Below are 144,179 nucleotides of genomic sequence, written 5' to 3'. Positions count from 1 at the left end.
GCTTGTGCATAGTAGTTGTCTTGGGAAGCCCTATTACCTCTAACATTCGAATTGGACGCATTTTGATTAGAAGAACCTCTATTATTATTGTTGTTCCAATTGTTTCGATTATTAGAGTTTCCCCCTTGGTGAAATTGCCCTTGATTCCCATAGTTTCCTTGATTATTATGATTATGGTTACCATAACCACCTTGTTGGTTGTAGTTACCTTGGGGATTTTGGTCCCTTTGGTTCCTATTTCCCCATTGATTTTGATTATGGTAATCGTAATCATTTCCTCTTTGGTTATAGGAATTCCCCCCTTGTTCTCTTCTATTTGGTGGTAAGTATCTTTGATTGTCATTCCTATGTCTATTATCATAAGACAAGGCATTGACTTGTTCATTTTCATTTTCATTACCATCTTCGTATTGGGGTTGGGGTTGGAAATCATAATTACAAGAAGAGGTATCATGGTCATATGACCCACAATTTTCACAAAACAAACATCCATGAGGCATGTTATTAGAAGTAGAGGGAGAAGAGTTAGAATTCATACCTCTCCCCTTAGATTGGGAGGGATGCTCTTGTGTTGAAATAGAGGTCTCTAGTTTTGCCTTAATGGACGTCATCTCCTTTCCAAGGTTGGCGATTTGGGAGGTCAAATTGTTGATGGCATTAAGGTGATCAACGGAGTAAATCGCATTTCCTCCCTTGTTTAGAGAATCTCTCTCTCCTTCTTGCCAATCCATGTGGTGCCTCACCACATCCTCAATTATCTCTATGACTTGCTCCTCCGTCTTGTTCATAATCGGGCCACCCGCTCCTGCATCCAAGCTAGTCTTTCCTTGTGGGCTCAAGCCCCCATAGAAAATTTGAAGCACTTGATATGACGGAATTCCATGATGAGGGCACTCCCTTTGATATTCCTTGTATCGTTCCCATGCTTCATAAATGGTTTCACTAGCTTTTTGACGGAAACCTTGGATCAAAGCTCTTGCCTCGGCCATCTTCTTTTGGGAATAGAATCTTCCTAAGAAAGCCGTGGTGACCTCGTCCCAAGTTCTCAAGGAGTTAGACCTCACCTCCTTCTCAAGCCATTCAAGAGCCCTTCCTATCAAAGAAAAAGGAAATAGCTTTAGTCTCACAAACTCTTGAGTTACCCCATTTACCTTGATCGTGTTGCAATATTTTTCGAACTCGTTCAAGTGTGCAAGAGGGCTCTCATGTTTTGCTCCACTATATTGCCTCCTTTCAATCAAATTAATCATTGCGGGCCGAATCTCGAAGTCATTGGCTTGAGTAACGGGTGGAGCAATGCCGCTTGAAGCTCTATAAGCTCCCGGAGTTCCCAACTCCTTTAAAGGTATTTGAGGTGGTGGTTCCGCGTCACCCATTTGATCTCGATCCTCCTCGAAATTGGTCTCTCTAGCTGGGGGAGTAGTAAACGGCCTAGAACCGGCTCTTTTTCTCCTTCTATAAGTTTGCTCAATCTCGGGATCGTAAGGTACCAAGATCCTGTTATGAGTTCTGCGCATACACTCTCAACAAACGCAATTAGTACCAAGGCTACAAGTGTAGCCAAAAAGAAACAATCTTTTTGAAAATTTTTATGGTGAACTAGACTCAAGTAATCAATTAGCAATCAACAACACCGTTCCCCGGCAACGGCGCCATTTTGATGGGCGTTAGAACGGTCGTAAATTCCACACTCAATCAAACACATTTATTAACAAACACCTTACAAACCAAGCATAATGACAAGTAAGAGTTCGGTCCACAAGGAACGGGATATGGTTGCCAAAGATCTTTACACTTAAGCTAATTCGAAGTCAGTTGGTGAATTGGGGTTAGTCAAGAAGACAAACAAACTATGGTTCTAAATCAATGAATTAAAGATACTAGGGAATGGGATCCACTCAACCAAGGCAATTAGGCAAACGCGGAGTAAAGTAGACAAGATATAGCAAGGACTATATGTAAAATCAACCTCATGCAATTAGAAAACAACTCACACTACTAAACTTAGATTCCTCATTAGTTTAGCAATAGATGATACATAATCAAATTACAATAAGTAATGACATACTCAATTTACACTTCCATGTCAAATTAGGCATATCATACTATCAAGCTCCTAAGTCAAGGGTAGCTAAACCTATCATGGGGAACTAACAAGCAATCTCATATAATCAATTTAATTGCAATACAAACATCAATGCTTCTCCCACATTTGCATAGTTACCCCAAAAGGTCGAGCTTCACCCAACTCCTAGCAAGAAGACTACTCACAACTCATGTTTATCAACATGCAATCAAGAATTAGGGTTCTAAATACTTCAATAATTGGGGAAAAGTGGTTAACAATTGAAATAACTATCATCCAATAACAAATTACCAAGAACTAAGAAGATTTAAATAACATGCAAATACCAAATAAAATCTGAAATTAAGTGAAAAAGGGTTGGAGAAATTACTAATTGAAGCTTCAAATGTTGAATACAAATTGCCAAACTTTGAGAGTAATTCTTGAATTTCACTAATACAATGATTTGATTTGATGAAAACTAAGCTAAATTAATCCTAAGGAATGTTTCAAACTAAGAGAGGTTTCTGAAAACTAGGCTACTGTACTCTCCCCCTAAATGAGCTAAAAGGGGAAGTATTTATACTCCCCGAAACACATAGGGAAAACCGTCAAAAGAAAACGGATTCCCAGCGAGGAGCGCCCGCTCCACAATGAGGAGCGCCCGCTCCTAAGCTAGGAGCGCCCGCTCCTTTTGGCTGCACGCCCTCTCCAGAATGCTTCAATGAAGGATCAGATTTGAAAGAGCCAGGGAGGAGCGCCCGCTCCTCACATGATGCACGCCCGCTCCCCTGTTCCAGCAGCATGGGCAGATTCAACTTCAAAGGGAGTAGCGCCCGCTCCTGGTGAGGAGCACGCCCGCTCCTAACAGCACCTGAACTTGGGCAGAATGTAGCTAGAGTCGAGGAGCGCCCGCTCCATGAGAGGTGCACGCCCGCTCCCCTAGAGCGCCCTCTCCAATCTTCAATCCTCTTGTCTTAAACACGATTCATGCACCGAAAGCCTGCCCAATTGAGTCCATAGACCTGCAAAACATGGACAAACACAAACCAAGAGGGGGAAAGCCGAGACAAAACATTTTCATTCAAAATTGGGTTAGAAAGAGGGGAAATGATCGCAAAATCGGGTTTAAATTTACACAATAAGTGGTCAAATAAACCACTTATCACAAGGGCATACAATCGCCGAGTGTCAAAGCGGCCGATAAAATTGGGAGATCTGGTCCTAAGGAAGATGGAGGCTGTGGGACGAGCAAATGAGGATGGCAAGCTGACCCCAAATTGGGAAGGGTCGTATCGAGTCAGGGAAGAGGTCCGAGATGGGACTTATCGTCTTGAAGCCATGAACGGCCGACCCATCCCGCGTACATGGAACACTGACAATCTGAAGAAATATTATGTTTAATTAATTAGCCAAAAGCTGTGTATACAGCTAGGTCTGTTGACCGAGAAATGTAAGCCGTACGGCCACGACGATGTAATTTTGACAAATTAATGAAAAAGTCAAACATTGTTATAATTATTTTTCCATTTAATTTATGCTTATTCGCACAGTCATAACTTATACGGATAGGCCACGTGAAATTTGCAAGTAGGTTGCTTGCAACATAGCAACTCGGTCGCAGAAGCAAAGTAAATTAAATAAAATAAGAATGGACAACTTGATCCCAAGTCACATGAATGCGTCCGCCCTTAATTAAGGCGGACGGAAAAGGTAAGGTACCACCTAGTCCGAACATGAAAATTTTAAGTTGAGATCATACTTGGAATTTTCTGAGTGCGTCCGAGCGATAGTTTCAACGGACAAATTCGCATAAAGCCAATTGAACAGCCAATTAATGTGTTGATTCGGCGTACCACCTAGTCCAAGGGCAATCATTATTATGATTTGATTAACTTGGTAGAAGTCATACCACCTAAGGTATAAATTCTACCAAGTCAATCAAACCACCAAAAGTATGGACTAGGCGAACGCCGAATAAAAGGGCATACCCCCTCGAAAGTACGAAGATACAAAAACACGCGTACATAAAATCGCTCAAGCATGAAAAAATATGCGTACGAAAATGCAAAAACTTAAGTGTAAAATTTGCAAAGTATGAAGCAAAACCTGAAAGCTGAATTAATAAAAGGACCGCTCAAAAGGCGGTAAAATATCTTACATAAAACCGCTCGAAAAGGCGGTTGAAAAAGTCAAGAAAATTATACATAAATAATTGACAAAGGCAGAAAAAGGCTGAAATTACGGGGCGGCTGAAGTAGAAGCTGGAATCTGGCCCAGGCCGAGCTCTTGAACGGCGGCAGGAGACACGTCATCAGCAGGCGTCCCCTTGCTCTCGGCCTCACCATCTTTGCTGGCCGCCACTTCTTCGATTTCCTCCTCTTCTGAGGTAGTTGGCGTGACGTCCAGCTCAGGTGAAGGTTGCCCGGCCTTCTTAGCCTCTTCTCTAAGGCAGACAAAGTTAAGACGCTTGGTGAAGCGTTCCTGATAAAAGGCCGCCTCTCCCTCGTCCACCATGAACTCAAAAGCCTCAAAGAAGTGGCTCTTCAGCCTGTCCTCAGCATTCTGCTCAATGCGGACCATCTCCTCCGCACTGGGAGCCTGAGGTGTTTGCAATTGGAGAGTTAAGTCCTCAACGGACTTCTTTAAACTTTCCACCTCGGCTCTCAGGGTGTCCGCCTCGTCCAAGGCCTCCTTCAGGTGCTTGCGGGCCAAGTCCACATCACTTTGAAGCTTCTCGGAGGCCTCGAACCCTTCCCTCCAGCGCTGGCCGTCCAGCAGGGCCTGATCCCTCTCCTGTCTCATGGCATCTCTGGCCACGGACTCTTGCTGAAGGGCCTCGCCCAGCTTCACCAAATCTTCCGCCTGCCGCGTTGCCTTGTCGAACAGCGCGTTGATTTGGGTTTCGAAATACCGGCGCTGGACGGCCGCCTCCCCAGTAATGGCATCCTGGGTCTTCTGAATCTGGGCCCAGGCATGCTTCAGCTGCTCATTCTCCTTGTCCTTCCATTCCAGGAAGGCATTCAGCCGCAGGAAGAGCTGCGTACAGGGTAAATGTGTTAGCAAAGTAAGAGTGAAAAATTGACTAAGAGCATTTGAGGGGAAAGTTACCTCAGCGCTGCAGTTAATCATGGGGCCGAGGAAGCCCTCATGTATCCCCCTCAGCTTATCTCGCTGCTCAGCAGGGACGACCCGGGCCATGGCTTCCCGCATAGCCTTTCTGTCCGCCCCAGTAAGGGACTGGCCGGGCGTCTTCATGTGTAGCTCCTCTGCAATATTTGTATGCGGACGCAAAGAGTTTAATGTAAGATCAGTAAAAAAGAGAAGACACAAAATAAAAATCCAAAGTTACTTGGACTGACCGTCAGAGAAGCTTGGAGGGGTAGGAAGGTTGAAAGTGAATGGCGGGGGCGGCGCAGGCTCGGTATCCTCTTCCCCCGTCCGGCCAGGCTGATCGCCGGCCGAGTGAATGGCATCAAGCCAATCAGATTCATTGACTCTTTGGACGGGCGGAGTCACTTCTGGCTCGGTCGGTTTTGCCAGGGTCGACTTACCCCCATCATCCAATTTCTCGGACCTAACATGACTCGGCATGGCTGCCGGATCTATGGACTTGGAGGCCCCGCTATCACTCAGCCGGGGTTGTTCTCCTTTGGACTGCTTAGAGGAAGTCCGCGACGTCGTCTTGGCCGCAGAAGTGGAAGTGGTCTTGGACGCGACTGTCTTCCTTTGTTTGGACGCCTTGCCATCCTGGTCCGTCTTGGACGCAGAGGACGACTGCTTCCGTTTGGACCGAGGGGTGGGAGTGGCCAGCTGTAGAGGCAAGAGTTAGTAAAAATAAAGCAAGATAATATAATTGATGGGTCGTGCCAAGTTAGGAAGAAGATCTCTTCCGTAATACCTACGCGGACGAATTGATGGGTCGTGCCAAGTTAGGAAGAAGATCTTTTCCGTAATACATACGCGGACGAAAAGAAGAAATCAAGACGGGTTTACTTACTCCTTTAGTTTGCTCGTACAGCTTTTGGCGAGCCTTGTACCGAGCCAAGTCAATCTCGGTCATGTTGACCTCCCCTTTCTGCTCTTGGTCAAGCATCTTGTACGCCTCAGCTGAAAAAGAAAAGGAAAAAGTGTTAGAAAATTCTTCAAGATCAAATAATCTGTGTATGTGTAAGAATATGTGTCCATGCGTCCACCTTGGGGCAGGTTCTTGTACAGGCCATAGGCGGACATAAAGGTGGGATCCCGCAGCCAGTTGGATAAAGGGACCCAGTTACTTGGAACGCGCTCAGTTATGTCGTTCCTTTTCATCCGCTTGACTTTGAAATATTCAAGCTGGTACTCCTGGCTGGGGTGGACGGGTGGCTTATCGAGCTTGAGGTCCCCACGTCCAAGTTGAATTGGCTCAGCATTGAACCGATTCATCCGCAAGTTGAATTCAACTTCCTTGGTTTTGATGCGGTAGAATCGGTGCTTCCAGTCACGCCACTTAGAGACGCGGTCCACCACCATTATATAGTCTCTAGTGGTGCTCAAGATGAACCAGCCGTCCGTATCCGCGTCCAGCTTAGTCAGTGAGTGCATCTCACAGAAAACTGCAAAGTCTGGCTTGAAGCCTTTGCAGATGCACGTCACCAAGTACCCAAAAATGTTCAACCAGCTATTTGGCATCAGCTGGAAGAGGGCTATGTCATACTCGTCCAAGATTGTGCGGACGAAAGGATGGAGGGGGAAGCGCAGTCCGACGTCTAAGGCCGCCCTGTAGATGCTAAAGGATCTTTGGCGCGGCCTCGCTTCTCCCAAGCGGCCACGGCGCGAGACTTCCGTGGGGGCTGAATCTCGAATCCCTCCCCAAGGTGGAGGAATGCCTTGTAATCCTCAAATTTGTAGTTCAGGTAGCCCAAGGCTGTGCTATCCACCGTGCAGGCGTATGGATCCTTGAAGTTGTCAATGTTGGCAACATCCTCCTCAGCTGCCTTTTCGCCCTCTGCGGCCGCCGCTCCACCCTCGGCCGCATTCTCAGCTTCATCCTCCTCTCGCTGAGGAGCGCTCCCAAACTCGGAAGACAGCACTCTGTCCAGATCGACTGCCTCCGCAGAGCTGCGACTCCTAGAACTATGGCCGCCTCGGGGAGAGACATTATCTTCAAGCGGCCTTTTGCCTTTATCTTTGGCACCGGCCGCCTGACTTCCCGTAGGAGGTGCTCTGCGAGGGGGCAGGTCGGACGGTTCGTTAATTGAAACCCCTGTTCTTGGTCAGTCCGACCTGCCATATCGGAGATAAAGTTCTGAGGGAGTTGGGACGGACGTATCAGCGTCCGCCCGAGAAGAAGGAGGAGGCCCTTCACAGAGTAGCAACTCGGCCCTATCCATGACCGAGCTGGCATATTGGGGGAACCTAAACCCCGGAGTTCGCCCGGACGTTCCCCCCTCAGTAGAAGCGCCTTGAGTTCTTTGGCGCTCCTCGAACGAGGAAGTTACTTCCACGGCCGAGCAGTAAGTGCCCGTGGAAGCGGTCGTAGGAGTGGTAGAAGGGGTCTCTAAGTCAACATTATTGGGATCATAGGGAGGCCTAGGATTTACCAGACTTCCGTCTGGATTTCTGGCCGCATGACGATCGTGCGTCTGCATCGTCCGTGCCATGTTCGACTGCAGGGACAGAGAAGAATGGGTGGAAGTGAGTTGGTACACACTAGAAATGGACCCACTCCATGAAGGAGACAACTCGTCTCCGTCCACTCTAGACTCCTCAGTTCCAGGCGAACGGCCGGCCTCATGAGGAGAAACGGACGAAGCCGAGTGTTGAGCCAGCTTTTAAATAAACAAAGAAATGAAAATGCAAGGAAAAGAAAACAGGCGTCCTACCTTTGTACGTGTTGAAAACTTGGAAGCCTTGAAGACTGATCGGAAAACTCAACAAATGTTCCCGGAAAACTCAAACGCATGGCGGAGCTCTTGAAGATTCAAAGGAAAACACACTTTCTCTCTCTAGAAGCTCTGACTTCTCTCTATAAAATGTAAAGTTCCAAAGTGCCAAAATGAAGTCAAAACCCTTGTATATATAGGGAAAATTATGAGGGTAAGAGAGTAAATTCATCTTTCCCGCCTAACACAGCTGAACGGTTACAATTTGAAAATGTGACCTAGAATTTAGAGGGACAAGGAGCAAATCCGTTAAATTAGGCTAAAAAGAGGATGACCTAATAAACGGCGCGTCCAAAGGGAAGTTCGCAGAACTAAAGCCCTCTCCGCGATGGCAAGACGGACGCATCTCCCAAAAGCAAAGCGGCCTATCTTCGTCCGGGGAAGTTGGCAGAGCTAAAGCCCTCTCTAAGATGGCAAGACGGCCGCATTTCCCAAAAGAAAGACGGTCTATCTCCGTCCGCGCCATTTGTATGGACAGGCGTTCGCTCTAAAATTTTCAGGCGGACGGAAAACTGACAAAACCATAATACACTTGTACGCACCAAGGCTATTTGAGGTCAGAGGGGTCGGCCTTTAAGCGTACGAGCCACCCCCTCTGAGGGGAAAATGTTGTGGGTAAAAATACCCCGTACACGTGGACAAATCCCATAGTGACACGTGTCACCATGGGAAGATGCCGCGTAACTCAGAGCCCTTAAGGACGCAGGCCAGTCTCATCGCGACACGTGGCCCAGTCAAAGGGTGACACGTGTCGTCATGAGAAGATGCCATGTGTTAAGGGCATTTGTTCCCTTAATAATCAACTTGCCAGAAAACCCTAACAACGTCAGGGCCCAAATCCCGAGAGATATCAATGAAAGCCGCAAAGCGGCGCCCCTAGAGTAGCACGTGGCATTCATTGATTGCGCAGCCAATCACGTCACGCAAATCTAGGGTATAAACCCTAGAGAGGGGCACGAGTCCCACCCCTATAAATACCCCAATCATTTATGATGGGAGGGGGATGAAGACATTTAAAAACAATAGAGCATTAAATAGCTCCACCTTCTCTCTACTTTCTCTCTCTAGCCTTTTCCGTTCTGATCACTGACTTGATCGTCGGAGGCGAATATTCCGTTGATCGGAATATTCGCTGTTTTGCAGGTTGGACCGTCTCGTTGCCTGAAGAGCGTGACCAGTATCCCAGGAAATCCAAAAAACACCCGAAACACAACTTGTTACATACAATCGTTGTATGTGATCCATCCCTACATACAACCTTAATTTGTCATGTTTTTATTGGCTAGAATTATGGGTCCAAGTTCCATTTGAATTCAATTTATATTTGACTCCTAGTTTTCTCCCTTTTTTTAGTGATGTGTCAAATTTCTAATGGTGTTGTATGTAGGAACCACATACAATGATTGTATAGAGGTTTTTCAGTGCGGCAAGCCACATGGTGCGGCACGGGTTACTTGTATTTTAGGGTTACTTGTATTCTGAGGTTACTTGTATGGGTTACTCACTACTAGAAAACAGGCTAATTCCGACGGAAATTTTTCGTCAGAAACACCCTGTTTTCCGTCGGAAAACCCAATTCCGACGGAATTCCGTCGTAACCGGTTGTCGGAAAAGTTATTGTCGGAAAAACACCCTTTTCCGACGGAATTTCCGTCAGAAACGGGTTTTCCGACAGAATTCAGTCCGTTGAAAGTGATATTCAAGCCCGTCAAAGTCCGTTGGAAAATTCCGACGGACTTGAATTTCGTCATAAATTTCCGACGGAATTTCCGTCGGAAAATGCTTTAAAAAAAAAAAGGCACACCGCCACCCCATACCACCGCAAGCCGTCACCCCACACAACCTACACCCACCTCAACCAACCAGCCAAACCCTCACCAAGTCACAAGACCCACACCCAACCCCACCAACCGTATCACCAGCCACACTAGCCCGTTGCACCACCCACACCAGAACCCCTACCCACCTTCCACCTAACCAGATCTGCATACCACCCTACTACCCACCTACAACCACCACCGCCACATCCACCTAACTAGATCTACCAACCCACCACCCACCTAAAATCACCAACCCCACCCCCAAAAATCATCACAACCCAAAAATATAACAAAAAAAAAATAAATTAAAATCCAAACGCAACCATACCTTAATTAACCACACATAACCTCGAAATTGGGTTTAAGAGGTTAAATTCGACCATGAAAACTCTAGATCTAGAGTTTTCATGGTCAAATTTGACCTAAAAACCTTTAATTTCAGCATGAGAAGAGAGCAAAAGGGCGAAATAAGACAACCTTAACCTTTGTTGTTGTTGATTTCGGTGATTACTTGTTGATGCCATTGTTAATGTTGCCATGGTGGTGGTAAAAGAGGGGAAAGTGGAGGGGAAAAAGAGAGGAGCGAGAATGAAACAGAGAGAAGGAGCGAATGAAAGAGGAGATAGATCGAAAGAAGAAGAGGAGATACAGAGAGAAGGAGGAGAGAGGAGAGAGAAGGGAGAAGACGAAAGACAGAGAGAGGGAGAGGGAGAGGAGAGAGGGAGAGACAAAAGACGAAAGATACAAAGAGGCTGATTGCCTTTAGGGTTTAGAAGAGGTAATGTGTTTTATTTATATATAAAAAAAATCCGACGGAATATTCCGTCGGAAAAAGTTAATTTCCGGCGGAAAAAGCTAAATTTCCGACGGATTTTTATTCCGTCGAAAATTTCCGACGGAATTGATGAATTCGTCGGAAATTTAGCTTTTTCCGACGGAATATTGGGTCCGTCGGAAGCAGTCCGTCGCAATTAGCCTGTTTTCTAGTAGTGACTTGTAGGGTGTTACTTGTATTATGATATTACTTGTATGGGTTACTTGTATCGTGGGGTTACTTGTATGTGTTACTTGTATTCTGAGTAACTCCTACAAGTAACTCCAGACCAAAATCCCATACCAAACCAGTAACACCTGATCAAAACCAGTAACACCCATACAAGTAACCCTATAATACAAGTAATACCTACAAGTAACCCTTGACAAAACCAATAACACCATACAAGTAACAACCCCGATCAAAACCAGTAACACCCACACAAGTAACCACAGACAAAACCAGTAACACTCTACAAGTAACCCTGACCAAAACCAATAACACCCATACAAGTAACCCAGAATACAAGTAACACCTACAAGTAACCCCTGACAAAACCAGTAACACCCTACAAGTAACCCAGACTAAAACCAGTAACACCCATACAAGTAACCCCAGAATACAAGTAACACCTATAAGTAACCCCTGACAAAACCAGTAACACCCTACAAGTAACCCTTGCCGCACCATGTGACCAGCCACATACAAAAATTTGTAATGATTGTATGTGTATCAGCTTCATCATTTGTTGCCCTCTTACCTACAATGATTTACGCGACAAATTTAGATTCATTGAATTGAAAATGTAAAAGTTTTAAACAGTGCAAAAAATGTCTACATAACAATCATGTACTTTTGTTTTATACGATCTTAACATTTTAAAAATGACCTCTTATCACACATGTGCCCTAAAATATTTAGAGAAGCCAACACTACAAAAAAATTTCCATGTAGAAACGGAATTCTAGCGGCGGAATTTAATCCGTTTCTAAATTAGAGAAGGAATCAAAAAATCCGTTTCTAAATTAGAGACGGAATTAAAAATTAGAAACGGATTTTTTTTCCATTGCTAAATAAGCAACGGATTTTTTTTTCTGTTGCTGAATCTAGCAACGGATTTATTTCCCGTTGCTAAATTTAGAGACGGATTTTTTTTTTCCGTTGCTAATATAAGTTCAACGGATTTTTTTTTTTCCATTGCTAACTTAGAGACAGAATTATTTTTTTCCGTTGCTAATACGAGCGACGGATTTTTGATTTCGTCTCTAGATAATTTTTTAAACTAATTATTTAAAATATTACATTAGATACGAATTATGTAAGTTAAATTCATCACTAAACTAGAAACGGATTTTCAATCCGTCTCTAAACTAGAAACAGATTTTTAAATCCGTCTCTAAATTAGAGACGGATTTAAAAATCCGTCTCTAAATTAGAGACGGATTTAAAAATCCGTTTCTACATTAGAGACGGATTTTAAATTTTGTTTCTAAACTAGAGACAGATTTTAAATTTCGTCTCTAATATTTCTTTCATTTAATATCAACTATGTGCGTAAAAGTAAACAAATAATATTTGGTATAGTTGGTAAGAGTTTCACTATTTGACATTGAGGTCACGGGTTCGACTCCTACTAATAGCAATATTGCGATTGGAGATTTAAGGAGTGTAACATGGAAAGCCGAGTCAGGTTGACCCGAGTGAGGTCGACCCAAATAGCAGCTCTTTTTTAGATTTAAAATATTTTTTTCCGTTGCTGAATCTAGCAACGGATTTTTTAAAATCCGTTGCTAAATCCAGCGACAGATTTATTTTTTCCGTTGCTAAATCCAGCGACGGTTTTTTTTTTTCCCCGTTGCTAAGCTCAACGACAGATTTTTTTTTTTCCCGTCTCTAAATTAATTTAGCGACAAGGTTTTTACCAAAGGAGTGATTTCGTCGATATATCCGTAGCTAGCTATGTCCAGCGACAGAATTTTAGCAATTAGCAACGGATTTCACCTGTTGCTAATAAAAGGCCAAATTTTTGTAGTGCAAAAGGAGGAGACGGCCGAAAGAAATGTCTATATAAGAATGAGACTACAAAGTCTAATGATTAATTGTATTACTTGTATTTGAAGTAAATCAAATTTTGCTTAATTATTTGCAAACAAATTCAATTCTTAAAAAAAAGACCTCTAATAAAATGTGTTCAATTATTCAGGTCGGGGATGTGAAAAGAAGGGGGATCGACGAAAGAAATACCTACATAATAAGCGCAATCTGCATTTGAAAAAATTAATTTATTTGGTGCACACTTGAAACCGAAATTAAAGTAAATATTCATTTTTTACCTGCCAAAATGCATAATATCCACTAATATCCACGCCTTTCATGGGCATAAAAGAAAAACTCGGTTCCTTTGCCGGTAAGCCAGAATTTCTTAGGGAACTTGAGGAAGATCTTGGTGTATATACCCAAGCTAAATTCAGAAAAACTCGGTTCCTATGCCGGGTTTTCACCGTTGACTGATTTTTCCGGCGATGACCACCTAGCTAGTCAGCTACTTGCACTAGTAGAAAAAATAAAAAAGGCACCCCCTAAGTGGCACCGGTTCAGTCCAAACCCGTGCCAAAAATGGCCTTAAAATTTGGTGGGAAGTTGAACCAGGATATATGGCACCGATTCACTTCAAACCGGTGGAAAAAACATAAAAGGGCACCGGTTTGAAGTGAACCGGTGCCATTAAATATTAAAAAAAAAAAAAAAAATAAAAATAAAATAAAAAAACGGCCCATATAAAAGCCCCCCAACCCTAACACATTAACTCAATCAGTCGTTACTCTTTCTCTCTCCTCCTCTCTTCCTCTCTTCCTCTTTCTCTCTCCTCTCCTCCTCTTTCTCGATCTCCTTCTCCGTCCTCCTTCTATTTCTCTTCCCTCATCTCCTTCTCCCTCATCTCCTTCCAACATGCAACACCGTCCTCACTTCTTTCAATCGATTTCTTGGTATTTTTTTTAATTTTATTTTGATTATTATTTTTGATTTCTGATCATTTTTATTCGATTTTAATAGGTTTTTTTTTCGATTTTGATTTATTTTTCTTCGAATTATGGGTATTTGTTTTCGATTTCATTTTTGGGTATTTGTTTTTCGATTTCATTTCTGGGTAATTGTTTTTCGATTTCATTTTTGGGTTTTGTTTTTCGATTCCATTTCTGGGTATTATTAATGTTTTTCGATTTTGATTCATTTTTCGATTATTATTTGTTTTTCGATTTTAACTAATTTTCATTTTTTTTTTAAATTTTCTGGGTTTTAATTTTTTTCGATTTTCTGGGTTTTTATTTAATTTTTTCTTCATTTTCTGGATTTTCTCGATTTTCTGGGTTTTAACTAATATTCGATTTTAATTTTTTCGATTTTCTGGGTTTTAATTTTTTTTTTCGATTTTAATTTTTTCGATTTTTTTTTAATTTTCTAGGTTTTAATTTTTTTTCGATTTTCTGGGTTTTAATTTAATTTTTTCTTCATTTTCTGTATTTTCTAGGTTTTAACTAATTTTCGATTTTAATTTTTTCGATTTCTGGGTTTTAATTTTTTTTTCGATTTTAATTTTTTCGATTTTTTTAATTTCTGGCTTTTTAACTAATTTCGCAGCTAATACATTTTAATTGATTTTGTTGGATGAACTAATTGGCGCAGGTATACTATTTGCTTTGCAGGCCCAAAATATTGCACATAATTGAAGAATCAAGAATCAAGAATATTGATTTAGATGTTTGGGTTTTTTTTTTATTGTGATGTTGTAATATTTTTTTTTGATTTATATTGTAGTTCTTTTTTTTATTTATTTATATGTTGTAATTGTTTAATTTTATAATTTGTATATTGTAATTTTTTCTTGATTATATACTGTAAATTTCAGTTATATTCAATGATATTCGATTAATATGTTGTTGTTCTTATTTATTTTAGTCAATTTGATTTTTAAGTGAAAAATGACAACAACAAACAAACAAAAAAAAAAAATTCATTTTTGGGGGTTTTTTGGCACTGGTTAACCGGTGCCAAAAACTTTGAAATAATTTTCTGTGGGCCTTTTTGGCACCGGTTAACCGGTGCCAATTTTGATTTTTGGCACCGGTTTGAACCGGTGCCTTTTTAAACCCCTTTTTGGCACCCCCCCACATAGGCACCGGTTCAAACCGGTGCCTTAGGCCGGGTTTGAACCGGTGCCAAATTCATTTTTTCACGTAGTGTTGCCAATCACATGAACTTTTAAAACCTTTATCATGCCCTACTAACAATGCCACCTATCATGTGACCGGACGAGCATAGTCAACGGCTCAACGCTAGAGAAATTAGTCAAAGAAACGAACATTTGATGAATAATAGTTTTTTTTACATTATTATTTGCTTTAATATGTAGTTTTTTACAACATTTTTATTTTAATAGGTAATTTCTTACAATTTTTTTTTTATTTGATAGTTTCCCACAAAAAATTGCTTTTAAGAGGTAGTTTCTGACAAAAAATTCATTATAAAAGAAATATATAAAAGAGGTAGTTTCTGACAAAAAATTACCAAGTGACATGAGAGAGCTCTCTCTGACTTTCTCTATTTTCTCTTACTCTCTTATGCTCTTATCATCATTTCGGTTCCACCCCGGAACAATTGGCGCTAGAAGGAGGGGTACAATGACATACTATTGTACCTGAATCTCTTGAAGAAATGGCCATGAAATATCTGTCATTGGATAGACGTTTTTACGGGACCTTGGTCAATTCTTTTGTGGTTAATGGCTACATGCATCTGTACCTGATGACCATAGATTGGAATTCATTAATCACCATGAACGCCGGCGAATTTCGGTCAGTAATTGCTTCTTTCGTTTGTTGGCTGTAGAAATTCGGTCAGTGTATTTACCCTTTTTAATTGATTGATGTTGATGTAGTAAACCCTTTTAATTCTTAATTTTATACTTGCATGCAAGACCAATAATATTCTTATTTTGATTGATGTTGTAAATGTATTTGGTTAGGATGTGAGTCATGTGACAATCCTTAATTTATTCTTTACAATTTATTTGGTTAAGAAAAGGGAAAGGGGGATTGATTGAGGATTTAATTTAATCCCAAGGAAAAGTGAGAAAGAAGGCAAAAATGGGGGCAGCATAACTGGCTTTTTGGCTAGCAATAGCAAGAAAGAAACATTTGAGCCATTGATTCTAATCGCCGTCGGTGGTGGATCCAACGGTGTAGATCCATTCTGGGTTTGGGGAATTATATTGAATTTTAAAAAAAAATTATTAATTAAAAAATTTATTAAAAATAAAAATGGGAAAGCTTTGCAGTGATTGTTTGTTGCAGAAAAATGAAGAATATAAACAGGGATTTGTTCATCCAAGAACGGTGATGAGATCAGAATATGATAGGTCACCGAAAGAGGGGAATTTCGGGTTTGCTTTTAATGATAGCAGTTTTTCGGAACGTGTTCTCCGGATCGAGGTTATGGCTGGGCCTTCCGATTCTAAATCTGACGCTGATGGTTGTTGTAGTCTCTTTGATTGGGCTCGTCATCGCAAGCGTAGGCGTGAGGATTTAAAGAAGGATGTTCTCATTGATAACCATAACATTGATGGTATGATTTTTTTTGCAGTTTGTTAAGTTTGTTGTTTTGGAATTGAACTGGGTTTTGATGAAATTGGTTGTTCGTTTGTTTTTTGTGTACGTTAGGTGTAATGACTTTCTGGGTTGTCTTTGATTTGGTGGAAATGAAATTGGGTGAATTAGAGTGTTTATTGATTTACAAACCAATTGCATTGTTAGGGAATAATGAATGAAATTAACAGAAATGAGGGAATAATTTGAGTGATTTGGGAAGGATGAAGCTTGAATTTGATTTATGGAGAAGCATTGTTAGGATTATGAAGTGGGAAGTTTACATAAGCTGCTACTTAATCCACGGTTTGATCATATGTTGGATTTCTCTTTAATTGGTGTGGGTAACTGTTTGATTGTAAAAATGTACAAGGCATCCTCCGTTTGAATATTCCATCATCAAACGGGATGGACAGCTCAAAACCACGATCACTGAATTAGACGGTGGTAGTCTGATCAACTAACACTCTCAATTCGAGTGAGACTGTTGGTTCAAAGTGTGTTTCCGGTGGAATCGCGTCATGCTCTGATCTAGACAGAGCATTGACGGCCTGATAGCCGAGAGAAAAGGTTTCTGAGTGAATTCATACAATACAAATTCATCAGAAAGCCTGGATAACAAATTGAAGGTACAATTGATACGACAAAATACTAGCTACACATCTTGTGTTCAATAAAAAGAAGAAAACTAATGGAAATGAAAAATGATAGTATGTGCATCGGTTACACAGATCTGCACCCTTAGTGAGGAGGAGGGTACACTGTATACAGGTTGCCTTCATTTAGAAGGTAGGATTTGTACTATAAACTACTAGCTTTTTTGTCTGAATGACTTATTGATTTTTTTTTTTTTTTTGAAACAAGAATGACTTATTGATTATATTACTCGTAGAGCTCAAATGTAACATTATCCAACTAAAGTTATTTTATAAATCTAGAAAGTTGAGACTTAGAATAGTTAGGGTGACCATAATTAATTTTAGATTTTATAATAATGATAGATCATGAGTTTTAATTAAGGATACAGTTATATAATTCTAGTCTATATTATATTCTTCATGATTATACGTAGTACAATATATCTGATATGCTCATGACTTCATTAATATCAATAGGCAAATATCTTAATGAATCAACTTGTCAAGGTTTACTACTACACGCCTCCTATGCATTTTATATTCTTATTAATTGGAAAATATATTGTCTAAAAGGGGATCGATGGAAATAAATCGGTTTATTGTCTATAAAGTGAAGGCATCTATCTCCTAGCTTTGCCTCCTTTGATAAACAAGTTGGCACCTCCCACTATAGCATTATCTATATGTCAGGAAACTTGCCCAACTTGCATTGGCATAATGCTAACCACACGTAATCCTGAGTACTTCGTATTATGTTGCTTCTATCACAACTTTATGATTATAAAAATAATTCTATGATAAATATAAAACATTATACAGAGTATTTAGTAATTTATAGATGAGCGTAATTGTTCTTTTTATTTGAATTTGTGAACCATACTATTTTGGGGTGCTTTACATGTATGATAATTAATTAAAGCATTATCTTAACATTATTGCATATACTATTATATGTAATACATGTATATGTCGATAAGTTATTTAATTAGTTTATTCATTTTGTGTGAGCTATACACTGTTGTTAACACTTGGTTGTGTAGATGCTTATCATACTACTCTTAAGCTGACCATAAGATTCATACATTTATATAGTTAAACTTTATAAAAATATGTTTGAATCTGACTAAATAAATGGAGGCAATAAATGGAAGCAAATTAAGTACAAAAGACGGAAAGAGCGTGACATTATCCTAATATAAACTCTTACTAGAACCAATGCCTTTTAATCTTTCATTACTATATATGTTAAAATGTTCTGCACTCATGTATTTTACAAGCTTAAATAGTTAAATGTCGGCCAAGATTGCTTATTAGTCAAAATCTACATGTCTTAAAAGGAAATTACGTACGGTCAATAATGTGGTGAGCTTTAAATATATTAAGAATCCATGTCACACAATCATTTTGCTTCATGTATGTAAAAGATCATAAGTATATTTACTTCTTGTTCATACAAAACTACTATCGGCCACCTTATACATATATATAAATAAATAAAACAATAAGTAAAAAAAAAAAAAAGGAAGTTTGATACCTGCTTATCACGATATCACATTACCCTAAAAAAAGGGGTAAAACATACTTGCTAATCGCGGCATTGTTTTCGACTTCAAAAAAATCTCCTATCTAAACTGAGCATATCAGCTTCATTGATATACTCACTTGGGGGACTAGTCGAAGACTTCAAGCTGGTCAACTTCAAAAATTCTCCTACTTAACTGAGCATATATCAGCTTCGTTGATATACTCACTTGGGGGACTAGTCGAAGACTTCAAGCCAACCAATTTAATGACAAATCCAAAATTTTCATGATTATACATTGAGATTTATTAAAAGTGGATACGTACACTAAGTGTACGCACCCACTTTTGGGGGCTAGTTGTACGGGATATATAATGACCCAACTCATTACTTATATAAAAAGCCTTTATTAACCAATGAACCGTGCAAGTTATTAAAAGCACACTAGCCCAAGCCTATAATCTAAAAAAGGACTGAACATTAAAGAGGATTATAAATGCCAAATTACCAAGTGACATGAGAGAGTTCTCTCTGACTTTCTCTATTTTCTCTTACTCTCTTATGCTCTTATCATCATTTCGGTATTAAAAGCACACTAGCCCAAGCCTATAATCTAAAAAAGGATTGAACATTAAAGAGGATTATAAATGCCAAATTACCAAGTGACATGAGAGAGCTCTCTCTGACTTTCTCTATTTTCTCTTACTCTCTTATGCTCTTATCATCATTTCGGTTCCACCCCGGAACAGAACATAATTTAAGCTTGGATTTTCATAAGCAATTACAACACAATTTTATTCCCGAAGCATAAAACTCGACTGGTACAATTAATCACATCCACCAATATAAAGATCTTAAATTTGGTAACATCTTTTTCTTGAGCAACTTGTTGACTTCATTTGCTGCCCTCTTACCTACAAATGATTTACGCAACAAAGTTAGATTCATTGAAGATGTAAAAGTTTAAAAAAGTGAAGAAATGTCTACATAATAATCATGTATTTCCATATTATGCGATCTTAACTTTTTAAAAATGACTTCTTTTTAAATGTGCCCTAGTTAATTCCTTTGTTTTTTTTATTATAGATGTATCACTATGCAAGTTTTAATTTAAATGCATCACTATCCCTTCTAATCAATAAATTTTATCTATCTGTCTCATATCACATTATATGGGTCATCTTTTTTTTTTTTTTTTTTTTTTTTTTTTTTTTTTTTTTTTTTATCTTTCCCCATTTAATAAATCATGTAAGAGTCCACAATTTCATTCAAATGTAATGCTTGTAAGAGTAATAAAAAACAGAGAAAGTAATTATGGATACAAAAAGAAGGGCAAAAAATACCTGCATAATAAGCGCCATCTGCATATCCAAATAGTTGTGCATGTGTATGCTCTCCAGTGAAAAAGACATTTTCAACCCGAGCCTAATACATTTGTACAAGATCATATACATTCATTATATACATAGTCTCCCAAAAGAAAAAAAAAATTTGAATGACACTGATTACTTTTAGGACTACGTATAGCAAAACCCTTAAAAAAAAAACTAATAGCGAGGTACAAATAAAACCTACCTTAAGGTTGTTATGCTTTTTAATTGTGTATCCAACAGGCCAATTAGAGAAAGTGCCCTTGTAAAACCGATCAGAATACCATCTTGGGATCAAAATATCAGTAGCATCAGGAATGTCCTCCCCAAATATTTTGCGCAGAACTTCCATTGCTTCTGTTTTTGTTTTCTCATCTGGCTGTGCCTCTACTCTCTTCGACTCGTCGTCTGTTACTGTTACCATCAAAATGTTGGATCCTGGGTACTCCATTTCCAATTGCTGCAATTATACAAAATTATACATGATTTTTTTTTTTGGACAATTGGGTAAAAAAAAAAAAAAAGTACATATTTATTTCACAAATGTACCTGCCAAAATGCATAATATCCACGCCTTTCATGAGCATAGAAGAAAAACTCGGTTCCTTTGCCGGTTGGCCAGAACTTCTTAGGGAACTTAAGGAAGATCTTGGTGTAAATACCCAAGCTAAATTCAGCAATGGCGCGCCTTTTCCAAAACTGCGTTACATTCATGTTTATTAAACACGTACATTTAATAATCTAATTTAAGAGAGTGAGGGGTAGCTCAAGTGGTTACAGCCTCCTTCCCGATTCCAGGAGATGTTGGGATCGATTCTCACCCCCGGCCTTGAGGCTCTCTAAACATCAAAAAAAAAAAAAAAAAAAAAAAGCAAATTGAGAAAATAGCCAAGGATGGAAATACATACGGGCAATTCTGGCTTAAAAGAGATGAGACCACTTTGTAGAACACCAACACTTGGTGATAGAATTACAGCTTGGGCTGTGTATTCATTGCCATCTTCTGTTGTTACTGTTACTGTTCCACTCTTTGAGTAATCAACCTCTTTCACAACCTGTTAAAATTGACGACAGATAAATTAAATGAAACTTTTATTTGGAGACGAAGGGAGTAATTTAGATACGACTCTTTTAAAAAATAATGTACAATGTCTTATTGTAATTTAATACTACCTCCGTTAAATGTTATGTGCAACTTTGGGGTATTATTTGTGAGATGTAAAATATTCCAAAGTCGCACATAACATTTAACGGAAGTAGTACATGTATCTAGATATACCTGTTTATAGAGGACTCTAGGGTCATTGAGGGTGTCATTGGTGTAGGTGAGGTAAGATTTGGCAATATGGTGAACAATGCTCTCGAACCCTCTAGAGTCAGCTACGAAGTAGTCATTCTCACCAAAAAGTTCGTACTCTGGCCTTGGAATAATATGCTTAAGACTTGTTACCCTTGGTGCCTCAGCTTGCTCACCATCGAAAGAGTAGAAATCAATCATCTTTTCAAGGGGTGTTTTTGGCTCCCTGTTCACCAAAATTTCAACGTAAATAATATCATCAGTTAATGTCACATGTACAGATCTGCAAGGCGTTTATTGAATGGTGGTCGTTTGGTTGATATATAAATACATTGATCGTTAAACTTTCTAATATAAATCTAGTTACGGTTAAACTCAACATTGTGCACATGTGTCTTACTTATACCCTATTAAATAGAACTTAGTTTTGTTGACTTGCTTGTTTTGTTATTTTGTTTAGTTTACTAATACGGGTAATGGTTAAAGTGTTTATTATAAGTTTTTAATTAGGTCAAATAAGTTTCAATCAGCTAGGTCCAATAAGTCCAAATCAGGTAGCTCTAATAAGTCTTAAAAAAAAAAAGTTCCAACTCAGGTCCAATAATTAGATCTAATAATCAGTTCAATAAGTTTTAAAAAGTTCAAATCATGTCTAATAAATAATAAGGTAGTGAAAAAAAAAAAAAAAAAAAAAAAAAAAGAGTGAACTAAATAGAGCCTTAGAACAAACTAAGAAAGGGGCATTAATAACCAAGTTAAAAGTTTATTGTCAATTAATTAATGAGATGGAACCTACTTAGGAACATATCATCATCGTGTATATTTGTAGCACATACACATTGTATGATAACTAACGATGTTAACTACCTGTGGTTAAGACGTTCAGCTGCCAAAAGGGACATATCATCATCTTTCCCTTTCATGGCACTAAACCTTTCTGATATCTCTTCCGCATAGTCTTCATTACTCTCGGCCATGTCTAAGGCCGCATCCACCTCTTCTTTCGAATACCGTGCACCCCTTTAACACAACGACAACATATAACAATGTTAACAATCGCAATTATTTAATTTAGGCTTTGTTCTCTTCACCTGATATGTACTGAGATACCTATATATTTTAACAATTACGTATAAAAATTAATTTACGACTTCTCTACTCACTCTTGGTTGTAGGAGTTATATGAGATATTGTTCCAGTCCGAGAAAAAGGACCTAAGCTTGATTTCCTTAGCGATCTCATACATGGGATTCTTCCTAGGACCTCCTACACCGTGAAGCCAATTTGCTCCTAACTCAACCGTATGCCCTGCGAAATCGGTCTTGTGAATCCTACCACCAATTCTATCTGTTGCTTCTAAAAAGATGAAATCCTTGATGCCCTGATCATGCAAATTCTTTGCTGCGGAAATTCCTGATATTTATAGAAGAAAAATAAAGCAAATTGTTAATATTATAATAAACCAACTCTTCATTCAACTTACTATGTTCTTGATGCAATAAGATGAAGAGATTAATATATGTAGACAAGTTTGAAACTTTACAACCAGATTGATTGGCTTGATCTTAAAAAAAAAAGGGGGGGGGGGGTGCTATAAAAAGGGTTGCATATATGAGAATCTAAAAAAAAAAAAAAAGACAATGTAATAAGTTAAATCACCGATTTGTAATGTGTGATTTTATCATGCATGTCCAAAATTATACTACTTTACCTTATCTAAAAAAAAATATAGATTCAGATAAAAACCATAATATAAGTTCATATTAGACCTTATCATTTTACTTAGCTTGCAACTTTTGGTGCAAAATAATTTAATCCCTAAAGAAGAAAATATGAAAATTACATGTATATGGTATGAAAACGCACATTAATACAAATTTATATGACATCATTTGATACATTTCCTCTTATACATTAAATTAGAGTATATATGAGGTCAATGTATGATAAGCCACATCAACCCATCTGTTAATTTCATATCAGAAAAAATAAGTTCAAATTAGATTAAATAATCAAAATTTAGTAAAGTAAACATAACTTAATTTAGTAAATGTATTGACTGCTTATATAAAAGCCTAAAAAAAGTTGCAAAAATAAGTAAAGTTAAATAAGCTAGCCTCCTTAGCTTCTAACATTTTTTATAGTGACTTGGCATTTATGCCAATCGCTAAAATAGTGAAACTCCGCGCCTTTGACCTTCTTAAACAAAAATACGGAGTACAGAAATTATTCCATGAGAATGAGGGATTGCTCAAGTGATTAGAGTTTCCCTCCCGATTTTAGGAGATTCTGAAATTGATTTTCACCCCACATACACCTTGTAGTCTACTTATTTGAAAATAATATAATGCAAATGATAAACACGTTAACTTATAAACATTGAAAGTAATAAGTTAAGTTAGACAAAAATAAGTAAAATTTACCAAAAAATTATTTAAATTTGTCAAAAATAAAATTAGATGAACCAAACTTACAATAATAGGACAAAAGAAAAGGTATAGCATCAGCAAAAGCTTATAAATGTAAATGAGGAAGTACACACAACTACACAAGTACACAACCCTAATCAAAAACGTTAATTTAAAGAAAGCAATATATATACTTCAAGTGCAAAATGTACTACGTTGTACAAATTATACTCGCTCAGATTAAATCCGTTTGTTTAAAGCTATTTGCACTTGAAGTCCGATCCTTAAGAATGTCAATGCAAATGCAATCTATTACTTTATCGATAAAGACATACTAGTATATGAGTCAAAAACATATTTATGTGTACGTGATCTTGATTGACTTGTCTCAGCTTTATAGTTTTCAAGTGTCAATCTTTTATAACTTTTTATAATACATATTTAAAGATATTGTTAAATCAAAAATGCATTGACAAATGTGCAAAAAGTGAAGTGTAAACAAATTTTAAAAAACATGTCGGAGTAACTTAATTAGTTCACTCTCTTAAAAAGTGTTAAAGACACGTGTGTCTCACCTGACATTCCAGCTCCAACAATGATGACTGAAGGGGATGAAGCAGCAGAAGCTAGGGTAACTAAGAATACCATGAAGATCAAAAGATGAAACTTCATTGCTTCACCCTTCATTTTTTTCCCCTAATTATATTTTTCTGAATGTAGAATAATACAATATTATAACATAAAAAGTATAGAAAAAGATAAGTAGTGTGGCAAAGTATTGTAGAAAAGGTGCATAACGTATCTCTATTTATAAGCCAATTGAATTATTGAAAAAAAAAATCAAAATATGAGGTGAAATTTAGTGTTAGGTGCCACGTAGTAGCCTATTACTCGTAGAAGTATTTCAATAATTTAGTAGTCAATTAAACGTGATGAAAATATTACAATTACTATTATTATATCCATATTTCCAGCTATGCAAATTGTCTATAGCCTTACACATCAAATCAACAACTTAGATAAGATTATAAGATGTGCACCACGTTGAGATATTATAATAATTAAAATAATGCAAGCAAGTATTATATCGATCACAAATTTTGTGTTTCTCATCATCATAGGTTTATCAATATCGTGTTTCCCTTTATCATATTTAATTTTATTTACGGAGAATACTAGAATAAATAAGTATTAAAGTTTTAAAATAAGCAATAAGTCATGTAATAAGGTGAACTTAATAAGATCTTACTTAATAAGACCTTACTAATACCTCACTTTAACTTCTTTTTTTTTTTTTTTTTCCCCTTCTTCTTAGCTTAGGTTTCAAATTATATGAAATACGTGGAAATGAATATGGGTAAATAACTACGGAGTATATATTAAGAAATAATGGTACGTACTATTCTAGTCCGTAGTATATATATAGATCTAGAGCACGAGATGAATTCGATCTTGATAGAGTACAAAACATATTTCTGGGCCTCAACCACCAGCTTAATCTTTTGGTTGAGTTGGTCCACCAACTTGGTTCAGAGCCAATGTGACATAGAGGTCACGGGTTCGAATCTCATCCACCCCTCCTTGGCCTCAACAATCAGCTATAGAGTATAAAACAAACTAGGTTATGTAGTGTACTACTCGTAGATAATGCTTCAAAATTAAGTCTGTTTAGACTTTAGAGTTTGACAAGTGTAATTTTCTTTTTCTAATTTTTATTTGCTTATAATTCTTGGACATTAAATTTCCTATTTGTCATCATAATATTACTTAGAAAATATTTTACTTAAGCATCTAAATCCATGAAGAGTAGTCTTAAGGCGTACTAGCTTTAATTTTTTGCGGAAAGGTGTGAACAATCCATGCATTATAGACATTATAGTAAACATTGAAAAAGACCAAAAATGTACTATGTTCTTAAATTATTGTACACATAAAATTAATTAAGAATATATCTCTAACCTCTTATTTTCCACATTGAAGAGAACAACCAACAACCATGAACCTAACCCTCTTAAATATTAAGAAAATTTGCGAGCCGAGTAAGGTCCTTTTAAGTGATCGACCTTGTGAAGAAGGTGACACAAAAGGTCCTTTTATTGACATTGGGTTGTGAGGAGGGTCGTCCTTTGACCAAACTCCAGCGTTGACTAAATTTTTCCGGCAAAAAAAAGTCACGTGTGTAGCATGTGACCACTTAATTGACCTTTTTTTTTTTTTTTTTTCTCCCTTTCCCTCTTTTTCGTCGATTTTCATTGGGTAGCTACTAGTCACGTCAAAAGAGTTGAAGGGAAATAAGGGAGGGAAAAATGAAAATCGAGGGAAAGGAAAAAAAAAAAAAAAAAAAAAAAAAAAAAAAAAAAAAGGTCATTTAAGATTTTTTTTTGGCCGGAAAAATTTGGTTTAAACGCCGGAGTTTGGTCAAAGGTTCCTGCCCACAACCCAGTGCCGATAAAATGACCTTTTGTGCCACCTTTTTCATAAAAGGACCTTTCTCACAAGGTGGAGCACTTAGAAAAACCTTTCTCAGCTCGCAAATTTTCTTTAATATTAAGACGTGCTGCTGTACTGTAATGTGCCCTCACTCTTGAAGAAAAAATCTGATATTCTTCATCCTTCAATTCTAGACGTACGTACTCAAAGAACCCTTCTCCAATCTCTTTGCCATATATTGAAGTAACTCACAACTAAACCAATAATAATCCATATATACTTAAATTGAGCACGATGAACTACAAACAAATTTAAAAAAAAAACACCCGAAAATTTATTAAACTAATGCTAAACCGAATAGGAATCGAACTTCAAATTAAACAAATTAAAAGAGCAAAGAGGATTGGAATCAAAGACACTTACAGTCAACTAGGAATCGAACTTCAATCAACCTTAACATGTAGCAATTGAAATTCTTGAATTCGGCTACTCTAAATCTAAAAACAGAAACCCTAACCTAATCTTTACCTTGATATCATGAGTCAGTCGAATTCTAAACATTAATAAATCTACTACACTTAAGGAAGAAGTTGCTCATATTATTTTTAGCTATTCGGGTTATGGCTTTATCCCTAATTTATTAGCAAGAAATTAAGTTTCCAAATTAATTTGTGTTTGTGATTGATTGTCTTTTCATTTTCATACTTCTATAATGTATTAATATCTTGATTATAGTTAATTAGTTGTTTTGCTTCTTCTAAGACCATAACAATTGTTTTTGAGTAGTTGGGGGAGGGGGTCGGTTTAGAGTTTTATGAGCCCAAGATTAATTGTAATTATAGAAAAAAAAATTTAATTTAAAATAAATTAAAACGTGTTATTGTGTTAAGTATAATGGTTATATTGATTTTCAATTATGGAAAAGAGACATAAGTTCATAGATATTGTTGATTAATGCTTTGCTTAGTCATCTTACAAAAACAATACTTTGTTATAAAAATTAATTGTAAATTTGTAATCGATATTTTTCCTTTAAAAAAAAACAAAAATAAAACAAAACAATTCATTTATAAAAAGTCATCCAACATCTACAAATGAAATCATCAAAATTAACAAATACAAAAAATTGAATCAAATTAGGGTTTTCTTCATCAAAGCTACGATTTTTGAAAAGATCTTGCACTGTGGGTCTGTGGTACATCTCTCGTACACATCGCTGGAATTATACAACCTTTTCGGAGAGACGGCCTAACGAATTGTTTTAGCCGTAAGGATGATTTTCATCTGATTCACTTGAACGGATTTATTTGGTTAAAACCAATCTTAATCATTAAAAATATAGCATTGTATACATTTGTTAGTAAATTAATTAAAATATATAATTTTAATTACAAATAATCATCAATAATAATTTCAGCTAAAAAATTTAGATGAGAAAGATCGGACCTTGATGTTGGAATTTTAATATTTGTGTCGTGTGCTATTTTATTGAGATGATCATGAACATGGGGCAAACCGTAAACAATTGTACATGATAAAAAATAGTAACCTCGTAGAATTGAATAGATACCTTAATAGTAAATAAGTAGAAATTATTTTTTTATTAGTAATAATTAATTTCTATCAACAATTATAATTTATTTCACTGTTGCAAAATAATACTCCGTAAGTAAATAGAAAAGGGCCTTAATATTGGTATTTTAATGGTTCTCACCTTGCCATTTAATACAAAGTAGAATTACTTCATACTTCAATTTTTTTTTTTTTTTTTATTATTATTATTATTATTATTATTATTATTATTATTATTATTATTATTTTTTATAAAAAATATACAGAGTACTAAAATCTTGAGATTAAGGGTCTGTTCACATTTAATGAACTAAGCTGAATTAAACAGAATTGATTGGAGCTGAATTGAATTGAATTGATTGGAGTTGAACTGAACTGATCTGAACTGAATAGAGCTAAAATGAATAGTTTATGAGAGAGGGAAATTAAGAGCTGAAATGAAGTGAACTGAACTGATTAGATCTTAACTGAATTAAATTGAACTGAAATTAAGCTGAAATGAACATGCCCTTACTTCATTTACACGGTCACCCTTAAATAATATTTGGGCCACATTTTGTCGGTGATTTTTTTGTAAAACGTGAAAAAATTATCATCAACATAAATAAACTGTAGCATTAAATTGTATAACTGGTTATAATTACACTTTTGTGATAAGTAGAGCTTTCTTCTCACCTGCCACTAATATAAGAACTAATTAGTGCCATTTAATCATTTATACTACAATGCCGACAACTTTATCCTACATACCTACTTTCACTGTTGTAAAAACTAGTGACATTTTTGTGATTAGCTAGCTACAACTTTATCCTACATACATACCTACCACACAAGCCCAAAAAAGTAGTTCAAACTGACGGGCCGGGTTTGGGATAAGCCCATTCTTCATGTCGGGTCGGGCCAAGCTTTTGACCAAAAGTGCCCAAACCCGTCCAAACTATGCGTGCTTTTCGGGCCATTTTCGAACAAGGCCAAAAATAACTAAAATGCATAAAATCTCATTCTCAAGCCCGTGCAAAATTGGGCCGGGCCAGCGGATCAGCCTCACTTTGATCAGGTCTAGTTCAAACCCACTTCATTCTATCTTCTCACCATATAATTCATCATACTCTATTTCAAGTCCTTGCCAAAATGGAGTATCAACCCTAATCGGCTGATATCCCTGGCATTTTGTCTTTCCTCTAATTGCAAAATTAGCTTCAAGATTGTTAAGTTTAGAGAATAAGCTATTAATTAGGGTTCAAGTAATGTAAATTTTGGCAAAAAAAAAATAAGAAATGAATTTGATTGAAAAAATTTAATGAAGAAATGGATTTGTTTGAGCAACTTGACTATACCTAGACTCTACTACTTTTGCTCTGTAATTCTAAACACTACAACTACTTTTATTAAGCTACTCCAATTTACACTACTTAATTATTATGGGGTGTGTGTCTCAATTAATTCCATTGAAGTATGCCGGATAGACAGACGACATATGGCATGAATTCAGTCCCAAAATAATTAATGTTGTAGAAATTTAGTTGGACATAGACTATGACACTCTCATTGCAAAAAAATAAAAATAAAAAAAATAAAAAATAAATTATAAAAAATACTATATAATCTGTACTGTAACATTTTACATAACACGACACGGAGTAATAATAAATTAATAATAACTAAAGACATATTGACATTTTACATAACACAACACGGAGTATATAAGTACATTTTTACTTCACACTACCTTTTCATGGGCCAATTTCTGTGACAACCCTTACAAATTAAATTAATTCTCGAACACATAAACACGAATATAGGAAAATCAGTAGTACTCCAATGACAAATTGACAATTAAGAAAGTTTCATAAAAAAATCACATCGATAATTGAGATGAGACATCTTGCCTTGTTTTTACTATAAAGACACTTAGATTGGCACATCAAAACTCTTTTCCAGAGATATAATTTAGATTAATTTGTATAGTACGTACGGAATATTAATGAACTTATAATCAAACAATATTAATTATTAATTAAGGACAGAAACCCTTATTTATTCTTGTTTGGAGCTATCCACTGCAACTCTTATTCCTCAAGCATTTTATTACATCCTTAGCAGTATCAGCACCTGCAAAATCACATTCCACGTGATGTGCAAATTAACAAGCTGATTACTTTTACATTCTCGTTTTTAAAATGTTGTTCTTATTTTGACATGGGTTCGTAAATTTTTTTTTTTAAAAAAATACATTAAAATAAGAACAACATTTAGATACGGAGAAAAATATAATATAGAGTGCAATAATTGATTGATATGGTCCCGTTAATTTGCGAGAATGTACCTGAATAATATGCACCGTCTGCATATCCAAATAATCTTGGGTGTGTATGCTCTCCTGTGAAGTATATTTTACCAAATGGAGCCTATACCAACCACAAATAAATAAACAAATCAGACGTGTAAATTTCATATAAATTAATTTTAGGGTATAATAATAATGATGTACGTACACCTAACAGTAATTTAACTATTAAATACAATTTTTTATTTTATTATACTAGAGTTTATAGTACGCTCGGGCAATCTTACCCGAGCGTAGTCAAATCCTTGCTCGCTCCTGGAGTCCCGGGCAAATCCATTCGTATATTTTAAGTTTAAATAAAATAGTACGGGGTAATTAAGAAACGAACTTACCCTCAATTGTTGATGGCGCTCTTGAGGGTAGCCAACCGGCCAATTAGTGAAACAACCACGGTAAAATCTATCAGATTTCCAACGAGGAATCATAATATTTGTTGCTTCAGGGATGTTTTTACCAAACATTTTTCTCAATACTTCCATTGCTTCCGCTTTTGTTTCTTCATCAGATTGTTGCTCTACTCTTATAGCCTCGTCGTCTGCTAACGTTACAAACATAACGTTCGATCCTGGATATTCATTATCCAAATGCTGCAATTTGTTTTATTAGCACGTAATTAAATTAATTAATCACGCACAACTTTAATCATCTAGCTAATTAAACATTTTTTGATTGATAATGTACCTGCCAAATAGCGTAATATCCTCTTCGTTCATGAACATACAAGAAAAATTCAGTGCCGTTGCCAACAGGCCAAAATGTACGAGGAAACTTGAGGAATATCTTGGTATAAACTCCTATGCTAAACTCTGAGATTGCGCGCCTCTTCCATAGCTGTTTAAGTCAAGTACGTACGTGTACAACATTAACATATGTAAAATAATCATGTACTCCGTATAATTTCTTAATTCTTATAACAATAATAACTACTCGATATGATATATATAATATATAACACGTCAGTTAATGAAAAAATATGAAGTAAAGTATTTGTGGATGGTCATTATTATAAACAACTTCGTATATGATTACTGGTCTTAAATATATACAACGATTATACGAGATTTTTTTTATTTCTTTTTTTAAAGTCATTGGTAAAAATAAGTTTAGTGGTATAATTAGTACGAGTAACTTACAGGAAGTTGTGGTTTGTAGGTGATAAGTTCACTTTGTAACACACCAAGGCTAGGAGAGAGTATAACAAGTTTGGCATGGTATTGCTTCCCATCTTCCGTTTTTACCGTTACTCCACCTTTTGACTGGTCAATCTCTGTGACAACCTGTATCAATTAAATATATTAGATTTATGTACTTCTTAATTACGGTCTTACGGAGTATATATATAATTAGCATAGTGGATGGAATGATGGATATAACACTAAAGATATATTTTTTTAATTTCTCGAAATTCTTGACTAGAGAATACATTTTAAGTTGCTTATCCTAAAATAAAAAAATAAAAAATAAACAACACAAAACACAAATAAACGAATAAATAAACTACGGAGTAATACATTAATTCAAGTTGCTTATCATAAAAAAAAAATAAAAAAAAAATAAAAAATACAAAACACAAATAAACGAATAAATAAACTACAGACGAATAAATTAATTCAAGTTGCTTATCATACAAAAAAAAAAAAAAAAAAAAAAATACAAAACACAAATAAACGAATAAATATTCTACCGAGTAATAAATAAATTCAAGTCGCATGCACTTATTTAGTAAGATAAGATTTTTTTTTAGAAGTAGTAAGATAAGATATTGTTAATACGCTAACATGACTAAACTCAGATTATTTGGACTTTAACATTCGACATTAGTAAATGCTACGAGTAATAATTGGTTTAGGAAAGAAAGATCTAGCCAAGTTCCTTAATTAATATACTGTATTAAATATGGACTACAAGTTAAGCTTTAATAACAATAATTTTTTAAAAAATAATAATACAAAAAAAAAAAAAAAGCAAAAGCTAATAACAAGCGTCCTGGGAGCATTAAATAAGAAAACTAAATGTGTAGATAATAAAGTGTAAAATTAACATTAATAACATCGACACGTGCTTTTGTCATGCATTACGAACTTAATCCTTCGTAGCAATATATTACTCGTAAATTTCGTAATAAGTTATCTAACGTCCAGGGTGCTTGTTAGCAAGATCCTTATGTCAAAATTAATTAGCCATAAACCCATGGATATCTATTAAAATGTTATATTCCGGCCATAGGTATAGTAAAAAATAAATTCACGTCGATAATTATATAAAAGACTGTATCATATTATTATTGGTAAATAATTTAAGAGTAGTAGTATATTAGTACGAACCTGATTAAATTTGACTCTTGGATCATTGATAGCACCATTTTTAAAGGAGATGAATTGTTTGGCAATAAGATGAACCAAGCTCTCAAAACCCCTAGAGTCAGCTACAAAGTATGAATTTTCACCAAAATCATGGGACTCCGCCATTGGTAGTACATGCCTCAAGCTTGTTACCCTTGGTGCCTCCGCTTGTTCTCCATCAAATGTGAAGAAATCCACCATTTTTTCTAGGGTACTTCTTGGATCACTGTCATTAAGTATAGTTTTATCAACTTTTCACCAATTCATCATGGTATACGTCATAGATTAATAATATACAAGTATTATTTGTCCGTGTTTAGTCCAATTAATCTATCAATTGTTATAAGGATTTAGGTAGCGTTTATAAGATCTATAACTTTCCTACAAATCTACAATGTGAGATGACTCCATCTCACTTGTGAGTGTCCTTAGAAATTATAATCGAGTTAATGAAAAAGGTAATAAAGATATTCTAACATCTAAGATCTAATTAAAAAATAATAATAATAAAAAAAGTATGAATATTAACAACAATCGATTTTTAACATAGTAAGAACTTGAACAATAAACAAAAAGATCATTAATTAAGGGACTATAGTGGAGGGAGTTGTACAAATTTTAATTTGTTGTTGAATTAGGAGTAGATCTATATATATTATACTCTATATATTGTTTAAAAGTTTAAATTTTAAAAAATGTTTGATTTGCATCCTCTATAAAAAAAGAATCACTCGTATATTCTTCTTTTTGTTCACCTACTACGTAAACAATTTTAAAGTATATCAACAAACAAGTGGACTATTCCCATTTTTAAAAATTTTATCATAAATTTATTTTATTACAAAATATAAAAACAAAATGTAATTATGTAAAGTACTATTGCAACGGATTTGTATCGTGTTTAAAATATTAACTAATTGTCATCATCTAATCCGCTCATCTGTTAAAGACAATGTTTAAGTACTCATATTGTCGTATACTTGTATATAGATGTACTATATAATTCACATAATTTATAATCAAACAAGTTTTCTGTAAAGGATTTTGTAATATAAAAAATTAATTTGGTATATATATATATACACCAAATAAAGAATGTAACTACTTAGTAATTAGATATTGTTTAATTTCGATCCCCCACAACAACAATTGGGAGAGGATTGAAACCTAACCACCCAAAATTGACCCCAAAATCCGGATTAACCCAAAGGGTGAACCGGGTAAAACACCAAAAAAAAAAAATGTTTAATTTATATACTTACGTTTTCTGTAGGCGTTCAAAACTCAAAATGGACATATCATCCCCATTATTCTCCGAATTCAAAACCTTTGAGAACTTTTCACCATCGTCTAATGTTTTATCAGCTTTGCTAAACGCAGCATCTACCTCATTTTCCTTGTACCTTCCACCCCTATAAAGTTAAAAATAAAAATTAGAAATTAGAAATTAAAAAGAGAAAAAGAAAAACAAAGGTTAGGTTACATATGTAATAATGCAATGTATTATAATTTATATATAATGCAAATATAATGATTATAGAGTCTGTTTGTTTTTTTCATCTTATTTTATAACATCTAATTAATCTTATTTTTGTTAAAATAAGTTAAGAAAAACTAATTACATATACAATATATTTAATTAAAATAAATTTAGAAAAAAAGAACTTCATCAAACTTCAAATGATATAAGTTCAAATAAAATAATAAAAAATATTTTTAATGTACTGTTAGATTAATTATTACGTACTCTTGCTTATAGGTGTTGAGTGAGACATTGTTGAAGTCGGAGTAAAATTTTTTAAGGTGGATTTTTTCAGACATTTCATAAAGAGGGTTTCTCTTTGGACCTCCTACTCCATGAAGCCAATTTGCTCCCATCTCAACTGTGTGTCCCGCGAATTGAGTCTTCTTGATTCGGCCACCGATTCGATCCGTTGCCTCTAGTATTAGGAAATCTTTGATCCCTGCATCTTCAAGTCTTTTTGCCGCCGAAATCCCTATAAATTAAATAAATGCTTCAAATATTTGTATGTTTATTTATGCCATTATTTTTCTAATGAAATATTGTATGTGCTTAAAGGTAAAACACTTCTCCAATGTTAATTTTTGGGCACATACATGTTTTACACTAGGTCACTGGTAATGTGAAAACTAAATCAAAATATAATTAAGGTAGTACTAGTAATAATACTAATTTCGCAAGTACAAAGTTATATTAGGATTTAGTAAATGTACAAATGTATGGTACGTAGGATGTAACGTAGTACGTACCTGACATTCCGGCGCCGACGATAATGACGGAGGGGGTTGAAGATAAAGCATAAGCCGAGGCTAACAAAAAGGAGAAGAGGAAGAAATGTTTGAGCATTATTAAGTTTAACACCCTCATTTTGTGTTTTGTGAGATGGAGTGTTTGTTGCTTAATTGCGATTTGCGGTAATTAGCTAGGAATATTACTCTACTTATAGGGCTTAAGTAAGGTCTTAAAGTCGTGCTTAGTATTATAATATATATTAGCTCGAGATTCACGAAATTATTCTACGAGTAGTCAATATTAATACATGTAATCAACAAGGGGGTTGTTCTACAAAAAAATACTCCGTAATTAAATACTACTCCGTCCATTGATGTAAGCATTACATTGTCTGATTGTGTCCACTCCTACATAATTAACGCATATGTTCTATTATTATTATTATTATTATTATTATTATTATTGGCCTCAATAACACTAACTATAGATTGGATGAAGAGAATATCACAACCTTAATCGGATGCACTCAACATCACAAACTTTTAAGTTTGGTGCAGAAAATGTCTTAAAAGATCACATCAAAAAGAGTATTTTTTTATTTTAATATATACAAAGTATATATAATTCTCACCCTTTTTAAATTTTCCCTAAACTATTTAGTTACTTTATGATAACTAGACCATACTCCCTAATTACTTTTCTTTAACATATTTTGTAATTCATAATGAATTGGAATGAATGGATTATGTTTGGCAAAATAAAGTTTTCTAGTGACATAAATCAATATCTCACAACACAAATTATGCAAAGTCATTCAAACAATACATCAATTTCAACCAATCATCATAATACCAAAGAATATCCTATTTTCATAAAATTATGGGAAAAAAAAAAAAAAAAAGAATAATCAAATGCATGTATTCAGCACAGATCTAGAAATTAAGTTTCATAATTTACCAAAGTACAATTTAAAGAATGTCTTGTGCCAATTGATTGCCTAGGATTTTAGGACTGATCTTAGTCTTCTTCCTCGTTTACATTGGTGTTATTCAAGGAGTAGTATTAATTTTTACTAATTAGGGGTAATAAGTGAATTATAATAAAGGGGGCATGTTCTTAGGTATAGTAAATTAATTAAATAGGTAAGAGAAAATTTTTTAAAAGGGTGAAATTTTATAAAAAATATTAAATTAATAAAATTATACTTTTTCGGTAGAATTTCCGATATCATTTATGACATTTTCTGCACCAAACTAAATTACGGGGTAATAGTTTGTGATGTATAGTGCACCCGATTAAGGTTGTATTATTCTCTACACCAAACCTATAATTGGTGTTATTGAGTCCAATTTTTTTTGTAGTTTTACAATGAATGCGGAATAATGTTATTTGGAGTTAAATAGTTCATATTTGACAATGTTAGTTTCAGAACACCATAACTGATAAATTAAGATCTTGATCTTGTTCTTTTCATATAATTTTAGCTAAAGTTTTTTTTTTTTTTTTTTTTTTTTTTTTTTTTTTAAGAAAAAAAAATAAAAAATTAGTGATTCCCTATTACTTATTTAAACTTGATTAATATTTGTTGAATTGAACTTATAAAATTAAGTAATTAACTTTTGCTACTGAACAGCTGAACTTGTCCTTTATTTATAAAATTTCCCTCCGATTTCTATTATGCACTCACCTACAAAGTAATCAAAGATAAAATAAACAAAGGGTCAAATGGTACCAAATGTGTAAAGGCATAAAAATATATATATAAAAAAAAAAAGACACGCCATATACAATATTGGCAAACTTTTTAAAATCTTTCATGAGTAGATTTGAATGAGTGTGTTTTCATTATATTAGTTTAATCATTTGCTATTATTAATTCTACCAAGGTTTAATTTCTTTATTTAGCACTAACTCAAAATTGTGACTCAGTAACCTTTTAAGAGTCCTAAGCTTGCTCCTAACCTATATTAAGACTTTGTCATATATGAAGTATATAGTTTTTGAAGTGAATAATATGTTTAAATGTGTATATTTAGCAATATGTCTCCATAGTGCTATATGACTAATCCAGGTTCGTATACGCAGTTGAATCAAAATTCCCTAAAAAATCCTAGAATCGAACCCTTTGACCAAAATAGAAAAAAATCATGGCAAAAATATAATGAAAAAATTTAAACAAGGAATGAATTATTTCCAATGTCTTTATTTGATTAATAATGTGGCCCAAAACCATATACAAAGTTCCTTAAAAAAAAACCATATACAAAATGAACTCCTTGATTAGAGTGATTTCCATTGATCAATATTTATAGGGTTACAATGAGAAACCTAATCATATTAGGTAACTATAAGATATGTACAGATATCAAAGATAATCTTATACAAAATATATCCTAAACCTAGGATGAGAATATTCTATGGATATTCTCTATCACACCCCCGCAGTCGGAGCGGGAGAAAATCGGATGCTCAGACTGGATCTGAATCACGCATCGAACGGTAAGGATAGTATAGTAACCCATGATCAAAAGAGAAGTAGTAGACGTATGCTGGTGATGACGATGAGAAGCAACAACCACGACCTACGTATAGTAGAGATATGCGCTTTTAGGCCGAAGGAGAAGAGTCACGCATATACTTGGGCTAAGTTGCAGATCCAGAGAAGAAGAAGCTAAGGGATCAGACCATCATCGGGGAGAAGACACTACTCTACTACGTGAAATCACAATTGAAGAAAAACAAATAAAATTGCGCAAGAAAAGATTAAATCCCACCGCTTGAAATTAATCAATTCTCAAAAGAGAAACCAGGTAGCAAGAAGTAATACTCCACAAAGATTCCAAGTGCTGCAACAATAAAAGGAGCTAACTTGATAGCAAAAGAGATGTGCAAAAGTTGACCTTATTGTGATATACCACCACCAAAACAAAATCTATGTGATTATGTGTTAAAAAAAAACCAATGAGGCAATGTAAGAATCATTGTTGGTCATGGGGAGGTGGAAATAGAGTACGGCACATGGAGTAGGTTGGCAGATGTGGTTACTGCCAGTTGTGGGAGGCGGTAGTGTATGCGATTGCCAACAATGATGGAGGAGGCTTTCGCGATTGCTACTGTTGGTGGGAGGCGCAAGGTTACATAAAGATTCTAAAAAAAAAAAAAAAACTTTGAGGAAAAAAAAAAAATTATATGTGTGTTTGTGGAAGCATAAAAAACTTTGTATATCCCGCCGGTGGGTTTAATTTTCTAACCCACCGACGGGGTGAGAATTTTTGTATATAATCCCAAGATCTAACCTAAACTGTGATACCATGTCAGATAATATAAACTCCTTGATTAGAGTGATTTCCATTGATCAATATTTATAGGGTTACAATGGGAAATCTAATCATATTAGGTAATTATAAGATATGTACAGATATCAAAGATAATCTTATACAAAATATATCCTAAACCTAGAATGAGAATATTATATGGATATTCTCTATCACAAAATATGTGTATTAAAGGAAATTTTTGTCAACAATTACCCATTAAAGCACGTATTTTGAAAACAACTACTTAATTTTTATTAATTTTTTTTTTTAAAAGAAATACCACAAAGTTGTAAGAAGTTTAAGTAGCACTACACTCTAATAATTTTGGCTAGAATCTCCGGCATTTGGATCTCACTTTTTTTTTTTACTATTCCTTTGCTAAATCAAAATAGCTCTACTAAAAATTCAAACATTGCATAGCTAAATAACAACCAACACATAAATAGCTATAATAAACTAGCATGCCAACAAGCATAGACCATATAGGCCACCAGACATTAATCTTCTCAAAGGGCTAGTCATATTGAGCGCATCGTGTCCGTTGGAATCCCTAATACAAATATATTTAAACAATATAAATCAATAGGTTTAAAAATAAATAAAATCTAGAATTAAGGGTTTGTTATCATACGTTGAAATTTAGTTCAACTCCTAATTTCCTTCTCTTATAAAATATTCATTTCAGTTCAGTTTAGTTGTGTTAAGTCAACGAGAATAGACCCTTAATAAATCAAAAATATATATTCACACATATATCTTTTCACATATTCTCTAGGATATCATCACAATATAATATCACAATAATATCTTTACTCATGATATTATTCTCATAATAATATAATATCATATCAATATACACATTCTTATTTCAATAGCTTTCTATATATTGTTATGTGAGCCTTACCCTAAACCCAACAGGCAACAATTAATTCTCAAAAAATAATTTTTTTTTAAAAAAAAGGCAACAATTATACACAAGTAATTTAAAATTTTTTTTTCTCTCAAAAAAAAGCAATTTAAAATTTTTAATACGGACTACAATAATAAAATATTTAAACTGCATATTTTTTTTTCTTTTCTTTTTTCTCTTTTTAATTAGATTAGACCCGTACAATGCACGAATTTTAAAAATTATTGGAATAAAATAAATACTCCCTCCGTCCCTAAATTACATTTCTCTTTCTCTCTATTATGTGATGAATAAATGCTAGAAAGAGAAATGTAATTTAGGGACGGAGGGAGTAATTTTTATTATTTAATTCCCTGTATATACTTGTAAATTTGGGATTTACTTAGTCAAGTACGCTGTACTCCTACCAAAGTCCAAACATATGGAATCTCAAGGAAAGAAGGTCCATCGGAAAGTAGAAATGAAGTTGCGACTCACGTATATAGTCACGTTCTCACGATCTCACGTATTACAAGTTTACAACTGTCAATCTTACATTCTTAGGCTTACCAGATAGAGCGTGTATCTTTTTTTTTTTTTTTTTTTTTTTAAAATTACAACTAGATTAAGCTAATAATTAAGTTAATAAAGTTATCCACAAAGATATTAAATATACAAGTATTTTGCATAAAAAAACATGAAAATAATTAAACAAATATGGGATAACTTTGTGGATAACTTTTTTTAAGAGTATTTTATAACTTTGTGGATCAATCCAATTCCATACTTGTACATCTACTTCATAATAAGACTTGCAATATGCATCGGTATCATTTTTATAATGACTACTACTCTGTAAGAATTATCCAACTTTTAACCACAACACTCCAAAGTCTTACTCCAGTTTTTCATGTTTCATGATGATCAAACATTCAAACCCATAAAATAACTCATGGTTGATCAAAATATCAGTTTATTCTTCCATAAAAAAAAATAAAAATAAAAATAAAAAAAAAATGGTTTATTCATAGTATGACTCAAAATAAATCATCACCAATTATAAAAGCCTTTTAATTTGCTCTAATGACTCAAAACAAAAATTGAATCTTGAATGTGATTGTTCTAAAAAAATAAATAATAAAAAAAAATTTAAAAATAAAAACCATAAAAATTTAATTAGCACATTAATTTTTGTACACCTTTGTTAAAGAACAAAATGATATTTGGGTGAACATAACAACTTTGGTTCCAACAAGTCCACAATTACTGAGCTATTACAAGTAAGTAATATCAGGCTCCATCATGGGCTTCTATTTGATAAGTGGGCCGGATAGCATATAGCCATAGCATATACCCTTCAAAATCTTTGATCCCATAGCATATACCCTTCAAAATCTTTGATCCAAATTATGTCGCTTGAGAAGTTGAGATTTACCAAAATTAGGATAATTGGCTATCATCTCTCATCCAAACTCACTTTCTTAAAAATTCGGTGTTTAAATACGCAATGGCGGATCAAGAAAAAATATTTAACGGGGTCAAATTGCATTTGATAAATTTTTTTGGGGTCATTTGATAAAAAATACAAATAATTTTTTATGTGAGTAAGTAAACAATTTAATTTTGTAGGTTTTTTTTTTTTTTTTTTTTTTTTTTTTTTTTTTTTTTTCTTCATGTTTGGTCATGTGCATCCGCCACTGTATATACAAAGTCCAAAATACTCTCTGACCATTGATATTTTTTTGAAATCAAAATTTATAAAAAGTTGAATATTGTTTGAAAAATCTGACCATATTTAAAGAAATATGATTATATGAAGAATTTTAAGGAACAATGAAATATTATTGACTAATGTCCACTACGGACTATTACGTGGTTACTTACATTGGTATGCCCAGCCAATTTGTATTGGACTTTGGATTGGGCTATTTGGACAATTGGACATTAATTTTGTAAAGGTATCAATAAACAAACTATTTATTGAGATAAAGTGTTTTTAAAGCTTGTTACATTTGATGAATGATGATTGTTGGATCTATAATTTCAAAATTCATCATAATGAAATGGTTCTCCATATCATCATTATTTACTTCAACTACTAATCTTGTGGAACCTTGCTTAACTTATCATACATGATTGATCAGATGTTTTTTATAATATAACATAGTATTGTGTATATAATGATAAAAGAGAAAGTAAACTTTATATAAATGTATGATTATTAATTCATTCTCCTACTATATGTATTGAGACATCATCATCTATTTTCAGCCTGAAACAGCTTGGCCATACTGTTTATATATATATATGTTAGATGATTTAGTTGGTTAAAATTTTAGGTGCACAGAAAGATTATCTCTTAAGACTTGAATTCAAATATTGTTTATATTACTTAAACAAAATACTTTGTATTGATAAACCAATGAATAGAGAAGAAAACAAAACTAACACTTTCAACTTCTACGAAGAAGGTCAGTCATTCAATTACCAAGAATAGCTAATTGGCCTTGTTTATAAATAGTATGTTAAATAAGGGTTTGGGCAGTATCTGCAACCAAAAGAGAGATAGAGTTCACTTCACAAGATTAAATTAAAAGAAGTTCCATCCCAAAATCATAATAGCGATAGTAGGAGGAGCCTTTTATTATTATAGAGTGTTGAACTCTCCCTTCTTTTTCATAATGTGAGACACTTACATGTGTTGTTTTAAAAGTTTATATATTGTTTTGAAAGTTTATACTTTAACATTTCCCTTCACATGTATGTAACTATGTAAGGTTTTCAAAAAAAAATGTAAAGTTTTCTTAAATTTCGTCTCATGTAATGTTTTATGGAGTTAGAGTACTTTATTTTCACTCCCCCTCACATGGACCTCACTCAATGTGGCCGAGTGTACTCATTACTCAAGTCATTAGAGGTCTCATACCATGGGCTTGGCTCTGATACCATGTTAAATATTAGAAAAATAATTCTTTGTATTTCCTCATTGTTTTTTTTTCGATAATATCTTCTCATTCATAGTATTCGGTCAAGTTACAATATATATAGACAAAATCCAACCATAATATTCTTTAATATTTTAACTTCCTAAATTTATTCACAATATCTCACATGTAACTTTATAGTATTATTTATTCTCATAATATCATATCACAATTTACATTCCTATCTTTCCCTCAACATATTATGTTATACGCAACCATAACACTATATTAATTCCTACACTTGAAGTAAATTTTTTGTCATCTTATGGGTGGAGATGCTCAACAACAGTACAGGATGCTTTGCATATTTAAATTTACCCTCCAAAGCTGGAAGGTTATATAGTATGTTATATGCTGACTGAGAAATACGTAGTAAAGAGTAAAGACTAAAGAGCATGGCAGAAAAGATGTGGTAAGGAAACAAAAATGAAAATTCTAATTACTAGTACTTCGTAAAAAGTAAATTCCACTATAAATTTTGTGGTTCATTGATAAAGGATGTACGTGCCCACATGTTCTGCCTTCTTCTGATTCTTGTCTTGCTTTATAATTATGGACCTCTGGAATTTAATTCATGAGTATTGCTTACATAATTTAATTTATAACTGAATTGTACAAACTTATTCAATAAGCATAATCAACCCTACTTACTATTAGTAGTAGAGGTGATCGAGTACGTCCGGTCCCGATTCTAAGAAAATTTAAGTTTGAATTGTAACATTGTTATTATTAATATGTATGGTACAACTCCTTGAATACTATTTTGGTCTTAAAATGCTAGTCTACCCGATCTATAATACCCCATCTCTATTAGACCAGGTTTACCAACAAGAGTTGGCTCAAGTGGTAAGCAACTTGATGTCGTTTAAGGGAGGTCTCGGGTTCGAGTCTCGCCGTATGCAGAAACTCTTATTCGGAGCCTCACCCACCATAAGCCACCGGATGTAGTCGGAGTTAAGCTCCAGTGAACCGGGTGGACATCCTTTAAAAATAAATATTTTTTTTTAAAAAAAAAAAAAAAAAAAAAAAAAAAAAAAACTTTTAGACCAGGTTGATATTAGGTTAGTCAATGATCTACTCAATCTACCGTTCATCACATTATTGCATGTATTCTAGTCAATCAACTTGACTATTTTAAGGCATTCACAATTGTAGCCTTGTCTAAACTCTTCTAGATACAAAGTTAAAAATTGAAACTTGTAAGGAAGCAATGTCAGTTGGTACAAATGGTATTTCTTGAGCTCATAAAATTATCAATATAACACAGTTTTACCTCTAGTTTATTAATTAATCTCATCGTTAATCGTAAAAACTCGTCGTAATTAGCAACTCCGATTCCCGTTAAATATCATGGGTTGTTGATGTCAATAAGCTATACATGCAGTAGTTTATAATTAGTCCCATACTTTGTTAACTGTATGTAGCAGTAGCCCATACTCATCCCACATTACTCTTTATAGAAATAAGTCAAAATTAAGTCAGAAAACTAAAGTGATTCTTTGCTTCAACAATTAGGAGTAAATGTCTCTTGTTTACTTTGTTGCATCTTTTTTGTCTTACTTAATTAAGTAAAAAGCCTTATATATAGGAGGCTGCCTAAAAGCAATCTACTCTCAATAGTAAAACATTATTATTTTCTTACCTTTTTTATGATTTAAAATGTAAAAGAAAACCTAAGGTAAGATCATGATTTAAGCTAGATATTCTTGTTTTATCTTCATCATCTTAGAATAATGTAACTATTGTTACATTTTAACTAAAGTTGCTTATTTGGTTTATTTCTGACTAGTCATTGGCTCATTTAGTTAATAAACTTTTAAATTTAGGTATGGTTAGATTCATAATTTAATCAATACTTTGTAGTAAAGACTTGGTACTAAAATTCAATTTTATCATGATTTGGCATTTTGGCCAATTTCAAATACATTATAGTTTAATGACTTTTTTTTAACAATAATAACGTGGTTTGTATTAAATAAGAACCACCTCTCCCAAAAGTCACAATCTTGTGGCCCCCCAAAGATATAAGAAGGTCCATTTTGTGAAAAGCATGTTTTTAGTATTTGGTTTGAGTAAGGCTAACTTGACAATTAGTATTGTACACAGTAATTAGAGTAACATATATACGAATGGTATAAACTTTTGTTTTCACTCACTTTAACCTTTTTTTTCAATAATCTAGCCTATGATGAAAAATGATTAATTAGATGTTAGGTGTCAAATAGTAGTATATAGAGTATCTAATTTTTTTAATTGATAGAGTAAGGTTAAATGCTTAACAATACGCCACCTAACAGTCACACTAATTAATTTTCTTTCCAACAATATAAATATTAGCCGTTAAGCTAGCCATTTACAAAATCTTTGCAACCCTCCTTTGGAAGGAATCTTTTAATGGATAATTGAAGCATAATAACAAATAAATTGTACTAATCTCTCATTAAAACCTTCTTAAGAAACCTTAATCTCAGTTTTAGAAATCTAGAAAATTAAACAGATAAAATTCTCTCACTACAACAATATATATACATACATTTGTCCCCTTCCATCCTGCCAAACTCTCCATTCAACCTACATCTCATAAAACCAACAATGTCCAAACCACTCAACCTTCACTTGATTCTATTCCTATTCTCTTGTTTGTTCCTACATGTTAGTTTTTTTTCTCCTTTATTTTTTTTTCTTTTTTTTCTTGTATTTTAGTTTGTTTTGTTACATTAATTATTAATGTTATTTTATAAATGCAGGTATCATTTGCAACAGATGAACACAAACAAAATCCATTTACACCAAAAGCCTCATTAATCCGTTATTGGAACACCCACATTTCCAACAACCTTCCACAACCAACCTTCCTAATCTCCAAAGCATCACCCCTCAACGCCGTCGACACCGCCTTTTTTACAAAACTCGCCTCCGAAAACACCCTCAACACCCGCCTCTCCACCTTCTGCTCCGCCGCCAACTTATTCTGCGACTTTGACACGTCATTGCAAACCCACCGCCGTCCCCCAACACCTCCGCACAAAGATGACGCAAACTTTGCCTCCTACAACAATAAACAGTTCACCACATATGGTGGGTCCCGCGTTGGCGGAGCTGATACGTTCAAGAACTACTCGGATAACATCAACATGCCCGTGAACTCGTTCACTCGTTACAGCCCTAATACGGCGGGTCACGGTGAACGGTTCACGAGCTACTCGGATAATGGCAATGTTGCTAATGATAGTTTTAGCAGTTACGGAGCAGGTGCGACGGGTGGATTAGGTGAGTTTAAGAGCTATGAGTCAAACGTGAATGTTCCTAATCTCAAATTTAGTAGTTACAGTTCTAACGGTAATAATCATAAGCAATCATTTAGTTCCTATACTGAGAATACAAATTCGGGTACCGAGGTTTTTACCTCTTATGGTAAAAATGGGAATGGGGTCCCTACCGAGTTTAACAACTACGGTAAGTCCTCGAATATTGTCGGGTCAACTTTTGCTAGCTATGGGCAGTTGGCCAATGCGGCCAATGATTCGTTTAAGGGTTACTCGTCTAGTGCGAATAACCCTCATAGTACTTTTAAGAATTACGGGGCTAAGGTAAGTTCTGGGGTTGAGAGGTTTGAAAATTATAGGGATGAGGCGAATGTTGGGGATGACACATTTCAAAATTACTTAAGGGATTCCACGTCTACCAAAGCGAGTTTTGTTAATTATGGGAAGTCTTTTAATCAAGGGCTTGATAAGTTTAAGGGGTATGGTAAAGGTGCGGTTAATCGTCAAATTGAGTTCAAAACTTACGGTGTTAATAATTCTTTTAGTGGGTATGCTGATAAGAAGGGTGTTAGTTTTACAGGGTATACCCAAAGTGTACCTCAAGGTGGTAAATTGGTAAATAAGTGGGTTGAGGAGGGTAAATTCTTTAGAGAATCTTTGTTGAAGCCTGGTACTGTTATGAAGATGCCTGATATCAAGGATAAAATGCCTAAAAGGTCGTTTTTGCCCCGGGTTATTTCCTCGAAATTACCATTTTCGACATCTAAGTTGGGGGACCTAAGGGGAACCTTCAAGGCCAAGGAGAATTCTACTCTAGAGCGCATTATTGTGAACGCGCTAGGTGAGTGTGAGAGGCCGTCGAGCCCTGGTGAGACCAAACAATGTGTTGCTTCGGTAGAAGACATGATAGATTTTGCAATTTCGGTCTTGGGTGACAATGTGGCGGTCCGGACCACGAAAAATGTGAACGGGTCGGGTAAGCAGGTCGTGATCGGATCGGTAAGAGGGATAAATAGGGGTAAGGTGACAAAGTCAGTATCGTGTCACCAAAGTTTGTTACCTTATCTACTTTACTATTGTCACTCTGTCCCTAAAGTAAGAGTGTATGAGGCAGATATATTGGACAAGAAAAGTAAAGCTAAAATAAATCAAGGTGTTGCAATTTGTCATCTTGATACTTCAGCTTGGAGTGCAGGGCATGGAGCCTTTTTGTCATTGGGTTCTGGGCCGGGCCTAATTGAAGTTTGTCATTGGATCTTTGAAAATGATATGACATGGGCAGTCGCGGATTAATTAAGAAGACATACGGAATTACATAGTACAAAACATGGAAGATCAAATTAATTGTACTTGATACATTGCCGAGGTTGTGTTTTTGTTGTATTTCTAATATTTCACAAGATTTGTACGGAGTATTACATTATATTTATGAGAAAAATTGATTTGCTACCGAGTGATTATTTATTTGAGCGATTTAATTACTGCTAATTTGTAACTAAATCTATGTTCAAATGTTCAATTCTATAGTAATAGTATGATCATAAATTTACTAACATGAATGATGGTGTTTGGAATATTGAATATGCTCATCATTTCTCATATTCATGCTTGGATCAGAGGGCAGTGACTGATTATTTCTAGCCCCACAAACAACTGCTAGACTGCTAGCAGGCGTGTACTCTACTATATAATCATGCCAATTATATATTTATCCTTTGGCAACCTCTGCCCCAAAATTAAGCTAAACATTTCATACGTACCGGCTCATCTTTAATCTTGTTCACATTTATTAAATTGGGCTGAACTGAAATGATTAGAGTTGAATTGAACTGAATAGATTTAAAATGAATATTTTATGAGAGAATGAAATTAGGAGCTGAACTGAACTGAAATTAAGCTGAATTGAACAGACCCTAATTTACACATTTAATTACATTACGATCAACATCACAAAATTAATTTTATGCTAAAATCAAATTTGAAACAAGTTATAACAAGATCTCACTTAACGGTATTCATCATAAAAATTCAACTATCTTGACTTTGGCACTATGTTCAGTATTGAGAAGAGTAAAACTAGATTCCACATGCTACGAAGGGCCTGTTCTCATACATTTATTTTCATTTCAGTTCATTTCAGCTCCTAATTTCCTTCTCTTATAAAATATTCATTTTAGTTCAGTTCAGTTCAACTTAGTTCATTTCAGTTCAGCTGATTTCATTCTATTAGAACAGGCCCAAAGTATTTTATATCTTTTGGTCACATATATAAAAGTGAGTCCAAATTTCATAAATAGAGTTAGTACTTTGTACAAGTAATATAGTACTTGCACTTAATTTAGGGCGGAAAGTCGGACAGCCATTATGTTGTAACTTGTAAGTGACCCAATGACATGAGCAGTACTTTACTACTACATAAAATTTCCCCTTAATCTCTACTACTCATAAAAGGGCAATGTGGTGCTCAAAAGATCATCATTTTTTGGGTTTGGAGGTTGGGGAACATAATTTAGCTCCTGCTATATTTACAGATAATAACTTACAGGAAAAATTAAATGGATAACAATTGGCAGAGTATTATTAATATCAACCCTGTTTCTTTTAATAATTGAACTTGCAAAACTTGATTTTAAGATGCAGTTGGTGTAGTGTCCTTATGTAGATGTGATTTTTGGATAAGGTATAAGAACTTTTCAGCTAATCCATTTAATATTTCATTAATTGTCTTCCCTATCTTCACATGACCAACATGTATTACTCCCTAGAATTTTTCTCAAGAATTTAGTTTTTACACAATGATAGAATTATGTATCTTTTAAATCTAGCTTAATGATGTTAAATCTGATACACCTTAAAACGATGTGTGAGAGTTGCACGATATTTGCCTTTACGGCTTATATAGTTATATGTTTCAAGCTTCATCTAATTGGTTGTTCTAGTAGAGTAGTAGTCCATGAAAAATTAGCTAGATCATTTGGTGTATCACACAATGCTCGTGATGACATCTACTAGAGCTAGTGTAGTAATTCAGGTCTTCAAACGACCACTATAAAAACATCCTTAGGGTAGCATAATTTTTGGGATTTTATTCCATTTATGCTACTAACTATTTCTTTTAAAAATTAAGTTCTACATGTTTAACTACAACTCATAACGCCTAAAATAATCAAGGTGTTTTGAAGATATTTCTCTTCTATATATTTCTTATTCACATTTTCACTTTGTTTCATACTAACCTCTCCACATAATAATCTAATCTTTATTGACATTATGTTTGACTACGCTTCAAACATTAATTAATTAGTTGCTATTTTAGTGCCTAAATAAATGTAAGCAACGTTAGTATTTGTTCTTAGACTAAGTCAGTAGTTAGTTGAGTTAGTGGAGTCAAGAGTGGACTATGTTTATCCACTTTATTTGTTAGTTGCTTAATTCTAGCTAGTTTAGTTTTTTGGTTTGTAAAGGCTATATATTGGCCTAACTTCTTTCTCTTTGATTAACGAATGCAAGCAGTAGCTTTTGATATCAGTTTTGTTTATCTCCATTAATATTATTATATCACTTGAGTCTTAGTTTCAACACATTATACTCCGCAATAGCTTAAAGCGCACGGTGCAGTGTGTGCATGATACACTGCACGCTCTTACGGCACTAGCACAGTACACCCTCCGCACAACGACGCAATCACCCGGGATTACGACCAGTAGTAACCGGACTTCTCGATCTCTTTTGACATATATATCATTCCACGGCATATAAAGATTAACTAAGAACTGCTCATAGTCATATAGCTTTCGCTTTGCACTACCATGAAAAGCATGCATGTACATAGACGACAGAAGTCCCTTAGAAAAGAAGTAAAGCACAAGTATCAATAAAGGATGATCGATATATTCGCAAGTACGCGTATGATTGCCAATAGGTGCTCGTACGTTAGACGTGTCTAATTTCAGAATAAAGGAATTTGGCATGACAAAATTGACAATGTAGTTCAGTGTTATACTATCATCGATATTGTAAATATACCCTAGCTAACTAGCTTTATTCCTCCATATATAGTGCGCATGTATGGACCGACCCCTAACATCTAGTGTACGTGTACTATTTACTAAGGTTATACTCAGTAGTCAGTACCTTTTTTTTTCTTTTTTATCCCTATATATATTATATACTTCCTCGGTTCTTTTTTACTTGACCCACTTTGACTTTTACACTATTCACCACCCCTCCTTTGACCGTGTTTTGTGAATAATATGTAAGGAAAAACATATTCATGTTGGATCATTTTGAATTCGTCTCAATAAGTACTATCATAATTTATAATTTTTATATTTTTTTTACTATGGAGAATTAAAGTTATTGACCGTTAAATTTTTGCATTGGCAAGCGCGATAAAAGAAACAGGTCAAGTAAAAAAGAGCAGAGGAAGTAGTACGGACAACAAATTCAGCCTTTTTATGACGTGAAAAGCATGTAATTCCACCTGTTGTGTCTTATTGGTTAAAATGTCCATTGATTAAAGATATACTAGCTACCCATATTAGTTAATTTGCATGTTCGGACTGGCCCAATCCAAACACAAGCCAAGCCCAAGATCATCTGTAGATAGCTAGATATATTTCGTATAAAGAATTTGGATACAAATTCTTCTATGGACTCTGGTCCATTTAGAAATAGGTGGACCACGTCTATACTTTTGAACATTTAGTAAAAGAAATTGAACAATTGCAACTTTTGAACATTTAGTAAAAAAATCCAAAGATCGCTAATTTTGAACATTTAGAAAAAATTATCTGAAAATCGCAATGTATCGCGCTTATACTTATGAACATTTAGTAAAAAGAGAACAATTGCAAATTTTAAACATTTAGTAAAAAAAATCATAACATCGCAAATGTTGAGCATTTTGTAAAAAATCTAAACAATCGTAATGTACCACCCCTGTACGTTTGACCATTTACTAAAAAAATCTGAACAATTGCATATTTTAAACATTTAGTAAAATTTAAAAAAAAATAAATATCCGAACATCGCAATTTTTGAACATTTAGTAAAACAATGTGAACAATCGCATAGGTTTTTAGCGAGAATGAAGTTTGTAGCGTAAATTGACCGGTGGTCCAGCTACATTAGTTGTATGCTTGCACCATGGTTCACAGTAGACTTATTAAGAATTAGTTTTGCGTAAGCGAGTATACAATACAGTGACATAAAAGGATGTGCGCAATTTGGCGTTCTCATGACCCAATAGGCTCAATTGGCCCATATGGGCCATATCAGATTGTTCTTGTGCTGGTCATTGGCATCCAAGTTTGATATTATAAATTTTAATTAATTATAACGAGGTGCATTTCTTTTCCTTTTTTTTTCCCCCCTTATTGGGATATAAATTCAAGATCTCTTTGTTAAAGTCTTTTACATAATATTTTAGAAAATCCCAAAAACATGTGAAATGAAGACTATAGGGAATTTTTCAAATTCATTATTGAAACATTTTAGGTAAGGTTAGGGGTATGGTCAAGGCTTAAGGAATTTTACGTGACTTTTCAACTTTTTACTAAACTCGTTAATCAAAGATGTGAAAGGTACTCATCACTTCTGGGTTTGGTTTTTGGGTAATTTATTCAAAAGTAATAAATATAAGAGGAATAACAACAACAACAACAACAACAACAACAACAACAACAACAACAACAACAACAACAACAACAACAACAACAACAACAACAACAACAACAACAACAACAACAACAACAACAACAATAATAATAATAATAGTGAGTTTGGTGGGGACCATGAGATGAGACATATATTATATTTAAATGTAGTTTTTTGTCAAAAAAAAGGAAAGTGTAACGGTTATTAAAACACGTCCGCATTTGATAAGTGTAAATGTGTAACATACATTTATTGAAACACCGATGGAATAATACTATAAAAAATTCCTAACTAATACTCAATATTCTATAAAGTGTGTACTTTAATACAGCTCGCATGATGATAGCCCGTATAAGATTCGAACTCATGACCTTTGTATCGATCATGTTTGCTTTAATACCATGTTAAAAAATTAACTCAATCAAAAACTTAAACTAATGATTGAAACTTATTATATACTTTATCAAGTTTATGCTTAACATTGCTTTTTGCATGATTTAAGCCATTTTTTATTCAAATTTCATGTTAAATGAACTAATATAGTTGAAGTCAAAATATTTTCCAAGTAATTATTTTCCTACTTAGGCCAACCAAGCATTGATCTTTTTTTGAAGTCAAAATATGTTTTTCCTACTTTTCAAGGCCAACCAAGCATTGATCTTTTTTCTTTCAATAACATGCATCTCAATAGTTTATTTATTTCTATCAAAAATTATCATAAACAATTTGAATATTCAATCCTAATGGGTATTATAATAAGGATTTAATCATTCTTTTTTAGGATACACCACTATGTTCCTCTTCACTTATATAATAAAGTTTTTTTTTTTTTAAAAAAAAAAATCAATTCTTTTACCAAGGACAAATCAAATAACAAAATTTAAAAAAAAAAAATTCGTAAGGTGAAGTTACCTATCAATTAATCCACTTACCCTCACAAAATTTTCGTTTTCTTAGTCATCTCTCAGTCTCTCTTATTATATGATTTATATCCACTTTGTTTTTACACCCACCCACTCTTTTACATTATTTTTCTTTACTTTGATGAAAGCCCGTGCGATGCACGGCTTTTATCTGTAAATCTCATGTAAGGATTTTTTTTTTTTTTTTTTTTTTTTTTTTTTTTTTTTTTTGTAATTACACCCATACAATATGTTGATTAAATTATTGTGCTGATTAGGAAAATGTTAATTTTTATTATTTAACATAATTTTAAAAGAGATCTTATTTGTTGGTGCTAGTTATGTGAAAATTAAATTTATAATTAATAAAAAAATTATAAATATAATATCATATTTGTCGGATAATAGAAGAAAAAAAAGTTAAAATATAAGTTTTTTTTTTTTTTTAAAAAAAAAATACTAAATCACTAATTAAGATGGACCCTCCCCTAACCCTTGCAAAATTCATTATCACTAATTAAGCATTTACCAAATTTGCCGGATAAAACTTTTAACGTTAAAAGATATATTTTTAAAAAATAATTTTAATCCTATATCAATATTGGCATTTTTCTTACATGACACATCAAATTAAACACTCATATATATCTCATTCGTGAAGATTTCTTATGGGGTAATAATTGTTTTTCAAAATTAAATTGTGAATTTTTTTTTTCATTGGTTGACTCTCAAATCTCATTCATTAATTTTTCTCAAGTGGTGATTGATTTTTTAATTATAAATTAAAATAAATTGTAATATTTTTTTTTTATCATTTGTCATACCTTTTTATATGTTATTTAATCTATCGGATATTAGAATAAGATACTAATGTTAGATAAAAATAATTTAAATTATACATCACTATTCATATTTATCTAAAGATAATTAAATAAAAAGAAAACTTTTAGTTTTTTTTAATAATTTAAATCCTAATTAATTACTATTCATTTAATTATAAAATAAAATACGAATTTAAAATTTTAATTTGTCAAGATATTATTTTGCTTTTTAAAAAGATTTAAATCATAAATCCTCTTTTTTTTTCAACTATGATTCGTTTGTATAACGAAAGTACATTGTTGTTCTATACATGTATAGTTATAAAATCACTATATTCTTTCACAAACAGTAACTTAGACCACCATTATTCTTTTACTCCATATCAACTTTATACAATGAAAAATTAATAAAGTAAACCCAAAACTATAAGGTAAGATCGAATAAAGATGGTGAGAGTAATAATAAAAAGATATGACTTTATAAATTTTTAAATAGTTAAATAAAAAGTATATACCAAGAATGTTGCATTACTGAAATTAATCTAATTGAATAAAATTAAATCTTTATAATGAAATTTCATTACCACACTACTATAATGATTTTTACAACAATAATACATATATTCTACCAGAAACTATAATACACAAATCAAAATTATTAGAGACATCTCTTACAATTTTTAAAATTTTTCCTTCTATTATAAGACTATAGTTGCAAACTTACTTTTCCAATCTACACATTCCTCTTTTGGATTTATAAGAACTTGACAAAATTTCCTTCAACTGACGCATGGACATAATCCCTTCAAATACAGAATAAATAATATTAAATTATAATTAAGTTGTTTAACAAAATTTAATATGATAAGTAATACAATTAGATTAGGTAGAATAAACAAAACATACATCTTAGAAAATAATGAATAATTATTAACGATCCACTTATTTTGTTTACCATTAGAAAGCATTGATATACTTACATTTTTTTCCAATATTATTTGTTAATAAACGAATTAGACCTGAAAAAAAAATCACACCATGAAATAGAGTACATAAATAATATTCACATGTTTGCGTTTTTGTATTATATAGTTTTAATGAATTAAAGCTCGTGGTGGATTGGTTGTGCGTGTGTAGTATATATATAGTGTCTATTTATAATAGAAAAAAAAAATTGTATTTTTGAGAGGATGTATACAAATCTTTAATATCATCATATCTTATACTACGTGTATATGTGGAGTAGCAAATAAATCTCTTATAATTTTTTTTATTATCTAATCATGATATGGGTTGCTAGATAAGATAAAATTTGAAAATGATTGTTTTTTTTTTGGCAAGTAAAGTTATTAATTCTAAAATAAAACACAAATCTAATTTTATTGGGTTATTATTAAAATAAATTAAAAATATCAATAAAAAAAAACCCATAGTTACCTTCATCAAATCTTAATATTGAACATTATTTGAATATACAACCAGCAAGTACCAACATTCATACGTAGTTTATTATCATTAATATTTATATCTAGTGGGTGTTTATTATCATTAATAAGTTAGATATTCATATGTAATTTGCGTGGTCATGGTTGGGTTTTGGGGATTGAATTGTGTGTTTTTATTTTATTTATTTATCTTTTTGGTGTACATGTAATTTGTCTATATAATTGAATTTTTACCTTTTTTTCCATGAAAATAATTTAACTTGTTGATTTTAATCTACGTGGCATTAAAATCGGAGATATATCAAATCTAATTCGTCACTTTTATCTAGGTAGCGATTGAATTTTTTAATTCTAAAATAAAATAGAAATCTAATTTCTTATTGGTTAAAATAATACCTTTGCTTACATGGCGCTCCAAATACTCTCCAAAAATGCCTACTTTATATATATATATATATATATATATATATATATATATATATATATATATATATTAAAACGAATTGCATATATAGCTTTGTTGAAGTTTTTGCACCTCAATTAAGGCTATGCTTGGTTAGCCTTAAAATTATTATTTATGCTTTAAATTTAAGTAGTCTAGTCATATTTAAAAATAATGCCTTTGTTGATTATATTATTATGTGTAACTACTTTGGAAATTATTTGTAAAATAATTTTTTTTTTTAAGTTGCACGTAATAAGTAACGGATGTAGGCGAGAAAAGCATAGAGGTCACATGATTACATGAAGCAGTTCATGATAAGCAAATAAAGCTGATGTTCATACATTAAAAACAGGTCCAAAGAAGAAGAATTCGGCTAGACGTTATCGTTCAAATTAGGGTGAAATCAAACATGCCCAAAATCAACGGTACCACTAAGAGTCTTGGTCTTAGACAAGACTACACAAGAAGAGAGTATACGTCGTATTCAAGCAACAAAATCCATAAATATACCGTTTTATTATTTATTTATTTTATTTTTATTTTTATCTTTGTTTTGCAAGTGGCCAAATGCAAGTAAGTGTGAAACATCATGAAAAACGGCAAGATCTAATATATTAGTACTGAAATAGTGAAATGTCATGGAATCTACATTTATATAAATATAATAATTGATCAACAAAACAATATAATTTAAAATAAAATTGCATGCTTAGTTATTACAATACGAGTATCATGAAAAGAAGTTACGAGAACCCTTCTTCATCTTCAAAGCATCCGCAGCAAAGAAACAGTAGTAGATCTCAATTCAATCAACTTTGCTCCAATCTCACTTCTATTATTCCTCCTCAACATTTTCATAATTCAGTGGTAAGTTTACGATCGAATTCGTATATTTTATTTCTTCCATTGTAATATAGGAGTACTATATTTCAAGCTTGATTTTGTGCTTCATATATACATTCATGTTGTTCATCTTGAATACTGTATGGATTTAGCTTTATTTTCAATTTTTCATGTCCGCATAAAAAAAAAGGTCAAGTCACTAGTCAAAGTTGTAGGGAATAATAGGTTTAATTATCTTTGTTTCTCAATTTTATTTTATTATTATTTTATATTTTTTTTTAATTGTTTTTTTTTTAAGCTTGTCGCCCTAGATCGATTTTGTGATCTAATTTCACAATTTAATATTTTAGAGCATATTTTACAGAGGTATGCATGGTAATATGGTATGACTCAAGTGGTTAGAGTTTTCTTCTCAATTTAAGGAGATCTTGAGATCGATTTTCACCCGTCCTTGTGGCTCTTTAAGCACAAAAAAAAAGCATGTAATAATAAGTTTAATTTATTATGTAGGATATGCTATCTCAAGCTGATAAGATTGAACAAGCAACAAGTTACGTAGTTGATTTGAGAGAAAGAATAGAGAACTTAAACAAGAGAAAAGAGCAACTAATGGTTAACCAAGAAGGAACATCGTCCTCTAATACCGAAAACTTTAGTTGTAATGATACAACGATGATGACAAATTCCGGCTTAATACCCACCAGCATTGAAGTGAAAGATTTGGGTAGTGTTATAGAGGTCCAACTTGTGGTGCAACAAGACCGCGATATCAAATTACATGAAGTGATTAGGGTTCTTGAGGAAGAAGGAGCTGAAGTTGTCAATGCTACTTTTTCTAATAATACTGGGAATATGGCTTTGCACACTCTCCATTGTAAGGTACTTGTAATTTTTAACTCTTTTGACTTTTTTTTTTATTATTTATTTATTTATTTAGTAAAGAGATCCTGTCTAGACCTTAACCCTCACGATTTTTTTAATTCAGTATTTACGGGTTATACATTTTTTTAAATGATACAAATTAAAGTCAATATTAAAAAAAAAAAATTTAAAGTCAATGCTACTTTCTCAACTCATGGGAATTATGTCCTCCACACTCTCCATGCTAGGGTAACTTTATTTTTTTTTTTATTTTTTTTAAAGTTGATGTTGGATACAAACGTTAATAATGCTAAATTTTATTAAAATATTTATTTGATTTAAAAATAATACAGAGGTCAAGTGAATTTACATAATGTGTTACAAACTAATTTTGCTTTAGTTATGGGATCTTTTACCAAAATGGCTAATTTAACAAAACTATTTCTTAAAACGGTTAATTATCAATTTTAATTCCAAAACTAGCTAGATGATTGACTTGAAAGAAAATTATTTATTTCTTTTTTCCTTTGAACCGTAAAGATTAACTTGTTTGGGGTTTTTTTTGGGTTTTTTTTTAAAAAATTTTTTTTGCTTTTTTTAAAAAAAAAAATATTTTATAGTTGAAAATTTTAAAGGCCAGTAATTTTGTACATAGTATATGGCCTTTAAATTATTCCCTGTTTTTTGTATTTTTTTTTTTTTTTTTGGGAAAATTCTAAAGCCATAGTTTAAAATATCTATTAATTTAGGAAATAACATTCAACCTAATATACTTGAACAACTCTCAACTTTTTTTATTATGTTACACCAAATTAAAAATCACTCAAATTGTTCTAAACTTCCAATTAACAGAAATTAGCCGACATTAGAGGGAGCATACAATTAGTGAACATGCAAAAGATTTTTTTTTTTTTTTTTTATCTTGAAATTAAGGTTTTTTTTATGAGAGACTTTACATATATTTGTATATAGCCTTTAAATTTTCCACCTAAAAAAACCCAAAAAAATAAATTAAAATAAACCCAAAAATTAAAAAAAAAATAATAAAAGAAAAAAAAGTGAATTAAACCAGTTCAAACGAAAATAAGAAATATATGATTTCTTTTAAGTCAATATTTTAGCTATTTTTGTAATTAAAATTTCCAACTAGCCGTTTTAGTAAATACTACTAATTTCTGAATTAATAAACTGGTTATTTTTATTTTTAATTTGTAAGGAGTATAAATCTTAATACGAAGAATGATCTAAAGTTAAATAAAACATTAATTTCTTTTTACAAGGAGAAGAATTTTATTTTTTTAAAAAAAAATAAAATCCATACAACATCTAAAACCGCATTTCTTCCTAAACATGAACGATTAGATGAAAAATAAATCATTCGATCACATTTCTTCTCTAAAACATCATAGCGTATAACTGTACATCTCGTGTAAATTAAAGTTGCCCTAAAATGATCAAAAGTTACCTTGAAATATTAAAAACTACCTCAATATAAATTAAAATTACCCTGATATAAACAAAATTTACCTACTCGCATCGTATGATTTATTGGTAAAGTTATTCTATGTAAATGAGTAAAAATCAAATTTAAGTGAGTAAAAATCATATTATGTAAATGAGTAAAAACCAAATTTATCCCATTGTCTATTTATATTAAAATTATAACATGTTTCAAGTTATCCAAAGAAGGTTAAAATTTACCTTATATTGACTAAAAATTACCCTAAAACTGTTCAATGTACATTAATATTATTGTAAATCGAGTATATACATAAGCTTTTGGTAATTAATAATGGCATAAGGGTTTGTTCACATTTACTAAACCGAGTTGAGCTGAACTGAATTTATTGGAGCTGAACTGAACTGAACTGATTGGAGCTGAACTGAACTGAATAGAGCTGAAATGAATAATTTATGAGAGAAAGAAATTAGGAGCGGAGCTCAACTGGACTAAACAGATTGGAACTGAATTGAACTGAGCTGATTGGAGCTGAACTGAACTTAACTGAACTGATTGGAAGTAAACTAAAATTAAGCTGAAGTGAACAGGCCCTAAATTACTGTAAATAAGTATAATTAGGTGAAGAAGGTTTTACTTGAAGCATTGTAGTATCAACATGTCACAAAATATAACATTATGTTAGTAATAATATTTCTAAATTAGATCAAATGCTAAACTAGATGTGCAACTTTTGTAAAAAATAAAATTAAAAAAAAAAAGTTATAAGGAGTATATAAGTATATGCTTTTTTTTTTTTTTTGGATACCGGAGTATAATATACTTCCTATATATGTAATTTGTATTTTTCTAAGAATCACAAAAATATTTTCAGCATTAAAAAAATTATGCACCTTAAATTCGATTGGAAAAAGATTAAAAAAAAATAAAATAAAATTGACATTTATTCTTTGTTCTCAATTTTAAGAAATTTCTCATTAAATTCCAAACCTTTTTAGTTTTTATTTTTTGAAGGAAAATTTCAACCTTATATAATACCTCCCTTATATATATATATATATATATATATATATATATATATATATATATATATATATATATATATATATATATATATATATATATATATATATATATATATATATATATATATATATATATATATACTTTTTTGAGTCGCCTATAGCAAATATATAATTCAAGAAAAAAAAAATTGAAAATGTTGGATGGATGTAAAAAAAAATAAAGAGAGTATGAAAAAAATGGGTAAGTGCAAAGATAAAGTAGAATATATAGGTGTGTAAAAAGGTTAGTAAATATATGCAAAATTAGGTGAAAATGACAAGGTATAAATAATATTGTAAAGTAAACATGGTAAGGTTGTAAGAAAAAAGTATTTTGTACTTACTAGTTACTATATATGCCAAGAATCTACCTTCAATTATTATTATTCTATTTTTTTATAGTAAGATGAAAAAAAAACGCTACCGAATCAACACATCTCACAAGTTTAACCAATTTAGCTACGCAGGTCGATACTTGATAGTAAAGGGGGATATTAGGGAATCCCCCTCCCAAGCATTTTGTAGTTGGTGGAGGTCGAACTTGTGACCTCAAAGTTACAAGGTGAATTCCCCACCAACTCTAGTAGGTTTTGTTGATAAAAATCTACCTTCAATTGGTTGTTTTTTTGGACAAAAAGATTGCTGCAATTGAGATCGCGGTGTATAATACAAGGTTCATGGGTATGCAATTTTTTTTTATTATTATTATTTTTTTTTTTTTACAAAAAAATTACTGCAATTGGTTCTTGTTTTTTAAGGGCTTTTTTTTTTTTCAAAAGATTTAATGGCTTATATTTAGATACCTTAATACCCCGTATAATATACTGGTGTAAATTTTAATGAGCCACAATTATCTTCCTTCCCATGTGAAGTTCCATGTATGAGATTGAGACAAATTTTTGGTCAATAAAACCGAAATCAGGGTAATTTGTTGAGCTCATATGTTTGAAATTAACTTTGCTAATTAATTTAGGAATGTAATCACGATTAAAATAATATTTGTAGCACTAAAATGTCATATTGAGGAAGTACTCGTATAACATAAGAATTTGTCTTATTGTACAGGCTCGAAATCCCAGAATTGGAATTGTGACTTCCATAGTGCAGGAAAGATTACATGAGCTGATTTGATTTTGTGTTCTTTGAGTTTCATACCTGCATGTAAGTATAATTTTTTTACCGTTGATTTTAAGAGTTTTTAATGTTTAATTTCTACATATGTGAAGTTGATTGTTTTATGTTACTTCGTACGGAAAACATTTTAGATAAGGACTTTCTTGATCTTGTCAAATTAATCGTTTCCTATAGAGTACACATTTTTTAAAGGAACAATATCTCCTACGAGTATAATTTTATTCTAACTATTACTCCGTATTATTTTTATTTTTCAGTAGCTAACTGGAACCTGACCAAATGGGACCCACGCATTTTTTTTTCCTTTTTTGATCTTTAATACTACCTCCATTACAGGTTATGTGTAACAATTTGACATAAAGCAGAGAGGAAAAATGTCTAATCGTTGCACATAACCTGTAACGGAGGTAGTATTATTTTTTTTAAAGTAAGATACATGTAGGAGATTAGGCATGTCTTCTCAGCTCGTAAGACCGTGACCTAAACTATCAAAGAGTAAAAAATAAGAAAATTTACTATCTAAAAATACAAGTATGAAACTTGAAAAGGAATCCAAAATAGTCTTGATATTCGTCATAAGAAGATGATGAAGGCAATAGTTTCTACAAGGAATTGAAGACTGGACAAGTGAGTGAATAGAGTAAAAATCCAATTGTTGCAATTAAAGTGATTGGACATAAATTCTCCAATAATATACTAGCTAACTATATATAGTGATTAAGGGTCTGTTCACATTTAATGAAATGAAATGAAATGAATATTTTATAAGAGAAGGAAATTGGGAGCTGAACTGAATTGATTGGAGCTGAACTGAATTGAAATTAAGCTGAAGTGAACATACCCTAAGTTTAAAATTAGGATTTTTTTTTTTTTTTTGTGAAAAATTAAATTACCGCATATATTTTAGATTTTTATGAAAAAACTATTTTATAAAAAAATACTTTAAGAAACTACCTTATCAAATACTAAACATTGTAAGCAGCTATCCCATGCCATATTTCACTAGTAGAAAAATGGAGGTGCCCACCGGTTTTGAACCAGTGGCAATTATGTGATTTGGCACCGGTTCAATTTAACTATGCAAGAGAAAAGGAGTTGGAGTTATAAGAGGGCAATTGGGTAATTGGGTGGGAAATGAATAATCATTAACACTATGTTTGAATAACACTAGAAAAAGGTAAATGGAGGGGAAGGAAAAAGAGTGAGATGAGGGAGAAGGTGAGCTTCTATTTATCTTCCAAATCTCTCCGACAATTGAGAGGTTTGGTTTATTAAAAGGGGAAAGAAAAATGGGTTGCTAACTATGAACTTTTAATTTTCTATGAACTTTTCCAAAATTGATTTATCTATATTGTTAGTGTTGTTATAATTAAAACTCTATCACGCATTTCCGCCCTCTCACATGAGAGTCGGTTGATCTTATAATGTGGATGTAACACGAGTTTTATCATAGCTCGCGCTAAATATCTTACTTGAAAGAAGGTGTGAAAGAGATTTAAAATTGTGACCTTAATTAGTTTATGTAACATTGACTCTTTATACAATGTTAAAAAAAATTATCTCAATCAAAAGCTTAATTTAAGTTGATGAAAAATATCTATTGTTGATTTATAATTTCTCCTTTTTTTAGTTGCACCATTTGCCATTTCACCATTGCCGATGCAATACTTTGAAAAGTAACGAGACAAATCTAGCAAGATCTCACATGACTATAGTTTTTTTTACGGATAAATTACAAAAGATGGTCAAATATGGTTGTGTGAATAGTAGTAAATCCCAAATGATACAATTAAAATAAAAATGGAGGAAATACGGAGTATATTCTATCAGCTAGCATGTAGCAACATACATTAAACATAAACGAATACTCTTTCCGTCCTTATTTTTTGCCCTATTTGACTTATCACGATCTCTAAAACGCATCTTAAAGCGCATATAATTTTATTTTCATACGCATAATTGATGTCAATAAAATATACGATGAAAAGAATTTAACAATGTCTACCGGACTATATAATCTGATTTCTCTTTGATTAATGAGAATTTCTGATCAAACTTTTAAAGTTTGATCCCAAATAAATGAAGACAAAGGAGAGAATTAAGAGTGAATTTGAAAAGAAATGCATTCCGGCTCTTGCGGTGACCAAAATAATAAAGTATTTAATGATATATTGAAAAGACAAAATGATCCCATCAAAAAAAAAAAAAAAAAAAAAAAAAAGACAAAATGATTGATGGAAAAATATCTCAACATATTTCGGCGTTTGTCAATTTTCATCAATCAAAAGTCATTATTTATAATGTTTTCTTCCACGAAGTTTCCATTACCCCGTACTATACTTGTACTCTTCATAGCTCATGCAGTCAAGCTTGTTCATAAAGATGGGTATGGGCCGGGTCGGCCCGTGGGCAGCACTGGCGTAGCACAAAAATGGCACGGCACGACATGGTGATCAAGGAGTGGGTCGTGGGCCGTATCATGAACACGATTTTAAAAATTCGGCACAGACACGACAAGAACCCGCGGGCGGCACGACACTTTGGCTCACGAGCAAGACACATGGCATGGCCAAGCATGACACGCGGCACGCCACAACCCGTGCAAAACGGCTACTCGCTGTTTCAAATAAATTATTAATAAAAATAATAAAGAACTATAATAAATAAAATAAGAATAATAAAAGAACAATAATAATATAATAATAAAATAACATACACATAAATTAAATTATTTATTTAAATAGTGTATCCATTTTAAAAGTTGTTCTAAATATATATATAGATTTTTGTTAAATAAAAAAAAACATGGGCGACACGGTGACTGGTCCGGCACGACACACCAATCACGTTTGCCATGCCATGGGATGGGGTGTGAGAAATGGTGGCTTGGCGCGGCTCGCCAAAATAAGCGCGACACGAGCCACCACTAGGCACGGCCCGCAGTGGCCTGACACAACACGATGCCCACCTCTACGTTGTTCATATGCCTATTAGCTCACGGTGGAGGGCACAATTTATATCTTTGAAATAGCATGGGTACAGGCGTACAGCTTAGAAACCAAAGAACTTGGGGGGCATAATTTAGAAAAACCCAAAAATTAAAGAGTATGTAAAAAAGTGTAATTATTTTAAGAGTAAGACGATAAAAGTGATATACCTATATTAGAATAGAATAAAACAAAGTGAATGACAAAGAAAAATAAAACAATTTTTTTTAAAAAAAAGACAAAACAAAGAAAAATATTTTCTCTGTCCCTTATTGATAGTCCTTTACGACCAATTTTAAGTCTCAAAATAATAGAGTAAATATAAAAAGTAGGTACTGAACTTTGCTCAATGTAGTAGATTGGGTACTCAAGTTTGGTTTGTGGCAAATTGGGTACTGAACTTGGGTATTGGCTGAATTTTAACCTTTAACAACAGGTTAACAGGTTATCAAGCATTAATAATTTTTTTTAAAAAAAAAATTAAACTTCAATTGAATTAATTAACCAAAAAATTCATCTTTTCCCAGCTTTCTCTCTCCTATTCAACCTCTTTTAGCTCAACTTTCTTTCTCTCCAACCTTAAAGAAACTAAATCAAGGTGGGTTTCGTCGGATTTGTGGGATTTTCGTAGTGGTTTCCGTTGAATTTGTGGGGGGTTTCGTGAGTCCGTTTCGTGGCTTTTGTTTTTGTGAGGTTGGTTGGAATTATGAGGGTGTTTTTCGCAAGGGTGTTAGTTTAGGTTTCGTGAGGGTGGTGGCCTGGGTTCGTGAAGGTGGTCGGATTTTTGAGGGCTTTCATGGGGGTGGTTGAATTTGTGGGTTTTTCGTGAGGGTGGTCGGATCTGTGGGCCTGGGTTTCATGGAGGTGGAAATTTCGTGGGGGTGTGGATATAGTGGTGCTGTGGTGGTAGTCAAAGAAAAAAAAATTGATTTTTTCTACATAAATGGCAATTCAAAATCTCCCATATACTAAAAACATTAACCAAAAATAAAATACTTTTCACTTCAATTCTATATCCCAGACAACCTACCTACTAAAATTCAAATGCTCAGTAACCATTTAAATCAATTTTGCATCTTCAATGGTTAAAATAAAGAAACAAAGAAATTTACCTCCACCAAAAATTGTGCCAGTTGTAATTCGATCATCAGCAAAAAAATTCTCGAAAATTTCCAAAATTAAATATTAAAAAAAAAAAATCGAATTGCACCAATAATAAAGTGCAAAGAGCAAAAGTAGAAATGTTAAAAATATTACTGCAAAATTGAAAAATAAATGGAGGTTTGTTAATGGAGGAATAGAGAAAAGGAGGAGAGAGAAAAAGGTTAAGTTAGTTTAGTTTTTTTTTTTTTTATTTAATAGAATGCAATATGGCCTGGTAACCTGGTAGTGTAGGTTACTTGCCGGAAAAGAAGATTTAGGCAGGTCATAGTACCTAATTTGTCAATATTGAAAGTTGAGTACCCAATTTGCAACAAAGCCCAAAGTTGAGTACCCAACTTTTATATGAACTCCAAAATAATAGTCCCATTTGCTCTTTTTTCAAGTATCATTAATACGGAGTATTATTATTTTTTTTTAATCAAAATTCTCTCCAATTTACAACAATATTTGTGCAAATTTACATTTTCTATGTAGTTTTATTACTTTGTCTCTCTACTTTTTTGCATACCCAATGTGAATTTACATTTTCAATGTACTTTTACTACTCTCTCCGTGTTTTAATAAGTGTTACAGTTTGACCTTTTTCACTATTTACATAATGAGTTGGATGATAATTTACTTATATATAAAAAAACAAATGTTATTGTATAATACATTGTTGGATTTGTTATAAAGTATACTTTCATAATATCAATTTTTCTATGATTTTGTTAATATATGATTAGATAAATTAATGGTCAAAGTCGTGTTTCGACATGTGTGTTTGGTCAAATTATAATTCTTATTAAAATACGGAGGAAGTACTTCTTATTTATGTTTTATTAATTCTCGTGAAAATTGTCCATGAGAGACTATCAACGGAGTTAGTAGAAAAAATACGGTCTTGTCAAAAAATAAAAAGAAGAAAAATACGGGGTACAATATTACTTCTATTTTTTTTTTTTTTTTTTTTTTGAAAGAACGATATTACTTCTATTCTGTAATACGGAGTAGAAAAAATACGGTCTTGTAAAAAAAAAATACGAGTAGTACATAGTATTCTGTAAAAGAGGTTCAAGTCAATCATACCAAAGAGTCAAAGAGAACATTCTAGATTTCTAGCTCAATGTTGCTGGACATAATAAATTACTCGTTGGCTCGTTGCGTACTAAGAACACGTAAAAACCCATAGGAGTATGAAATTTCGAGGGCCCATTTTTCTTTTTTTTTTTTCTCTCTTTCATTTCATGTTCAATCTGATCAAACAAATGATTTTGTCAAAAAAAAAAAAAAAAAAAAATCAAACAAATGATACAAGATTAATAATGTTGATTAAAGGAATACACAATAAACTATTCATAGCAATTAAGCTATTTTATTTTATTTTTGAAACTACATAACCATGAGATTAATCAAGAGACAATGAGTCCATCAAAACATATGGGCTAACCTCACAAGGATAATGATTAGCCCAAACTTGTTCAACACCAAAAGCAACTAACTTAGCTAAGTGATGATCAATGGTGTTTAACTGTTTAATTACCTAAAAATTCATAGACTAACTAACTCATATTTATTTCTCAAATTTGAACTTGTAATATCAACTTTAATACTATGTAACTTTTAGGACCAAATAAAAAAGTAAACTGCAAAATATAAAAAATTAATATTTTGAAGAATATGTATCATGTATTAAATGGATCTAAAAAAACCTACATGAATTCAATCAAAGCAAAAAGTGGAAATTAGGGATGGCAATCAAACTCAGACCCAGATCCACCGAGTCTAACAGGTCTCGGGTCTAATATGGGTTCAAAATGAGTTTAACTATATATATATTTTTTAATCACTTAGCTTATATTATTTCTATATTTTAACTATCATATTACTTGTGTGACTATAAAACTAGATACGTTAAACAATCTTGACGCATAGTACATATCAAAATAAACTTCATATTAAAAAAAATACATTAATTAAAAAGCATACTATTCCCTCCGTTTTTAAATACTTGCTTCAATTTTCCATGCGTGGAGTTTTATTAGGAGAAATTGAAGAAAGTAATAAAATATGGAGGTAGTTGGGTTGGTGGAAGAATAAAAAAATGTAAAAATCCAAAAGTAGTGGAGATAATTGAAGGAGAGAAAATATGAAATTAATATTGTTGGGTCCACTTTGTGAGAGAAATTAATTAAATATTGTAAAAGTTTTCCCAATAAGGAAATGAAGCAAGTAGATAAAAACGGAGGGAGTATTAAACTACTAGTTCATAAACAAAATGCATATTTTAAACTGAAAAAATTATTAAAAACAAAGTTGTAGCATGCAGCAAGTCTACTTTTTGTCCATTAAATCATCCATTTTATATGATAGCACTAGGAATTCTCCATTTCATAATCAAGATTCTCCTACCTCCGTTACAGGTTATGTGCAACGATTAGACATTTTCCTCTCTGCTTTATGTCAAATCGTTGCACATAACCTGTAACGGAGGTAGTATAATATAAGAACCCAGATTCAATGGGCCGTATCTAGGTCAGAGTATGAGTCTAAACTTTTTAAACCCATACCCTAATATATCGGTCGGGTCTAACTGGGCTGGGTCTTAAACCCATTCCCACCTCTAGTGAAAATTGGGTAAAAATTAAAAAAGTTGCTATTAAAAAGTAACAAAGATACTCCCTTGGTTTTTTTTTTTTTTTTTTTTTTAAAGCAACATTTTTCTAAATCGACTATTTTTTTTAAATGCATCACCTTTTTTTAGACATACATCTTTTCTTATACTCGTATTATACTAGCCTAGTATTATAATAGCCTTTATATACAAGTGTGCGCGGACATAAGAATATCATCAACATTCAATACTATTAAAAATAATATATAGAAGTACTATATTATATTATTTTTTTTATTTCAATTACCCTTTGAGCTAATTCGGATTCGGGGCTCAATTCTGTAAATGATCTCTATTGTAGTTCAAGTGTAGATAGACTTGTAGTTTATGTTTGTTTTTTTAAAAAAAGTAATTAAATATAGCATAAGAACTTTGTGTTTTGTTAGTAATGTATTTTCTTAGTTTGAACCATTTGCATGTATAGTCACATGCACTCATCAACCAAGTCAACTTTTTTTTTTTTTTTTGAAAGAATAGCCAAGTCAGGTTTAGATATATTCATACATAGTTGATGATAGTGAAGTTGGTTAACTGACTTTGTATTGAATATAGTGACCCTAATATTAAATATAGTAACCTTAATTTTAACATAGTAACTTTTAATAAAATTTGTGTGATTTTTAATATTGTTGCAAACCTAAAGTATGATGTTGTGATCCTATTTTTAACTTAGTGACCAGTATTTTAAAATTTTCGTTTAAAATTTTTTATCTCTTATGACCTTTATGAAACACAATCACTTTTATTTTAACATAATGACCATTATTTTAACATAGTGACTTTTTTTAAATATATAAAACGACCATAGTATCTCTATTATAAGTGGTTCACAATAAATTAGTGTAAACTAGATCTATTTAAGAATTTGTAGGATTAAAGTCTCCATAAAGTGGATGTAAAATCCAAGAATAATCTTTCAATCCGCATCTTTTTTTGACAAGACATAAATAATTCGCATCTTTTGTTATTAGGCTACAAGTCATAAATAATCTTTATTAAAACAACATATTAAAATAATGAACGCACCATTTTAATAAGTAAATAAAAGTTAAGAGATTGCATAGAGTATATGCAAAACATGTTGTAGTAGCGCCCTGATTTTGGTTAATGAACATCGCAACATGTGTTGGGTTAACTCATGCATTAAAGTGACTCTCAATGAACCACTCTTATCAGATATAATTAGTCGAACCAATAATTTATCAATCGTAAGACAATACATTAAAATAATTAAGTATATTTTTTGTCAATTATGAAAGAATTTTGGTAGTAGAAGAACCCATATCGTAAACCATCTCCTTTTTTAATAAGGATCTCTTGAGCGGATTTATCAAAATTGAATTATCAAGAACATGAATTATTTAATTTTTCTCGTTTCGCTAATCGCTATTATATTGAATTCATTACAACATTATACTACTTGCTTAGCTTTACTGTCTTCGTATACATAGTACACAAGGATCGAATATAACCTAGCAATTTTGCTTAGCTTTACTCAATGAAATTTGTACTCATTAAAGTCCAAAAGGCTATTAGCCTAGCAATTATAGCTTAATTACTCAGAGCAACTAATACAATCACTAGTAGAAAAATACAAATGGTCACCGATTTTCGAAAATTCATGCCTAAAACGCAAGTACAAACTTAACAAGTTTAAAATCGGCTTAAAAGGACACTAGTTTTAGCCTCTCCCTTAGTTTATTTAAGTCTTTTAAAGGGAAAATCACAATCCCATGGGTTATACTTCCTCTGTTCCAATAATTTGTAACAAGGATGAAATAACACATCTCAAAATACATTTTTTATGTTAAATATTTAGGAAAAATTGCTAAAAATAATCCTAACTTTTGCCGATTCGCTCAAAATAATTTCAACTTTGGATTATTTTTAAATAATCCGAACTTTGGGGGTCATCCGCTCAAAATGGTCTTAAGTGACCAGTAACTTGTTAAGGAGGTAATTTTTTTTTTTAATTAGATTTTAGTAACACGTGTCATCGCCCGATTAGTTGAAATATAATTTTTTTTCTAAAAAAAAAAGAAAACTAAAAACAAAAAGTAAAGAACTAGCCTCACCCACCCACATCCTACGCCGCACCAACAACCACCCACGATAGATTCCGGTAGCCCTTCGACCACCCAGCCATGTCACTCACCCACCCCCATTCTACGCCGTACCCAGATTCCTTACCACGAGCTGCCGGTGACGCTCCCTCCGCCTTCCTCAACTCGATCGCGTACCGAAACAACCACCACCAACCCAATGTCGAGATCTTAAAAACCTTCTCTCCTACCGTACAAACCCCCTGCCGCAACTACCTTCCCTCGAAAGCCCTAGTCGCTAGGATTAGGAGGGTCGGGGAGGGGTGGCTGGGGGTTTATACGATAGAGCTAGGAGGCTTTTTTCATTTTTTTTAGATTTCAAGGTGAGGATGTTGATTGGTGTTTTGCGGTGGTGGATTATTGGTGATTTGGGGGGAAAGATTGCGAACAGGGGTAGGGGCGCCTTCGTCGACATTGAGGGTGGTCAGGATGGGGAAAAGGCTGATTGGTGGTGGCGAGGGAAGTGGTAGTGTGGGTGGTCAGGGGCTAGGGCTGGACAGGGTATTTTTTAATTTTTTAATTTTCAACTAATCACGTGGTGACATGTGTCACCTAAACCTATTATAACAGGTTGAGTGACCTGGTGGGCCATTTTGAGCGGATGACCCCCAAAGTTCGGATTATTTAAAAATAAACCAAAGTTGGGATTATTTTTATCAATTTTTCCAAATATTTATAATTGTATAAGACTAAGAGTACAATTTATAAAAAGTTGATATTGTAAATGTATTTTATGAAACAAATCTAACAAATTCCACACGACTACATTTTACTTAACGTATAAATCATTTGTAGGGGTGTCAATCGGGTTTTCGGTTCAATTTTGGGTTCGGTTTATCGGTTTTCGGTTTGTAACGGGTCGGTTTTTAACGTGTCAGTTCGGGTCGGTTTTAAATAATTTCGGGTCAATTCGGTTTGGTTTATTTTAATTACAGTTTTTTTCGGGTCGGAATCTAATCGGGTTGGGTTATAATTGGTTCGGATCATAATCGGTTCGGGTTAATTTCGGTCGGTTTTAAAATGGGGTTTGTCAATTTAAAGCGGGTTTTGAATCAACACATATCGGGTCCTAATCGGGTCGGGTTGTAATCGGTTCGGGTTGTAATCGGTTCAAGTTGAACTTAGTCGGTTTGACTACTAGTTTTGCCAGTTTTAAACGAATTTCGTTAACGTATATCGTCTATTATATCCTCAATATTCTTTAATTAGTTATTCAGTAGATCATACGCAGTATTAATTAGTTGTTTAACTTTATGTCCCTTTTTGTATAATGATTTTAAGGATCAAATAATACTAACAAATCTAAAGCTAGCTTTTGATTTAGATTTTTAATTATTTTAATACAATATAGTGTTCCATAAGTCATTACTCGTTAGAGGACGATAATGTTGTAGCATAAGAGTTTTAATGACATCAAAATTCCAAACCTCTTCAATATAAATACTTTATAATTCAAATTAAACCCTTTTGTTTTACTATTGATAAAATATACTAAAAAAAGAGAAAAAAAAATTCTACGATCATAACAGTTTACGGACTTACGGATTATAAACGGTTCGGTTATAACCGATTACGGTTTGTAAACGGTTCGTTCATAACTTATCACGGGTTATAAACGGTTAAATCCTAACTAGTTACAGGTTGTAAACGATTTGGGTTTATCGGGTTTTTGTTGGGTTTAAACGGTTTCGGTTTATAATGGGTCAGGTTGCTATCGGGTTCAAAAGTAATCGGTTCGGGTTGTTCTAGGTTTCTGGTTGTATCAGTTCGGCTTGATATCGGGTACGGTTCATTAACGGTTCTCAAACATTTGGATCGGTTCAGTTTCAGCTTTTTAAAAATCCGGTTGGGTCGGTTTACGATTTTAAAATAACAGGTTCTTAGCGGTTCGGCTTCTTTTCGGAACAATTCAAAACGGTTCGGATTCACCAGTTCGGGTAGGTTTTTGACAGCTCTGATCATTTGATATTCAACACGAGTGATGAATACTATAAAAGTTCTATTATTGCAATATTATTCAAACGAGATCAATCAGTCTTGTAATTTGGGTCCAAGTGTAAAGTGGCCATGGGAATATTCTTAGGTGCACACTCATGCACCTAGAAATCGGTGTACCAACAACACAAATGAACATTAGCTTTTCAGAAAGTGAACATAGGTATAAAAAATATGAACATTAGCTCTTCAGGAAATGAACACAGGCATGAATATGTGTGATTTTCGATTTCTTATGTGGTGACTTTGTGATTAACTTCGATTGATTAGGTTATACTACCTCCGTTAACATTTAATTGCAACTTTAGGGTATTATTTGAGAGACATAAAATATTTTAAAGTTGCAACTAAATGTTAACGGAGGTAGTATATGATTTTCTTAATTCTAATGAATTGAATTTTATCTGATTTTTTGCATTTTTTTTTTTATCAATGAACATAATCATGCACAATATGAATATATGCATAGGTTCCCTTAAATGTGAACATTATCTTTTCAGAAAGTGAACATAGGTATAAAAAATATGAAGTAATGCATTTCAGAAAGTGAACATAACATTTCACAATATGAACGTAAGTATTGGTTTTCTTAAAGTGAATATAAGCATTTAAAATGTGAACATATATGTAAAATAATATTTGCATAAACAGATTTAATTAATATTTCATGAACAACACATATTTACATCATGAATATTTGAAATTATATATGAACATATAAAATATTATTATTAATATAATGCATTTAATTATGAACATAAAAATTTGAAGAAATAAAAAATAATATGATTATGAAACATATGCATTATAAGTATTAAATGTTCATTTTTTTTACGTGTTCATTTTTTATTATTAAATGTTCATTTTTTTCATGTTCATATTTTTTTACTATATGTTCATTTTGTAGAGTGTAGTGTTGATTTTGACGGATTGTGGATATGTTGTCTAGATTTTTAGGCCTTCCCTTATTGCACCTATTTTAGGTGCATAAGGATGCACCTAAGACCAATTGTGTTGTCATCCATGAAGTAATTTTTGAGCTGGATGTTGGGCTGCTAGATAATTATTGGGGTTCCGGCTTATTAGGCTATTAATATTTGGATGGGCCTACTGGAATGGGCGGCAACCAAAATTTTAATACACGTGTTACGGGTTTTGGTGCGTACGAGGGGGAAAAACCAAAACATCGTTGCATACTTGCATATGTCAATATGTGTAGCGGTGTAGGAATAGGAGAAAAGAAAAACATTTTTTTTTTGACAAACATAAAATAACACATGCATGTGTGATTTTTATTGTCATTCTGTCACGATTTATAATTTGTATAGTTGCCTTAAAAAATTTATATACTCCGTAATATTGGAATTTATGATATATATCCGGGTGTATCGTATACTCTTAAAGGCCATAAGTATTTTGTTCTTATTTTTATGATTGTTAATCATCAAATATAAAGTAAAAAACTAAAAATTAATATTGAGTTAGTTAGGCGTACGATACACTCGGGAATATGTAACAATCTCTCCTATAATATAGAGAACACAAAGTCTTATATCAGTTATATGTGGGCCAATGTGGTTGGCCATACGGTGAGGCCAATCACTATAAGGGTTACTTTGTTAGTGTAAAGGGGTTATTTGATTAATGTTAAAGGGGTTACTTCGTCATTGTTATAGAGTTACTCGGTCAGTGTTATATAGGGGTTACTCGATCGTTTTTACAAGGGTTACTTAATCAATGTTATATGGATTACTTTTAGTGGCCACACGATATAGCCGGCCGCACATAATTGAAATATATTATTTTTACAATGATCTTTCAATTGAAATATTAGCAGTGATTTTTTTTTTTTTGGTTTTTTGATGGGAATGTTGACATTATTAATACAAGGACGGAGCCACAGAGGGGAGGGATACAATGGAGGACAGTTGTCTCTTGACCCCCCCACTAAAAATCAGATTTTTTGTTTTTGTAACTTGTACTTATATTAAGAATCTATTTTGTAAACATCATTGTTAATTAACTACTTCATAGAGTTCATACTATATTTTCTACTGTAATCATACAAAGTAATTTCTAATTGTTTGAATGGAAATATTTTATGTGTATATTGAATTATTATAACTTGAGGTTTTTTTTTAGTTATTGAAATTCAAATCCCACAGTTGAATTAGTTATTATAGAAAATTGTTATTCTAGCTTGTTATAATATTAATGTTTATCACTTGTTAACATATAAATTATTCAAGTTGTTTGATAATTTGATGGTAAAATACGGTAATTGAATGTTGATGTGTAAATGTTTTGATGATGAGGAACTTAAACTACAGCAAACTCATTTTAATAAAGGTTTTTCAAGTGTTTGTTTAGTTTAGGTGAAATTGATCTTGGAGATGGAAGAAGTAACTGAAACTAAGAAGACTTGAAGAAGTTCTTTATTTAAGAAGGTTATTCAAAGCAGAAGAAGTGTTCCCTCACAGGAACGTTCCTTCACAGGAACTTGAAGATGGCTGGCTAAGATCTTTGGAGGAACTTAGTAAGCGTGGAGCCCAAGTAAACCTACCAGTACAGGAGCGCAGCGCAACAATGACTTAGTTAAGATTTTATCTTCTAGATTCATTGTTAAATATGTTAAGTAGGATATGCATGAAGTCTATTAGAAGCGTGGCAAGTTAGCTTGACAAATAAATTAAAATCGGAAAAGATAAAAGATAGAATTCGAAAAAGATTTTCTTTAAATGTTTATTTCTTAAAATCAGTTTGTTAAAAAGATATTACGCTTTTTAACTCAATCTTTCTATCTTATTTTCTTGGAAAAGATTTTCTTCTAATGATTTACATAAAAACCGTGTATAAAGATAAGTTAAGTTTAACTTATTTATCTTTAAGAAAACCTACTTTCTATACGAGTAATACTTGTATAAATAGTAGAGGACAAAAACAGTTTAGGTTTTTTTTTTTTGTGTGAGTTTATGCGTGAAGAATTTACAGAGCTTTAATTGTGTAAGTTTGCCAAGCTTATTGCCTTGTCATATTAGTTTCGGGTTTCATGCATAGCTTGCCTATCATATACTAGGTGTCAATACTTGTAACTGGTTGGGGTTATTTGGGTGAGAGTGTTTTTATTATCTTTGCATACAGAGAGAGAGCTTCTGGTGAGAAGTTGAGAAGATTTGTACTTAGGGAGTACGAGAGAGAGTCTAAGTGTGGGACTTAGACTGGGTAGGATAGAATCCTACTCTGTAGCAAGTTCGTTCAGGAACTTGTGAGTAGAGGTTTGATTATAATAGGTTGTAACTTGGTGTTTGCCCTATTATAGTGGAATTGTTTGTGTTTGAAATCCCTAAGGTAGGGTCGAGGTTTTACTTCTAGTTGGGCACTAGAAGGTTTCCTCGTAAAATCCTGTGTGCATTGCAAGTTCCTATTTTATTCTGTTTTATATTTGCAAAAAGTAGTCACTAGGAACTCTCCTACAATTCACCCCCCCTTGTAGTGTTCGTCTCAACTAACATTGAGAATTGACTCATGACAGGTCACATGATTTACCGAATTCAAACTCGTCTATGACAACATGAAACAACCTGATATTCGCAAATTCCTGTTAAAAAGATTATTGAAATCTCAAGAAAATCATCATTTTTTAGAATACTTAACTATTTACATGTCAAGTATTTAACAACATAAATTTCGGCTATTTAAATATCTTTGTGTCAAGTTTTTTTCCTAACATTTTTGGCACACTGTGTGGTGTAGTCTTTCATTTGTCCCCTCGGTTTGAGATTCATGGTCTTGCCACTGCTGGCGACGCTATTCTATTTTTTTTTAAAATATTGACACAATTTTTTTTTTTTTTTTTTTTTTTTTTTTTTTTTTTTTTTTTGTACACTATCATTCATAAGATGAGAGAATAATCTTCTAAATTACTCTCAATATTTAAAACAGTAATAATTATGTTGGATCTTATTTAATTTGTCTCTCTAAGTAGTTTAGTAATAATATTCAATTGTTATTTATTTATTTTCAAAATTACAAATATGTATATGTATATATATATATATATATATATATATATATATATATATATATATATATATATATATATATATTTGAAAAAAAAGGAAGAAGATATTTGTATATGGTCATTGGTCATCAAAGTAATGTATTGACAAACTTGTATGATTAAAATGGGAAGATTATTTTGTGACGAAGGGATCATCAAATTTTATAGTACATGAACACTAGTATTAAAAAAGGAAAATGCTATACATAGCCTTTAGGGGTACATATAAGAATTAAAAACACTCTTGAAAATTGTTTAAATTTGAAAAATTATGACAAAAACACACTTATTACACTGATCTAAGCGTGTTTTTGTCATGAATTTCTATTTTTATACAATTTTCAAGAGTGTTTTTAATGCTTATGTATAGCCCTAAGGGCTATGTAGTACAATATTACCCTTAAAATAATACAGAGTATTAGATTATCAATATGTATTGACAAACGTAAAATGAGAAGACTAAGGGCCTGTTCTCTTACGTTGAAATTCAGTTCAGTTCAGCTAAGCTAAGCTAAGCTCAGTTCAGTTCAGTTCAGTTCAACTCCTAATTTCCTTCTCTTATAAAATATTCAGTTCAATTCAGCTCAGCTCAGTTCAATTCAGCTCAGCTCAGTTCAGTTCAGTTCAGTTCAGCTGAGTTCAGTCAATGAGAACAAACCCTAAATAATTATATAATCATGTCCACTCTTCCTTTCTTATCTCTAAAATTACGTAATGATGTCCAAAGAAGAAAGATTGAACTTGACCAAGACTTACTTTAAATAGGGGGAAAAAAGATGCCCTAAACGAGCTTTGGACTAGATTAAGGAGTTAAGAGTAGTTGACACGCCTCCTACAAAGAAGAATAAGTCTTATTTATTTATTTATTTTGAAACAAACAAAAAGAATATGTTAATAATGCAGTAGTGTTTAGCCGTTTTTTTTTTTTTTTTTGGAGTAAGAATTCAAAGTATCAAATTTTTAAATAGACTAATAATTCCATGTGACGCGTGAAAATAGTTAAAGTGTATATATATATAATTGATGACCCAATTAATTTATTAACTCATGCATGTTTAAATCATGAAAAATAAAAGGGGTTTTGAAACGCCTTCTTCATCATCTAAGCATGAGCCGCAACCGCAAAAAGATAGTAGTAATGCTGCGAAGAGAAATAGTAGTAGATCTCAATTCAGTCAGCTTTGCTCCACCCTCACTTCTATTATTCCTCCTCAACACTTTCATAATTCATTGGTATGTATATGATCGATTTCGGGTCGTATATATTACTCTATATTTATTTTCTTACAAGTAGTATGCTAGCTATTTCATACTTGATTTTGTGCTACATATATGAATATCTTTTTTTTTTTGAGAGATGAAATTATATATATATCTTACAGTAGATTAAATCCAAGAGTATCCCATAATTTTAACTTTGCTTGGTCGTCTATACTGGCACAAACTGCCATGAAACACCGCGAAGTTGATCGAGTTATAAGCAAGGATAGATGTAATTTAATAGCTCTTCAGATTTAGTTCTTCCTCAAGTAATTGAAGATGGTTTAAATGAGTTGTCTAGCTTTTACATATTTTTTGTTTTTTTTTTTTCAAGTCAAGTCTAAGTTATAGCCAGGGTTATTAACTATACTAATTATGGAAATTTAGGTTTTCTTTATTTCCTAAGCCTTTTGGTATCCTCTGTAAGATTCAAGAGAGTTGTGGTTAATATATAACGTGTGATTATAAAAATCTTTATACATACCCAGGATAACCTAATTATTATTTGCATTGATCTTTCAATTTTTTTTTTTTTTTTCTACTTTTCATTCAATCTTGGATTATTCTTAGTTATTAAGTTGTGAGATATAAAGAGTATTTGCATTGATCTTTCAATTATTTTTTTTTTTCTACTTTTCATTCAATCTTGGATTATTCTTAGTTATTAAATTGTGAGTTATAAAGATCATATTAATTGATCGATGAGTTAAGTACATAGACCACTTCATCAAGTGTTGCTGTGTAAAACCTAGTAACAGTAGTAAGGTGAATGCACCGTAGACGCCTAGATTATCTTGTTTCTAAGTACATATAATATAATCTAATTTTCTTTTTTAGAGGTTGAAGCAAATGAACCAACTAGCCCTAGCTAGCTGTTAGAACTTCAATTCTAGACTAGCCAAATTAGAGATCTGAATTGTAGGTGATATTAAAAAGTTAATTTTGGAAACATATATTTGTGTTAGAGTCTTGTTAATTAGCCTTGTTTAGTTCATCTTATTTTTACTTATTTCAGAAAAACTAAGTTCATTCAAATCAGATTAGATAAGAAAACAAGTTCAGCTCAAATCATTGTTTTATGTGCAGTTTTTTATCGCTAAATATCTTTATTTTCGTAATTAAAAAAATTGTGAAAATTACATAGTAATAAAATACACATTATTACGAATCTAACGAGATCCCACTTGATACATTTTTTCCTTATAGATTATCGTACAATTTAAGTAAAAATTTAGTCAAATTAGACAATGAAATCAGATCAACAACCAGACAAGACCAGATCAGATAAGCAAAAATAAGGTTAACCAAACAAGCCTTTAGTTGATCTTGAGCGTGTTCGACGCTAGCTTTTGAGTAGCTTAAGTGGTTTGAATTGGTCAAACCACTACTTAATAAAAAAAAATGTGAGTGTTTGGCAAAGTAGTGGTTATGGTAGCTTTTAGCTTAGTGGTGAAGGGCTTTTATGAAAAATTAGAAATTTTAGTTTTTGAAAGTAGAGGTAACTGTTGAAAATTTAATCTATAGTTTTAATTAAAAATAAAATATTGATCTTTATAAGACAACCGCTAATTTACCGAACATTCATACCTAAATTATCTATATTCATAGCTAACAACTTGTTGACAGCTAACATCTACCTTCACAGCTATATTTTGCCAAACATTCCCCTTATCTTTCAAGAAATTATACCCCTATAAGTATATTATATATTGTTCTTGAAATCAAGAGACTTTTATCCTGCAATTCTTAAGATGGTGCTTAACATGTATGTTTCCGGTGTACACTGTACACACCAACTTGTGCTGTAATATATATACGAATTGAAGTAGAGGAGATGAAAGTTGTTTATATACTTGTGAATGTTGTCCACTAATAAATGATTTTGCGGATTTGATTTCCAATCAGTGGTTCCTGCAGGCGCCGGTACGCTGCATTGTACAGCCGTTTTGCATGAAAGAACATAGTATAGAAAAGTGAAGAACATATAACTATAATGAAAAGAACATACTATTAAAATGTAATGAACATATACCCTTCAGTGAAAAAAACATATTTACACCAAAAAAAAAGTGAAAATAACATATGTTCATGTTCTTTGATTATCTGTATAATGTGCTTTTATTTGTGACATAATGCTCATTGCTTATTGTTAAATGTTCTTTGAATTTTGTCTCCAAATTATAGTGGGTATATATAAATAATGTTCATTACATAATATTATCATGTTCTTTATTAATATTACATATGTTCTTTAGATTATAAAAAAAAAACATAAAGCTGGATGTTCTTTACAAAACAGCTATATGTTCTTTATAAAACAGTTGTATGTTATTTATAAAACATATACATGTTCATTCCGCGTTTTTTGTCTGTACCAAGCATGGTATAGTCGCCTATACCTTAAAATTTTCATTTGATTTCAGGATTTAAGGAAAACCTAGTACAAGATTATATTTTTCCACGCGCCTTGTATTATTTTTTCATTTCAATATTTCTATATTTTGACTTATTTTTCTCAAATAATAAAGTGTATTTCTATATATTTTTTATTTATCCAATTTTAATTTGTAGTTTCCTTTATTTTTTTTATTTATTATTTGCATGGTAAATATTAAAAAACTATCTGTGTCCATATTATTATAATGTCAAAAAATGACCCGATCATTTTATTTTATCATTAAAATACTATGATATATAGTTATACTTCAAACAACCACTATGCTAAACAATTTTTTGTTGGGTAGGATACACTATCTCAAGCTGATCAGATAGAACAAGCAACAAATTACATAGTGGAGTTGAGAGAAAGAGTAGAGAACTTAAACAAGAGAAGAGATCAATTAATGGTTAATCAAGAAGGAACATCTAATACGACCGAAAACAAAAGTTCTAATGATCATATGATGATGATGACAAATAATTCTGGCTTAACACCCACCAGTATTGAAGTGAAAGAATTGGATAGTGTTATAGAGGTCCAACTTGTGGTGCAACAAGACCGCAAAATCAAGTTACATAAAGTGATTAGGGTTCTTGAGGAAGAAGGGGCTGAAGTTGTCAATGTTACCTTCTCAACTTCTGGGAACTATGTCTTCCACACTCTGCATGCTAGGGTAACTTTATCTTTTCTTTTTTACTACCTCCGTTTCTTATTAGTTACTAAATTGTTTATATGGGTGAGACAACAAAGAACAATGCTTAGAAAGTTAGGAAATAGTAACACAAGGATTTTTCTTAATGTACAGGCTCGGAGTTCAAGGATTGGAGTAGAGACTTCTAGAGTGCAGGAAAGATTGCAAGAACTTATTTGATCTTGTATAACTTCAGTTTCATATAAATTCATGTGTTGGTTTTTTTTTTTTTTTTTTTTTTTTTTTTTGGAATAAATGTACTTATTGTTTAATAAGATTAATTTTAAGGGTATTTAAAGGTTCTAAGTTTGTACCATTTCCGAAAAGATAATGTTAATAGATGTTTTTAGGTGTTTAAACGTTCGCACAAGTGTTAAGAATTTTTTGTTTTTTATAAAAAACAATCAACATTAATGAAAGGAAATAGATAAATGTACATTTTAGAGAATATGATTGTGCAAACACTATTCATAAGAGTTAAATTATTAAATCACATAAAAGAAAAGCTTAGAAACAATTAACATCATATTAATTGGGGTATATAGGTAAACTAACATTTTTAAGGATATAATTGACCTCACACTATTCATAAGTGTTTTTTTTAATTTTTTTTAATCATGCTTGACTTAAATAGTAAGTAAATTAAACTCTCTCCGTGTTTTAATAAGTATTACATATATTTTGATCGCCACATAGTTTTAGGCAATTTAATTATTGACTTAAATAAAATAAGAGGTAATAAGTGGGATAATCTATAATTCTATATAAAAAAGCATTACTAAAACGGAATGTGTGCCACGTGGCACCCTTCACATGTATTAGATATATGTCACATCATCCATTGTAGTATAAACATGTTTTAATGGCAATAAAAATACTTATTACAAGATTTGAAAAGATTTAAACACAAGGCCAAAAAGAAATAAACTAATGTTCTAATTAACCATCTTTTCAGTCGTTTAATTATGTTTTATATTCGTCAATTAAAACATACTATATACTTTGTATTAGACATCAATTTGAGAGCACTTATTTGGTTTCGTAATTATCATTATTTGTTCCCTTTATTTTAACTATATAGTTTAAATTTTATAGGTCAAATAATATTTGTTGAGATTTAAAGTAAAACTTGACGCATCGTCCGGGGTACACACTTGTTGAAGTATTAAAAATTTGTAAAAGAGAGATAGTGGGGTTAATAGTTTATTGAAAAGTAATTAATGAGTGAGAAAAGAAATCCTTACCTTTCATTATATCCTTAAAATATTTGTTTACTTATATGTCCTTGTTGATATGATGTTAATTGTCTCTGAGATTTGCCTTGTAAGATTTAGTGATTTAACTATTATGTATAGTGTTTGGACAATTATACCCTCAAAAATATTTATTTACTTTTATGTATGTTAATTGCCTTTTTTAATTAAATCGTAAAATAGTTTGCGGATTTAGGGCCTGTTCTCATCAGATTATTTTCAGTTTAGTTCAACTCTAATAAGTTCAGTTCAGCTCCTAATTTTCTTCTCTCATAAAATATTTATTTCAGTTCAACTCTAATAAGTTCAGTTCAGCTCATTTCAGTCAATGAGAACAGGCCTTAGTGATTTAATTTAACTTTATCTTATGTATAGTATTTGGACAATTATACCCTCAAAAATAATTATTTAATTATTTTCTTTTATGAATGTTAATTGAATTTTAATCCCATAAAATAGTATGCATATATAGTGATTAATTATTTGCTTTTATGAATGGTAATTGCATTGTGAAACGAAGGGATTATTGTCAATACATTAGTATTTTAAAATATAGGTGATAGAGATTATATATATATGCATTCACAAACGTAAAAGGATAAGAATTAATTACATAAGGAAAAATTGCTAGGAATAATTCCACCTTGGGGCGTCTGTGAAAATTAATCTCGCCTTTGACTAGTGGCGTATTCAGAAATTCATAAGTGTGGGTTCGGAATCGTTAACAAAATTAACATATATATAAGTTTTCGTTTGTTTTAATTGCAATAATATTGGTGATTTCACGCTTGCCAATACACATTCTACAAGCTAAATATCTTAAGTTATATCAATTTTGTAAAAATTATAAATTGTTGATATCATAAAAATATTTTTCGAAACGAATCTAACAAGATCTCACTTGGCTCTATATATTTTTTCCAATGTTTTAATCACAAAAAAACAATCAAAGAAGTAGGTATATATATTGTAAAATTATAAACGTTGCAATTAAAATAAAATATGAAGTATAAATTAAATTTTAATAGATACTTTTGAATTCCTCATTACAATGGATGACATATAACTTAATACAATAAAATACAATTATAAAAAAGATGTATAAAAGCATTTGGATTTTATATACTTTGGAGAAGAAAGTTAGAAAAAAAAAAAAAAAAAAAAAGTTACGGTAAAGGGATGTTTTGAGTCTTTTAATGAGTTTTTGGGATATTGGGAGTTTGGAAACAAAAGAGAATATTTTATACATTTTTTTTTTCGCTTTTTTTTTTTTGAATTTTTTTTTCAAAAAATCAGTAGGTTCAATGAACCCACCGCGGATCCGCCACTGCCTTTGACATATTTTTAAATAATTCGACCTTTATTCGAAACATGTGGCGGTCTATGATTGGTTAAAAAATAAAAATAAAATAAAATGAAATAATTTTTTTTAAAAAGTTATTATTTTTAGAAAAAATAAATAAAAAAATTGAAAAACCACCCACCGGCCCTAGCCCACCTTACCCCATCGCCTTTGACTCCCCTGCCCCGTGGCTCCAACCACCCAGGCCCCCAACCCCAACACCGGCGCTGGCGCCTGTCTCCCCTCCCCCTCCCCCAAACCACTAACCCGCCTCCTTCCCCCATGAAACCCAGACAACAATTAAACCAGTCGCGATTACGATCGCCAAAACCACCAACACGCCTCCGTCCCCTTTCTCTGTCCCGATTTCGGCACCTTGTCTTTTCCTCGTCGCGATTCCCGTCTCGATTCCGACTTTCTTCTCTTTCCCCCGACTTGATCTCGACCCCCTCCCTGTTCCCCATCCCTTTCTCGACTGCGCTGACTTCCCTGTACCCACTCCGACCGTGCTGTAGTCCCCACCCTCGATTCACGCCTTTTCCTAAGTGGCTTTCGAATTTTCGAAGGGGGTATAATTCCACCTTTGGGGTCGGGCTGGTTGAGGTGGGATCCTGGTCGTCGGCGCTGTGGTTTCTTGGTGGCGGTGGTTTCGGGGCTAGCTGAATGGAGTGGTGGTTTCGGGGTCTAGGTTGGGTGGTGTGTGGGGATGATGATGGCTTAAATTAGGTGGTGGTGGTGGTTTTTTTTTTATTATTTGATTTTTTTAAAAAAATTTAAACAAATCAAATTGTGACACGTGTACATTAAACTTAATTATATAAAAAAAACCTCTTTAACCGGTTATTGGTCAACCGGGACCATTTTGAGCGAATTGAGTATAAAGGTGGGATTATTAAAAAAAAAATTCCAAAAGTGAGATTATTTATCACGGATGCTCAAAAGGTGGGATTATTCCCAACAATTTTTCCATTACATAATGTAGTCCAATAAAGAAAAATAGATTGAGCTAGACCATACTACTTTAAATAGGGGAAAAAGATGCCCTAAAAGATTCTTGTACAGAAATTTCATACCGACGGGACAAATGGACATCGTATAATTTTTACAAAAATATAGAAAAAGATTATTGACGACATATATAGTTAGTTAAGTAGTATCCAATATATTTGCTCATACAATAAAAAAAAAATGAATACTTGTCTTTGAGGAGAGTCATGGATTACTTAGTGGTTGTCAAGGTTATTTGAAAACATAAATTATCCTCATAATATTTCTTTGATTTGTAGATAATTCATTTTATTTACTCTTTTTTTCTCCGATCTTGAGGAAAAAGTTAAACATCATATATACCAATTCTTCGATAAAGGCTACACATACAATCGTTGTATGTGTTCCCTACATACAATCTTAATTTGTCATGTTTTTATTGGCTAGAATTATGGGTCCAATGGTACTTATTAATACTAGAATCACATACTTCCATATCATTTTTTGGAGTTTGTGGGGAAGTAAATGAAGATCATTTTCTTCATTGGGATACCATTCTTTTAAACATGAATTGTCAAAAAGCGGGTAGTTTTGCCATTATCTTGGAATCATTCGAATTAAGTGAGCATTTGACATGTTGTAATTAAATTGAAAAATATAAACAAATAATACAATTATCATATTATACAATTCAAACAAAAATGTTAACAACTAAACAACCCTACCTTTTTAATAAAACAAGTGTATGTGATTTAAATTTTAACGAAAGAACTCAAGTAATCCAAACTAATTAATACATAAATTATAAATATAAAAAAATAATGGTCAAACTTACAAATTGGGATTCAAACCAAAAATAAAAAATAAAAAATAAAAAATAAATATAAAAATAAATAAATAAATAATAAATAAATAAAATAATAAATAAATAGGGGGACACACCCTCTCCCTGGCCCCCGCCCCTTGGACAAGATTAAGGAGTTAAGATCTGATACGTCTCCTAAAAAAAGAATAAATTAAGAAAATAGTGTTTGGACGTTTTTTCTTTTTTGGGTAAGAATTCAAAGTATCGAAATTATAAATAAACATGAAATTCTATGTGCCGCGTGAAAATAGTTAAAATGTCTTAAGATCATATGTATATAAATTAATCACCCAGTTAATTAATTTAAGCATGCATGTTTAAATCATGAAGAGGAGTTTCGAAACACCTTCTTCATCGTCTAAGCATCAGTCACAAAGAAATAGTAGTAATGCTGTTAAGAGAAACAGCAGTAGATCTCAATTCAATGAGCTTTGCTCCACCCTCACTTCCATTATTCCTCCTCAACACTTTCATAATTCATTGGTATGTATGTATATGATCGATTTTAATTCGGGTCGTATATATTACTTTATGTTTCTTACTAGTAATATGTTATTTCATGCTTGATTTTAACTTTGCTTGTCTCCTCTACTCGCACAAATTGCTACTACCTTGAAACACCGCGAAGTTGATCGAGTTATAACTTATAAGCTAAGCATCGATGTATGTAATTTACTACTAGTTCTTTAGATTTAGGTCTTCCTTAATTATTTGAAGATGGTTTCAATATAATGAGTTATGTCTAGCTTACACATCCATGTACAAATGGATCAGGTCTTAGTATTTTTAGGTTTATTTTCAAGTCACTAGTTAAAGTTGTAACTAGGGTTTTTGACTATTTTAGAAAAAAAAAATTAGGTTTTATCTGTATTCCCTTTTGAGGTATAAATTAAAATAGCCAAGTTAAAGGCTCTCCGATCCAATCCATCTTTTTCATCATTTTTGAGCTATAAGCTTTATAGTATCCTCTAAAAGATTCAATAGAGTTATGGTAATGTCTATATCTAAAAATCTTCAGGCATTTTTGTTCGTTTACCTAGAATAATGTTTTGCTTTTGTTCTTTATCTTTCAATTTTTCTTCTTCTTCTTCTTCTTCTTTACATTCGATCTTGGGTTGTTAGCAATTTGTGATTTATAATGATCATATCAATTGATTGATGAGGCGAGTGCACCGCCTTTCAAGTATTGTTGTGGCTAGTAAGGTAAATGCACCACAGCCACCAAGATCACCTTGATTCTAAGGCTGCACCCCAGATCAACATAAACACAATAATAATCTATTTTTATTGGTTGAAGCAAGGCAAATTAAACCAACTTGCCCTAGCTTTTAGATTAGCAGGTAATAAATCATGAATTTTAAGTTAAGTGATATTAAAATTGCAATAATATTTGTTTTAGAGATTTGAGTTGATCTTATCTTTCAAGATATTATAACCTATAAGTATACATGAGAATTCTAGCTAGTTGTTTCATTTCAATATTTTATTGTGTAGGATACACTATCTCAAGCAGATCAGATAGAACAAGCTACAAATTACATAGTGGGATTGAGAGAAAGAGTAGAGAACTTAAATCAGAGAAGAGATCAATTAATGGTTAATCAAGAAGGAACATCTAATACCGAAAACTTAAGTTGTAATGATACAACAATGATGACAAATAATTCAGGCTTAATACCCACTAGTATTGAAGTGAAAGATTTGGGTAGTGTTATAGAGGTGCAAATTGTGGTGCAACGAGACTGCGAAATCAAGTTACATGAAGTGATTAGGGTTCTTGAGGAAGAAGGAGCTGAAGTTGTCAATGCTACTTTCTCAACTCATGGGAATTATGTCCTCCACACTCTCCATGCTAGGGTAACTTTTTTTTTTTTTTTTTTTTAATATTTTATTTAAGCTAAATTGTTATTATGGGTGAGACAACAAAGTAAATAAATTGAGATCCACATGAATAATATTTATAGGCACTGTAACACTAAGAGTTTTTCTTATTGTATGTACAGGCTCAGAGTTCAAGGATTGGAGTAGAGACTTCTAGAGTGCAGGAAAGATTGCAACAACTACTGATTTGATCTTGTAAAACTTGAGTTTCATCTTGTACAATTTCCTAAAAAATAAGCGGAGGATTGGAAGACCTAAGGACCTTTAAAATAATCTTTAGAGCATCTATAATGGTTGTAAATAGGTCCTAGTCTACCATTTTCAAATAGTTGGAGCTAGTATCTCATCATCACATAGCTCTACAAAGTTATGTAGTTTCACTATGCCTTAGCGGAACTTGATGTGGAATAAAATCTCCTGCTAATGTTTCCCTAAAAAAAAAAGTCATGTAGTTTCACTACACGCAAAGCATATGTGTGTGTGTGTCCACTTTGAATGAATAAATTGTATTTCAATTCGTATATGTGGTTTCTATATTCACATTTAATTTATTTTTTTTTAAAAAAAAAAATTGCAAAAGGTGGTGGCTTGCCATTGTGAAGGTTGTAGCTTAAATTGATGTATTAATGATAGGATAATCCAAAGCATTGCAAGAAAAATTGATGTAGTTTGGGAAAAATGGTATGGTTTACCACAAATATCAAAAAGACAAAAAATTATATTTCACCCCCACTTAACAGTTTTGTAAAAAAAATCATATATTCAATTTAACTTTTTTATATAAAAATTTAGATTTAAGTGCCAATCCTTTAGAGATAGGTTTTTGGGAGTCATTTTGGCCCCAAAGACTTAGATTAGAGGTCAAAATTATTGACAAAAAATTATCGAAAATGTCTTGTTATTTTTTTATCCAAAGGTGGGATGAGACCCTTTTATTCAATAACAAAAATACAATTACAAAATGTCTTGTTATGAGTACTCAAAGATACCTTGGTTTGCATAACGAACACAAAATGAGGTATTTACAATATTATGTTGTCAATTTTAACCTCAAATTCGAGGCTTTTGGGGCCAAAAATGACCCCCAAAAACCTTCCTAGAACATGTTTTGACATAAAACTCTATGAGTGCATTTTTTTTATATATATATTAAAAAAAGTGAAATATAATGGAATTTTGAAGGAAAGTGTAAATTGGTGATGAAATCTAATTTTTTTTTTTTAGTTTTTTTTGTGGTAAAAAAAAAGGTGGTTAATTCCATAAACGGGTTATTTTTTTGTGATAAAAAAAAAAAAAAAATCCTTTTTATAATCCCATTGTTTTGTAATAATAGAAACAATTTCCTTTATAATCCTCTTTATAATAATAGCAACACTAGCTTATTTAAGCCCCATTCTTTAGAGCTGCTCTGCTGAGTCCTACTCTGCTCTGCTGAAATCTGCTTTGTCTTGCTTAAAAATAATATTTAATATTGAATTATTATAATTGTAAGTAATATTTAATAATAATAAATATTTAATATTTAATAATAATAACTAATATTGAATTATTATAATAATTAATACGAAGTCTTTAATACGTGTCAAAGGTAACCGGTTCAGCTGGTTACAAGTTTTTTTGTCTGTTTAAAATGAACAGGCCCCAAAGGTTGTAATATTAATGTATAATCCAAATGTTGTATTATTAAAAAAGAACGGGTTAAAGGTTGTATTAATTTTTCAATTTTTCTTATTTTTAAAAATAGCGAGAAATTACTAAAAAAAAAGGTTTAATTTATTTGAACACGACCGTATATGGAAAACATTTTATTTATTTAATCATGGAGGTATATATATATATATATATATATATATATATATATATATATATATATATATATATATATATATATATATATATATATATATATATATATATATATATATATATATATAAGAAAAAAAGTGAGACGAAATAAAAGGACATAGAAAAAGAGAAATTGACATACTTGTATCATTAGTAGACTTTACTGAATTAAGTCAACTATAGAGAATGAAGACGAAATGACTACCAATTCAAGAGGAAAGATCAGAGAAAAACCAATAAAGTTGACTCTTTTCCAAAATGTCATACACTTATACTCAGTAGTATATATGTTATATGTGTGGTAAATCCATATTGTATATGCACTCCTTTAGATTTAGTAGTAGTAAGACTAGTAACTCTAATTATATTGTCTTTTCGTTTTACTTTATTCGAATTATTTTTATCTGAATGCACCACCATTTATCTCTCTGATTAACAAGTTGATAAATAATCCCAAGTGTTATAGTGAAAGGTGAATATTAAAGCTAAAAAAGAGAACTGACACGACTTAATAAAGTAGCATACGTTTTTTTACTTTGGAACATATTAAGTAACAGTAGTGATATTAATTATTAACCCGGGTTTAACTGGATGCCTTTACCTTTTTTCTATCTTTGTTTTGTAAAAAAAGGTTTTCATTTCAAATAATTTAAAAACACTATATAGAGACTTAAGAGATGGGAGAAATCGGGAAGCAACAAGGTGATAAAAAATTGATGAAGTTACTCCCCTTTAATCCCTTTGTATATTATTAATTGCTCTCCTTTTCTTTTACTAGTGGAAAAATCCTCATCCGTAACGGTCAAAAAGGGGCCATCCGTAACGGGCAGCGTCCGTTACGTATGCGGCCGTTACGGTTGGCCATTGTTATTCGTAACGGGCACTGTCCGTTACGAATAACCCATTATTCGCAACTGACATTTCAGATGTCCGTTACGAATAACCCATTATTCGTAACGGATTTAAATGTTAGTTACGAATAAGGGGTTATTCGTAACGGACATCTGAAATGTCAGTTACGAATAAATTTTTTTTGTATTAAAATAAGTCCTTATTCGTAACGGTCACCTAAAACGCCCGTTACGAATAACTGGTTATTTGTAACTGACAATTTTGCTGCCCGTTACAAATAATTATTAAATTAAATTTTCATTTTATTTAATTTCGACAGCATGTATTTATATATAATTAATATATATTAATTAAAACCTGTTATAATATACCTGTTCCTGTAAATAAGCAATTATACCGAACAATCTTTCGTAAAAATTAATACGACGTAATATAAAAACTGAAGTAGTAACACATTACAAATAAAAACTTGTATAAATTTATCCAACATATACAACAACACTAAAAATATTACGTTTTCTACCTAAGCTAATAGTTATGCATTCAATAAATATTTACTTCTAAAGTATTGCGCCCATTGTTCTCGAACCACATTCAACTCGTCAACATCATACGGGGCGGTCCTTGGACAAAAATCCTATTGAAAAAAAAAACATATGAAAGAGGTTACAAAATAAAAACAATCCATAATAAAAACAATCATTAGAATAAATGTGATGAACCAAATTATAGAAATAAAACTCATAATATAGAAACAAAACACATAACATCCTTAATTGACTTATATTTTGATTTCTATGAGTTGAAATCAATAAAAAGTTAACATTTACTCACTTTTGGGAGCGTATAGAGCCAAAAAGGCTTCAAAATTGTGCTAAAAGACTTCTATCTTTCCCATCTTTCAAGTATTGGTTCAAATTAACACAATGTAACACATAACATCCTTAATTATCTTATTTTTTGGTTTCTATGAATTGAAATCAATGAAAATTGACCACTATCTCACTCTTGGGAGCGTATAGAGCCAAAAACGCTTCAAAATTGCCTAAGGGCCTTCTACCTTTCCCATCTTTCAAGTATTTGTTCAAATTAACACAATATAATACTAAACATCCTTAATTACCTAATATTTTGGTTTCTATGAATTGAAATCAATGAAAAGTAACCATTTACTCACTTCTAGGAGCGTATAGAGCCAAAAAGGCTTCAAAATTGCCTAAGGGACTTCTACCTTTCCCATCTTTCATGTATTGGTTCAAATTAACACAATATAATACTAAACATCCTTAATTACCTTATATTTTGGTTTTTATGAATTGAAATCAATGAAAATTGACCATTATCTCACTCTTGGGAGCTTATAGAGCCAAAAACGCTTCAAAATTGTCTAAGGGACTTCTACCTTTCCCATATTTCAAGTATTTGTTCAAATTAACACAATATAACACATAACATCCTTAGTTACCTTATATTTTGGTTTCTATGAATTGAAATCAATGAAAATTGACCATTTACTCACTTTTAGGAGCGTATAGAGCAAAAAAGGCTTCAAAATTGCCTAAGGGACTTCTACCTTAACAATCTTTCATGTATTGGTGAATTAACACAATATAACACTAAAAATCCTTAATTACCTTATATTTTGGTTTCTATGAATTGAAATCAATGAAAATTGACCATTATCTCACTCTTGGGAGCGTATAGAGCCAAAAACGCTTCAAAATTGCCTAAGGGACTTCTACCTTTCCCATCTTTCAATTATTTGTTCAAATTAACACAATAAAACACATAACATCCTTAATTACCTTATATTTTGGTTTTTATGAATTGAAATCAATGAAAATTGACCACTATCTCACTCTTGGGAGCGTATAGAGCCAAAAACGCTTCAAAATTGTCTAAGGGACTTCTACCTTTCCCATATTTCAAGAATTTGTTCAAATTAACACAATATAATACTAAACATCCTTAATTACCTTATATTTTGGTTTCTATGAATTGAAATCAATGAAAATTGACCATTTACTCACTTTTAGGCGCGTATAGAGCCAAAAAGGCTTCAAAATTGCCTAAGGGACTTCTACCTTTCCTATCTTTCATGTATTGGTTCAAATTAACACAATATAACACTAAACATCCTTAATTACCTTATATTTTGGTTTCTATGAATTGAAATCAATGAAAATTGACCATTATCTCACTCTTGGAGCGTATAGAGCCAAAAACGCTTCAAAATTTCTTAAGGGACTTCTACCTTTCCCATCTTTCAAGTATTTGTTCAAATTAACACAATATAACACTAAACATCCTTAATTACCTTATATTTTGGTTTTTATAAATTGAAATCAATAACAATTGACCATTATTTTACTCTTGGGAGCGTATAGAGCTAAAAAGGTTTCAAAATTTGCAAAAAAAAAAACTACTAACCTCTTCTAAGACACCTTTGCACTCCAAGTGAGAAGTAACAATCTCATACATGTATCTCATAATGTAGTAGCCACATTCAACGCCTCCTTGTTGTTGAGCACACTAGTATATATAACAAATAGTTATAAATTTTGTTTTCAAAGTGAACAATGTATAACAATATGGGGTGAGTAGTGTATTTACCTCCATTTGTATGAATTTCAATTTTTGCCTTTGTGATTTCAATTCACTCCCTGTGAGATTCGCCCGATATACTTTATAAGCCCTAAAAAAATAATATATATTCTAACACTTAGAACAAAATAATCTACAACACCACATACAAAAATGATATAGAAACTAGGGCATAATTTCAAGGTTGTGGCTCACGTCATCATAATCTCGGCAATTTTCAATTTTCGTGGATTTTCTTTAGGTAGCTTCATAGAGTCAAACTCATAAGCTAAACCTAATTGTAGATCGACCACCACAAGAACCCAATGACCACTACATCATTTAAGAGAAAAACACAAGTTAGAGTATTGGAAAATAGGTGAAAAACATATCATTTATATGATTAAGTTTAGTGGCAATATAAAAAACATATTTCGAACCTTGCGACATATGGAGCCACGATGAATTTGCAACGTTTACCCGTCTTTCTTACTTCATGCAAAAATGTATTCTTCACATATGTATAAGTTTCAAGGTAATCATTCTCAATTGAAGATTTAGAAATGAGTTGAGGACAAAAGAATGTGATCTCAGTCCTGTTGAAAAGGTCGATAAAGTTGTCTACTAAATACCTACATGATAAAGACATAGAAAACAAAAAATTCAGCATTATAACATTAAAAATATTACTATAGTGAATATAAGAACCAAAGTAAAGGAAGATTAAGTAACCTACATGATATAAACATGAATCAATGAAACATTAGCCCACGATCCTCTTAGAAATTCACGTACATCGGTAGCGGTTACCCAAATCTGTTTGTCGCTATCAAAATTAAACATTGAGGCCTTTAAAAGTACCGATGTTGTATCATACTTTGCATCATCGGAATTCATTAACCAATACAACAACTCACACCCCTCGCCAAAAGTATCGACAATTTTATCTTCAAGTGGTAGGAATTTTGTGGGTTTGATGGTAGATTGCCTTGATTTCACACCACAACTATCGTCCCCTTCTTTGCTTTGGCGAGATCTATGCTTCTTTTTGGGCGATGGTGAAACCTTTACAAATAGGTGAATATTAGTCTAGATAAAGTATACAAAAATGATGGGATTTAATGTTAATAGTAGGAGAATATACCTCTTCTTAAAAAAAAACCATGTCTATGGGCCATAGTACAAAGGAAGACTTGGCTTTTCCCAACTTAGTCACACCATCGGGAGACGGTACCGGTATATCAAGGAGGGCACAATCGGGATAAGGGTTGTCCACACTAACCCTGTAATGATCAGGTAACATCTTCAGGTTGTGCGTAACTTCACCGGTAACAGGATATACCGTTCCATCTGCCACAACCACTAAATTTTGATTGTACTCATCTTTCAATGCTAGGCGACATTTAGTGGCTATCTACATATTACAAAAAACTCGATCAATATTATACATGTTAACCATGTAAAGTCATATCTTTAGTATTAGTTAAAGACATATACCTCTATTACACGAGGGCTTTGTGTTGCCTCCATGTTCATCATCACTTGCATTCCTTGAAATGTCTCCACGTCACCGGTCATATGTGGTAGTAAATTGGCAAGATAAGCTTTCACCTCCATTGCCACCCGTTTTTCCAACCTCTCTTTGATCCTCTCTTCGATCCTCTCTTGAAGCTTTTCTTCAACCTTTTCTTCTAGCCTCGCCTCAAATTCTTAAGTTAGGGCAGCTTTCATTGATTCTAACTCTTCTAATGAGCATCCACCTTGGCCGGATGATTTACCCTTTTTGTATCCTTTCCAAATACTTGTGTGTGACTAACTCCAACCCCACACCTTCCTAGTGCTTTTACATGCCCGCGGTGATCCCTTTTTCCTAAAGCCTTGTCGAGGGCATCCATACCAATAACATCACTTGAATTGTTTCGTTCCTTCATCATTCTTTTGCAAGTTTTCCAACTATTAAAAAAAAAACATATATAAGATATGGCAGAACAAGAACCTGAATTGAAAAAAAATGATATCCATAAATAGACTTGTAGCCTACAGCATATATAAAAGAGAGAAAGGAAGAGTAGTTGTTAATGCAGGAAAAGGATTCAAAGACTGTCCATCAAAAACAGGTTCTACCTTGTTAATATTGTCCATTCTTTCAACTGAATCAACTCAAATTAAAGCTCCAGCGAGCTTTCGCAACTCACACAATGTACCCTTCAAACTTATGCATTTGAAAAATCTATGACACACCCAAAGAACACACACTACAGGAATCAAACAGTCCTAACTCAACAAATATGCAAATAGTCCTTTATTTGTTATGTTTATGCAAGGAAACAGAAATGTTAGCAGAAAGTCCAAGAATTTCATATAATCCTTCTCCTGTTGATTCAATACCAAAGAAAAGTTGAACAGCTAAATCAGAACATTCAGAAATTCCAGCAGTCAAAGAATTGACCCTTAACACTACAATTATATGACAATCAGCAATTCGCATTATTTTCAAGTCATGAAATCCTTGCTGCATAGTATAGCTCAGGTGTAAATGCTCATTTCTAGCTAAGAGAATTATTAAAATACCCACTAAATAAGTAACATAAATTACGAAATACTCGAATTATTATTATCAATTCAGCATAAGTATTACCTTGAACTGGAATGATGAAATATAATGCTTCTCATTCATTTAACACCAGTGTTGAAAATTTTGATTGCAACAGTAGTTGAATGTACATCAACCAAAATCAAAACACACCTAATATAGGATGAAACTGAAATTTCAGAACTGATCGGAACTGAAATTTCAGAACTGATCGAAAGTCATCGGAACTGAAATTTCAGAACAGATCGGTAGTGATCAGAACTGAAATTTCAAAACTGATCAGAACTGAAATTTCAGAACTGATCGGAACTGAAATTTCAGAACTGATCGGAACTGAATTTCAAAACTGATTGGAACTGAAATTTCAGAACTGATCGGAACTGATCAGAACTGATCGGAGCTGAAATTTCAGAACTGATCAAAACTGATCAGAACTGAAATTTCAGAACTGATCGGAACTGAAATTTCAGAAGAGCTTATGCCATGATTGCTGGACTTGATTATTTGCACAAAGACAGATACTTACCACTACTACGACATGGTGAGCCACATTCAGATTAGGGACAGAGGGGAACATAGGGAAAACAGAGAATATAGTAGAAGTAAGTAAACAAAGAAGAAGAGTGCAAACAAGAGCCAGGACCAAAAGTACTTTGATTGCATAAACAAGATCAAGAAACAATGAATGCCTGTCTGTGCTGCAAATTTGATTTATCAACCTACTTTAGTTGATTCTTATGATTTCAATCACTATTCTAAGGCAACTTTGCGCTCAATCTTCTACTGCCAATAGCCCAGATGATAATTCATGCAAGTAAAGAAATTTAGATAATATGTACCCCCATTATGTTCAACAATTGGAAAATTGGTTGTTAAGGCCTTCATCAACTAATTGAGATGGTGAAGGGGTCACAACGGTCACAACAACAACTAAGCAAGCAACAACAATCAAGGCTATCTTAATTGGATAAATTACTTAACCATGCATACAGAAAAAGGCAAGGACAAATTCTCTTAGTTATCTTAATTATTTAATATCATCAAGAGTTCAGCACAGCACTAATTGAGATGGTGAAGGGGTCACAACGGTTACAGCACAACTAATCAGAACTGAAATTTCAGAACTGATCGGAACTGATCAGAACTGAAATTTCAGAACTGATCGGAACTGATCAGAACTGATCAGAACTGAAATTTCATATATGATTGGAACTGAAATTTCGGAACTGATCGGAACTGATCAGAACTGATCGAAACTTATCAGAACTGATCGGAACTGATCAGAACTGTAATTTCAGAACTGATCGGAACTGATCAGAACTGTAATTTCAGAACTGATCGGAATTGATCAGAACTGATCGGGACTGATTAGAACTGATCGGAAAAGGCCTCAATTTTAGCAAATCCTATTAAACAACGCAGGAAGCAGGAAATGAGCAATAAACAGAAAATGCCTCCCATTAAACAATGCAGGAAATGAGCAATAAACAGAAAAGGCCTGATCACTGATCAACTCAAAAGTATAAACAAGTAACTGAAAAAAAAAAGTATACTTGGTTACTTAGAACAACACTTACAATAGCATTGGCTATTTGCTGGGTTTTGGCATTCTTCGGGTCTATAGCCCACGATCCATCTGCATTACGAGTTTGACGGGCCAAAATCCAATAAAGAGACCGATTTTTAAGCTTTTCACTCATTACACAGCTTGTTGTGGACTCTGTGGTGCTTGAGGTTGAAGATTCTGCTGGAATTCTATTGGTCTTACTCCAATCAACTCGAGCCCTCTCATAACTCTTGGAGCCTAGATGGTGGCGATGCTTATTATTCTTTGCATTTTCCTTGCCTTTTTCACTCAGAGCCTATTACAAAATGGAAAGCTATTGTAAGTAGTATTGTAGTTGAAATAAAGTATATATGTGAAAAATACTTTCATAATATCTTACACACCTTAAATTCATCTGTATTGCAATATGTCTCAAACTCTTTCCATTGCTCTTCTGTGATGTAACCTTCATAAAGCTCCCAGGACTTAATGTTTGCACTTGGTGAGTCAGGCGGAGGTGCAGTTTCCTTAGTAATGTATTGTGAAACTAACCAAGACTTGTACTTCCTAAATCTAGCACCAACAGCTTTGTGGAACTTCTTCTCTTTACTACCCTTGGGATCATCAATGTGGAACTTCCATTACAAAATTAGAGAATGTTAATATTCATAATTAATTATAAGTATCGTTAAATTTAGAGCAATAAACCATATTTATATCGTAATTACCTGACTCTCCTCCCACAAGTTTTGCTTTTGAACTTTATCATACTTCGGATATCCCTTCACATTAATGTTAACTCTTTGAGCACAATTACCAATTTGCTTCCCATAAGCAGATTCCCACTTTCTAATAGGCATGTCAAACTCATCAAATTCGAGGAACATGGGTGTAATTGTTTGGACTGATTTGGACGGGCCTCGTCCCTTTTTTGTAGAAGATTTTACTTGGGAAGTGGAGGCATCCATGTCACCAGATTGTTCCTGTCCATCATGATCATCTCTGTTTTCTTCCATTGTAGTATGCCTACACCTACACAAAGAATGAAATTAACAAGAATAGAATCAAAATCATAACAATAAAATCATATTACTGTAAATACTATACAATAAAGAAATTAATGATTTAGATATATACCAATTTAATAAATTCAATATTAATTGCAAAAAAATACTATTGTTAAAGGAATACAATAACACAAACCTTGGTTGTAGGTATAGGAACCATTAACCCTTCCTCACGATCATACTCTACATCACCAACAATATCTTCCCCTTCTTGTAGAGGTTGCACTCCCATTGTTATAGGCGGGATGTCATCAAATTGGTCATACTCTTCTTCATCCACAACATCTTCCACACCCACAATTTTTCTCTTGCCTTCAACTACAACACGCCATTGCGGATCTATATTATCCTTGATGTAGAATACTTGTTTCGATTGTGAGGCTAATACAAAAGGCTCTTCACCATCAGTATAACGACTAGAGTCAACCAAGGTGAATCCAAATAACTCATCGGTTTTCATACCACGACGGTTATCAGCCCATGTGCAACGAAATAAAGGAATTGTGAAATCAACATAATCCAACTCCCAGATTTCTTAAATGACACCGTAATATGCCTGTGTAGCTTCAACTGGCCTTGTATCCCTAGAATTTGAGTATTCAGTAGAAGATGCAACCACGAAAACACCACTATTTTGTTGCACACTTTTTTCATCTTGAGGACAAGTGGAAAAAGTAAATCCATTGATATCGTAACCCTCATAAGTATACACAAGTGGTTGTGGACCTCGTGAAAGCCACTTGATCGTTTCAGAAACATTCTCATCTCTACTCAATTCAAGCTTCACTTGGCCTTCAAACCACTCAACAAAGTGGCGATTATGCTCCTGCATCAACGCATAGGAGCTGATCCTGGGATTGTGAATTTTCAACTCATGAAGATGTTTTTCAATATATGGATGAACTGCAGATAGGTTTTGTAGCACAAATCAGTGGGCTTTCTTATATCGATCAAGTGGAGGTTTAACCAATTTCCGACCTAATGTACCCTTTCCTTGAAGTCTTCCCTCGTGACGAGAAGTCGGAATCCCAATTTCTTTAGCCTTAGCTAAAAACACTGAACAATAGTTCCCTGCTTCCTCTGCTATGAACCCTTTCACGATGCTCCCTTCAGGATTTGCTATGTTCTTTTCCTTATCTTCCAAAGTACCCATTTGCCTCTCATAAGGGTACATCCAACGCATAAATACAGGACCGCACTCCTTTATCTCACGAGGCAAGTGCATAACAAGGTGAGTCATTATGTCAAAAAAGGAAGGAGGAAAATACATCTCGAATTTGCATAATGTTTCAACAATATCATATTCCATATCGTCGAGTGTTTTTGGATCTATCACCTTACTGCAAATTGCATTGAAAAACAAGCAAAGCTTCACAATAGCATGCCTAACATGTTTTGGAAAAAGGCCTCGGAGTGCAATTGGCATGAACACTTGCATCATCACATGACAATCATGGGCCTTCATACCAACAAATTTCTTATCAGTAGTAGAAACAAAACGCCTTAAGTTCGACGAATACCCTGTCGGCACCTTGATTCCTTTCAAACACTCACAAAAGATCCTTTTTTCTTCTCTAGACAATGTATAACACGCATGGGGCAAAAATGCTTTTTTCGTTGCTTCATTTTCCTCAGCCCATAACTTAGGTCGAATTTTGGCTTCCTTCATGTCTCTACGCACATTAAAACCATCCTTTGTCTTTCCTTTGATATTCAACAAAGTCCCAATTAGTGCCTCACAAACATTTTTTTCAATGTGCATAACATCAAGACAATGTCGAACCGACAAGTGCTTCCAATAAGGCAGATCCCACAACTTAGACACTTTTTTCCACAACACACCCTTCTTCGGTATCTCTCTGTGCATCTTACCGAAGATTGTCTTAACATTTTTAATTTTCTCATACACTTCAATTCCTGTCAATGGCTCACGACTCACTCCCTTCTCAACATGCCCGTCGAATTGTTGTCTCATCTTCCTGTATGGGTGATTTCGACGAAGTGATCGTCTGGTATGCATGTACACATTCTTCAATTCCCCCAATGCTTCAAGCGGGTAATTTAGGGCATGGTTTTTGTCCTCTGACTTTGTACCCTGAAAAATTTCCATATGCAAGAAAGTCATTAATAGTACAAAACACCATGGCTCTTAATCTGAAATTTGTACCCGAAAGAGCATCAAATGTCACAACACCTTCCTCCCACAACAGTTTCAAATCGTCAATAAGGGGCTCCAAATAAACATTTATCTCATGGCCAGGTTGTTTAGGACCTAGGATTAGAAGTGATAACATGATGTACTTGCGCTTCATGCACAACCAAGGAGGTAGATTGTATATTGACAGAAGAACAGGTCATGTACTATGTTGACTACTAAGAGTGCTAAATGGATTCATCCCATCCGTACTTAATGCCAGTCTTATGTTCCTCGGCTCTTTCCCGAATTCTGGAAATGTCTTGTCAATGTGTTTCCATTGCAACGAATCAGCTGGGTGTCTGATCAACCCATCCTTCTTCCTCTCATTTTCATGCCAAACCAACTTCTTTGCTTCATCCTTAATTGAGAACAGGCGCTTCAACCTTGGTATTATAGGAAGATACCATACTACCTTAGCTGGTGGCCACTTCAAGGGATCCTTATTTAAGCCCTCTCGCTTGTATCGTGACACACCACACTTTGGGCAAGCATCCAATTTTGCATTCTCCTTTCAATATAGCACACAATCATTTGGACATGCATGGATCTTGGTGTACTCTAAACCCAATGGACACATCAACTTCTTCGCATAGTAAGTCGACTTAGGAATGTCATTTCCTTCTGGAAACATATCAAAGAGGGTTTCCAACAACAAAGTGAAACTAGTGTTGGTCCACCCGCTCTTCGCTTTCAAGTTATATAAAGTTAAAATCCCAGAAATATTGGAATACTTAGAACAACCAGGATACAACGGTGTCTCAGCTGCTTTCGATACATTCTCATATATATGAGAATCTTCATTAACATGATCGCCTAACCCGTCTATCATCTCTTCTATCCTGTATTCCTCAACATCATCATTAAAACCCACTTCATTATCATCAAAACCATTCGGATCTCTCTCATCAGCTTCATTGTCGTTAATAGAGGAATTATCCGCGGGAGGAAATTTTTCACCATGCCAATACCAAATAGTGTAGTCTGGCATAAACCCACGAATAATCAAATGTTCCTCTATTTTCTTAATGTCTTCCCACCTCTTCACATTGTTACAATCACGACAAGGGCAGAAAATAGGTCTTGCTTTGGTTAGCCTTTGTTCAACGAGTGTACTCCATTGGTGTTGCACTGCGATTCTACAGAACTCGTTGACCCCGGCTAAGTATTCAGGTGTGGTTCGAGAACCACTATACATCCAACGACAGTCCATTTCTAAAAATGTATGATTAAAACCCAAGAAACAAATTATATTCAACATCACATATCAACACATTCCAAATGCATGATTCCAAAGGTCCTTATCGCTCCAACCTAACCCATCCTTGGAAGTGTATTCTCACTAGCAAATGGTTGACCATTTTAAGGCCCTAAGGAAATTTCGGCAGCATTTCCCTATGGTTCTCAAAGTACACGATGTAATTAATTTCTTAATTACATATGTACCCCGAGAACACATTAGGGAATGCTAACACAAAATTACCTTTACTTCCGAAAAAAAGCAACCATTTACATCCTAAGTGAGAATACAATTCCAAGAACAGTCCCAAACGGGGACTATTCAAGATTTACTCCTAATGAGTAAATCTTGAACGGGTATCTAGGCATATGAAAATATAATGCATAATAAATATTAACACATTTGAATTGACAGAAAATTGGAAGAAAATTAAACAAAAATCATAAGAAAGAAACTCTCAATGCAATGTACTAATTAAACAAAAAAAACAAGCAACAAAACAATTAATTACTCATACCAAATTGTCAGATTTAAGCCGCATCAAATCACCATCTTGAAATGAGGACGGAGCTGCTTTAATGGAGTTGAGGGAGATAAGGACCGAGCTGCTCCTGAAACATCAGATTCAAGTCACTCCCATTTCCCAGCAAAATCAAAAAATCAAATTAAATAGAAGTAAGTTTCCATTTCCAAACAAATGGTCAGGAATATCACTGTAGTAAGACTAATACTGAATTTGGCTCCCTTTGTTTCTCTTCTTCTTAATAAATTGACCTGGAATATCTATTAAACCAGCAATCCCTTAAAAATTCCAAAAGAATTTCAACCAACAAAAAGCAAAGTACTATCCGATTAGGCATCAAGTTATTAACCCATTGATAAATTCTGAAAAATCATAAGGAAAGGTGGGGGAGAGAAAATATTACATTGTATTTAACAAAATAATGAGCATGCTGAATTTCTCATGACAGAATGTATAACAAATAAATTAACAAAATTAGTGATCTTTTACTCCATATAACAAGTACAAATTCTAATCTTATTGAAGCAAACCTATTAGAACTATACAGAGTTACAGAAGAACAGGCCACTCTGGTCTGTTTGTAGCTCACCAGTAACTAAAATTCATAGTTGCACTCAAAAAAATACCAGTACATTTCAACCTCACTTTAGACAATCCACCAAACAGTCAAAAATAATGCACGTAGAAGTTCCTAGTGCAGGGAGAAGTATTGCAGGATTAATTTGGGGAAAAAATCAATCAATTAATTCATACTTACCTCAAAATTCAAAGGCTTTTAAACTAAAACATAATAAAACCCAAAACAAATGGAAAATAGTAAAATCAATCAATTAATTTGGGGAAAAAAATAAAACCTATAATTAAGCAATTGCAATTAAGCAAACTGAAACAAGGGTTACGAAATTGGGGGAGGAGAGAGAAAGAGTACGCTTTAATGGAGAAATATGAGCGCTTCAATGGAGAACTCAGACAGCCCTTCAATGGAGAACTCGGAGTGCGCTTCAATAATGGAGAACTCGGAGTGCGCTTCAATAATGGAGAACTCAAAGTGCGCTTCAATGGAGGAGAAGAGTGAGAATGAGAGGAGCAAAAGATTGAACTGAGCTTGGAGCTCCTTCAATGGAGTTGAGGGAGGTGAGGACGACGTTGCGCGCGGGAGCTGCTTCAATATTGGAGAGAGAAAGAGGAAATTTTTTGACAGAGGGAGTGAGAAAGGGGAAAGTAAAAATTTAGGGCTTACTTTAAAACCTTATTCGTAACGGACACCCCATGTTAGTTACAAATAACAAAGTCAAAATTTTGTTGACTTTTCTATTTGTAACGGGCAATATTTGTTGGTTACGATTAGTTAGTTAATCGTAACGGGCAGAATAAGGTCTGTTACAAATAAAAACTTATTCGTAACGGGCACCAATCTGTCCGTTACGAATAACAACTTATTCATAACGAGCACCAATTTGTCCGTTACGAATAACCCTTTTCCTGCCCAATTCACAACTTTTTTGTAACGGACATTGAATTTGCCCGTTACGAATGACTTAATTGTAACGGAAAATCATATGTCCGTTACGAATAGCTTGTTACAAATAAGATTTTTTCCACTAGTGTTTGCGACCGTATTTTATAACTTGCTCTATTTTTTTTTTTTGAAAACTTTAACTATATTATACTAATACTTTGTACGTACTATTTTCCTCCCCATTAGTGATCCCGCTCTCATATTATATTTTAATACTGTGCTTTTTTACTTTCTTTCCCCCTTGTCACTTTTACTCATTTTTTGCTTTTTTAGAAATTTATTTTTCTATTTTTCAACTAACATTACTTTTATCATATTTTATTACTTTCTTTATCCTTGAAACTTCGCCCATGAAAAATAAAGCAAATAATAAAATAAAGAGGAAATTCTTTTCTTTTTTCTTTTTTCTTTTCTCTTTTTTTTTTTTTTTTTTAATTTTACCTAATTTAATGGTCGATTTGTTCAATTGTGAAGGTGTTCTTTACCATTTTTATGGGTTTATTAGCTTAAGAAATTGAATACCTAGTATAGCACTCAAAGTTTAACCAAATATGAGAAATTACCATCTTATACAAGAAGAATTGCTCTTCGTTACTCAATATGTACTGACTTCATCGTTAACACGACTTACCCAGCAGAAAATCTTGTGTGTACCTAAGGTTTATTCACACGTATAACTGGCATAATATTCAATATAGTAACCCTTATTTTTAACATAGTAACCTTATTTTTAAAATAGTAACCCTTTTTAAAAATTTGAGTGGACCTCTAATATTATTATGAACTTAAAGTACGACACTATTGTCGAATAGTGACCTAATTTTAACATAGTGATTTTTATTATTCTTATTGACCATTATATTAAAAATTTCATTAAAAAAAATAACCTTTTATAGCTTTTATAATGTCACACTAACTTTTATTTCAACATAATAACCTTTATTATAATATAGTGGCCTTTTTTTATTAATAAAACAATTATAGTATCCCTAATGTTAATGGTTCACAATAAATTAGTGTAAACCAAGTCTATTTAAGAATTTGTACTTACCCAGTACGACTTACTTTTCCATTACCATCTTATACCACTAACGTTAGGTAACCTAAGGTTACCAATCAGAGAGGAAATACATTTGAAGGGTTGTGAGACAAAATAAAATTCTCACAACATAAAATAATATAGCAAATGTATTTGGAAGAGGGAGAAAAGGAAGAGAGGGATAGAGAGAGTGAAAAAAGGTGAGGTAGGGCCCACCTTTGGAGTCGGAAATGGTTTCACGTGCAAAAAGGACAAAAAAAAAAAAAAAATTGAACCACAACTACTGTGAGTATATTTTGTACCAATGAGGATTTTTATAAATACCACTAAAATCGCATTGAGTATGTATTTTGTACCATTAAGCTGTAATGGTATTATTTGACAGTCTAATTAGACATTTGAACTTTTTTTTAAATACCACTAAAATTATATTTTGTACCACTGAGAATGTATTTTGTACCACTGAATATAAAATGGCAAATTTTAAATCCCACATGAAATAACCAATCTACCCCTGCGAAACACTTCTAAATCTCTCTCAACCCTCTGTTTATATAACCTCCCAATCAGACAAGAGTTGACTAACATCGACATTTGATGCTAACGATAGAATCTACCTTACAAACACAATTACAAAGATACCCTCTCATTTAAAAGGTAAATTTTCAAAAACTATTTTGGATAAACATGGCATATTGGCATGTTTATTATGGCCAAAAACTTGAATTTTTCATTCTTATCTTATTTTAAAAAACACAAGTTAAAGATAATTTCTAGTGGATAAAAATATTGTACTTACAAAAGTAGTTCTATAATAATTCGGTAATTCCCCCTTTTTTTAACACCTTTCTCTTATCACGCTTGCCAACACATATTTTTAACATTATATTTCTAATAATCAACATTGTAAAATTATAAAAAGTGAATATTAATAAAATAAACGTTAAATCGATTCAAACAAGATCCCACATGAATATGTTTTATCATATCTATAAACCACAAAAGTGAGTCAAAACGTATTGTGTGAATTGTGAATAGTGTAAAAGTCAAACGGTGTCAACTAAAAAAAAGGAGGAAACTGCATATTTACAATACAAACGTGGTGATCAGTTGGACCTTTGATTAATTAATCAATCTTTTTTTGATTGACCTCCTGTGGATTAGAAAAAAAAAAATTGATAACTGTTCAAGTTTGTGAATTTATTTCAATCTAATTCGACCTAACAAGAAGGGAATCACGCTCTGTAGGATTGAGCCTACGGGCTTGGGGTAGGTGCGACCTACCTGTTCCGGCGCCCTTTACTTGTTCGTGAAGTCATACCTTTCTTGGTCGGACCAACCCAACCGGTGATTTCGGATAAGTCTTTCTAAATAGTTCACGACGTTGCAACACTTGGCGTTCCAAATTTTCGCCAAGTTAAGTGTCGCGCCACATTGGAGCGATATATATATATATATATATATATATATAAAGAATTTTAGGATAAAATTTTAAGTTTAGAATTTTATTTTCGATAAAAGACCAATATTTCAGAGATACAAATTGAATTATAATTTTATTCAAAAATATTATTAGATTATAATTCTAAAAAATTATCATATAAATTTAATTTTTTATGTCATAATATTTTGTTTTTTGGAGCGAAGGAATTAGTTTAAAGTGTAAAGCATCTATTTATAATATATACTAATCGGTTAAAATAATATACTTCATAACTAATAGAATTTTATTACTACATAGACCTGCCAATTAGGGTTGAGTCATGAGTCATCCCGGATTGGGTCATCACTTTAGGTTACGAGTCAAGAAATGTTCAACCCTTGCCCAAAGTTTTGGGTTCGGGTCAACCTAACGAGATTTGAACATTTATTTTATTTAATTTATTATTTGTTTATTTATTTTAATGTATTAAATCGAACATTTCCACCAATATTAGTATTAGTCATTACATAGAACATGAATAATTGTTAAGTGCTAATTTTGTATCAAAAGCTAATTTATCTTTAAATTCAATAAACTAATTTTGTATCAATGGTATATTTAAAAATTTGACATATAGATCAAAAATTTATGTTTAAATTCAATAAACAACCCGGGCATCGCACGGGCAGAAAACTATATATATATATATGTGTGTGTGTGTGTGTGTGTGTGTGTGTGTGTGTGTGTGTGTGTGTGTGTGTGTGTGTGTGTGTGTGTGTGTGGGCCGGGGAGGCTCTCGTGAGAATTTTTCTTATGTGAGAACACTTTTTATGTTGTAAATTTTAAATCAGATGTTCTAAATTAGTACTCACATGTTCTAAACCATAAATTAGTTAAGTTAGATGTTATAAATTTCGAATGACTTATTACGAAATTTTAACCTATATGTTCTAAATTTTAAAACTTGCGTGTGTTCTAAGATTTTTAGTTATATGTTCTAAATTCGAAAGCATATGTTATAATTTTTATTCACATATTCTATATTTTTCCTTATATGTTCAATATTTTTACTCCCAATTTCTATATTTTATTTTAAGTGTTCTAAATTTTTTATTTACATGTTCTAAATATTAAATCAGATGTTCTAAATTTTAATCATATGTTCTAAATTTCATAAAGCAAATTTTTTTAAATTTTTACTCACATGTTCTAATTCTTGAATCAGATGTTCTAAATTATTGCTCACGCATATGTTCAAAATTATTAGTCATATGTTCTAAATTATTAATCATATGTTCTAAATTTAAATTTGAGTCGCATGTTCTAAATTTTTACTCACGTGTTCTAAATTATAGATCAGTTCTCATATAAGTATGAATTCTCACATATGAAATATTCTCACCGGATCCCTCCCCTATATATATATATATATATATATATATATATATATATATATATATATATATATATATATATATATATATATATATATATATATATATATATATATATATATATATATATATATATATATATATATATATTTTGTTTTTTTTTATCCAACTGAGGAAATGATCCAAATTAAAAGAAAATTACAAGAAGAAAGAAAACAAAAGAAACAGAACAAAACACAATCAAAACAAGACACTACCCCTCCACCCCGAGCCTTATGGTGAGCATTCTAAGGAGGCACACGTCGAGGTGTAGATACCCCTCTTACATCCTCCACTAGTATCCTACCAAGCTCTATAGGAATAAAGTTAACAGTTTTTAATCTTGTGTCTTGAGTGACCCCGCAGTTGGCCAACCAATCCGCCGCTCTATTTCCCTCTCGATATATGTGGGCAACTCGTACTTTCCAGTTAGTGTCATTGAGCATCCTGAGACAGTAGTCAATGATATATATATATATATATATATATATATATATATATATATATATATATATATATATATATATATATATAATTGATGTATCGTGATCATTGTAAGGTGCACAATTGTATTCACGGGCTTAAAAACCAAAATTAAAAAAAAATTGTGCTACCAAGGTGTACACATACACCGACTCATTTCTAAAGTTACACCTCTTTTACACAAATATATTACTTAGGTCCCGTTCATTTCATCTTATTTTTATTGAATTGAAATTATTTTAATAAATTGAAATTTTTATAATGATTCCATGTTATATTTCTTTTTTATAGTTACTGATTTTTATTGAACTGAAATTATTTTTGTTGAACTGAAATTATTTTTACTAAATATTATTTTATTAAGGTGAAGTGAACAAGAACTTACTGCACTCTAGGTGAGAGGAAAATGCCCAAAATATGACAGGGTTTTGTTTGTAATCAAAGATGTTTTGTAATCTCTAAAGATGAAATCATCTTTCATAATTACAGTAAATCATCTTCAATTTGAGTTCAATTTGAAAAAGGAAGGGTATTGCGGCTAGCTGTTGCGGTGTTCAAACGAAAAAAATAATTACGTAATTATTACATCAAAGATAGGGAAAATAATTGCCGTAAAAAAAAAGGGAACATAATTGATGCTAAAGTAATAGTTTCTCCTTTTTTTTTTTTTTTTTTTTTTTTTTTTTGCTGCAACCCACAGTTCATTACAATATAATGATATATTCATGAAAAATGAACCTCACATAATATAATACACTTGAAGATTTAAATAGGGTTAAAAATTTGTTAGGAGTATAATTTTTTTTTTTTTTTTGATGCAAATGTGGGTTGAGACCCTTTATTCATAAAAACAAAAAACATTACACCACCATACGAGGCAAGGCCACCCCTATATTATCCTCCCAGATTAGGTCTTTTATTTCGATTGGAGGATCATCGAAATAAACTACCCTCTCTTGAAGGATAACCCCCATGTTAGCGAGTTTATCCGCTACTCTATTCCCTTCCCGAAAACAATGAAAAATAGAAAAAGAAACAAAAGAATTACAAAGATTACGACAATGATTAACTATGTGCACACATTCTCCATGTGGCTTGCTTGGGTTTGCAATGGCATCTACGCAGGCTTGATTATCCATCTGAACTATTAGCTTCAATATGCCTAATTGTTTTGCCAGATGTAGACCATGTTCAAGCGCAAGAAATTCAGCTCTGTAGGCATGACATATTCCAAAATTCAAAGCAAAGCCTTTCACAAATCTGCCTTCGGTGTCTCTAATTACACCCCCACCTCCAGCTAGTCAAGGGGTACCTTTGGCGGCTCCATCGGTGTTCAAGGTCCACCATCCATTAGGTGGTGCTATCCAACGCACAAGAATTTCATGCTTTTCCTGTCTATGCTGTCCCAAGCTTAAGGATGAGCTTTTGGGATTTGCCATAACATTGCATGTTACTTCAGTTTGCCCTCGAATGAACTGGCCTGGATTAAGAGGAATCTCATCCAATCTATCAAAAATTCTCATGTTTCTCCATCTCCAAATCCACCAAAGAGTAACAGCAAAACAAGTTGGCCATCTTTCTGAGTAAATGTGCCCTTCAGCCTCTAGGTTCTTCACCATCCAATTAGTCAAGTTACCTTCGAGGAAACCAGGGTGGAGAGCAGAATCTCCCACACTTGTCCAAATTTTCTGAGCAACTGGACAATCTCGAAACAAATGTAATAAGGTCTCATCCACCCCCAAATTGCAATGGAGGCATCGAGGCTCATCAGTGAGGTGCCTTTTCAATCTATTAGCATTTCCAAGTAAGCGGTCATGAAGAATTAACCACATAAAAGTGCGAATTCTCTGCTGAACCGGAGCCTTCCATACCAAATCCCACTTCGGTTCCCTTGGAATAATGTCTTCTTCTTTCATTAGCTTTAGAGCTTGTTTGGTGGAGAATTTGCCATCCGTAGATCCTGCCCAATAACGCACATCACTGGTGTCAGGGTCCTCGACAATAGAGTGAGCTGCAATTAATTTGAGTTGATGTTCAGGTAGCAGGTGAGCGAATAGATCCCATCTCCAGCCATTCACTTGATCCCACATTTCCCCTACAATTGCACCCTCGATTGAGCTTGGGATTGCAGCAGTTGCGAACTCACGAAGGGGTTCGTTTGTAGCCCAACAATGCTCCCAAAAGAGGGTTTGACAGCCATTACCAATTGCCATTTTTCGAGCCTTTTTTCAACCACATTGCATTTTCTGTGATTCCACGCCATACATTCAACATGTTATTAGTGGGGATAAACATGTCAATATCACATCGGCCCTTGCAATATTTTGATCGAAGCACTCTTGACCAAAGAGCAGTCGGTTCAGAGAGAACACGCCACCCAAGTTTCGTGAGGAAGGCAGAGTTCGCTTGTCGCGCTGATCTTATGCCCAGCCCTCCTTTCTCTCTAGGTAATTGTAACGTCTCCCACGACAGGAGATGGATTTTTTTCTTCTCATCTGAGCTTCCCCAAATAAATCTCCTAGCTTTTCGATCAATTTCATCACAAATTGATCAAGGCAACTTTGCTGTTTGCATTGAGTAGTTCGACAGGGTAGTGAGAGTAGCTTTAGTGAGAGTGATTTTGCCTGCTAAAGACAAGTATTTTGTCTTCCATCCAGTTAGCCTTCGATCGATTTTATCACAGAGATGTGCGAAGGTTTCACGGGTAACTCTACTTGATAGCGTTGGCATTCCCAAATAAAATCCCAAGTCCTCGGTTGTTTGCATTCCCAGTTCATTGCTAATTGCAGCTTGATCATGAGATTGGATGTTGTGTGAAAAAAACACATGAGACTTGGGAAGGCTGACCCTCTATCCCGAAGCTTTACAAAAACGGTCAAGGCAATTTTTAACCGCTTTAGCTTGTTCAATTGAAGCTTCTGCAAATAGAATTAGGTCGTCAGCGAAAAACAAATTCGATAAGAGTGGACCCCCTCTACTAGCGTGGATTGGTGTCCATTGATCTTTCAATATTGCTTCTTCTATAATTTGGTTTAGTCTCTCCATGCATAGAACAAACAAATAAGGTGATAGCGGATCACCTTGTCTTATACCACGGGAAGGGTGGAAAATATCAGTTTTTTCACCATTCCATAGCACTCTCATTGAAGGAGAAGTCACACACTCCATAATGACCTCAATCATGATTTGGGGAAATCTCATTTCAAGAAGGGTGTCTCGTATAAAAGACCATTTAAGCCTATCGTAGGCTTTCTCGAAGTCAATTTTGATCGTCATGTATCCCTTACCACCTTGCTTGCGTTTCATGGTGTGTAACACCTCTTGAACAATTACAATGTTGTCCGTAATTTGGCGACCCGGAACAAAGCTTGCTTGGGTTTGAGCAATAAGATTTGGGAGAACAATCTTTATGCAGTTGACAATTGCCTTAGTAATGATCTTGTAAGTGACATTACAAAGGCCTATAGGACGGAATTGAGAAGGTAGTTCAGGGTTATCAAGCTTCGGAATTAGGACAAGGAAAGTCTCATTAAGAGTATCCGAAAGGCCTTTTCCCTCAAGAGCTGCCATGACCATACTGCACACTTTAGGGGCCACCAAATCCCAGTGTTTTTGGTAAAAAAGCGCTTGAAATCCGTCTGGACCCGGCGCTTTCAGTGCCCCCATGTTTTTGATTACATATTCAATTTCACATTGGGTGTAAGGTCTGGAAACTTTCCTCCAATCTTCCTGAGATAATTGTTGGCAGACCCCTGTTGGGATATCATAGATGCCATCATCCTCTTCGGCTGTGTATAACCTCGAGAAATAGTTTACCACAATCTGCTTTACTTGGTCCTTCTCGTACACCCACTGATCATTGTTGTCTTTAATAGCAACAATTTTATTATGCCATCTCTTGATAATTGTACTAAGGTGGAAGAAAGTAGTATTACGATCTCCATCTTGAATCCAGTCCACCCTAGCCTTTTGGTACCACAAAAGTTCCTCTTGATTAAGAACTTCATCAAGCTCCCTTCTTAGCCGAGCCTCTAATTTAATCAACCCCGAATCACGTCCTATAGCAAGCTTTGTTTGAACCCCCTGAATACGAGCTATGAGTGAGCGTTTTTCTCGAAAAATATTATGAAATATTTCTCGATTCCAGTTTTGGAGATCTGTCGAGAGAGTGTGAAGCAAAGGTATGAGAGGAGTCGAAGTACTCCATTTATTTTCCAAGAATTCTCCAAATTTTTCGTGGGATAACCACGCCGCTTGGAATCGAAAAGGACGATCCAAAGCTTCTAATGGGGCAAAACCATTAGACGAGATTAAGAGAGGGCAATGATCAGACTGAAGAGCAGGTAAATGCTTGACCCGAGCCTTGTCGAACCGCAACCCCCATTCAGTGTTACATAAAGTTCTATCCAGACGGGCACTTCGACGGGTGTCTATCGAATTGCCTCGAGCCCATGTGTGAGATGGCCCTGAGAACTCTACCTCGATTAATTGAGTGTCTTGCACCCAATGATTGAACCTTTGACTTCTTCTAGATGTTTCAGAGCAACTTGAGCTACGTTCCCAATCAAACCTCGTTTCATTAAAATCACCCATGAGCAGCCACGGTTTATTATTATTGCTAGCAAAGTCTGACAATGCACGCCATAAAGCTTGTCTATTCGAAGGATCGGGACTAGCGTATACTGTAGAAAAATACCAAGGCTCTTCTCCTCTTCTTGTAATCTCTATAGTAATGAACTGGTTCGATTGTTCAATCGGATCAATAGAGACTAGTTCCGATTTCCAATAGACCCAGATACCTCCACTAAAACCTTGAGCATCAACTCTAGTATGACCAGAGTAGTTTAAAACTTTACCAACATACATTGCTCGTTCACCACCCATATGAGTTTCAACTAATGCAAGGACAATTGGTTTATTAATCCTGACTACCTCTCTGAGAACAGATAAAAATTCTGTACTACCGGCTCCTTGAACATTCCAGACCATACACGTTATGGGAAAGGAATCACTAGCAAGATTATGGTTACTATCCATAAGACCTTGGGAATTAGGAAATTTGGAATGATAGGCATGAGAAATTGCACGGAAGGCTTGATTAACCTTCCAAGGCAATTTCAGAGTCATTATTAACTCTGGTGACATCTGTTCCGTCACCCTCCATGAGTGTATCTCCACCTCCATCTTGTGGATTAGGGGGTCTGCCATTACAAGGTACGGTTCCACAATCGGAGATGTCATGCAAAGGATTTTCTCGGGGGGGATTCGAAGGCAACTCGGTGTTGGGATTGGCAGAGACATGTTCAATGGTAATGGAATTTTGTGGATTGGTGAGATTAGCTTCTAAGGGCTGACTGATTGCTTGTTTTGTGGCTTCTGGGTTGCTTGTTTGAGGAAGTATGGGTATGTTTTCTTTACCAGCTATCTCGAGTATGGAAGGATTTGGAGAATTGCTTTTGGAGGGGATATTTGTGGAAACAGTTAGGATTTTCTTATGAGTGAATTTATCTTTTTTCCTAACTTGTTGCCAATGTTTAGCTCCTCCCAAAAACTGCCCACCAATCAAGGGATTTTCTTTTGAATTTCCTAAATTAAAGGAATTATCTTTTTGGGTAGAATCACCTAGATTGATAGTTTTGATTGGAGTATCATTCAGGGTAGAATCTTTTTCAAAAAAAATTCCCATATCTTCCTCCAAATTTTCCGAGTTTTGTTCCTTATTTTGTTCCCCTAAAATCGAAAATCTCGAGCCAGTTGACTTCTTTGGATTCTCATTGACCACTTGAACCCTGCCTTTTTTGTTCACTAGTTGTTGCTCAGCTTGGCCGGTGGCTATTGATGCTTTATCCACCTTGGTTGGTCTTCGTCTCGGTGGTGGTTTTTTGACAACCATCCAATCACCATAATCTTGATGAGCTATCAATGGAGTTACAGCTTCCTGGACAAATGGTTGTACAGGGTTATTCACCTCCTGGGCATCAGCCATGCTTTCCATGTTATTGTGGGGACATTGATCCTGTTGGTGGCCAATTTTACCACAATCAAAACAGATCATACGCAAACCTTCGTATTGGACTTTCCAGATTTTACCCTTCAACCAGAATTTAGAAAGCAGGGGTTTCGAAAGATCGAGTTCAATGCTTAATCTAGTGAATTGGCCCCTTTGAGCTTGCTCAGTATTATTATCAATACGCACTACCTTACCAATTTTTCCCCCAACTTTGTGTAGGAATTCCTTGTCAAAATACTCCACTGCCAGATTAGGAATTCGTACCCAAGCTGTGAGAAATCTCATGGGGGCATCATCTGGGATAAAATTAGGCATCCATTTGCGGATGGTAAGGTAGTTATCATCTAACATCCATGGTCCTTGCGTAAGGACATGGTTATAATCAGCAAGATTAGAAAATCTCGCAATAAAATAGTCATGACCTATGTCAGTGAGAATTAGACCACCTTTGAGTTCCCATTTCTTCTTTAACCTTTTGAAGAGCGCCATATACCCCATCTTGCTGCTGAACAATTTGATTATAAGCTTGTGTTTCCATGGTTGCCTAATCCTGCGTTTCTCATCCTTGGTCAGGAGGATGACAGGGCATTTGGGGTCATCCACCATGTCGTCTGGAGGTTCGTCGTCATCAGAAATTTCTTCATCATTCATTTCTTCATATTGGACCCTATCATTTCCCATACGCATTTCATTAGCAACCAGATCCCGAAAAGATGTGGTATTACCAGAAGGTTGAAAGAGTGGGGGAATTGGAGTCACAGTGGGTGTATTTGGTAGATCATTAGGGGAGATAGCAGGGTCTTTATTAAAGATTAATTGGTTGATTTTGCGCTTTGGTTTCTTCGAGGATCGATTGATGAGATCTTTCTCCTGCGTACTGAGAGCCATATCCAGGGTATTATCACTCGCTGGTTCTTTCACAAGGATTGGTTTCAAGGAGAGCATTTTCTTATGTTTAATTTGGGTATTGTTAGGAGTATAATTAAGTGGGTTATGAAATTTAAATAAAGATAATAGTATAATTTTAACCAAAAAAAAATCTTTCTTTTATAGTTTATAAGTATATTGATATATTTTCATTTTAAAAAAGTGTTGCAACTTGAAAAAATACTACTATCGTTATAGGTTATGTGCAACGATTTGATATAAAATAAAGAGGAAAAATGTTTAATCGTTACACATAACCTGTAACGAAGGTAGTAGAAAGAAGTATAATACTACGTAAGTTATTATTACATTGAAAAGTGGAGAAAATAATTGATGCAAAAAGTATAGGTAGGCAAGATTATACGGCCTTTTTCAAATGACAAATATTGTCAAAGGTTTGAGGTGTCAAATTACTCAAGGTTGTCAATTGAAAAAGCTTTCTGCCACGAGGTTTCCATTCTTGAGGAAGTCCTAATGCATACTCGTATAGTCGTATATAGATATACAAGTATATATTATATATATGGACAAACGCTTATCAAGTACGGTGTACAATGGAAGGCCCAGCCTTCGCAACTCTCTCAATAGCTGTCGGACAACTTTTAATGAATGACTAAAGTAGGAAGCCTTGTACGTATTTTCTCCGTTTTTAAATACTTGCTCCATTTTCCTTGTACACGCATGGTGATGTTAATCTTTGATCACTAGTATCTTTAATTATCAATAAGTATAAATTTTAAAAATTGAAAATTAATAATCTATTCATTGAGATGATTCCAAGGAAATCTAAGTTCATCAGCCTGATTTACATGAGATGTAAATCAGGGGGTATTAATGTCATTTCAGTTATTTAATTTGGGGTATATTTGTATTTTCATCTCTTTCTTCCTCCACTCTCCAATTCCCATCCACCTACTTCCTCCAAGCCAGTAAATCTACACACCAATGACACCACCACCTGTGGCGGTTCAAAATGCTGCTGCGATGGTAAGGCTTTTCCCTAAGGGGTTGATATGGCCCTAATTTACTCTGTTTGCTACTAGGGTGTCTTTTTGTAATCGCCGCGAAGCGGCTTTGGGGTCGTCGTTGCAAAGAGAATCACAAGGCTGTGATGGTGATGGACGCGAAGAAGGTGGTGGTTGCGATGGACTGTGATGGTGATGGCAGCTGAGAAGAAGATGGTGGTGGTGGTTGCTCTGTTACTTGCCACCGTCACTAACAGGAATTTTGCATATGTTAAAAAAACCGTACAAATGAATATAATATTATTTGCAAGTACAATGTTTGGCCCACATCAGCGGCTGATTGACAAAATTTCGTCAATCAGGCTGATTGCCTGAGTGTGCCTCGATTCCAACAAGTATCCACAAGACTATATTTTTTCTTATGTATAAATCACAAACATTAGTCAAAGTTAGACAAATAAATAGTGCAAAAAATAAAAATAGAGCAAGTATTTAAAAACAGAGAGAGTAGTAATTAAAAAAAAATAAAAATATTAAGAACAATACCACCTTCTACGTGCGGTTTCTTATCGCTAAATATCTTTAATATTACGTAATGAAAAATTATAAAAATTACATATAAATTAATAAAATACACAATTACGAATCTAACATGTTCCCCCTTGGTATATTTCTTATTTATAAATTATCGTACACATTAGCTCAAAATTTAGTCAAATCAAACAACCCAATCAAACCAAATTAGCAAAAATTAGGTAAAAATGATCCCTGAATGATTGCATAGTAGTTGCATGAATTGAATGTCAAAATTGACTCTTTGAGATTGATTTCTCTGTAACAAAGCTTTTACGTCTACAATAAAATAAGACTGGTGAGTTAAAATGATAGGCATGGCAATTTGTGAAGTGACTTAGTTCAAAAATATTACTCCGTTCAGTTACAGTACACTTTATATTTTTTTTAAAAAATACATTAAGAAAAATTAGAGGGAAATAAGAAGGGAAAAGGAAGGATCAGTGGTTTTAGGGGGACACTTGAAAACAAGGTCAAAGTGTATTTTCCGGCTAAAGGTGTGGGGTTGCAAAAAAAATTAAGATTAAGGTGTGTTTTTGTGAAAAAAAAAAATTATAAGGTGGTCTCTTGCAAAAAAATGATTATAAAAGGTGGTTTAATGCAAAATTTCCAAAAAAAAATTAAGGGTTTTTCTAAGCTATGCCCCCAAGGTTATTGAATTTTTAAGCTGTACCCATGCTTTTTTAAAGTTATAAGCTATGCCCTCCACTTCACGATATTTTATCAACAATAACCTTTGACAGTCATATCCGTTAACGAAAGTTAAATTATTTTATTGGCAATGGTGTCTTGGCATTATTTATTTGACACGTGTCCCATTCTAATTGGTTTAACACTTTAAAAAAATCAAAAAATAAAATAATAAAAAAAAAAGGTTATTGTTAACGTAAAAGGTTATTGTTAATAAAATTAGTGAGGTTGAGGGCACAACTTAGACGTTTGAAAAAGTATAGGCACAGCTTAGAAAACGAAGAAGTTTGGGGACATAACTTAGAAAAACCCAAAAATAAAAGACAGAACAAAAAAAAAATCAAAAAAACCCAAACCCAGAATTCGACAGCCCCGGCCACCGACCCCCTACCCATTCCCGGTCACCATCTCCCTTCCTCTCCCCAATTCCGAACACCAACTCCCTTCCCCTTACCGATTCCGGCCACTCCCTCCTTCCCTCCCCTCGTTTTCGGTCGACTCGTCCTAAGCAGTAGCTTGCAAACCATCAAATAGCAACACTACTGATACTCCTTTGCAAAATGCGCCACCGTGGCCACAAACCCACAACATCATAACCACTCTCCCCGCAGCAAACACCAAACGAGCCCATCATCATAATCAATCGCCACCCACCACAACTGCGCCAACAACCGCTGACGGATATCACTAGAGCAGCCGCTTTGACTCCTACAAATCAGCCCCAAAATCGCAAATTAAACCCTTCACAACCGCCATTCCTAGGGGAGAGGGACAATTTCGGTTTGTGGGCTGGGTAGAGGAGGTGGTTTCAGTGGTTGTCTGGAGAGAAGATGGTCGTTGGGTTTTTTTTATATATAATTTTCAATTTTTTTTTAATTTCAGACTAATTGAGTGGTGATACATGTGCAAATAGTTCCAAGTCAAAATTGGTAACTTGTTTAGCTGTTTTTAAGTCACTTGGCACCATTGGGAGCGGATAGGATATAAAAGTCAAATTATTAAAAAATAATCGAAATGTGGAATTATTTTGGGAGGATGAGGCAAAGGTGAGATTATTTTGAGCAAATTTTCCTTAAAATAATGAACGCAGAATTGTAATAAGTAAATAAAAGTTAAGAGATTGCATAGATTTTCTCAAAAAAAAAAAAAAAAAAAAAAAAAAAAAAAAAAGATTGCATAGAGTAAGGCCCCGTTCTCTTCACCTTAATTTTGCTGAACTGAATATATTTTTACTGAACTGAAATTATTTTTGCTGAACTTAAATTATTTTTACTGAACTTAGATTAAATTTTACTGAACTTAAATTATTTTTGCTTAACTGAAATTATTTTTGCTTAACTGAAATTATTTTTACTAATTTTCTATTATAATTCTTCTTTAAAAAAACTGAATTTTACTGAACTGAACTTATTTTTACTGAACTAAAATTAATTTTACTGAACTGAACTTATTTTTACTGAACTGAAATTATTTTTACTTTATATTATTTTTTTAAGGTGAATAGAACAGGGCCTAAATGGCAAACTTGTTACAATATCGCCTTGATTTTAGTTAATGACCATCACAACATGTGTTTGGGTTAGCTGATCATGAATTAAAGTGATTCTCAATGAACCTCTCTTATTAGATATAATTAGTCGACGAGAAGGTTTTGCGTGAGACCGGTCTCACGTGAGTCTAGTCTACACGGCAACAAATATACAACAATAACAACACAACGCAACAACCTGCACGGCTGCACCACCATTGTTGGCTTGTTGTTATCACCCACCACCGTCACAAACGACAACCAAACATAGCCAGCACAGCAAACCTAGCCACAGAGCCACTGCACGATTCCTCCTCTCTCGCTTCCATGCCTCCGACGCATCGTCGCCGTCCCACCACCACCAAAATCAATGAAAACCTTCCAAATCTACCGCCGACAGCCAAAACTAACCACGGCAAGCCCGCAAATCAATTTGAAAGATGATGATGATGGAGGAGAGAGAAAGGCATATGGGGGGTTTCGGAAGTGATGCTGCAACAAACTAGGGTAGCTACTGTCATTGATTATTTGAGATAGGAATTGAGGAGTTGTGATTGCCGTTCGATTTGATTTTCACCATGGACGATGGTGATGATGATCGATGTGTTTGGCTAAAATGTGAAGCAGAACAATATTTTTACTAGTCAGGTAATGTTTAGGAATTGTATTTTTTATATCAGGTATAAGAATATTTTAGTCAGGTATTAGAGATTTTTTGTCAGGAATTACAAAATTTTAGTCAGGATAAAAGTTTGTCTATTCCTGATAAAAATAGTTTTATTCCTGATAAAAATAGTCCAATTCCTGACTATAATATACTAATTCCTGACTATAATATTTTTATGTTTTTGACCTGATAAAAATTAGTATATTCCTGATGAAAAATACTCTATTCTTGATGAAAACTACTCAATTCCTGATGAAACGTACTCTATTCCTGACTATAATTTAATAATTCCTGATAAATTTGATAATTAATTATTCTATTCCTGATGAAAAGTACTCTATTCCTGATGAAAAGTACTCTATTCCTGATGAAAAGTACTCTATTCCTGATGAAAAGTGTTCTATTTCTGATGAAAAGTACTCTATTCCTGATAAAAATACTCTATTCCCAACTATAATATATCAATTCCTGACTATAATATCTCTACTCTGATAATTGACCGGACTCATGTGAGTCCGTTCTACACAATACTTTTCCTTAGTGGACCAATAGTTTATCAATTGTAAGACAATACATTAAAATATTTAAGTATATTATTTGTCAATTATGAATGAATTTTGCTTGTAGAAGAACCCATATCGTAATCCATCTCCTTTTTTATAAGGATCTCTTGAGCGGAGTTATCAAATTTGAATTATTTAGTTTTTTTTTCGTTTCGCTATTATATAGAACTCATTACAAAATTATACTACTTGCTTAGCTTTACTCTTTTCGTATATTACCTCCGTTTTATATTATTTGCAACGATTAGATATTTTTGCTCTCTAATTTATGTCAAATCATTACAAATAATATGAAATGGAGGTAATACATATAGTACATAAGGATCGACTATAACCTAGCAATTAATTTTGCTTAGCTTTACTCGATGAAATTTGTACTCATTAAATTCCAAACGTCCAAAAGGCTGTTAACCTAGCAATTGTAGCTTAATTAGTCAGAGCAACTAATACAATCACTAGTAGAAAAATACAAACAGTCACTTATTTTCAAAAATTCATGCATAAAATGTAAGTACAAACTTAAAAAATTTAATCGGCTTAAAAGGGCAATAGTTTTGGCCTCTCCCTTAGTTTATTTAAGTCTTTTAAAGGGAAAATCATTGAAATCACAACCCCCTTGGCTTATACTTCTTCCAATAATTTGTAACAAGGATGAAATAATTACATATTCCAAAACATATTTTATATGTTAAATATCTATAATTGTATAAGAGTAAAATTTATAAAAAGTTAATATTGTGAATGTATTCTATGAGACAAATCTAACAATATTCTACATGACTATATTTTAGTTAACGTATAAAATATATTGTATGGTCATGATGTGTCTATTTTATATAATGTTTTACCCCCGTCTCATGGTCATAATTAGTAGTGTTTTTGGCTATTTAGAGCCACTTTTATTACTAATTAGTGTTTTCTAGTGTTTTCGAAGTTTTGGTTGAGTTTTGCAGGAAACATTAGTAGAATAAACGTAATGGCAAGCGGTTCAAATCCCCTATTAGCAAGCGGTTTTGAACCGCATGGGCTTAGGGGGCTTGCTATTAGCCATTTAAATGGCAAGCGGTTCAGAACCGCTTGCCATTACTAGAGAAAGGGCAGCGGTTTTGGCGCCAAACCGCTGCCCATTACGGGTATAAAAAATAAATAAAAAATTAAAAAAATTAAAAAAAAAATGGGTTTTTTTCACATAAATTAATACACAAACCAAATACATGTAAAAACATTAATATTTTTATTAATTATTTGTTGTAATATAACATTTACATCAAAAAAAAAATTAATACAAGTAATAAAATTAATACATCTAATACAAAAAAAAAAAAAAAAAATCAGCTCTTTAAAAAAAAAAAAACATGTTCCATAGTCCATCGGCCACGACCACCAACACCACCGGCCCACCACGACCCCCACGAGCAATCACCACTACCACACACTGCACCACCACATAATTTATTTTTAAAAAAAATAAAGAAAATTATTTTAACCCGCCACCACCAGCCACCACCACCACACACCAGGCCACCACATAATTTATTTTCAAAAAAAAAATAAAGAAAATTAACCCAACCCGCCACCACCAGCCACCACCACCACACACACCACACACCACCACATAATTTATTTTTAAAAAAATAAAAAATATTAACGACCCAAACCCAAACCACAACCCCCAACCACCACGACCCTAACCCAAACCACAACCCCCACCCACCACGACCCTAACCCAAACCACAACAGCCACCACGACCCTAACCCAAACCATAACCCCCGCCTACCACGACCACACCCCCACCCAAACAACGACTAGAAAACGCCGATTTGGACAGAAAAAATTCGACCCACCTTAAAAAACATACCATCTAACCACAACGACCAGAAAAAGCCGATTTGGGCTTGAAATTATGGTTTTAAAGGTCAAATTTGACCATAAAAACTCTAGATCTAGGGTTTTCATGGTCGAATTTGACTTAAAAAACTTGAACACCAACACATGCACAAATTTGCTCGATCTTGTTCGAAATTTGCTCGATTTTACTTGGGGTTTTGTTCGATTTTGCTCGAAATTACCTGGTTTTGGTTCGAATTTAAGGAGATGAGAAAGAACAAAGAGAAAGTGAAAGAGAAGAAAGGGGCGAATTAGGGAAGAGAAGAGGAGAGAGAGGAAAAACGGGAGAAAAAATGAAGGAGGAGAGAAATGGAAGTCGGCGGAAATGAAAGAGGAGAGAGAGAGCTGAGTAAAGAAAGAGGAGAGAGAGAAATAAAAGAAGGGGAAGGTGAATTATATTGCGCGCATTTAGGGTTTTTTTTTTAAATAGCAAGCGGTTTGGGGTTGAACCGCTTGCCAATATATCTAATGGCAAGCGGTTCAACCCCAAACCGCTTGTCATTATATATATTGGCAAGCGGTTCGCGCCAAAACCGCTTGCCATTTAAAATCACATGATTTTTTTTAAAAAAAAGGCTAATGGCAAGCGGATTTTAAAAACCGCTTGCCATTTGGGGTTTCCCATCACTTATTTTCTACTAGTGAAATTACACTTTTGGAGCATTTTCTTGGGTTTTCATAGATCAACTACGGAAATTAGAGGAGCACAACCATCTTTGAAGCCCAAGGCCGGTTAGAGTCATCAAGCCGGTGATTTAAGGGCTCGGTAATCGGGATACCGAGGTATTTGGACCGAATGATCAAGACCCTAAGTGGATATTCGGATTGGGCCGAAGAAATAAGCCCAATCGAAGTTCCAAGCCTCGAGGTGGAGCAAGAGCCCGATCGGGTGAGCTGCTAGCTCAATCGGGCGCGACTGTTGAGAAGAGTACGCAGAGAAAAAGGCGGGCCCGATCGGGCTCGTGTTTTTTAGGGGATCTGATTAGTTTTCAATTAGGATTTGTTTTAGGGAGGTTTAAGGACGATTTTTGGTACGTAATTTTAATTACCTTCTCTTTTAGATTTTCTCTCTCTACTTAGCTCTTAGATTAGTTTTCTCTCTCTTATACTTTGTTCTTAACTCTATTCTTAATTCCAGATTTTCTTTGGTAACAATTTATCTTCTCTTAATCTTAGTTATTTATTTTATTCCTTTGATCATATCTTGTTTTATTGCTTTGATTAGTTTAGTTTTTATTATGTGTGAGTAGTTCTATTTCTAGGGTTTATGGGGTTCCGATCCATAAATAATATGAAGGGGTAATTTATGGTTGTTAATTGTCAATGCTAGATTAATTTCCTATTGATTGATTTAATGCTCTGTGACTAGATTTGCGCATATCGTTTATGCATGAGTTTAACAATATTGATTCGAGATTCGACAGATGAGAATTGATGTTTAGGTCTAGTTTCAATAGGCAAGTTAATTTATAAATGGTTAAGTCGAGATTCGAGAGATGAGATTTAATACCGGTAAATTAATTGTGTGATTGTAATACGTAGGGAAAGCCCTTTATGATCTGATTAATGTATGCATTGATGAATGATTATTGTGTTTTACCCTGGAATATTATTTATTGGTGAACCTATGCCCTAGATCCTTTATTCATTGTTTTCTCCTTATTCTTAATCTTCGTAGTTTAGTTTCATATCCAAATTTACATATTGGTTACTTTATAATTTAGATTACTTTAATTAATTAGGAATAGAAAGACTCGTTTCTCTGTGGATTCGACCCTACTTCCCTATCTACATTAGTTAGAGGATTTAGGAATTACTTTCGATTATGGGATACGACTTTACCCTGTCAGGTCAACACAAGAGTGATGAATGATTGTTAATGGACTAACTCAACCAAAAACTTAAGCAGATGGTTGAGACTTACGAATATGTTTTATACTATATTACGCCCCCTCACACGACAGCCTGGTTGGGCTAGAACTGTGGATGCAGCATGGACCCTCCTCATACCCAACGCTTAATATGCCACTTGAAAGTGGGGGTGGATAAGATTCGAACCCGTGACCTTTATGTCACGCTGGCTCTGATACCATATTAATGGACCAACTCAACCAAAACTTTAAGCGGATGATTGAGACCTAGGAATATGTTTTATACTCTATCAGTGATGAATCGTATAAAAGTTTTTTTTTTTTTTTTTTTTTTTTTGTGAAAGAAAATTCTATTCTTATAATATTATTAAATCAGAAGTACAATAGAGATCAATCAGTCCTGTAATTTTGGGTTTAAAAAAAAAAAAAAAAAAAAAAAAAAAAAAAAAAAAAAAAAGTCCTGTAATTTGGGTCCAAGTGTAAAGTGTCCATGAAGTAATTTATTACTCTGTAGCTGGATGTTGGGCGGCTAGATAATTTATTGGGGTTTCGGCTTATTAGGCTGTTATTATTCAAATGGGCCTACTTGGATGGGCAGCAACCAAAATTTTAATAGCACGTGCCCGTCTGTTACGGGTTTTGGTGCGTACGAGGAGGAAAAAAGCATACGTGTAAGGTGAGAGTTGATACACATACAATCATTGTATGTTGTCCCTACATACAACACCATTAAAAATTTGACACATCAATAGAAAATGGGAGAAAGTTAAGAGTCAAATATAAATTAAATTTAATGGAACTTGGGCCTATTATTTTAGCCAATAGAAACATGACAAATTAGAGTTGTATGTGGGGACCACATACAACAATTGTATGGATAGCCTTTACCCGTGTGAGGGTGTAACTGTAGCGGTGTAGGAATAGAATAAAAGAAAAACATAATAACACACGCATGTGTGATTTTGTAATTTTATTATACTAGGGTTTGTTTGGCAACAGTTTTGATTTTCAGTTTCTTGTTTTTTTGAAAATTAAAAATCAAAAACAGAAAACAAGAAAAGGGTGTTTCCACTTTTCAGTTGTCAGTTTTGAAAATTATCATAATTTTAATAAGTTTATATAATTTTTTATTCATTATGGGACTCATATCATATACTTTTAAAAAACAAAAAACCAAAAAATAAAAAAAAATAGAAAACCAAACGAAACCCTAGTAATTGATTTTGTCACGATTTATAGTCTGTATAATTAGTGGTGAGCAAAAACTCAGGGTACCCTGCTCGGAACCGCAGGTTTCAAAATCAGAATCTGTAGGGAACCCTATTAATATAGGTTCTCTATATGGTACATAAAATCAAAACATATCATTTAAGCCCAACTATAAAAACCCTATATTAAAATTGTTAAAAAGTCGTCACTTACCTCTCCTCCTCCTCTATTCATTTTCCATCTTACTCTTAAAGGTTTAATTAATGGTATTAATATAAGTATTTGTAATGTTGTATTAAATATTGTAGATAATCAAGTAACTATTAAGCTTACTTTGAAAGACAGAGTACCCTATTCCAGAATCCCAATTAAGCTTACTATTAACCTGTAGGTTCCGGTTCCAATCCCAATTTTTGGGAACATATTGAACAGGTTCCGATTCCGGTTCCTATTTTTGGGAACATGTTGCAACATGTTCCGGTTTCAGGTATCGAGATTTTTACAGAGTACCCTGCTACGCTCACCCTTATGTATAATTGCCTTAAGAAAAAATAAATTATATACTCCGCAATATTGGAATTTGTTATATACATCCGAGTGTATCGTACATCTATAAATATTTTGTTTTTGTTTTAATGATTAATTCATTTAATCATCAAATAAAGAGAAAAGACTAACATTAACTTAATTAGATGTACGGTACACCCGAGAGTATATAACAACCTCTCCCGTAGTAGTATGAAGTATTATTATTTTTACAATGATCTTTCTAAATGAAATATTAACAGTGTTTATTTATGTTTTTTTAATGGGAATATTGACAGTAATACAAGGAGGAGGGGAGGGGTACAAGGGAGGACAGTTGTCCCCTACCCCCCTACTAAAAATCAGATTTTTCCTTTACAAAAATATTTTAATCGTGTTTATTTATTTTATTTATTTCTTTGTTTCAAACTTGTACATATATTAAGAATCTATATTGTAAACATCATTGTTAATTAACTACTCCATAGAGTTCATACTATATATTCTACAGTATTCATACAAATTAAAGTAATTTCTAATTGTTTGCATAATAGTATTTTATATGTGAATATAGAATTATTATATACTAGAGTGTACCCGTGTAAAATGCACGGAATATACTCCCTCGTTTCATAATGTTAGTCCCATATACTATTTTGGGCGTTTCAAAGAGTTCTATCCATATTGAATATATTTTTATTATATATTGATTGACGTTTTAATTTATTTATTTTAATTACTGACATTTAAATCACACACTTGAATCAGATATTATAGGAATTTGTTATTCTTGTTAGAATATTAAGGTTTTTCAGTTGTTAACTTATTAATTATTTAAGTTGTTTGATAATTTGATGGTAAAACAGGGTATGGAAATAATTGACTCATGACAGATCATATGATTTATCTAATTCAAACTCGTCTAAGACAACGTGAAACAACCTGATCTTCGAAAATTCCGGTTAAAAAGATTGAAATCTCAAGGAAATCATCATTATTTAGACTACTTAACTATTTACATGTCAAGGACTCCCTCCGTTTTTAAATACTTGCTTCATTTCTCCACACGCTGAGTTTTTAAGAAAAGTTGGAGAAGGTAATAAAATATGAAGGTAGTGGGATTGATGGAAGAAAAAAAAATATTAAAAAAACAAAAGTAGCTGAGAGATAATGGGAGGAGAGAGAATATGATATTAATGATATACTTCCTCCGTTTTCTTTTACTTGCAACACTACTTCCCTAAAAAGGAAATGTCACAATACTTGCAACACACTATGAAAATTATTTTAGGGAAAAACTATACTATTTCCCTTATTTAAAGCACATGACCCACTAAATTACACTCCTAACAACTACTCATCTCATTTTAAAGTGTATTATATCATGTGAACCCCACATTTCTTAAATATATACCGTGAAAAAAGTGTGTGTTGCATCTAAAAGAAAACGGAGGAAGTATAATATATGTTGGGTCTACTAGTTGAGATAAACAAGTTATATATTATAAAAGCTTTCCAAATAAGAAAAAAGAGCAAGCATCTAAAAACGACCGTAAATAAAAAGTGGAGCAAGTATCTAAAAATGGAGGGAGTATTTAACAACATAAACTTTGGCTATTATATTTAATTATCTTTGTGTCAAGTTTTTTGTTCCTAATATTTTCGCCACATCATGCACTGCCTTTCATTTGTCCCCCCAAGTTTGAGATTCATTGTCCCGCCATTGCTGTGACACTATTCATATATTTTTTTTAAAAAAAATATTGACACTATTCTTTTTTTTTTTCTTTACACTGCCATTCATAAGATGATCTCAATATTTAAAACCATAATAATTATGTTGGGTCTTATTTAATTCGTCTCACTAAGTACTTTAGTAATAATATTAATTTTTTTTTTTCAAAATTACAAATATGTAACTAAAGATATCTGTGTATGGTCATTGGTCATCAAAGTAATGTATTAACAAACTTGTATGATTAAAACAGAAAGATTATCATGTGACGATAAGAACATAAAATGAGAAGACTACTTAATTTTATAATGTCATTCAAAGAAGCGAAAGATTGAACTTGACCAAGACTTAATTTAAATAGTGGGAAAAAAGATGCCCTAAATGAGTCTTGGACTAGATTAAGGAGTTAAGAGTAGTTGATAATAATAGTGTTTAGCCGTTTTTCTTTTTTGGAGTAAGAATTCAAATTATAGAAATTTTAAGTAGACTTATAATTCCATGTGAGGTGTGAAAATAGTTATAATGTCTTAATATCATATATGTATATAAATTGATCACCCACTTTATTAATTTATGCACGCATGTTTAAATCATGAAAAGGAGTTTGGAAACGCCTTCTTCATCGTCTAAGCATCAGCCGCAAAGAAATAGTAGATCTCAATTCAATCAACTTTGCTCCACCCTCACTTCTATTATTCCTCCTCAACACTTTGATAATTCATTGGTATGTATATGATCGATTTCAATTCGGGTTGTATTTATTACTCTATATTTAATTTCTTACAAGCAGTATGCTATTTCATGCTTGATTTTGTGCTACATATATGAATAGCTTAGGTTCTTTTAAATAGATGCAACTATATATTATACAGTAGATTAAATCCAATAATATCCCATCATTTTTTCTTTGTTTGGTCGTCTATACTGGTACAAACTGCCTTGAAACACCGCGAAGTTGATCGAGTTATAAGCAAGGATAGATGTAATTTAATAGTTCTTCAGATTTAGTTCTTCCTCAGGTAATTGAAGATGGTTTAAATGAGTTGGCTAGCTTTCACATAATTTTAGGTTTATTTTCAAGTCAAGTCAAAGTTGTAACTGGGGTTATTAACTATATTAATTAGGGAAATTTAGGTTTTCTTAATTTCCTAAGCTTTTTGGTATCCTCTGTTAGATTCAAGAGAGTTATGATTAATATATAATGTGTGATTATAAAAATCTTTATACATCTTTGTTTACCCAGGATAACCTAATTATTATTTGCATTGATCTTTCAATTTTTTTTATACTTTTCATTCAATCTTGGATTATTCTTAGTTATTAAATTGTGAGTTGTAAAGATCATATTAATTGATCGATGAGTTAAGTACATACACCACTTCATCAAGTGTTGCTGTGTAAAACCTAGTAAGGTGAATGCACCGTAGACGCCTAGATTATCTTGTTACTAAGTACATACTTCCTTTGTTCTGTTAATATTGCAGCAAGGAGGAAATTACGCATCCCAAAACACATTTTATATGCTAAATATCTACAATTGTGTAAGTGTAAAAATTATAAAAAGTTGATATTGTGAAAGTATTATATGAGACGAATCCAATAAGATCCCACTTGACTATATTTTGCTTAACGTATAACTCATATTATATGGTCAAACAAGAGTGATGAATAGTGCAAAAGGTCCATTGTTGCAATATTAATAGAACGGAGGAAGTATAATATAATCTAATTTTCTTTTTTAGAGGTTGAAGCAAATGAACCAATTACCCCTAGCTGTTAGAACTTCAATTCTTAGACTAGCCAGATTAAAGATCTGAATTGTAGGTGATATTAAGAAGTTAAAATTGGAAACATATATTTGTGTTAGAGATCTGGTTAATTAGGCTTTATTTAGTTCGCCTTGTTTTTACTTATTTCAAAAAAAAAAAAAAAAATTTAAGTTTAGATCAGATCAGATTAAAAAAAAAAAAAAGTTCAGATCAGATCAGAAAAAAAAAATCATATTAGATCATCGTTTTATGTGCAGTTTTTTATCGACCGCTAAATATCTTTAATTTCGTAATTAAATTTTTTTTGAAAATTACATATTAATAAAATACTCGTACACATTATTACGAATCTAACAAGATCCACTTGATATACTACCTCCGTTACATATTATTTGCAACGATTTGATATAAAGTAGAGAGGAAAAATGTCTAATCGTTGCAAATAATATGTAACGGAGGTAGTATTTTTTTCCCTATAGATTATCGTACATTTAGGGCCAAAGTTTAGTCAAATTAGACAACCAGATAAGACCAAACTAGATCAGATCAGATAAGATAAGCAAAAATAAAGTGAACCAAACAAGCCCTTAGTTGATCTTATCTTTCAAGAAATTATACCTTATAAGTATATTGTGTTGTTCTTGAAATCATGAGACTTTTATGCTGCAATTCTTAAGATCGTGCTTAACATGTATGTTTCCGGTGTACACTGTACACACCAACTTGTGTTGTAATATACGAAGTATATATATGTGAATTGAAGTAGAGGGGATGAAAGCTGTTTATATACTTGTGAATGTTGTCCGCTATTAAAAGATTTTGCGGATTTGATATTTTGATTTCAGGACTAAGGAAAACCTAGTACAAGATTATATTTTCCACCAGTCCACCTTGTATTATTGTTTCATTTCAATATTTTAGAGCATATTTTACTAAAAATTTGTAGTAGTAATTTGAATTATTACTAACATAATATTTTGTGAATAATAACTATGTAATCCATAATTGACTTATTTCTCTCAAATAATAAAGTGTATATCTATATCATGAATATTATATTTTTTTTATTCACCCAATTTGTAGTTTAATTTCCTTTTTTTATTATTATTTATAATTTGCCTGGTAAATATTAAAAAACTATCTGTGTCCATAATATAATGTCAAATAAATGACCCGATCATATTGTTTTATCATTAAAATACTATGATCGATATATAGTTATTATATTTCAAACAACTGTAGTAAACTAATATTTGTTGTGTAGGATACACTATCTCAAGCAGATCAGATAGAACAAGCTACAAATTACATAGTGGGATTGAGAGAAAGAGTAGAGAACTTAAATCAGAGAAGAGATCAATTAATGGTTAATCAAGAAGGAACATCTAATACCGAAAACTTAAGTTGTAATGATACAACAATGATGACAAATAATTCAGGCTTAATACCCACTAGTATTGAAGTGAAAGATTTGGGTAGTGTTATAGAGGTGCAAATTGTGGTGCAACGAGACTGCGAAATCAAGTTACATGAAGTGATTAGGGTTCTTGAGGAAGAAGGAGCTGAAGTTGTCAATGCTACTTTCTCAACTCATGGGAACTATGTCCTCCACACTAGGAATAGGAGAAAAGAAAAACATAATGACACACGCATGTGTGATTTTGTAATTTTGTTGTAATACGATTTATAGTCTGTATAATTGCCTTGAGAAAATTTAGAGTATTACATTTGAGTGTCGTATATTCATAAGTATTTTATTTTTATTTTAATGATTATTTTTTATTTAATAATCAAATAAAGAGAAAAGACTAACATTAAATTAGTTACATGTAAGGTAAACAAGAGTTTATATAACAATCTCTCCCGTAATATAAAGTATTACTTCGTATTATTTTTACAATGATCTTTTTAAATAAAATATTAACATTATTTTATTATTTTTTTTTTTAATGGGAATATTGTCGGTAATACAAGGACGAGGGGAGGAATACAAGGGAGGACAGTTGTCCCCTGAGGCCCTGACCCCCCTACTAAAAACATCAGATTTTTCCTTTACAAAAGTATTTTAATCGTTTTTTTTTTTTAAATTTATTTCTTTGTTTCAAACTTGTCCCTCAAAAAAGAATCTATTTTGTAAACATCATTGTTAATTAACTACTCCATAGAGTTCATACTATATTTTCTTCGGTAATCATACAAATTGAAGTAATTTCTAATTGTTTGCATGATAATATTTTATATGTGAACATAGAATTATAATTGATTGAGGTTTTTTTTTTTTTTTTTTTTTTTATAAATATATTTATTTTAATTATTGAAATTTAAATCCCACACTTGAATTAGATACTATAGAAATTTGTTATTCTTGTTAGAATATTAAGGTTTTTCGGTTGTTAACTTATTAATTATTTAAGTTGTTTGATAATTTGATGGTAAAATATGGTAATTAAATAATTGATAATTTAAGTTGTTTGATAATTTGATGGTAAAATATGGTAGTTAAATAATTGACTCATGACAGGGCATATGATTTATCTAATTCATCAAACTCGTCTAAGACAACATGAAACAACCTAATCTTCGAAAATTCCTGTCAAAAAGATTGAAATCGGAAGGAAATCATCATTTTTTAGACTACTTAAGTATTTACATGTTAAGTACTCCATCCGTTTTTAAATACTTGTTTTATTTCTCAATACGCGAAGTTATAAGAGAAGTTGGAGAAAGTAATAAAATATGGAGGTAGTGGGGTTGGTGGAAGAATAAAAAATATTAAAAAAAAAAAAAAAAACAAATGTAGTTGAGATAATAGGAGGAGAGAGAATATGATATTAACAAAATATAATATATGTTGGGTCTACTAGTTGAAATAAACTAGTTAAATATTATAAAAGCTTTTAAAATAAGGAAATTGAGCAAGCATTTAAAAATGACCGCAAATATAAAGTGAAACAAGTATTTAAAAATGAAGGGAGTATTTAACAACATGAACTTAGGCTATTTAATCATCTTTGTGTCAAGTTTTTTGTTCCTAACATTTTCGCCACATCATGCGGCGCCTTTCATTTGTCCCCAAGTTTGAGATTCATTATTGTCCCCGCCACTGCTGTGACACTATTCATCCTTTTTTTTTTTTTTTTTTTTTTTTTATATTAATATTGACACTATTCTTTCTTTTGTTTTTTCCACTTTTTTTTTTTTTTTTTTTTTTTTAACACTATGATTCATAAGATGATCTCAATATTTAAAACAGTAATAATTATGTTGGGTCTAATTAATTCGTCTCACTAAGGACTTTAATAATAATATTCATTTTTTTTTTCAAAATTACAAATATGTAACTAAAGATATATGTATATGGTCATTGGTCATCAAAGTAATATATTAGCAAATTTGTATCATTAAAACGGGAAGATTATTGTGTGACGAAGGGATCACCAAATTTTATAGTGCACTAGTATTAAAAATATTAGTGATAGAGATTATATATATACATTAACAAACATAACATGAGAATACTACTTAATTTTATAATGATGTCCAAAGAAAAAAGATTGAACTTGACCAAGACTTAATTTAAATAGGGGAAAAAAAGATGCCCTAAATGAGTCTTGGATTAGGTTAAGGAGTTAAAGTAGTTGATATTCTTGATAATAATAGTGTTTAAATCATGAAAAGGAGTTTGGAAATGCCTTCTTCATCATCTAAGCATCAGCCGCAAAGAAACAGTAGTAATGCTACTAAGAGAAACAACAATAGATCTCAATTCAATCAACTTTGCTCCGCCCTCACTTCTATTATTCCTCCTCAACACTTTCATAATTCATTGGTATGTATATGATCGATTTCGGGTCGTATATATTACTCTATATTTATTTTCTTACAAGTAGTATGCTATTTCATGCTTGATTTTGTGCTACATATAGATGCAACTATATATTATACATGCAGTAGATTAAATCCAATAGTATCCCATCATTTTAACTTTGCTTGGCCGTCTATACTGGTACAAACTGCATGCCTTGAAACACCACGAATTGATCGAGTTATAAGCAAGGATAGATGTAATTTAATATTTCTTCAGATTTAGGTCTTCCTCAAGTAATTGAAGATTTTTTTTTTTTTTTTGAATAGTAGTAATTGAAGATGGTTTAAATGATTTGTCTAGCTTTCACATATTTTTAGGTTTATTTTCAAGTCAAGTCAAAGTTGTAGCTAGGGTTATTAACTGTATTAATTAGGGAAATTTAGGTTTTCTTTATTTCTCTCTTGAGATATAAATTAATAGCCGGAGCAATAAGCTTTTTTGTATCCTCAGTAAGATTCAAGAGAGTTATGGTTAATATATAATGCGTGATTATAAAAATCTCTATACATCTTTGTTTACCCAGGATAACCTAATTATTGTTTGCATTGATCTTTCAAATTTTTTTCTACTTTTCATTCAATCTTGGATTATTCCTAGTTATTAAATAGTGAGTTATAAAGATCATATTAATTGATCGATGAGTTAAGTACATACACCACTTCATCAAGTGTTGCTGTGTAAAAACTAGTAAGGTGAATGCACCGTAGACGCCTAGATTATCTTGTTTCTAAGTACATACACTATAATCTAATTTTCTTTTTAGAGGTTGAAGCAAATGAACCAACTAGCCCCAACTATTAGAACTTCAATTCTTAGACTAGCCAGATTAAAGATCTGAATTGTAGGTGATATTAAGAAGTTAAAATTGGAAACATATATTTGTGCTAGAGATCTGGTTAATTAGGCTTTATTTATTTCACCTTATTTTTACTTATTTTAAAAAAAAAATAAGTTCAGATCAGATCATCGTTTTATGTGCAGTGTTTTTATCGCTAAATATCTTTAATTTCGTAGTTAATTTTTTTTTTTTTTGAAAATTACATATTAGTAAAATACTTATTATTCCGAATCTAACAAGATCCACTTGATATATTTTTTCCTTATAGATTATCGTATATTTATAGTCAAAGTTTAGTCAAATTAGACAATCAGATCAGGTTTTCCTCAAAAAAAAAAAAAAAAAAGACAATCAGATCTGACCAGACTATATCAGAAAAGATAAGCAAAAATAAGGTGAACCAAACAAGCCCTTAGTTGATCTTATCTTTCAAGAAATTATACCCTATAAGTATATATTATATTGTTCTTGAAATCATGAGACTTTTACGCTGCAATTCTTAAGATTGTGCTTAACATGTATGTTTCCGGTGTACACACCAACTTGAGATGAAAGCTATTTATATACTTGTGAATGTTGTCCACTATTATAAGATTTTGCGGATTTGATTTCAGGACTAAGGAAAAGTGGAAAACCTAGTACAAGATTATATTTTCCACCTTGTATTATTGTTTCATTTCAATATTTAAGAGCATATTTTACTAAAAAAATTTGTAGTAGTAATTTGACTATAACTACAAAATATTTGGTGAATAATAACTATGTAACCCATAATTGACTTATTTCTCTCAAATTATAAAGTGTATTTCTATATCATCAATATTATATATTTTATTTATTTATTTATCCAATTGTAGTTTCTTTTTGTTTCTTTTTAAATATTTATAATTTGCATGGTAAATATTAAAAAACTATCTGTGTCTATATTATAATGTCAAAAAATAACCCGATCATATTGTTTTATCATTTACATACTATGATATATAGTTATTATATTCCAAACAACCACTATGGTAAACTAATTTTGTGGTGTAGGATACACTATCTCAAGCTGATAAAATAGAACAAGCAACAAATTACATAGTGGAGTTGAGAGAAAGAGTAGAGAACTTAAATAAGAGAAGAGATCAATTAATGACAAATAATTCAGGCTTAATAACCACCAGTATTGAAGTGAAAGATTTGGGTAGTATTATAGAGGTGCAAATTGTGGTGCAACGAGACTGCGAAATCAAGTTACATGAAGTGATTAGGGTTCTTGAGGAAGAAGGAGCTGAAGTTGTCAATGCTACTTTCTCAACTCATGGGAATTATGTCCTCCACACTCTCCATGCTAGGGTAACTTTTTTTTTTTTTTTTTTTTAATATTTTATTTATACTAAATTGTTATTATGGGTGAGACAACAACGTTTAATGCTTAGAAAGTTAGAATAAAGTAAATAAATTGAGATCCACATGAATAATATTTGTAGGCACTGTAGCACTCAAGAGTTTTTCTTATTGTATGTACAGGCTCAGAGTTCAAGGATTGGAGTAGAGACTTCTAGAGTGCAGGAAAGATTGCAACAGCTACTGATTTGATCTTGTAAAACTTGAGTTTCATCTTGTACAATTTCCTTAAAAATAAGCGGAGATTATTGCAAAGAGCTAAGGTGATAGAGTATAAAACTTATGATTGAGGCCCAGGATGTTTTATACTCTATCACTCTCTCTCTCACATGAAAGGCCGACCTTGAAAATAATCCTTAGAACATCTATAATGGTTGTATGTAAATAGGTTCTAGCTTGCAATTTTCAAATAGTTGGAGCTAGTATCTCATCACATAGCTCTACAAAGTTATGTAGTTTCACTTTACGCGGAACTTGACCTGAAATAAAATCTCTTGCTAACGTTTCTCTAAAAAAACAAAAGGCTAAGTAGGTTCACTTCACGCAAAGCATATGTGTTGTCCACTTTGAATGAATAAATTGTAGTATTGTATTTCAATTCATATATGTTGTTTCAATATTGACCTTTAAATTTTTTTATTTTAAAAAAAAAGCTTTTATTCTACATTAAAATAAAACTGGTGAGTTAAAAATGATAGGCATGACAATTTGTGAAGTGACTTACCTTTAGTTCAAAATATTACTCCGTACAGGTACAGTACACTGTATTTTTTATTTTTTTTTAATCATTAAGAGAAATTACACATAGATCTTGGTAAGGACATAAGGGTTAATGGCCTAATGGGAAGAAGAGAATTCGTACAACTTGTAAACTCAGATGGTGATGATGATAAGAGTTACTCGGTTATTACTCTTTTGCCTTATTATAAATGAATGTTTTTCTCCACTTTATTTAAAACTTCAATTCAGACAACTTTAGTCATATGTATGTATACAATATACTACCATTGGTAGTATGTTATATGGAGTAATGCCTGTTCTCTTCACCTTAAAAAAATAATATTAAGTAAAAATAATTTCAGTTTAGTAAAAATAAGTTCAGTTCAGTAAAATTAATTTCAGTTCAGTAAAAATAAGTTCAGTTCAGTAAAATTCAGTTTTCGTTATTAAAGAAGAATTATAATAGAAATTTAGTAAAAATAATTTCAGTTAAGTAAAAATAATTTAAGTTCAGTAAAAATAATTTCAGTTCAGTAAAATTAAGTTCAGTTCAGTAAAATTAAGTTCAGTTCAGTAAAAATAAGTTCAGTTTAGTAAAAATAATTTCAGTTCAGCAAAATTAAGGTGAATCAAACAGGGCCTAAATTATGTGATAAATGTATACTCAATACTCTCTTCGTTTAATTCTGGTTATTGCAATGTATTTATCTCCATATTTGCTAATGCACAATTTCAACTATTAATATGTTTTTAATAAATTAAAATTATAAAAGTTATTTTTTTTTTCAGAACAATAAAAGTTAATAGTTTAAAAATATGCATTTTAGACAAATTTGAAAAGAATTCACATGCTTATTTATTTTTACTTAAATACAAATCATTAAAGAAAATCAAGCATAACGTGTGAATAGAGCAATAGTTAAAATGTTGCAACTATATTAAATAACAAAAGTGAGTGATTTCCATAAAAATAGTTCAAACATGCAAAAATTCTCAAATTACGTACAAAAAATTCTCCCCGTACCGCCCAACTCAGCATTTAAATTATTTTTTTCCCTACAATTTTGCTAGTAAACCGCTAATAAATAAAATTCCCCCCATACACATATAAATCGCTAATTCAATTAGTAATTTAGTTGCTAGGTACCGGTGAAATAATCTCCACAATTGTATGCACAAATTCTTATAAAACCGCTAATTGAGGGCTTGTTTGGCGTCGTTTTTTGTTTTTAGTTTTCAGATTTTTTTTTAAAACCAAAAACAGAAAATAATAAAAATGTGTTTCTACTTTTTTGTTGTCAGTTTTCACAATTATCATGATTTAAATAAAGTTGATTACTCAGTATTTTTTTATTCAATATATGTCATCCATCATATGATTTTGAAATACAAAAAACCAAAAAATAGGTAACCACAATAATGTCAAACGAGCCCTGGTTGAGTTAGTGGTTTTTTGTTGATTTTTTTTTTTTTTTTTCAAAAAACACAACAAACTTGCTTAAGTGGACAATATGGAAAAGGAACTTGATTTCCCTTTCCCAAGCAGTAGACATGCCTTCCTAGATGTTTTTAATCTAGTTGTAATATAAGCTCTTATGTTCTTGTTAAAAAAAAAAAAAAAAGTGGACAGTATGGAAAGAATTTTTTTTAAAAGGTGTAGTTTGGAAATTTTAGCTTTTTTAAGCACTAGTCGTTGGTGCACGCGCTACGCGCGTGCCCCCTCGACGGTTAGATAAGTAATTTTCGCGAATCTGTATGGTCCATGTAGTATTCATTATTACATTGCGGTTTTGTAATAAAATAGTGAAGACTATTATAGAGTATATTTTACAAACCGTTTATTAGAAGTAATTTTATATGTGATTTATTTGTGTTGTAAAAATAGCGCTTTGTATATACAATTGATCAAAAAATGCGTTTTTGCTTAAGCTTATTCAGTTGTTTCTAGAGCTACAAACAAAAAGCTAAAAGAGCGGATTTCTATTCATTAACCCACAGATTAGATTTAATCCTTTTGATTTTGTTCCTTCATACTACATTTAAAACAATGCAAATTTAAATAGCTCGTTTAGGAGACCAGCCTTTTGACTAAACAGATGTAGCATTATAAAGTAAGGCATGCTTTTACAGAAAGCATCATTACCAAAGATTATATTTAGAGTTTAATTTGGAATAGTATTTTGAACAGATTTGTAATATATTTCCATTTTTTTCGGAAACTTTATACTATGTAAACATACAATTAATTCAACATCAAAATCATACAATTTTATTAAATCAACATACATGATAGAAGAAATTATCAATATTCCACAAATCTCAAATCTATTTAATCACCTATACTACTCTAAAAGTAACTCACAAAATTAGATCAACTAAAGAAATTCATTTATTAATGATTTTAAATAGGTAAATCAAGAATCATTATTAAGTTGCAGATAAACATCAAATATAATAACCTTCCCCTGCCTAAGCTTCAGCACAGCGCCTTCATTAATTTGCACTTCATAATAATCAATCAATTTATCAACACCTTTTCTGATAAAACACTTCACAATTTTATTTTCAAGAATTTGAACCTTCAGCTCAGCCTCAAAATTTGTATCATAAAGACGCAGAAGAACCTTAGTCGTTTCTGTAAGGTTTTGAAAATGCTTTCGGGCAAAATCTACCAGGACATTCTACATCAAAAAAACAGGATATCAAAAAAAATATTAAAACAAGCCAAAAAAATATAATAGACAAATACAGACATTCTTCATCTAAATAAATCAATATGAATACACATACTATGATTCCCTGTGAATGATACGATTCAGAGAATACACTTGCTCCATCCTCTCCTTTTGTCTTTCTTCATTTTTACACTCTTAATCTTGCAACTTACAATGATCATTAACTTATTGCTTTTTAACACTTGCTCTCATTATCACCGCTTCTCACTTTCTCTCCTCTCCCTTTCTATCTTTCTCTAAATTTTTACAATTGAATTTTATGGTTTTAAAATGTTAGAATTTTTTTAAAAAAATGCTCATTATTTCCCTTGATAACGTTATAGAAATGGTCTTCTAAAATGTTCAGCTCTTTCGATCTCCTTTGTAGAAGCCTCTCCACCTTTTTTTTCATTCTCATACTCCTAATTTCTATCATTTCCTTACTTCGTAGCCTTTTTCACTATTAAACATTAAATATGGTTTTGAAGGGCTTCGCACCTCTTCCTTCCTCTATTGTCGCGAGATCTCTCTCTATCTCTTTCTCTCTCTATCTCTTTCTCTCTCCAATGGAAACCCCCTCTCTGTATCTCTATAATTCTACGTACGTCCTCTATCATAAAGTAGTGAATTACATATTTGCCCTTCCCTCTATTTCATGACCTAACTATTCTTGATTTTCCTCATTACCATTCATTTTGTTTGTTTCCATGGCTCCCTTCTCATCTACCTCTTTCCCAATTTTATTTTCCCTCATTATTTTCCATTTTCAAGCATCTCCTCCTTCTCAAGCAAATTATTTTTTCAATCCTCATTTAGTTGGTTGATTAAATGTGTTTTTCTAAGAGTATTAATGTGTGCTTGTGAACATGGAATACATGATTTCAACTCCTGAATTGTCAATCCCATCTCCATTATACACATTTTATTGATTTCAACTCCTGCTAATAATGAAAAAATACTCAATTTTAGTAAATCATCAATTTCTTAATCAAAATTTAGAACTCTTCATCTTCTACTCAAAGCTTACATAGATTATATAAGGGTCTTATCAAATACATTGCCTAAAATCAACCTGTAAATTTAGTTCATCATAATTTTCCCTTTTTTTTTTTTGTCTTAATCTTTTCTAAATCCAACCCAACAAATACATGAATTTAATATTTTTTAAGGAAATACATACACAAGTATATAATAACAATTAAATAAGATCCCTTTTGGGTTTTATGAGATTACGATCAATTATACAAATGCAATCATAATTGAACTAACAATTACTATCATATAAGATCATACTGCAGATAATAAATTTAAGAGAATAGAAAGAACAAAATTATGAGTTGTATCAGATCATTTCACAGACATGAATACCCAAATGAATGACAAAGCTCAAGTAAAGTAGAAATTTTTACACCCATGAATATTATAACCAAAATGAGAAGAAAACTCAAAACTTATAGTTCAATGATAAAAAAGAATGCCCGAATTAAGAAGTTGCTGTTTAGAAGTATTGTTTATAAAAATTGAAGCCTAATATTTCAGAAATGAGCAATTTTTCTATCTTTCTATTCAACCACAACAAATTGAAAGGGAAAGAAAATACATTACAAGTTTATGAGTTTCGTCTATATTTTAAGTGGTTGCAGTCCTGAGATAGCGGCAGTCTGATGCCGGAAACTTCGCCATCACCAGTACCCCTGCCGCCGTTCATCGCAATATGTCTCCTCTAGTTTCTCACCAACTCATAGCCGACGTGGAACATAAAGAAAAATCGTCATCCTTAAAAGAAACGGAGGGAGTAAATAATAATGGTCGAGGCCCAAAACGAAGATGGGTAATTGAAGCAGTAAGGGTGTGGTTTTGGGTATGGGAATATAGGTGGCTGCAGACGACGTTGTGACTTGAGTGCAGGCATACAGTAATATTAATAGAGCAGCAACAATGCCATTTACACACCTTTGGCATGCCAAATTTTATCTCATTTGCCTCTACAATGGTCTTCAATTTCTTATTTTATACTCATAAATTTAGTTTCTTATGTCATTCGCCTCTGAATTTTGCATACCAACAACTATACCTGCGACAACAAACAAAAAATCAAGGAGGCAAATTAATATGGTCATAGATAGTAAGATAGCAAACTCATGTCCGAAATTGTAAAGGGGTGAAAATTGAACACGGGTATTCCTGCTTTTACTAACAAAATTAATACGAAGTAGTAATGTGCAAAATTGAAAAAAAGTTACTCCATAAGATATTGTTGTAGCAATGGGAGAATATAGATACCCTTTACAAAAATAGAATAAATAGTTATAAGCTTCCTCGTGGTAATTACATATACTTCGTACATTAGAGCCCGTATATACAAGATTCATACCCATTTGACAGCTTCCCAAGCAAATACTTGGTCTAACTCTACCAACTCTTTGGAAGACAACAGCATTTAAAGCAACTGAAAACTTCAAAATAAGCAAAAACTTAAGAGTTTCCCTTTCATTGATATTACCTGGATCATCATTTATCAACCAGACTTCAATCTGATAATTATTACGAAGTATTAATTTTATTATTGTGACATGAAATTGAAAAGGACTCAAGGAACCTTTCCAGTTTCCACCAACGAATCTAAACGGGCCATCTATAAATTCCAACCACTAAACAAGCATATTTCCTAAATAATTTGACAAGTCTATTATTATCAGCCAATCATATCTATTAAGACTACTACGACATCAACATAATATAACTAATATAATTAAAATTAATTTTAACATTTGACTTTATGCGGTTTACAAAAAACACCTTTGACCGTTAATTAAATATGTAAATTCTTTAATATTAATATATACTTGTATGTGACACAAATCTAATAAGATTTCATGTGGAGGACTTTTGTATTCATATATACATGGTTAAAGTTAACAAATTTTGGATTTGCAAAGTCAAATAAGACAAATTTTGGACATGAAGTATTAATAAGAACACACACAAACCCAATCCAAAATAGAAACCATACAGCGGCCAACGCCATTAATTCAAGGAAATGATAATGCAATGCTCTCGGAATTATCAAAGGTTAGCAACCTAACAGAAGCAACAAAGATGTCTTACGCAAAGAAGCATGCAATAATATAAGAGGCAACAAACATGCCTAGACTCTAGACTTTCCTCCTGCCAAAAATGTCAACATTGATTAGTAGTTACAATGGATGATGCCAACATAGTGAGCATACCATGTAATCGTGGAACATAAATCAAAAGGTTAAACAAAAAAATAATTCCTGGGAATTTATGCTCAACTAACTCAGTCTGCCATAATCACAGGGGCTGTACTGCTTAAGGTTTTGTCAATAACTAAAGTAATTTCAATTATGTCCCTAAGAGTAAATAATAGTAATCCCTCTTAACCTCTAAGATTGCCCCAATTTTCTTTTTGGTGTATTACTTTAAGTTTGGCCCATACCACAAATGGTCAAGAATGACCGCCACATAACTCTCACATACATCTGAACCCACCAGTTTTCTCTCGCATCAACTCCACCCAACTAAAACTTAAAGATATATACTCTAATGCCCAACTAAAACTAAAACTATTATATACTGTAATGGCCAATGGGGCAACCTTAGAGAGACGGAGGGAGTAGTATTAAATTGAGTTTAAGTAGACTCCACGGGCTTCCAAAAGGTGAAATAAAGCCCTACAAGCTACAACAAGACATCACAAGAAAAAACAAAGCATGGAAACTTTTAACACTATAATAACCTTCTCCAGCTCAAATCCTCAATAATGGGATTATGGGACCCTGCTTAAATTCTTTTCTACAATTCCACAGAATGCTTAGAATTCAAAGGGTAATATATTTTTCCAATGCACAAAATTTCTTCCTAGTTAATCTTTATTCTTCCAAGAGGAAGGGTGGAGGAAGTGGTGGTCACACCCCATAGTTGATGTCCAAAAACAATGCATCAAGGAAACTACTAAGAAACAGGAATATATTGAATCTACTTTTTCACTAACCTCCTTTGATTTTGAAGAACTATGTTGGAGTGCAAAAACTTCAAATGATGTGAACCCCACCAACGTCACTTCAGTAATCCAATCATTCCTGCTTCCCTCCACCAAATTATCTCTGTTGAATAACTTTCATCAGAATTTCACAACCAAATGTGTCCTTGATAGGAAGAATCCAGCACAACACAAAATACCGTTGAAAAAAAAGCACATTCAGCTTGAAGAATCAATTTCAGAGAAAACTTCAGCAACAAAAAGGACTTGGAGTTGGTCTGAGCTAGAGAAACATCTCTAAATTTTAATATAAATAGATGTAAGCTCAATGATTTATTTCAGCCACTGTAATACATATTGAGGCACTATCTGCCGGGCTAAGCATAGCTATTGAATGGAATAGTAAGAAGAAAATAATTAAAATAATAAATAATAAAAACAAAACACCATTCAAAGTCAAACACTACCTTAGCAGTACTACACACCCATTTAACACGAATGTGTGACAACATAAATGGAAAAGATATAGAGCTTTTATCCAAGAAAAAATTGAAAAAAATATTAGGGAGCCTACAACGCCTTAGTCCCAAAATGATTTGGGTTCGGCTAACATGAATCATTATAAGGAACCGTCCGACAAAGAAAGAGCACCCAAGTAAAAATGAAACTTTTAAGAGAGTCTAAAAAGATTATCAAGAATAAAATTAAGGAGTGGTAGTGATAAAAACGTGCGAGTAAATTAATCTAAGAATTCTGGCACTCAGCTTATATCACCATGATAAACAGTAAATAGAACTTCAAGAAATCTGAGATCCTATTGACACCAAAACCATCAAGACTGTAATATGCAGACAACTTTTGCTGAACAATACTCATGACTTCATAAAGTGACATTATACATCTGAAACAAGCTGAAAAAAGGAAGGACGATTCAGAAATATATTTCAAAAGCAGCCTGATATGCTCCAGATTATACATTTCCTACAGACCCCCAAGGAAAAAAGGGGCATTCTAGGATGCCACTCAATTGCAAGGTATCACCCAATTATAGTCTCAATGCTTACCACACATATTTAAGTCTGTAGCCATCACAATCAGAAATGCAAGGGTAAGAATCCCTAAATCCACACCCATTTTCCATTATGGACTCACTATTGGAGTGTTCAAGCCAAAAAAAAATCAAGCAATTAAACTGAATAAGATAAAAAAAGAAAACCTGAATCAAAAGGGCGAAAATTCTTAGAATTTCATCAACACTCCTTCATTCATGGATTACTCAGATTATTTCCGATTAAAATTTCCTCAATTCAATTACAAAATTAAATTAAAGAGAGGATATATAGAAAAATTCAATTACAAAATTAAATTAAACCACAAAATCCTCAAATTTTCAAAAACCCACAAAAATTCACATTAAACTGCAGAAATTTACTCTAATATCCAAAATACATCCAAACCCCAATTAAAATGCCAGAATCTTAAAATACATCAAAATACCCCTATAAAACTGAAGGAATTTTATTAATTATACAAAATACATCAAATATATGCATATTCAAGTATCAAATCCCAGTCATTCGACCAATTATACAAAATGCACTTGTTTTAATTAGCGATTGTTAGCTCGAATCTCAGTTGTTCTTCCATATCTCAGTATATAGAGCAGCAAAATCAGAAAATAAATTCAAAATAAAAAATACAAATCGAATTAATTTTTTTTATTCAGAAGAAAAAAACATCTAAACCCTAAAACCAGAAGAAAAAAAAAAATCAAACAAAATTAAAGAAAACACACAAACCTGAGCAGCTTTGTAAGCATTCAAAGTATCTTCAGCAGCATTTTCCTTTCATCGGCAGATATAAACTCAGCCAGTTCTCTCCTCTTTTCTCCTTTCTCAGGTCAAAATCAAAAGGGCGAAATCACCAATCCTTCATCAAGAAATAGTTCGGATTTTCAATCAAAATTCAGAAAATTAATTAAGAAGAATTGCCTTTGATTTTTCAATCGAAATTCAGATAATTAATTAAGAAGAATTACCAAAAAAAAAAACATAGCACAAAAAAGGATTAGTGGACTTCTATGGATTTAAAGCTAAACCCTAGATTGTCAAATTGATATTAGATGCTTATAAGAAGGATAAAGATCTTACCCCAAAGAAGAACCGAAGCCCCATAACCATCATCGAATGGATGATCGGTGATTGCTGAAGGTGTAGAAGGTTTCTCTCTCTAGGTTTCTGAGAGAGAGTGAAGGAAGTCGGTGAAAAAGAGAGTTGAGGAATGAGAAAGAGGGGTTAAGTGGCAAGGAGAAAGCAATATAAGGGAGCAAAGGGTAATTTCGGCATTTCATTAAATTCGGGGCTGAAGATGTAATAACGCCCAAAGTTACTGTTACTAAACTTTGCATATTTATAAGTGTTATAGATATAGATTATCTATGAAAAACACCCAACACCGTTTAAAAAAAAAAAAAAAAAATGCCCGTCAAAAAATAAATAAATAAATAAATAAAAACACCCAACAAAAGTATGTAGTCTAATTTTTTTTTTTTAAAAAAAAAACTTCCTCGTTTGCTATGCATGTTGGGCCGCTTAGTTAACTCTTGGGGTTTCGGCCTAGCAGTTAATTGGGCTATGATCCAAATGGGTCGCAAGCAAATTTGTTACGAGTTTTGGGCTTAATTTAAAGGATTAGTAATATTACTGTATCCCATTCGACTGTACGAGTCCATACTCGGTAGAGTTTTGCACAAAAGCATACACATAAGGATGGGTCGCACTTGCAAGTTGCAACATTACTAAACGAACTAACACACACAAAGGAGTGAGGACGAAAAGTGACAATAAAACAGAAAAAATGACAAAGGAGAAAAAAAATGACGATAGCTGGTTTCCTATAGGCGCGGTACGGTGTAACGTACAATCGTTTTGTTAGAAAGAACATGATATATAAAAGTAATGAACTTAGAGCATTGCCACTAATGGGCATTTATTTGGTTGCCCAATCTCTCTCTAACCACTTTCTCATTCCTCCTCCCCATGGGCATTTTCTTGGTCATTTTTTTTCTACACCAATGGTAAAAAATTATAATCCCCACCATTCTCTCTCCTATTTTTAACCCTATACCCCACCAATATTTATCTCTCCTACACATCATTAAATTTGTAATTTAGTATTTCTTAATTTTATTGTTAGCAAAATTTTGTATTGATTAAATTATTTATGAGTACAATATTAATTATAATAATAATAATATTAATAATAATAATACTAATATTAAAAGGATGACTAATTATGAGGGAGAAATTGAAAGAAAATGTAAATACAACAAATTTATGTGAATTTTGGAAATATGAAAATATAGGCAAAATGGGTCTCTATTTGTAGGGAATTTTTTTTTCTAGCCGTTGGTAATTTTTTTTTAAAAAAAAAATTTTAAAAGCACAAAATAACGGTTACAAAAATATAATCGTTGCAATAATCAGGAATTTCCTGATTGGTCCAAGCTCCCTGACAGGACACGTGTCAGCGCCTGATTGGGCGTGCTGACGCGCATGTCAGGGGTGCATTTAGTATTTTTTTTGCTTTTCCTTTCCTCAAAACGCTGCGTTTTGAGTTGAAGCGCAGTACACGCTTCCTCAAAACGCTGCGTTTTGAGGCGTGGTGAGCAAAAAAAACGCTATTGCCAGCGTCGCACGTGGGGCCCACTCATTCTTGGTCTGATTTTAATTTTGCCCAAACTTTGATCAAAAAATGTTTTGCCCATGGGCATTTTTTATTTAGCCCATTGATGGGGACTTTTATTTTTGGATTAAAACCCAAAAACTCCCCATGGGCATCTTTCTCCCCATTGGTGAGAGTGCTCTTATAATTATAGTGAAAATAACATACTATTAAAATGTAATGAACATATACCTAGAGTGAAAATAATATACGGAAATTTCACCAAATGTCACTGACAAATTTAAAAATTCACCAAATGTCATCGGACTTTTCAGAATTTACCAAATGCCACTCAGTTTTTAAATAATTCACCGAGTGCCATTAATGACTAACGAAGGCTTAATCATGACACATGGCAATCGATTATTGGTTTAAAAATATAAATAAAATAAAATTAAAAAAAAAAACTCTAAATCCTAACCCAACCCAACCCCACCACCACAACCACCTG

At 32.8% G+C, this 144,179-nt stretch overlaps 10 protein-coding genes, 3 long non-coding RNA genes and 1 other non-coding gene across 14 annotated transcripts; 9 read left to right on the top strand and 5 right to left on the bottom strand.

The window, feature by feature from the left end:
- Positions 1-876: 876 nt before the first annotated feature.
- On the top strand, positions 877-982 carry LOC145608025 (small nucleolar RNA R71). Its single transcript, XR_014105701.1, has one exon. It is a non-coding gene; the product is annotated as a small nucleolar RNA R71 (small nucleolar RNA).
- A 12,426-nt stretch (positions 983-13,408) lies between these two features.
- Positions 13,409-14,556, top strand: LOC145589568 (uncharacterized). Its single transcript, XR_014101757.1, has 2 exons — positions 13,409-13,610; positions 14,328-14,556. It is a non-coding gene; the product is annotated as an uncharacterized LOC145589568 (long non-coding RNA).
- Positions 14,557-15,121: 565 nt separating this feature from the next.
- On the top strand, positions 15,122-17,882 carry LOC145589560 (BTB/POZ domain-containing protein At2g46260-like). Its single transcript, XM_081646183.1, has 2 exons — positions 15,122-16,245; positions 16,341-17,882. The coding sequence occupies exons 1-2, from the start codon at positions 15,942-15,944 to the stop codon at positions 16,445-16,447; spliced, it is 411 nt and encodes a 136-aa protein (XP_081502309.1). The 5' UTR covers positions 15,122-15,941; the 3' UTR covers positions 16,448-17,882.
- A 114-nt stretch (positions 17,883-17,996) lies between these two features.
- LOC145589556 (polyamine oxidase 1-like) lies at positions 17,997-24,262 on the bottom strand. The gene is made up of 9 exons (XM_081646180.1): positions 24,076-24,262; positions 22,256-22,505; positions 21,960-22,112; positions 21,075-21,318; positions 20,704-20,850; positions 20,345-20,494; positions 20,001-20,255; positions 19,769-19,850; positions 17,997-19,339 (listed from the first exon to the last, which is right to left on the bottom strand). The coding sequence occupies exons 1-9, from the start codon at positions 24,185-24,187 to the stop codon at positions 19,257-19,259; spliced, it is 1,476 nt and encodes a 491-aa protein (XP_081502306.1). The 5' UTR covers positions 24,188-24,262; the 3' UTR covers positions 17,997-19,256.
- Positions 24,263-29,555: 5,293 nt separating this feature from the next.
- On the bottom strand, positions 29,556-34,559 carry LOC145577498 (polyamine oxidase 1-like). Its single transcript, XM_081634981.1, has 9 exons — positions 34,463-34,559; positions 33,939-34,188; positions 33,454-33,603; positions 32,174-32,417; positions 30,983-31,126; positions 30,531-30,680; positions 30,182-30,436; positions 29,829-29,910; positions 29,556-29,614 (listed from the first exon to the last, which is right to left on the bottom strand). Exons 1-9 carry the CDS (start codon positions 34,557-34,559, stop codon positions 29,556-29,558), a joined length of 1,431 nt encoding a protein of 476 aa, XP_081491107.1.
- Positions 34,560-43,928: 9,369 nt separating this feature from the next.
- On the top strand, positions 43,929-46,379 carry LOC145589550 (polygalacturonase 1 beta-like protein 2). The gene is made up of 2 exons (XM_081646167.1): positions 43,929-44,287; positions 44,383-46,379. The coding sequence occupies exons 1-2, from the start codon at positions 44,228-44,230 to the stop codon at positions 46,192-46,194; spliced, it is 1,872 nt and encodes a 623-aa protein (XP_081502293.1). The 5' UTR covers positions 43,929-44,227; the 3' UTR covers positions 46,195-46,379.
- An 8,361-nt stretch (positions 46,380-54,740) lies between these two features.
- LOC145589544 (uncharacterized) lies at positions 54,741-59,792 on the top strand. The gene is made up of 3 exons (XR_014101720.1): positions 54,741-55,039; positions 55,526-56,125; positions 59,465-59,792. It is a non-coding gene; the product is annotated as an uncharacterized LOC145589544 (long non-coding RNA).
- A 15,764-nt stretch (positions 59,793-75,556) lies between these two features.
- Positions 75,557-79,065, top strand: LOC145577486 (transcription factor bHLH168-like). The gene is made up of 3 exons (XM_081634971.1): positions 75,557-75,727; positions 78,499-78,867; positions 79,000-79,065. The coding sequence occupies exons 1-3, from the start codon at positions 75,557-75,559 to the stop codon at positions 79,063-79,065; spliced, it is 606 nt and encodes a 201-aa protein (XP_081491097.1).
- A 4,591-nt stretch (positions 79,066-83,656) lies between these two features.
- LOC145577478 (transcription factor bHLH168-like) lies at positions 83,657-85,404 on the top strand. Its single transcript, XM_081634961.1, has 3 exons — positions 83,657-83,815; positions 84,827-85,189; positions 85,336-85,404. The coding sequence occupies exons 1-3, from the start codon at positions 83,657-83,659 to the stop codon at positions 85,402-85,404; spliced, it is 591 nt and encodes a 196-aa protein (XP_081491087.1).
- Positions 85,405-88,365: 2,961 nt separating this feature from the next.
- On the bottom strand, positions 88,366-92,110 carry LOC145577474 (uncharacterized). The gene is made up of 8 exons (XM_081634946.1): positions 91,991-92,110; positions 91,656-91,907; positions 91,230-91,558; positions 90,934-91,125; positions 90,710-90,826; positions 90,524-90,605; positions 90,341-90,442; positions 88,366-88,547 (listed from the first exon to the last, which is right to left on the bottom strand). The coding sequence occupies exons 1-8, from the start codon at positions 92,108-92,110 to the stop codon at positions 88,446-88,448; spliced, it is 1,296 nt and encodes a 431-aa protein (XP_081491072.1). The 3' UTR covers positions 88,366-88,445.
- A 4,124-nt stretch (positions 92,111-96,234) lies between these two features.
- Positions 96,235-99,106, bottom strand: LOC145577471 (uncharacterized). Its single transcript, XM_081634937.1, has 5 exons — positions 98,420-99,106; positions 98,062-98,374; positions 97,841-97,971; positions 96,687-97,794; positions 96,235-96,602 (listed from the first exon to the last, which is right to left on the bottom strand). Exons 1-5 carry the CDS (start codon positions 99,104-99,106, stop codon positions 96,235-96,237), a joined length of 2,607 nt encoding a protein of 868 aa, XP_081491063.1.
- Positions 99,107-125,296: 26,190 nt separating this feature from the next.
- LOC145577459 (transcription factor bHLH162-like) lies at positions 125,297-128,151 on the top strand. Its single transcript, XM_081634896.1, has 2 exons — positions 125,297-125,428; positions 127,738-128,151. Exons 1-2 carry the CDS (start codon positions 125,297-125,299, stop codon positions 128,149-128,151), a joined length of 546 nt encoding a protein of 181 aa, XP_081491022.1.
- Positions 128,152-130,143: 1,992 nt separating this feature from the next.
- LOC145577448 (transcription factor bHLH162-like) lies at positions 130,144-132,760 on the top strand. Its single transcript, XM_081634887.1, has 3 exons — positions 130,144-130,302; positions 132,215-132,517; positions 132,692-132,760. The coding sequence occupies exons 1-3, from the start codon at positions 130,144-130,146 to the stop codon at positions 132,758-132,760; spliced, it is 531 nt and encodes a 176-aa protein (XP_081491013.1).
- A 4,633-nt stretch (positions 132,761-137,393) lies between these two features.
- LOC145602907 (uncharacterized) lies at positions 137,394-142,303 on the bottom strand. The gene is made up of 4 exons (XR_014104642.1): positions 142,156-142,303; positions 141,805-141,934; positions 140,018-140,129; positions 137,394-138,076 (listed from the first exon to the last, which is right to left on the bottom strand). It is a non-coding gene; the product is annotated as an uncharacterized LOC145602907 (long non-coding RNA).
- Between the last annotated feature and the right edge of the window lie 1,876 nt (positions 142,304-144,179).

The sequence above is a fragment of the Chenopodium album genome, chromosome 2 (assembly GCF_948465745.1).
Source record: "Chenopodium album chromosome 2, dcCheAlbu1.1, whole genome shotgun sequence".
NCBI lineage: Eukaryota > Viridiplantae > Streptophyta > Magnoliopsida > Caryophyllales > Amaranthaceae > Chenopodium > Chenopodium album.
This window is presented reverse-complemented; position numbering and strand designations above follow the sequence as displayed.

Excerpts from the sequence above, each read along its gene's own strand:
- LOC145577498 (XM_081634981.1), bottom strand. The coding sequence starts at position 34,559 with ATGCTCAAACATTTCTTCCTCTTCTCCTTTTTGTTAGCCTCGGCTTAT. Across the intron at positions 30,437-30,530 it reads GATATTACGCTATTTGGCAG|CATTTGGATAATGAATATCC; the intron begins GTACATTATCAA and ends AACAAATTGCAG. Across the intron at positions 29,615-29,828 it reads AGACGGTGCATATTATTCAG|GTGCTGATACTGCTAAGGAT; the intron begins GTACATTCTCGC and ends GTGATTTTGCAG.
- LOC145577448 (XM_081634887.1), top strand. The coding sequence starts at position 130,144 with ATGAAAAGGAGTTTGGAAATGCCTTCTTCATCATCTAAGCATCAGCCG. Across the intron at positions 130,303-132,214 it reads AACACTTTCATAATTCATTG|GATACACTATCTCAAGCTGA; the intron begins GTATGTATATGA and ends TTTGTGGTGTAG. Across the intron at positions 132,518-132,691 it reads TCCACACTCTCCATGCTAGG|GCTCAGAGTTCAAGGATTGG; the intron begins GTAACTTTTTTT and ends TTGTATGTACAG.
- LOC145577486 (XM_081634971.1), top strand. The coding sequence starts at position 75,557 with ATGAAAAATAAAAGGGGTTTTGAAACGCCTTCTTCATCATCTAAGCAT. Across the intron at positions 75,728-78,498 it reads AACACTTTCATAATTCATTG|GATACACTATCTCAAGCTGA; the intron begins GTATGTATATGA and ends TTTGTTGGGTAG. Across the intron at positions 78,868-78,999 it reads TCCACACTCTGCATGCTAGG|GCTCGGAGTTCAAGGATTGG; the intron begins GTAACTTTATCT and ends CTTAATGTACAG.
- LOC145589556 (XM_081646180.1), bottom strand. The coding sequence starts at position 24,187 with ATGAAGGGTGAAGCAATGAAGTTTCATCTTTTGATCTTCATGGTATTC. Across the intron at positions 21,319-21,959 it reads GCTGAACGTCTTAACCACAG|GGAGCCAAAAACACCCCTTG; the intron begins GTAGTTAACATC and ends TTTGGTGAACAG. Across the intron at positions 20,851-21,074 it reads CTAGAGTCCTCTATAAACAG|GTTGTGAAAGAGGTTGATTA; the intron begins GTATATCTAGAT and ends CAATTTTAACAG.
- LOC145577459 (XM_081634896.1), top strand. The coding sequence starts at position 125,297 with ATGAAAAGGAGTTTGGAAACGCCTTCTTCATCGTCTAAGCATCAGCCG. Across the intron at positions 125,429-127,737 it reads AACACTTTGATAATTCATTG|GATACACTATCTCAAGCAGA; the intron begins GTATGTATATGA and ends TTTGTTGTGTAG.
- LOC145577474 (XM_081634946.1), bottom strand. The coding sequence starts at position 92,110 with ATGGAGGTGAAAGCTTATCTTGCCAATTTACTACCACATATGACCGGT. Across the intron at positions 91,559-91,655 it reads TACTATGGCCCATAGACATG|GTTTCACCATCGCCCAAAAA; the intron begins GTTTTTTTTTAA and ends CTATTTGTAAAG. Across the intron at positions 90,443-90,523 it reads TGAAATTCATACAAATGGAG|TGTGCTCAACAACAAGGAGG; the intron begins GTAAATACACTA and ends TATATATACTAG.
- LOC145577471 (XM_081634937.1), bottom strand. The coding sequence starts at position 99,106 with ATGGACTGTCGTTGGATGTATAGTGGTTCTCGAACCACACCTGAATAC. Across the intron at positions 97,972-98,061 it reads CACTCTTAGTAGTCAACATA|GTCCTAAACAACCTGGCCAT; the intron begins GTACATGACCTG and ends TTCTAATCCTAG. Across the intron at positions 97,795-97,840 it reads ATTTCAGATTAAGAGCCATG|GGTACAAAGTCAGAGGACAA; the intron begins GTGTTTTGTACT and ends GAAATTTTTCAG.
- LOC145589550 (XM_081646167.1), top strand. The coding sequence starts at position 44,228 with ATGTCCAAACCACTCAACCTTCACTTGATTCTATTCCTATTCTCTTGT. Across the intron at positions 44,288-44,382 it reads TCTCTTGTTTGTTCCTACAT|GTATCATTTGCAACAGATGA; the intron begins GTTAGTTTTTTT and ends TTATAAATGCAG.
- LOC145589560 (XM_081646183.1), top strand. The coding sequence starts at position 15,942 with ATGGGAAAGCTTTGCAGTGATTGTTTGTTGCAGAAAAATGAAGAATAT. Across the intron at positions 16,246-16,340 it reads TGATAACCATAACATTGATG|GTGTAATGACTTTCTGGGTT; the intron begins GTATGATTTTTT and ends TGTGTACGTTAG.
- LOC145577478 (XM_081634961.1), top strand. The coding sequence starts at position 83,657 with ATGAAGAGGAGTTTCGAAACACCTTCTTCATCGTCTAAGCATCAGTCA. Across the intron at positions 83,816-84,826 it reads AACACTTTCATAATTCATTG|GATACACTATCTCAAGCAGA; the intron begins GTATGTATGTAT and ends TTTATTGTGTAG. Across the intron at positions 85,190-85,335 it reads TCCACACTCTCCATGCTAGG|GCTCAGAGTTCAAGGATTGG; the intron begins GTAACTTTTTTT and ends TTGTATGTACAG.